We start from the raw sequence: 144,179 nt of genomic DNA, 5'->3' as shown, positions 1-144,179 counted from the left end.
TAGGTATTTCCATGTGTATAGATATGGCGGTGTAGATATTTCCATGTTTATAGAGATAGTGGTGAGGATATTTCCGTATTTATACAGATAGCGTTCTAGGCATTTCCAGGTTTATAGTGATAGTGGTGAGGATATTTCCGTATTTATACAGATAGCGTTGTAGATATTTCCATGTTTATACAGATAGCCGTTTTGGTATTTCCATGTTTATACAGATAGCGGTGTAGATATTTCCATGTTTATACAGATAGCGGTGTAGATATTTCCATGTTTACACAGATAGGTGTGTAGATATTTCCATGTTTACACAGATAGCGTTGTAGATATTTCCATCTTTATACAGATAGCGGTGTAGATATTTCAATGTTTATACAGATAACGGTGTTGGTATTTCCATGTTTATACAGATAGCGGTGTAGATATTTCCATGTTTATACAGAAGGCGGTGTAGATATTTCCAAGTTTATAAAGATAGCGGTGTAGTTATTTCCATGTTTATACAGATAGCGGTGTACATATTTCCATGTTTCTTCAGATGGCTGTGTAGATATTTCCATGTGTATACATATGGCAGTGTAGATATTTCCATGTTAATACAGATGGAGGTGTAGATATTTTTAAGTTTATACAGAAGACTGTGTAGATATCTTCATGTTTTTACAGAGGGCGGTGTAGATATTTCCATGTTTATACAGATAACTGTGTCGCTATTTCTATGTTTATACAGATAGCAGTGTAGCTATTTCCTTGTTTATAGAGATAGCTGTGTAGATATTTCCATGTTTATACAGATAGCGGTGTAGATATTTCCATGTTTATACAGATAGCGTTGTACATATTTCCATGTTTATACAGATAGCGGTGTAGATATTTCAGTGTTTTTACTGATAGCGGTGGAGCTATTTCCATGTTAATACAGATAGCGATGTAGATATTTCCATGTTTATAGTGATGGCGGTGTAGATATTTCCATGTTTATACAGATGACTCTGTAGATATTTGCGTGTTTATGCAGATGGTGGTGTAGATATTTCCATGTTTATAGAGATAACAGTGTAGATATTTCCATGTTTATAAAGATAGCGAAGTAGATATTTCCATGTTGATACAGATAGCGGTGTAGATATTTCCATGTTTACAGAGATAGCGGTGTAGATATTTCCATCTTTGCACAGATTGCGCTGTAGACATTTCGATCTTTACACAGATAGCTGTGTAGATATTTGCAAGTTTACACAGATATCTGTGTAGATACTTCCATGTTTACACAGATAGCGTTGTAGATATCTCCATGTTTATACAGATAGCGGTTTAGATATTTCCATGTTTATACAGATATCGGTGTAGATATTTCCATGTTTATACTGATAGCGGTGGAGATATTTCCATATTTATACAGATAGCGATGTAGATATTTCCATGTTTATAGAGACGGCGGTGTAGATATTTCCATGTTTATAGAGATTGCAATGTAGATATTTCTATGTTTATAGAGATAGCTGTGTAGATATTTCCATGTGTATAGAGATGGCGGTGTAGTTATTTCCATGTGTATAGATATGGCGGTGTAGGTATTTCCATGTTTATAGATATAGTGGTGAGGATATTTCCGTATTTATACAGATAGCGTTGTAGGTATTTCCAGGTTTATAGTGATAGTGGTGAGGATATTTCCGTATTTATACAGATAGCGTTGTAGATATTTCCATGTTTATACAGATAGCCGTTTTGGTATTTCCATGTTTATACAGATAGCGGTGTAGATATTTCCATGTTTATAGAGATAGCGGTGTAGATATTTCCATGTTTACACAGATAGGTGTGTAGATATTTCCATGCTTACACAGATAGCGTTGTAGATATTTCCATCTTTATACAGATAGCGGTGTAGATATTTCAATGTTTATACAGATAACGGTGTTGGAATTTCCATGTTTATACAGATAGCGGTGTAGATATTTCCATGTTTATACAGAAGGCGGTGTAGATATTTCCAAGTTTATAAAGATAGCGCTGTAGTTATTTCCATGTTTATACAGATAGCGGTGTACATATTTCCATGTTTCTTCAGATGGCTGTGTAGATATTTCCATGTGTATACAGACGGCAGTGTAGATATTTCCATGTTTATACAGATGGAGGTGTAGATATTTCCAAGTTTATACAGATGACTGTGTAGATATCTTGAAGTTTTTACAGAGGGCGGTGTAGATATTTCCATGTTTATACAGATAACGGTGTCGCTATTTCTATGTTTATACAGATAGCAGTGTAGCTATTTCCATGTTTATATAGATAGCTGTGTAGATATTTCCATGTTTATACAGATAGCGGTGTAGATATTTCCATGTTTATACAGATAGCGTTGTACATATTTCCATGTTTATACAGATAGCGGTGTAGATATTTCAGTGTTTTTACTGATAGCGGTGGAGCTATTTCCATGTTAATACAGATAGCGATGTAGATATTTCCATGTTTATAGTGATGGCGGTGTAGATATTTCCATGTTTATAGAGATTGCAGCGTAGGTATTTCCATATTTATAGAGATAGCGTTGTACGTATTTCCATGTTTATAGAGATAGCGGAGTAGATATTTCCGTGGTTACACAGATGGCTGGGTAGGTATTTCCACGGGTATACAGATGGCACTGTAGGTATTTCCATGTTTATAGATATGGTGGTGTAGATGTTTCCATGTTTATACAGATGACTCTGTAGATATTTGCATGTTTATACAGATGGTGGTGTAGATATTTCAATGTTTATAGAGATAACAGTGTAGATATTTCCATGTTTATAAAGATAGCGAAGTAGATATTTCCATGTTGATACAGATAGCGGTGTAGATATTTCCATGTTTACAGAGATAGCGGTGTAGATATTTCCATCTTTGCACAGATTGCGCTGTAGACATTTCGATCTTTACACAGATAGCTGTGTAGATATTTGCAAGTTTACACAGATATCTGTGTAGATACTTCCATGTTTACACAGATAGCGTTGTAGATATTTCCATGTTTATACAGATAGCGGTGTAGATATTTCCATGTTTATACAGATATCGGTGTAGATATTTCCATGTTTATACTGATAGCGGTGGAGATATTTCCATATTTATACAGATAGCGATGTAGATATTTCCATGTTTATAGAGATGGCGGTGTAGATATTTCCATGTTTATAGAGATTGCAATGTAGATATCTCTATGTTTATAGAGATAGTGGTGTAGATATTTCCATGTGTATAGAGATGGCGGTGTAGGTATTTCCATGTGTATAGATATGACGGTGTAGGTATTTCCATGTTTATAGCGATAGTGGTGAGGATATTTCCGTATTTATACAGATAGCGTTGTAGGCATTTCCAGGTTTATAGTGATAGTGGTGAGGATATTTCCGTATTTATACAGATAGCGTTGTAGATATTTCCATGTTTATACAGATAGCCGTTTTGGTATTTCCATGTTTATACAGATAGCGGTGTAGATATTTCCATGTTTATACAGATAGCGGTGTAGATATTTCCATGTTTACACAGATAGGTGTGTAGATATTTCCGTGTTTACACAGATAGCGTTGTAGATATTTCCATCTTTATACAGATAGCGGTGTAGATATTTCAATGTTTATACAGATAACGGTGTTGGTATTTCCATGTTTATACAGATAGCGGTGTAGATATTTCCATGTTTATACAGAAGGCGGTGTAGATATTTCCAAGTTTATAAAGATAGCGGTGTAGTTATTTCCATGTTTATACAGATAGCGGTGTACATATTTCCATGTTTCTTCAGATGGCTGTGTTCATATTTCCACGTGTATACAGATGCCAGTGTAGATATTTCCATGTTTATACAGATGGAGGTGTAGATATTTCCAAGTTTATACAGATGACTGTGTAGATATCTTGATGTTTTTACAGAGGGCGGTGTAGATATTTCCATGTTTATACAGATAACGGTGTCGCTATTTCTATGTTTATACAGATAGCAGTGTAGCTATTTCCATGTTTATAGAGATAGCTGTGTAGATATTTCCATGTTTATACAGATAGCGGTGAAGATATTTCCATGTTTATACAGATTGCGTTGTACATATTTCCATGTTTATACAGATAGCGGTGTAGATATTTCAGTGTTTTTACTGATAGCGGTGGAGCTATTTCCATGTTAATACAGATAGCGATGTAGATATTTCCATGTTTATAGTGATGGCGGTGTAGATATTTCCATGTTTATAGAGATTGCAGCGTAGATATTTCCATATTTATAGAGATAGTGTTGTACGTATTTCCATGTTTATAGAGATAGCGGAGTAGGTATTTCCGTGGTTACACAGATGGCTGGGTAGGTATTTCCACGGGTATACAGATGGCAATGTAGATATTTCCATGTTCATAGATATGGTGGTGTAGATATTTCCATGTTTATACCGATGACTCTGTAGATATTTGCATGTTTATACAGATGGTGGTGTAGATATTTCCATGTTTATAGAGATAACAGTGTAGATATTTCCATGTTTATAAAGATAGCGAAGTAGATATTTCCATGTTGATACAGATAGCGGTGTAGATATTTCCATGTTTACAGAGATAGCGGTGTAGATATTTCCATCTTTGCACAGATTGCGCTGTAGACATTTCGATCTTTACACAGATAGCTGCGTAGATATTTGCAAGTTTACACAGATATCTGTGTAGATACTTCCATGTTTACACAGATAGCGTTGTAGATATTTCCATGTTTATACAGATAGCGGTGTAGATATTTCCATGTTTATACAGATATCGGTGTAGATATTTCCATGTTTATACTGATAGCGGTGGAGATATTTCCATATTTATACAGATAGCGATGTAGATATTTCCATGTTTATAGAGATGGCGGTGTAGATATTTCCATGTTTATAGAGATTGCAATGTAGATATGTCTATGTTTATAGAGATAGTGGTGTAGATATTTCCATGTGTATAGAGATGGCGGTGTAGGTATTTCCATGTGTATAGATATGGCGGTGTAGGTATTTCCATGTTTATAGCGATAGTGGTGAGGATATTTCCATATTTATACAGATAGCGTTGTAGGCTTTTCCAGGTTTATAGTGATAGTGGTGAGGATATTTCCGTATTTATACAGATAGCGTTGTAGATATTTCCATGTTTATACAGATAGCCGTTTTGGTATTTCCATGTTTATACAGATAGCGGTGTAGATATTTCCATGTTTATACAGATAGCGGTGTAGATATTTCCATGTTTACACAGATAGGTGTGTAGATATTTCCATGTTTACACAGATAGCGTTGTAGATATTTCCATCTTTATACTGATAGCGGTGTAGATATTTCAATGTTTATACAGACAACGGTGTTTGTATTTCCATGTTTATACAGATAGCGGTGTAGATATTTCCATGTTTATACAGAAGGCGGTGTAGATATTTCCAAGTTTATAAAGATAGCGGTGTAGTTATTTCCATGTTTATACAGATAGCGGTGTACATATTTCCATGTTTCTTCAGATGGCTGTGTAGATATTTCCATGTGTATACAGACGGCAGTGTAGATATTTCCATGTTTATACAGATGGAGGTGTAGATATTTCCAAGTTTATACAGATGACTGTGTAGATATCTTGATGTTTTTACAGAGGGCGGTGTAGATATTTCCATGTTTATACAGATAACGGTGTCGCTATTTCTATGTTTATACAGATAGCAGTGTAGCTATTTCCATGTTTATAGAGATAGCTGTGTAGATATTTCCATGTTTATACAGATAGCGGTGTAGATATTTCCATGTTTATACAGATAGCGTTGTACATATTTCCATGTTTATACAGATAGCGGTGTAGATATTTCAGTGTTTATACTGATAGCGGTGGAGCTATTTCCATGTTAATACAGATAGCGATGTAGATATTTCCATGTTTGTGGTGATTGCGGTGTAGATATTTCCATGTTTATAGAGATTGCAGCGTAGATATTTCCATATTTATAGAGATAGCGTCGTACGTATTTCCATGTTTATAGAGATAGCGGAGTAGATATTTCCGTGGTTACACAGATGGCTGTGTAGGTATTTCCACGGGTATACAGATGGCACTGTAGATATTTCCATGTTTATAGATATGGTGGTGTAGATATTTCCATGTTTATACAGATGACTCTGTAGATATTTGCATGTTTATACAGATGGTGGTGTAGATATTTCCATGTTTATAGAGATAACAGTGTAGATATTTCCATGTTTATACAGATAGCGAAGTAGATATTTCCATGTTGATACAGATAGCGGTGTAGATATTTCCATGTTTACAGAGATAGCGGTGTAGATATTTCCATCTTTGCACAGATTGCGCTGTAGACATTTCCATCTTTACACAGATAGCTGTGTAGATATTTGCAAGTTTACACAGATATCTGTGTAGATACTTCCATGTTTACACAGATAGCGTTGTAGATATTTCCATGTTTATACAGATAGCGGTGTAGATATTTCCATGTTTATACAGATATCAGTGTAGATATTTCCATGTTTATACTGATAGCGGTGGAGATATTTCCATATTTATACAGATAGCGATGTAGATATTTCCATGTTTATAGAGATGGCGGTGTAGATATTTCCATGTTTATAGAGATTGCAATGTAGATATGTCTATGTTTATAGAGATAGTGGTGTAGATATTTCCATGTGTATAGAGATGGCGGTGTAGGTATTTCCATGTGTATAGATATGGCGGTGTAGATATTTCCATGTTTATAGAGATAGTGGTGAGGATATTTCCGTATTTATACAGATAGCGTTCTAGGCATTTCCAGGTTTATAGTGATAGTGGTGAGGATATTTCCGTATTTATACAGATAGCGTTGTAGATATTTCCATGTTTATACAGATAGCCGTTTTGGTATTTCCATGTTTATACAGATAGCGGTGTAGATATTTCCATGTTTATACAGATAGCGGTGTAGATATTTCCATGTTTACACAGATAGGTGTGTAGATATTTCCATGTTTACACAGATAGCGTTGTAGATATTTCCATCTTTATACAGATAGCGGTGTAGATATTTCAATGTTTATACAGATAACGGTGTTGGTATTTCCATGTTTATACAGATAGCGGTGTAGATATTTCCATGTTTATACAGAAGGCGGTGTAGATATTTCCAAGTTTATAAAGATAGCGGTGTAGTTATTTCCATGTTTATACAGATAGCGGTGTACATATTTCCATGTTTCTTCAGATGGCTGTGTAGATATTTCCATGTGTATACATATGGCAGTGTAGATATTTCCATGTTAATACAGATGGAGGTGTAGATATTTTTAAGTTTATACAGAAGACTGTGTAGATATCTTCATGTTTTTACAGAGGGCGGTGTAGATATTTCCATGTTTATACAGATAACTGTGTCGCTATTTCTATGTTTATACAGATAGCAGTGTAGCTATTTCCTTGTTTATAGAGATAGCTGTGTAGATATTTCCATGTTTATACAGATAGCGGTGTAGATATTTCCATGTTTATACAGATAGCGTTGTACATATTTCCATGTTTATACAGATAGCGGTGTAGATATTTCAGTGTTTTTACTGATAGCGGTGGAGCTATTTCCATGTTAATACAGATAGCGATGTAGATATTTCCATGTTTATAGTGATGGCGGTGTAGATATTTCCATGTTTATACAGATGACTCTGTAGATATTTGCGTGTTTATGCAGATGGTGGTGTAGATATTTCCATGTTTATAGAGATAACAGTGTAGATATTTCCATGTTTATAAAGATAGCGAAGTAGATATTTCCATGTTGATACAGATAGCGGTGTAGATATTTCCATGTTTACAGAGATAGCGGTGTAGATATTTCCATCTTTGCACAGATTGCGCTGTAGACATTTCGATCTTTACACAGATAGCTGTGTAGATATTTGCAAGTTTACACAGATATCTGTGTAGATACTTCCATGTTTACACAGATAGCGTTGTAGATATCTCCATGTTTATACAGATAGCGGTTTAGATATTTCCATGTTTATACAGATATCGGTGTAGATATTTCCATGTTTATACTGATAGCGGTGGAGATATTTCCATATTTATACAGATAGCGATGTAGATATTTCCATGTTTATAGAGACGGCGGTGTAGATATTTCCATGTTTATAGAGATTGCAATGTAGATATTTCTATGTTTATAGAGATAGCTGTGTAGATATTTCCATGTGTATAGAGATGGCGGTGTAGTTATTTCCATGTGTATAGATATGGCGGTGTAGGTATTTCCATGTTTATAGATATAGTGGTGAGGATATTTCCGTATTTATACAGATAGCGTTGTAGGTATTTCCAGGTTTATAGTGATAGTGGTGAGGATATTTCCGTATTTATACAGATAGCGTTGTAGATATTTCCATGTTTATACAGATAGCCGTTTTGGTATTTCCATGTTTATACAGATAGCGGTGTAGATATTTCCATGTTTATAGAGATAGCGGTGTAGATATTTCCATGTTTACACAGATAGGTGTGTAGATATTTCCATGCTTACACAGATAGCGTTGTAGATATTTCCATCTTTATACAGATAGCGGTGTAGATATTTCAATGTTTATACAGATAACGGTGTTGGAATTTCCATGTTTATACAGATAGCGGTGTAGATATTTCCATGTTTATACAGAAGGCGGTGTAGATATTTCCAAGTTTATAAAGATAGCGCTGTAGTTATTTCCATGTTTATACAGATAGCGGTGTACATATTTCCATGTTTCTTCAGATGGCTGTGTAGATATTTCCATGTGTATACAGACGGCAGTGTAGATATTTCCATGTTTATACAGATGGAGGTGTAGATATTTCCAAGTTTATACAGATGACTGTGTAGATATCTTGAAGTTTTTACAGAGGGCGGTGTAGATATTTCCATGTTTATACAGATAACGGTGTCGCTATTTCTATGTTTATACAGATAGCAGTGTAGCTATTTCCATGTTTATATAGATAGCTGTGTAGATATTTCCATGTTTATACAGATAGCGGTGTAGATATTTCCATGTTTATACAGATAGCGTTGTACATATTTCCATGTTTATACAGATAGCGGTGTAGATATTTCAGTGTTTTTACTGATAGCGGTGGAGCTATTTCCATGTTAATACAGATAGCGATGTAGATATTTCCATGTTTATAGTGATGGCGGTGTAGATATTTCCATGTTTATAGAGATTGCAGCGTAGGTATTTCCATATTTATAGAGATAGCGTTGTACGTATTTCCATGTTTATAGAGATAGCGGAGTAGATATTTCCGTGGTTACACAGATGGCTGGGTAGGTATTTCCACGGGTATACAGATGGCACTGTAGGTATTTCCATGTTTATAGATATGGTGGTGTAGATGTTTCCATGTTTATACAGATGACTCTGTAGATATTTGCATGTTTATACAGATGGTGGTGTAGATATTTCAATGTTTATAGAGATAACAGTGTAGATATTTCCATGTTTATAAAGATAGCGAAGTAGATATTTCCATGTTGATACAGATAGCGGTGTAGATATTTCCATGTTTACAGAGATAGCGGTGTAGATATTTCCATCTTTGCACAGATTGCGCTGTAGACATTTCGATCTTTACACAGATAGCTGTGTAGATATTTGCAAGTTTACACAGATATCTGTGTAGATACTTCCATGTTTACACAGATAGCGTTGTAGATATTTCCATGTTTATACAGATAGCGGTGTAGATATTTCCATGTTTATACAGATATCGGTGTAGATATTTCCATGTTTATACTGATAGCGGTGGAGATATTTCCATATTTATACAGATAGCGATGTAGATATTTCCATGTTTATAGAGATGGCGGTGTAGATATTTCCATGTTTATAGAGATTGCAATGTAGATATCTCTATGTTTATAGAGATAGTGGTGTAGATATTTCCATGTGTATAGAGATGGCGGTGTAGGTATTTCCATGTGTATAGATATGACGGTGTAGGTATTTCCATGTTTATAGCGATAGTGGTGAGGATATTTCCGTATTTATACAGATAGCGTTGTAGGCATTTCCAGGTTTATAGTGATAGTGGTGAGGATATTTCCGTATTTATACAGATAGCGTTGTAGATATTTCCATGTTTATACAGATAGCCGTTTTGGTATTTCCATGTTTATACAGATAGCGGTGTAGATATTTCCATGTTTATACAGATAGCGGTGTAGATATTTCCATGTTTACACAGATAGGTGTGTAGATATTTCCGTGTTTACACAGATAGCGTTGTAGATATTTCCATCTTTATACAGATAGCGGTGTAGATATTTCAATGTTTATACAGATAACGGTGTTGGTATTTCCATGTTTATACAGATAGCGGTGTAGATATTTCCATGTTTATACAGAAGGCGGTGTAGATATTTCCAAGTTTATAAAGATAGCGGTGTAGTTATTTCCATGTTTATACAGATAGCGGTGTACATATTTCCATGTTTCTTCAGATGGCTGTGTTCATATTTCCATGTGTATACAGATGCCAGTGTAGATATTTCCATGTTTATACAGATGGAGGTGTAGATATTTCCAAGTTTATACAGATGACTGTGTAGATATCTTCATGTTTTTACAGAGGGCGGTGTAGATATTTCCATGTTTATACAGATAACGGTGTCGCTATTTCTATGTTTATACAGATAGCAGTGTAGCTATTTCCATGTTTATAGAGATAGCTGTGTAGATATTTCCATGTTTATACAGATAGCGGTGAAGATATTTCCATGTTTATACAGATTGCGTTGTACATATTTCCATGTTTATACAGATAGCGGTGTAGATATTTCAGTGTTTTTACTGATAGCGGTGGAGCTATTTCCATGTTAATACAGATAGCGATGTAGATATTTCCATGTTTATAGTGATGGCGGTGTAGATATTTCCATGTTTATAGAGATTGCAGCGTAGATATTTCCATATTTATAGAGATAGTGTTGTACGTATTTCCATGTTTATAGAGATAGCGGAGTAGGTATTTCCGTGGTTACACAGATGGCTGGGTAGGTATTTCCACGGGTATACAGATGGCAATGTAGATATTTCCATGTTCATAGATATGGTGGTGTAGATATTTCCATGTTTATACCGATGACTCTGTAGATATTTGCATGTTTATACAGATGGTGGTGTAGATATTTCCATGTTTATAGAGATAACAGTGTAGATATTTCCATGTTTATAAAGATAGCGAAGTAGATATTTCCATGTTGATACAGATAGCGGTGTAGATATTTCCATGTTTACAGAGATAGCGGTGTAGATATTTCCATCTTTGCACAGATTGCGCTGTAGACATTTCGATCTTTACACAGATAGCTGCGTAGATATTTGCAAGTTTACACAGATATCTGTGTAGATACTTCCATGTTTACACAGATAGCGTTGTAGATATTTCCATGTTTATACAGATAGCGGTGTAGATATTTCCATGTTTATACAGATATCGGTGTAGATATTTCCATGTTTATACTGATAGCGGTGGAGATATTTCCATATTTATACAGATAGCGATGTAGATATTTCCATGTTTATAGAGATGGCGGTGTAGATATTTCCATGTTTATAGAGATTGCAATGTAGATATTTCTATGTTTATAGAGATAGTGGTGTAGATATTTCCATGTGTATAGAGATGGCGGTGTAGGTATTTCCATGTGTATAGATATGGCGGTGTAGGTATTTCCATGTTTATAGAGATAGTGGTGAGGATATTTCCGTAGTTATACAGATCGCGTTGTAGGTATTTCCAGGTTTATAGTGATAGTGGTGAGGATATTTCCGTATTTATACAGATAGCGTTGTAGATATTTCCATGTTTATACAGATAGCCGTTTTGGTATTTCCATGTTTATACAGATAGCGGTGTAGATATTTCCATGTTTATACAGATAGCGGTGTAGATATTTCCATGTTTACACAGATAGGTGTGTAGATATTTCCATGTTTACACAGATAGCGTTGTAGATATTTCCATCTTTATGCAGATAGCGGTGTAGATATTTCAATGTTTATACAGATAACGGTGTTGGTATTTCCATGTTTATACAGATAGCGGTGTAGATATTTCCATGTTTATACAGAAGGCGGTGTAGATATTTCCAAGTTTATAAAGATAGCGCTGTAGTTATTTCCATGTTTATACAGATAGCGGTGTACATATTTCCATGTTTCTTCAGATGGCTGTGTAGATATTTCCATGTGTATACAGACGGCAGTGTAGATATTTCCATGTTTATACAGATGGAGGTGTAGATATTTCCAAGTTTATACAGATGACTGTGTAGATATCTTGAAGTTTTTACAGAGGGCGGTGTAGATATTTCCATGTTTATACAGATAACGGTGTCGCTATTTCTATGTTTATACAGATAGCAGTGTAGCTATTTCCATGTTTATATAGATAGCTGTGTAGATATTTCCATGTTTATACAGATAGCGGTGTAGATATTTCCATGTTTATACAGATAGCGTTGTACATATTTCCATGTTTATACAGATAGCGGTGTAGATATTTCAGTGTTTTTACTGATAGCGGTGGAGCTATTTCCATGTTAATACAGATAGCGATGTAGATATTTCCATGTTTATAGTGATGGCGGTGTAGATATTTCCATGTTTATAGAGATTGCAGCGTAGGTATTTCCATATTTATAGAGATAGCGTTGTACGTATTTCCATGTTTATAGAGATAGCGGAGTAGATATTTCCGTGGTTACACAGATGGCTGGGTAGGTATTTCCACGGGTATACAGATGGCACTGTAGGTATTTCCATGTTTATAGATATGGTGGTGTAGATGTTTCCATGTTTATACAGATGACTCTGTAGATATTTGCATGTTTATACAGATGGTGGTGTAGATATTTCAATGTTTATAGAGATAACAGTGTAGATATTTCCATGTTTATAAAGATAGCGAAGTAGATATTTCCATGTTGATACAGATAGCGGTGTAGATATTTCCATGTTTACAGAGATAGCGGTGTAGATATTTCCATCTTTGCACAGATTGCGCTGTAGACATTTCGATCTTTACACAGATAGCTGTGTAGATATTTGCAAGTTTACACAGATATCTGTGTAGATACTTCCATGTTTACACAGATAGCGTTGTAGATATTTCCATGTTTATACAGATAGCGGTGTAGATATTTCCATGTTTATACAGATATCGGTGTAGATATTTCCATGTTTATACTGATAGCGGTGGAGATATTTCCATATTTATACAGATAGCGATGTAGATATTTCCATGTTTATAGAGATGGCGGTGTAGATATTTCCATGTTTATAGAGATTGCAATGTAGATATCTCTATGTTTATAGAGATAGTGGTGTAGATATTTCCATGTGTATAGAGATGGCGGTGTAGGTATTTCCATGTGTATAGATATGACGGTGTAGGTATTTCCATGTTTATAGCGATAGTGGTGAGGATATTTCCGTATTTATACAGATAGCGTTGTAGGCATTTCCAGGTTTATAGTGATAGTGGTGAGGATATTTCCGTATTTATACAGATAGCGTTGTAGATATTTCCATGTTTATACAGATAGCCGTTTTGGTATTTCCATGTTTATACAGATAGCGGTGTAGATATTTCCATGTTTATACAGATAGCGGTGTAGATATTTCCATGTTTACACAGATAGGTGTGTAGATATTTCCGTGTTTACACAGATAGCGTTGTAGATATTTCCATCTTTATACAGATAGCGGTGTAGATATTTCAATGTTTATACAGATAACGGTGTTGGTATTTCCATGTTTATACAGATAGCGGTGTAGATATTTCCATGTTTATACAGAAGGCGGTGTAGATATTTCCAAGTTTATAAAGATAGCGGTGTAGTTATTTCCATGTTTATACAGATAGCGGTGTACATATTTCCATGTTTCTTCAGATGGCTGTGTTCATATTTCCATGTGTATACAGATGCCAGTGTAGATATTTCCATGTTTATACAGATGGAGGTGTAGATATTTCCAAGTTTATACAGATGACTGTGTAGATATCTTCATGTTTTTACAGAGGGCGGTGTAGATATTTCCATGTTTATACAGATAACGGTGTCGCTATTTCTATGTTTATACAGATAGCAGTGTAGCTATTTCCATGTTTATAGAGATAGCTGTGTAGATATTTCCATGTTTATACAGATAGCGGTGAAGATATTTCCATGTTTATACAGATTGCGTTGTACATATTTCCATGTTTATACAGATAGCGGTGTAGATATTTCAGTGTTTTTACTGATAGCGGTGGAGCTATTTCCATGTTAATACAGATAGCGATGTAGATATTTCCATGTTTATAGTGATGGCGGTGTAGATATTTCCATGTTTATAGAGATTGCAGCGTAGATATTTCCATATTTATAGAGATAGTGTTGTACGTATTTCCATGTTTATAGAGATAGCGGAGTAGGTATTTCCGTGGTTACACAGATGGCTGGGTAGGTATTTCCACGGGTATACAGATGGCAATGTAGATATTTCCATGTTCATAGATATGGTGGTGTAGATATTTCCATGTTTATACCGATGACTCTGTAGATATTTGCATGTTTATACAGATGGTGGTGTAGATATTTCCATGTTTATAGAGATAACAGTGTAGATATTTCCATGTTTATAAAGATAGCGAAGTAGATATTTCCATGTTGATACAGATAGCGGTGTAGATATTTCCATGTTTACAGAGATAGCGGTGTAGATATTTCCATCTTTGCACAGATTGCGCTGTAGACATTTCGATCTTTACACAGATAGCTGCGTAGATATTTGCAAGTTTACACAGATATCTGTGTAGATACTTCCATGTTTACACAGATAGCGTTGTAGATATTTCCATGTTTATACAGATAGCGGTGTAGATATTTCCATGTTTATACAGATATCGGTGTAGATATTTCCATGTTTATACTGATAGCGGTGGAGATATTTCCATATTTATACAGATAGCGATGTAGATATTTCCATGTTTATAGAGATGGCGGTGTAGATATTTCCATGTTTATAGAGATTGCAATGTAGATATTTCTATGTTTATAGAGATAGTGGTGTAGATATTTCCATGTGTATAGAGATGGCGGTGTAGGTATTTCCATGTGTATAGATATGGCGGTGTAGGTATTTCCATGTTTATAGAGATAGTGGTGAGGATATTTCCGTAGTTATACAGATCGCGTTGTAGGTATTTCCAGGTTTATAGTGATAGTGGTGAGGATATTTCCGTATTTATACAGATAGCGTTGTAGATATTTCCATGTTTATACAGATAGCCGTTTTGGTATTTCCATGTTTATACAGATAGCGGTGTAGATATTTCCATGTTTATACAGATAGCGGTGTAGATATTTCCATGTTTACACAGATAGGTGTGTAGATATTTCCATGTTTACACAGATAGCGTTGTAGATATTTCCATCTTTATGCAGATAGCGGTGTAGATATTTCAATGTTTATACAGATAACGGTGTTGGTATTTCCATGTTTATACAGATAGCGGTGTAGATATTTCCATGTTTATACAGAAGGCGGTGTAGATATTTCCAAGTTTATAAAGATAGCGGTGTAGTTATTTCCATGTTTATACACATAGCGGTGTACATATTTCCATGTTTCTTCAGATGGCTGTGTAGATATTTCCATGTGTATACAGATGGCAGTGTAGATATTTCCATGTTTATACAGATGGAGGTGTAGATATTTCCAAGTTTATACAGATGACTGTGTGGATATCTTGAAGTTTTTACAGAGGGCGGTGTAGATATTTCCATGTTTATACAGATAACGGTGTCGCTATTTCTATGTTTATACAGATAGCAGTGTAGCTATTTCCATGTTTATAGAGATAGCTGTGTAGATATTTCCATGTTTATACAGATAGCGGTGTAGATATTTCCATGTTTATACAGATAGCGTTGTACATATTTCCATGTTTATACAGATAGCGGTGTAGATATTTCAGTGTTTATACTGATAGCGGTGGAGCTATTACCATGTTAATACAGATAGCGATGTAGATATTTCCATGTTTATAGTGATGGCGGTGTAGACATTTCCATGTTTATAGAGATTGCAGTGTGGATATTTCCATATTTATAGAGATAGCGTTGTACGTATTTCCAAGTTTATAGAGATAGCGGAGTAGATATTTCCGTGGTTACACAGATGGCTGGGTAGGTATTTCCACGGGTATACAGATGGCACTGTAGATATTTCCATGTTTATAGATATGGTGGTGTAGATATTTCCATGTTTATACAGATGACTCTGTAGATATTTGCATGTTTATACAGATGGTGGTGTAGATATTTCCATGTTTATAGAGATAACAGTGTAGATATTTCCATGTTTATAAAGATAGCGAAGTAGATATTTCCATGTTGATACAGATAGCGGTGTAGATATTTCCATGTTTACAGAGATAGCGGTGTAGATATTTCCATCTTTGCACAGATTGCGCTGTAGACATTTCGATCTTTACACAGATAGCTGTGTAGATATTTGCAAGTTTACACAGATATCTGTGTAGATACTTCCATGTTTACACAGATAGCGTTGTAGATATTTCCATGTTTATACAGATAGCGGTGTAGATATTTCCATGTTTATACAGATATCGGTGTAGATATTTCCATGTTTATACTGATAGCGGTGGAGATATTTCCATATTTATACAGATAGCGATGTAGATATTTCCATGTTTATAGAGATGGCGGTGTAGATATTTCCATGTTTATAGAGATTGCAATGTAGATATTTCTATGTTTATAGAGATAGTGGTGTAGATATTTCCATGTGTACAGAGATGGCGGTGTAGGTATTTCCATGTGTATAGATATGGCAGTGTAGGTATTTCCATGTTTATAGAGATAGTGGTGAGGATATTTCCGTAGTTATACAGATAGCGTTTTAGGTATTTCCAGGTTTATAGTGATAGTGGTGAGGATATTTCCGTATTTATACAGATAGCGTTGTAGATATTTCCATGTTTATACAGATAACCGTTTTGGTATTTCCATGTTTATAAAGATAGCGTTGTAGATATTTCCATGTTTATACAGATAGCGGTGTAGATATTTCCATGTTTACACAGATAGGTGTGTAGATATTTCCATGTTTACACAGATAGCGTTGTAGATATTTCCATCTTTATACAGATAGCGGTGTAGATATTTCAATGTTTATACAGATAACGGTGTTGGTATTTCCATGTTTATACAGATAGCGGTGTAGATATTTCCATGTTTATACAGAAGGCGGTGTAGATATTTCCAAGTTTATAAAGATAGCGGTGTAGTTATTTCCAAGTTTATACAGATAGCGGTGTACATATTTCCATGTTTCTTCAGATGGCTGTGTAGATATTTCCATGTGTATACAGATGGCAGGGTAGATATTTCCATGTTTATACAGATGGAGGTGTAGATATTTCCAAGTTTATACAGATGACTGTGTAGATATCTTCATGTTTTTATAGAGGGCGGTGTAGATATTTCCATGTTTATACAGAAAACGGTGTCGCTATTTCTATGTTTATACAGATAGCAGTGTAGATATTTCCATGTTTATAGAGATAGCTGTGTAGATATTTCCATGTTTATACAGATAGCGATGTAGATATTTCCATGTTTATACAGATAGCGTTGTACATATTTCCATGTTTATACAGATAGCGGTGTAGATATTTCGGTGTTTATACTGATAGCGGTGGAGCTATTACCATGTTAATACAGATAGCGATGTAGATATTTCCATGTTTATAGTGATGGCGGTGTAGATATTTCCATGTTTATAGAGATTGCAGTGTGGATATTTCCATATTTATAGAGATAGCGTTGTACGTATTTCCAAGTTTATAGAGATAGCGGAGTAGATATTTCCGTGGTTACACAGATGGCTGGGTAGGTATTTCCACGGGTATACAGATGGCACTGTAGATATTTCCATGTTTATAGATATGGTGGTGTAGATATTTCCATGTTTATACAGATGACTCTGTAGATATTTGCATGTTTATACAGATGGTGGTGTAGATATTTCCATGTTTATAGAGATAACAGTGTAGATATTTCCATGTTTATAAAGATAGCGAAGTAGATATTTCCATGTTGATACAGATAGCGGTGTAGATATTTCCATGTTTATACAGAAGGCGGTGTAGATATTTCCAAGTTTATAAAGATAGCGGTGTAGTTATTTCCATGTTTATACAGATAGCGGTGTACATATTTCCATGTTTCTTCAGATGGCTGTGTAGATATTTCCATGTGTATACAGATGGCAGTGTAGATATTTCCATGTTTATACAGATGGAGGTGTAGATATTTCCAAGTTTATACAGATGACTGTGTAGATATCTTGAAGTTTTTACAGAGGGCGGTGTAGATATTTCCATGTTTATACAGATAACGGTGTCGCTATTTCTATGTTTATACAGATAGCAGTGTAGCTATTTCCATGTTTATAGAGATAGCTGTGTAGATATTTCCATGTTTATACAGATAGCGGTGTAGATATTTCCATGTTTATACAGATAGCGTTGTACATATTTCCATGTTTATACAGATAGCGGTGTAGATATTTCAGTGTTTATACTGATAGCGGTGGAGCTATTACCATGTTAATACAGATAGCGATGTAGATATTTCCATGTTTATAGTGATGGCGGTGTAGATATTTCCATGTTTATAGAGATTGCAGTGTGGATATTTCCATATTTATAGAGATAGCGTTGTACGTATTTCCAAGTTTATAGAGATAGCGGAGTAGATATTTCCGTGGTTACACAGATGGCTGGGTAGGTATTTCCACGGGTATACAGATGGCACTGTAGATATTTCCATGTTTATAGATATGGTGGTGTAGATATTTCCATGTTTATACAGATGACTCTGTAGATATTTGCATGTTTATACAGATGGTGGTGTAGATATTTCCATGTTTATAGAGATAACAGTGTAGATATTTCCATGTTTATAAAGATAGCGAAGTAGATATTTCCATGTTGATACAGATAGCGGTGTAGATATTTCCATGTTTACAGAGATAGCGGTGTAGATATTTCCATCTTTGCACAGATTGCGCTGTAGACATTTCGATCTTTACACAGATAGCTGTGTAGATATTTGCAAGTTTACACAGATATCTGTGTAGATACTTCCATGTTTACACAGATAGCGTTGTAGATATTTCCATGTTTATACAGATAGCGGTGTAGATATTTCCATGTTTATACAGATATCGGTGTAGATATTTCCATGTTTATACTGATAGCGGTGGAGATATTTCCATATTTATACAGATAGCGATGTAGATATTTCCATGTTTATAGAGATGGCGGTGTAGATATTTCCATGTTTATAGAGATGGCGGTGTAGATATTTCCATGTTTATAGAGATTGCAATGTAGATATTTCTATGTTTATAGAGATAGTGGTGTAGATATTTCCATGTGTACAGAGATGGCGGTGTAGGTATTTCCATGTGTATAGATATGGCAGTGTAGGTATTTCCATGTTTATAGAGATAGTGGTGAGGATATTTCCGTAGTTATACAGATAGCGTTTTAGGTATTTCCAGGTTTATAGTGATAGTGGTGAGGATATTTCCGTATTTATACAGATAGCGTTGTAGATATTTCCATGTTTATACAGATAACCGTTTTGGTATTTCCATGTTTATAAAGATAGCGTTGTAGATATTTCCATGTTTATACAGATAGCGGTGTAGATATTTCCATGTTTACACAGATAGGTGTGTAGATATTTCCATGTTTACACAGATAGCGTTGTAGATATTTCCATCTTTATACAGATAGCGGTGTAGATATTTCAATGTTTATACAGATAACGGTGTTGGTATTTCCATGTTTATACAGATAGCGGTGTAGATATTTCCATGTTTATACAGAAGGCGGTGTAGATATTTCCAAGTTTATAAAGATAGCGGTGTAGTTATTTCCAAGTTTATACAGATAGCGGTGTACATATTTCCATGTTTCTTCAGATGGCTGTGTAGATATTTCCATGTGTATACAGATGGCAGGGTAGATATTTCCATGTTTATACAGATGGAGGTGTAGATATTTCCAAGTTTATACAGATGACTGTGTAGATATCTTCATGTTTTTATAGAGGGCGGTGTAGATATTTCCATGTTTATACAGAAAACGGTGTCGCTATTTCTATGTTTATACAGATAGCAGTGTAGATATTTCCATGTTTATAGAGATAGCTGTGTAGATATTTCCATGTTTATACAGATAGCGATGTAGATATTTCCATGTTTATACAGATAGCGTTGTACATATTTCCATGTTTATACAGATAGCGGTGTAGATATTTCGGTGTTTATACTGATAGCGGTGGAGCTATTTCCATGTTAATACAGATAGCGATGTAGATATTTCCATGTTTATAGTGATGGCGGTGTAGATATTTCCATGTTTATACAGATTGCAGCGTAGATATTTCCATATTTATAGAGATAGCGTTGTACATATTTCCATGTTTATAGAGATAGCGGAGTAGATATTTCCGTGGTTACACAGATGGCTGGGTAGGTATTTCCACGGGTATACAGATGGCACTGTAGATATTTCCATGTTTATAGATATGGTGGTGTAGATGTTTCCATGTTTATACAGATGACTCTGTAGATATTTGCATGTTTATACAGATGGTGGTGTAGATATTTCCATGTTTATAGAGATAACAGTGTAGATATTTCCATGTTTATAAAGATAGCGAAGTAGATATTTCCATGTTGATACAGATAGCGGTGTAGATATTTCCATGTTTACAGAGATAGCGGTGTAGATATTTCCATCTTTGCACAGATTGCGCTGTAGACATTTCGATCTTTACACAGATAGCTGTGTAGATATTTGCAAGTTTACACAGATATCTGTGTAGATACTTCCATGTTTACACAGATAGCGTTGTAGATATTTCCATGTTTATACAGATAGCGGTGTAGATATTTCCATGTTTATACAGATATCGGTGTAGATATTTCCATGTTTATACTGATAGCGGTGGAGATATTTCCATATTTATACAGATAGCGATGTAGATATTTCCATGTTTATAGAGATGGCGGTGTAGATATTTCCATGTTTATAGAGATTGCAATGTAGATATTTCTATGTTTATAGAGATAGTGGTGTAGATATTTCCATGTGTATAGAGATGGCGGTGTAGGTATTTCCATGTGTATAGATATGGCGGTGTAGGTATTTCCATGTTTATAGAGATAGTGGTGAGGATATTTCCGTAGTTATACAGATAGCGTTGTAGGTATTTCCAGGTTTATAGTGATAGTGGTGAGAATATTTCCGTATTTATACAGATAGCGTTGTAGATATTTCCATGTTTATACAGATAGCTGTTTTGGTATTTCCATGTTTATAGAGATAGTGGTGTAGATATTTCCATGTTTATACAGATAGCGGTGTAGATATTTCCATGTTTACAAAGGTAGGTGTGTAGATATTTCCATGTTTACACAGATAGCGTTGTAGATATTTCCATCTTTATACAGATAGCGGTGTAGATATTTCAATGTTTATACAGATAACGGTGTTGGTATTTCCATGTTTATACAGATAGCGGTGTAGATATTTCCATGTTTATACAGAAGGCGGTGTAGATATTTCCAAGTTTATAAAGATAGCGGTCTAGTTATTTCCATGTTTATACAGATAGCGGTGTACATATTTCCATGTTTCTTCAGATGGCTGTGTAGATATTTCCATGTGTATACAGATGGCAGTGTAGATATTTCCATGTTTATACAGATGGAGGTGTAGATATTTCCAAGTTTATACAGATGACTGTGTAGATATCTTCATGTTTTTACAGAGGGCGGTGTAGATATTTCCATGTTTATACAGATAACGTTGTCGCTATTTCTATGTTTATACAGATAGCAGTGTAGCTATTTCCATGTTTATAGAGATAGCTGTGTAGATATTTCCATGTTTATACAGATAGCGGTGTAGATATTTCCATGTTTATACAGATAGCGTTGTACATATTTCCATGTTTATACAGATAGCGGTGTAGATATTTCAGTGTTTATACTGATAGCGGTGGAGCTATTTCCATGTTAATACAGATAGCGATGTAGATATTTCCATGTTTATAGTGATGGCGGTGTAGATATTTCCATGTTTATAGAGATTGCAGCGTAGATATTTCCATATTTATTGAGATAGCGTTGTACGTATTTCCATGTTTATAGAGATAGCGGAGTAGATATTTCCGTGGTTACACAGATGGCTGGGTAGGTATTTCCACGGGTATACAGATGGCACTGTAGATATTTCCATGTTTATAGATATGGTGGTGTAGATATTTCCATATTTATACCGATGACTCTGTAGATATTTGCATGTTTATACAGATGGTGGTGTAGATATTTCCATGTTTATAGAGATAACAGTGTAGATATTTCCATGTTTATAAAGATAGCGAAGTAGATATTTCCATGTTGATACAGATAGCGGTGTAGATATTTCCATGTTTACAGAGATAGCGGTGTAGATATTTCCATCTTTGCACAGATTGCGCTGTAGACATTTCGATCTTTACACAGATAGCTGTGTAGATATTTGCAAGTTTACACAGATATCTGTGTAGATACTTCCATGTTTACACAGATAGCGTTGTAGATATTTCCATGTTTATACAGATAGCGGTGTAGATATTTCCATGTTTATACAGATATCGGTGTAGATATTTCCATGTTTATACTGATAGCGGTGGAGATATTTCCATATTTATACAGATAGCGATGTAGATATTTCCATGTTTATAGAGATGGCGGTGTAGATATTTCCATGTTTATAGAGATTGCAATGTAGATATTTCTATGTTTATAGAGATAGTGGTGTAGATATTTCCATGTGTATAGAGATGGCGGTGTAGGTATTTCCATGTGTATAGATATGGCGGTGTAGGTATTTCCATGTTTATAGAGATAGTGGTGAGGATATTTCCGTAGTTATACAGATAGCGTTGTAGGTATTTCCAGGTTTATAGTGATAGTGGTGAGAATATTTCCGTATTTATACAGATAGCGTTGTAGATATTTCCATGTTTATACAGATAGCTGTTTTGGTATTTCCATGTTTATAGAGATAGTGGTGTAGATATTTCCATGTTTATACAGATAGCGGTGTAGATATTTCCATGTTTACAAAGGTAGGTGTGTAGATATTTCCATGTTTACACAGATAGCGTTGTAGATATTTCCATCTTTATACAGATAGCGGTGTAGATATTTCAATGTTTATACAGATAACGGTGTTGGTATTTCCATGTTTATACAGATAGCGGTGTAGATATTTCCATGTTTATACAGAAGGCGGTGTAGATATTTCCAAGTTTATAAAGATAGCGGTCTAGTTATTTCCATGTTTATACAGATAGCGGTGTACATATTTCCATGTTTCTTCAGATGGCTGTGTAGATATTTCCATGTGTATACAGATGGCAGTGTAGATATTTCCATGTTTATACAGATGGAGGTGTAGATATTTCCAAGTTTATACAGATGACTGTGTAGATATCTTCATGTTTTTACAGAGGGCGGTGTAGATATTTCCATGTTTATACAGATAACGTTGTCGCTATTTCTATGTTTATACAGATAGCAGTGTAGCTATTTCCATGTTTATAGAGATAGCTGTGTAGATATTTCCATGTTTATACAGATAGCGGTGTAGATATTTCCATGTTTATACAGATAGCGTTGTACATATTTCCATGTTTATACAGATAGCGGTGTAGATATTTCAGTGTTTATACTGATAGCGGTGGAGCTATTTCCATGTTAATACAGATAGCGATGTAGATATTTCCATGTTTATAGTGATGGCGGTGTAGATATTTCCATGTTTATAGAGATTGCAGCGTAGATATTTCCATATTTATAGAGATAGCGTTGTACGTATTTCCATGTTTATAGAGATAGCGGAGTAGATATTTCCGTGGTTACACAGATGGCTGGGTAGGTATTTCCACGGGTATACAGATGGCACTGTAGATATTTCCATGTTTATAGATATGGTGGTGTAGATATTTCCATATTTATACCGATGACTCTGTAGATATTTGCATGTTTATACAGATGGTGGTGTAGATATTTCCATGTTTATAGAGATAACAGTGTAGATATTTCCATGTTTATAAAGATAGCGAAGTAGATATCTCCATGTTGATACAGATAGCGGTGTAGATATTTCCATGTTTACAGAGATAGCGGTGTAGATATTTCCATCTTTGCACAGATTGCGCTGTAGACATTTCGATCTTTACACAGATAGTTGTGTAGATATTTGCAAGTTTACAAAGATATCTGTGTAGATACTTCCATGTTTACACAGATAGCGTTGTAGATATTTCCATGTTTATACAGATAGCGGTGTAGATATTTCCATGTTTATACAGATATCGGTGTAGATATTTCCATGTTTATACTGATAGCGGTGGAGATATTTCCATATTTATACAGATAGCGATGTAGATATTTCCATGTTTATAGAGATGGCGGTGTAGATATTTCCATGTTTATAGAGATTGCAATGTAGATATTTCTATGTTTATAGAGATAGTGGTGTAGATATTTCCATGAGTATAGAGATGGCGGTGTAGGTATTTCCATGTGTATAGATATGGCGGTGTAGGTATTTCCATGTTTATAGAGATAGTGGTGAGGATATTTCCGTAGTTATACAGATCGCGTTGTAGGTATTTCCAGCTTTATAGTGATAGTGGTGAGGATATTTCCGTATTTATACAGATAGCGTTGTAGATATTTCCATGTTTATACAGATAGCCGTTTTGGTATTTCCATGTTTATACAGATAGCGGTGTAGATATTTCCATGTTTATACAGATAGCAGTGTAGATATTTCCATGTTTACACAGATAGGTGTGTAGATATTTCCATGTTTACACAGATAGCGTTGTAGATATTTCCATCTTTATACAGATAGCGGTGTAGATATTTCAATGTTTATACAGATAACGGTGTTGGTATTTCCATGTTTATAGAGATAGCGGTGTAGATATTTCCATGTTTATACAGAAGGCGGTGTAGATATTTCCAAGTTTATAAAGATAGCGGTGTAGTTATTTCCATGTTTATACAGATAGCGGTGTACATATTTCCATGTTTCTTCAGATGGCTGTGTAGATATTTCCATGTGTATACAGATGGCAGTGTAGATATTTCCATGTTTATACAGATGGAGGTGTAGATATTTCCAAGTTTATACAGATGACTGTGTAGATATCTTCATGTTTTTACAGAGGGCGGTGTAGATATTTCCATGTTTATACAGATAACGGTGTCGCTATTTCTATGTTTATACAGATAGCAGTGTAGCTATTTCCATGTTTATAGAGATAGCTGTGTAGATATTTCCATGTTTATACAGATAGCGGTGTAGATATTTCCATGTTTATACAGATAGCGTTGTACATATTTCCATGTTTATACAGATAGCGGTGTAGATATTTCAGTGTTTATACTGATAGCGGTGGAGCTATTTCCATGTTAATACAGATAGCGATGTAGATATTTCCATGTTTATAGTGATGGCGGTGTAGATATTTCCATGTTTATAGAGATTGCAGGGTAGATATTTCCATATTTATAGAGATAGCGTTGTACGTATTTCCATGTTTATAGAGATAGCGGAGTAGATATTTCCGTGGTTACACTGATGGCTGGGTAGGTATTTCCACGGGTATACAGATGGCACTGCAGATATTTCCATGTTTATAGATATGGTGGTGTAGATATTTCCATGTTTATACAGATGACTCTGTAGATATTTGCATGTTTATACAGATGGTGGTGTAGATATTTCCATGTTTATAGATATAACAGTGTAGATATTTCCATGTTTATAAAGATAGCGAAGTAGATATCTCCATGTTGATACAGATAGCGGTGTAGATATTTCCATGTTTACAGAGATAGCGGTGTAGATATTTCCATCTTTGCACAGATTGCGCTGTAGACATTTCGATCTTTACACAGATAGCTGTGTAGATATTTGCAAGTTTACACAGATATCTGTGTAGATACTTCCATGTTTACACAGATAGCGTTGTAGATATTTCCATGTTTATACAGATAGCGGTGTAGATATTTCCATGTTTATACAGATATCGGTGTAGATATTTCCATGTTTATACTGATAGCGGTGGAGATATTTCCATATTTATACAGATAGCGATGTAGATATTTCCATGTTTATAGAGATGGCGGTGTAGATATTTCCATGTTTATAGAGATTGCAATGTAGATATTTCTATGTTTATAGAGATAGTGGTGTAGATATTTCCATGAGTATAGAGATGGCGGTGTAGGTATTTCCATGTGTATAGATATGGCGGTGTAGGTATTTCCATGTTTATAGAGATAGTGGTGAGGATATTTCCGTAGTTATACAGATCGCGTTGTAGGTATTTCCAGCTTTATAGTGATAGTGGTGAGGATATTTCCGTATTTATACAGATAGCGTTGTAGATATTTCCATGTTTATACAGATAACCGTTTTGGTATTTCCATGTTTATAAAGATTGCGGTGTAGATATTTCCATGTTTATACAGATAGCGGTGTAGATATTTCCATGTTTACACAGATAGGTGTGTAGATATTTCCATGTTTACACAGATAGCGTTGTAGATATTTCCATCTTTATACAGATAGCGGTGTAGATATTTCAATGTTTATACAGATAACGGTGTTGGTATTTCCATGTTTATACAGATAGCGGTGTAGATATTTCCATGTTTATACAGAAGGCGGTGTAGATATTTCCAAGTTTATAAAGATAGCGATGTAGTTATTTCCATGTTTATACAGATAGCGGTGTACATATTTCCATGTTTCTTCAGATGGCTGTGTAGATATTTCCATGTGTATACAGATGGCAGTGTAGATATTTCCATGTTTATACAGATGGAGGTGTAGATATTTCCAAGTTTATACAGATGACTGTGTAGATATCTTGAAGTTTTTACAGAGGGCGGTGTAGATATTTCCATGTTTATACAGATAACGGTGTCGCTATTTCTATGTTTATACAGATAGCAGTGTAGCTATTTCCATGTTTATAGAGATAGCTGTGTAGATATTTCCATGTTTATACAGATAGCGGTGTAGATATTTCCATGTTTATACAGATAGCGTTGTACATATTTCCATGTTTATACAGATAGCGGTGTAGATATTTCAGTGTTTATACTGATAGCGGTGGAGCTATTACCATGTTAATACAGATAGCGATGTAGATATTTCCATGTTTATAGTGATGGCGGTGTAGATATTTCCATGTTTATAGAGATTGCAGTGTGGATATTTCCATATTTATAGAGATAGCGTTGTACGTATTTCCAAGTTTATAGAGATAGCGGAGTAGATATTTCCGTGGTTACACAGATGGCTGGGTAGGTATTTCCACGGGTATACAGATGGCACTGTAGATATTTCCATGTTTATAGATATGGTGGTGTAGATATTTCCATGTTTATACAGATGACTCTGTAGATATTTGCATGTTTATACAGATGGTGGTGTAGATATTTCCATGTTTATAGAGATAACAGTGTAGATATTTCCATGTTTATAAAGATAGCGAAGTAGATATTTCCATGTTGATACAGATAGCGGTGTAGATATTTCCATGTTTACAGAGATAGCGGTGTAGATATTTCCATCTTTGCACAGATTGCGCTGTAGACATTTCGATCTTTACACAGATAGCTGTGTAGATATTTGCAAGTTTACACAGATATCTGTGTAGATACTTCCATGTTTACACAGATAGCGTTGTAGATATTTCCATGTTTATACAGATAGCGGTGTAGATATTTCCATGTTTATACAGATATCGGTGTAGATATTTCCATGTTTATACTGATAGCGGTGGAGATATTTCCATATTTATACAGATAGCGATGTAGATATTTCCATGTTTATAGAGATGGCGGTGTAGATATTTCCATGTTTATAGAGATTGCAATGTAGATATTTCTATGTTTATAGAGATAGTGGTGTAGATATTTCCATGTGTACAGAGATGGCGGTGTAGGTATTTCCATGTGTATAGATATGGCAGTGTAGGTATTTCCATGTTTATAGAGATAGTGGTGAGGATATTTCCGTAGTTATACAGATAGCGTTTTAGGTATTTCCAGGTTTATAGTGATAGTGGTGAGGATATTTCCGTATTTATACAGATAGCGTTGTAGATATTTCCATGTTTATACAGATAACCGTTTTGGTATTTCCATGTTTATAAAGATAGCGTTGTAGATATTTCCATGTTTATACAGATAGCGGTGTAGATATTTCCATGTTTACACAGATAGGTGTGTAGATATTTCCATGTTTACACAGATAGCGTTGTAGATATTTCCATCTTTATACAGATAGCGGTGTAGATATTTCAATGTTTATACAGATAACGGTGTTGGTATTTCCATGTTTATACAGATAGCGGTGTAGATATTTCCATGTTTATACAGAAGGCGGTGTAGATATTTCCAAGTTTATAAAGATAGCGGTGTAGTTATTTCCAAGTTTATACAGATAGCGGTGTACATATTTCCATGTTTCTTCAGATGGCTGTGTAGATATTTCCATGTGTATACAGATGGCAGGGTAGATATTTCCATGTTTATACAGATGGAGGTGTAGATATTTCCAAGTTTATACAGATGACTGTGTAGATATCTTCATGTTTTTATAGAGGGCGGTGTAGATATTTCCATGTTTATACAGAAAACGGTGTCGCTATTTCTATGTTTATACAGATAGCAGTGTAGATATTTCCATGTTTATAGAGATAGCTGTGTAGATATTTCCATGTTTATACAGATAGCGATGTAGATATTTCCATGTTTATACAGATAGCGTTGTACATATTTCCATGTTTATACAGATAGCGGTGTAGATATTTCGGTGTTTATACTGATAGCGGTGGAGCTATTTCCATGTTAATACAGATAGCGATGTAGATATTTCCATGTTTATAGTGATGGCGGTGTAGATATTTCCATGTTTATACAGATTGCAGCGTAGATATTTCCATATTTATAGAGATAGCGTTGTACATATTTCCATGTTTATAGAGATAGCGGAGTAGATATTTCCGTGGTTACACAGATGGCTGGGTAGGTATTTCCACGGGTATACAGATGGCACTGTAGATATTTCCATGTTTATAGCTATGGTGGTGTAGATGTTTCCATGTTTATACAGATGACTCTGTAGATATTTGCATGTTTATACAGATGGTGGTGTAGATATTTCCATGTTGATAGAGATAACAGTGTAGATATTTCCATGTTTATAAAGATAGCGAAGTAGATATTTCCATGTTGATACAGATAGCGGTGTAGATATTTCCATGTTTACAGAGATAGCGGTGTAGATATTTCCATCTTTGCACAGATTGCGCTGTAGACATTTCGATCTTTACACAGATAGCTGTGTAGATATTTGCAAGTTTACACAGATATCTGTGTAGATACTTCCATGTTTACACAGATAGCGTTGTAGATATTTCCATGTTTATACAGATAGCGGTGTAGATATTTCCATGTTTATACAGATATCGGTGTAGATATTTCCATGTTTATACTGATAGCGGTGGAGATATTTCCATATTTATACAGATAGCGATGTAGATATTTCCATGTTTATAGAGATGGCGGTGTAGATATTTCCATGTTTATAGAGATTGCAATGTAGATATTTCTATGTTTATAGAGATAGTGGTGTAGATATTTCCATGTGTATAGAGATGGCGGTGTAGGTATTTCCATGTGTATAGATATGGCGGTGTAGGTATTTCCATGTTTATAGAGATAGTGGTGAGGATATTTCCGTAGTTATACAGATAGCGTTGTAGGTATTTCCAGGTTTATAGTGATAGTGGTGAGAATATTTCCGTATTTATACAGATAGCGTTGTAGATATTTCCATGTTTATACAGATAGCTGTTTTGGTATTTCCATGTTTATAGAGATAGTGGTGTAGATATTTCCATGTTTATACAGATAGCGGTGTAGATATTTCCATGTTTACAAAGGTAGGTGTGTAGATATTTCCATGTTTACACAGATAGCGTTGTAGATATTTCCATCTTTATACAGATAGCGGTGTAGATATTTCAATGTTTATACAGATAACGGTGTTGGTATTTCCATGTTTATACAGATAGCGGTGTAGATATTTCCATGTTTATACAGAAGGCGGTGTAGATATTTCCAAGTTTATAAAGATAGCGGTCTAGTTATTTCCATGTTTATACAGATAGCGGTGTACATATTTCCATGTTTCTTCAGATGGCTGTGTAGATATTTCCATGTGTATACAGATGGCAGTGTAGATATTTCCATGTTTATACAGATGGAGGTGTAGATATTTCCAAGTTTATACAGATGACTGTGTAGATATCTTCATGTTTTTACAGAGGGCGGTGTAGATATTTCCATGTTTATACAGATAACGTTGTCGCTATTTCTATGTTTATACAGATAGCAGTGTAGCTATTTCCATGTTTATAGAGATAGCTGTGTAGATATTTCCATGTTTATACAGATAGCGGTGTAGATATTTCCATGTTTATACAGATAGCGTTGTACATATTTCCATGTTTATACAGATAGCGGTGTAGATATTTCAGTGTTTATACTGATAGCGGTGGAGCTATTTCCATGTTAATACAGATAGCGATGTAGATATTTCCATGTTTATAGTGATGGCGGTGTAGATATTTCCATGTTTATAGAGATTGCAGCGTAGATATTTCCATATTTATTGAGATAGCGTTGTACGTATTTCCATGTTTATAGAGATAGCGGAGTAGATATTTCCGTGGTTACACAGATGGCTGGGTAGGTATTTCCACGGGTATACAGATGGCACTGTAGATATTTCCATGTTTATAGATATGGTGGTGTAGATATTTCCATATTTATACCGATGACTCTGTAGATATTTGCATGTTTATACAGATGGTGGTGTAGATATTTCCATGTTTATAGAGATAACAGTGTAGATATTTCCATGTTTATAAAGATAGCGAAGTAGATATTTCCATGTTGATACAGATAGCGGTGTAGATATTTCCATGTTTACAGAGATAGCGGTGTAGATATTTCCATCTTTGCACAGATTGCGCTGTAGACATTTCGATCTTTACACAGATAGTTGTGTAGATATTTGCAAGTTTACAAAGATATCTGTGTAGATACTTCCATGTTTACACAGATAGCGTTGTACATATTTCCATGTTTATACAGATAGCGGTGTAGATATTTCCATGTTTATACAGATATCGGTGTAGATATTTCCATGTTTATACTGATAGCGGTGGAGATATTTCCATATTTATACAGATAGCGATGTAGATATTTCCATGTTTATAGAGATGGCGGTGTAGATATTTCCATGTTTATAGAGATTGCAATGTAGATATTTCTATGTTTATAGAGATAGTGGTGTAGATATTTCCATGTGTATAGAGATGGCGGTGTAGGTATTTCCATGTGTATAGATATGGCGGTGTAGGTATTTCCATGTTTATAGAGATAGTGGTGAGGATATTTCCGTAGTTATACAGATAGCGTTGTAGGTATTTCCAGGTTTATAGTGATAGTGGTGAGGATATTTCCGTATTTATACAGATAGCGTTGTAGATATTTCCATGTTTATACAGATAGCTGTTTTGGTATTTCCATGTTTATAGAGATAGTGGTGTAGATATTTCCATGTTTATACAGATAGCGGTGTAGATATTTCCATGTTTACAAAGGTAGGTGTGTAGATATTTCCATGTTTACACAGATAGCGTTGTAGATATTTCCATCTTTATACAGATAGCGGTGTAGATATTTCAATGTTTATGCAGATAACGGTGTTGGTATTTCCATGTTTATGCAGATAGCGGTGTAGATATTTCCATGTTTATACAGAAGGCGGTGTAGATATTTCCAAGTTTATAAAGATAGCGGTCTAGTTATTTCCATGTTTATACAGATAGCGGTGTACATATTTCCATGTTTCTTCAGATGGCTGTGTAGATATTTCCATGTGTATACAGATGGCAGTGTAGATATTTCCATGTTTATACAGATGGAGGTGTAGATATTTCCAAGTTTATACAGATGACTGTGTAGATATCTTCATGTTTTTACAGAGGGCGGTGTAGATATTTCCATGTTTATACAGATAACGTTGTCGCTATTTCTATGTTTATACAGATAGCAGTGTAGCTATTTCCATGTTTATAGAGATAGCTGTGTAGATATTTCCATGTTTATACAGATAGCGGTGTAGATATTTCCATGTTTATACAGATAGCGTTGTACATATTTCCATGTTTATACAGATAGCGGTGTAGATATTTCAGTGTTTATACTGATAGCGGTGGAGCTATTTCCATGTTAATACAGATAGCGATGTAGATATTTCCATGTTTATAGTGATGGCGGTGTAGATATTTCCATGTTTATAGAGATTGCAGCGTAGATATTTCCATATTTATAGAGATAGCGTTGTACGTATTTCCATGTTTATAGAGATAGCGGAGTAGATATTTCCGTGGTTACACAGATGGCTGGGTAGGTATTTCCACGGGTATACAGATGGCACTGTAGATATTTCCATGTTTATAGATATGGTGGTGTAGATATTTCCATATTTATACCGATGACTCTGTAGATATTTGCATGTTTATACAGATGGTGGTGTAGATATTTCCATGTTTATAGAGATAACAGTGTAGATATTTCCATGTTTATAAAGATAGCGAAGTAGATATTTCCATGTTGATACAGATAGCGGTGTAGATATTTCCATGTTTACAGAGATAGCGGTGTAGATATTTCCATCTTTGCACAGATTGCGCTGTAGACATTTCGATCTTTACACAGATAGCTGTGTAGATATTTGCAAGTTTACACAGATATCTGTGTAGATACTTCCATGTTTACACAGATAGCGTTGTAGATATTTCCATGTTTATACAGATAGCGGTGTAGATATTTCCATGTTTATACAGATATCGGTGTAGATATTTCCATGTTTATACTGATAGCGGTGGAGATATTTCCATATTTATACAGATAGCGATGTAGATATTTCCATGTTTATAGAGATGGCGGTGTAGATATTTCCATGTTTATAGAGATTGCAATGTAGATATTTCTATGTTTATAGAGATAGTGGTGTAGATATTTCCATGTGTACAGAGATGGCGGTGTAGGTATTTCCATGTGTATAGATATGGCAGTGTAGGTATTTCCATGTTTATAGAGATAGTGGTGAGGATATTTCCGTAGTTATACAGATAGCGTTTTAGGTATTTCCAGGTTTATAGTGATAGTGGTGAGGATATTTCCGTATTTATACAGATAGCGTTGTAGATATTTCCATGTTTATACAGATAACCGTTTTGGTATTTCCATGTTTATAAAGATAGCGTTGTAGATATTTCCATGTTTATACAGATAGCGGTGTAGATATTTCCATGTTTACACAGATAGGTGTGTAGATATTTCCATGTTTACACAGATAGCGTTGTAGATATTTCCATCTTTATACAGATAGCGGTGTAGATATTTCAATGTTTATACAGATAACGGTGTTGGTATTTCCATGTTTATACAGATAGCGGTGTAGATATTTCCATGTTTATACAGAAGGCGGTGTAGATATTTCCAAGTTTATAAAGATAGCGGTGTAGTTATTTCCAAGTTTATACAGATAGCGGTGTACATATTTCCATGTTTCTTCAGATGGCTGTGTAGATATTTCCATGTGTATACAGATGGCAGGGTAGATATTTCCATGTTTATACAGATGGAGGTGTAGATATTTCCAAGTTTATACAGATGACTGTGTAGATATCTTCATGTTTTTATAGAGGGCGGTGTAGATATTTCCATGTTTATACAGAAAACGGTGTCGCTATTTCTATGTTTATACAGATAGCAGTGTAGATATTTCCATGTTTATAGAGATAGCTGTGTAGATATTTCCATGTTTATACAGATAGCGATGTAGATATTTCCATGTTTATACAGATAGCGTTGTACATATTTCCATGTTTATACAGATAGCGGTGTAGATATTTCGGTGTTTATACTGATAGCGGTGGAGCTATTTCCATGTTAATACAGATAGCGATGTAGATATTTCCATGTTTATAGTGATGGCGGTGTAGATATTTCCATGTTTATACAGATTGCAGCGTAGATATTTCCATATTTATAGAGATAGCGTTGTACATATTTCCATGTTTATAGAGATAGCGGAGTAGATATTTCCGTGGTTACACAGATGGCTGGGTAGGTATTTCCACGGGTATACAGATGGCACTGTAGATATTTCCATGTTTATAGATATGGTGGTGTAGATGTTTCCATGTTTATACAGATGACTCTGTAGATATTTGCATGTTTATACAGATGGTGGTGTAGATATTTCCATGTTTATAGAGATAACAGTGTAGATATTTCCATGTTTATAAAGATAGCGAAGTAGATATTTCCATGTTGATACAGATAGCGGTGTAGATATTTCCATGTTTACAGAGATAGCGGTGTAGATATTTCCATCTTTGCACAGATTGCGCTGTAGACATTTCGATCTTTACACAGATAGCTGTGTAGATATTTGCAAGTTTACACAGATATCTGTGTAGATACTTCCATGTTTACACAGATAGCGTTGTAGATATTTCCATGTTTATACAGATAGCGGTGTAGATATTTCCATGTTTATACAGATATCGGTGTAGATATTTCCATGTTTATACTGATAGCGGTGGAGATATTTCCATATTTATACAGATAGCGATGTAGATATTTCCATGTTTATAGAGATGGCGGTGTAGATATTTCCATGTTTATAGAGATTGCAATGTAGATATTTCTATGTTTATAGAGATAGTGGTGTAGATATTTCCATGTGTATAGAGATGGCGGTGTAGGTATTTCCATGTGTATAGATATGGCGGTGTAGGTATTTCCATGTTTATAGAGATAGTGGTGAGGATATTTCCGTAGTTATACAGATAGCGTTGTAGGTATTTCCAGGTTTATAGTGATAGTGGTGAGAATATTTCCGTATTTATACAGATAGCGTTGTAGATATTTCCATGTTTATACAGATAGCTGTTTTGGTATTTCCATGTTTATAGAGATAGTGGTGTAGATATTTCCATGTTTATACAGATAGCGGTGTAGATATTTCCATGTTTACAAAGGTAGGTGTGTAGATATTTCCATGTTTACACAGATAGCGTTGTAGATATTTCCATCTTTATACAGATAGCGGTGTAGATATTTCAATGTTTATACAGATAACGGTGTTGGTATTTCCATGTTTATACAGATAGCGATGTAGATATTTCCATGTTTATACAGAAGGCGGTGTAGATATTTCCAAGTTTATAAAGATAGCGGTCTAGTTATTTCCATGTTTATACAGATAGCGGTGTACATATTTCCATGTTTCTTCAGATGGCTGTGTAGATATTTCCATGTGTATACAGATGGCAGTGTAGATATTTCCATGTTTATACAGATGGAGGTGTAGATATTTCCAAGTTTATACAGATGACTGTGTAGATATCTTCATGTTTTTACAGAGGGCGGTGTAGATATTTCCATGTTTATACAGATAACGTTGTCGCTATTTCTATGTTTATACAGATAGCAGTGTAGCTATTTCCATGTTTATAGAGATAGCTGTGTAGATATTTCCATGTTTATACAGATAGCGGTGTAGATATTTCCATGTTTATACAGATAGCGTTGTACATATTTCCATGTTTATACAGATAGCGGTGTAGATATTTCAGTGTTTATACTGATAGCGGTGGAGCTATTTCCATGTTAATACAGATAGCGATGTAGATATTTCCATGTTTATAGTGATGGCGGTGTAGATATTTCCATGTTTATAGAGATTGCAGCGTAGATATTTCCATATTTATTGAGATAGCGTTGTACGTATTTCCATGTTTATAGAGATAGCGGAGTAGATATTTCCGTGGTTACACAGATGGCTGGGTAGGTATTTCCACGGGTATACAGATGGCACTGTAGATATTTCCATGTTTATAGATATGGTGGTGTAGATATTTCCATATTTATACCGATGACTCTGTAGATATTTGCATGTTTATACAGATGGTGGTGTAGATATTTCCATGTTTATAGAGATAACAGTGTAGATATTTCCATGTTTATAAAGATAGCGAAGTAGATATTTCCATGTTGATACAGATAGCGGTGTAGATATTTCCATGTTTACAGAGATAGCGGTGTAGATATTTCCATCTTTGCACAGATTGCGCTGTAGACATTTCGATCTTTACACAGATAGTTGTGTAGATATTTGCAAGTTTACAAAGATATCTGTGTAGATACTTCCATGTTTACACAGATAGCGTTGTACATATTTCCATGTTTATACAGATAGCGGTGTAGATATTTCCATGTTTATACAGATATCGGTGTAGATATTTCCATGTTTATACTGATAGCGGTGGAGATATTTCCATATTTATACAGATAGCGATGTAGATATTTCCATGTTTATAGAGATGGCGGTGTAGATATTTCCATGTTTATAGAGATTGCAATGTAGATATTTCTATGTTTATAGAGATAGTGGTGTAGATATTTCCATGTGTATAGAGATGGCGGTGTAGGTATTTCCATGTGTATAGATATGGCGGTGTAGGTATTTCCATGTTTATAGAGATAGTGGTGAGGATATTTCCGTAGTTATACAGATAGCGTTGTAGGTATTTCCAGGTTTATAGTGATAGTGGTGAGGATATTTCCGTATTTATACAGATAGCGTTGTAGATATTTCCATGTTTATACAGATAGCTGTTTTGGTATTTCCATGTTTATAGAGATAGTGGTGTAGATATTTCCATGTTTATACAGATAGCGGTGTAGATATTTCCATGTTTACAAAGGTAGGTGTGTAGATATTTCCATGTTTACACAGATAGCGTTGTAGATATTTCCATCTTTATACAGATAGCGGTGTAGATATTTCAATGTTTATGCAGATAACGGTGTTGGTATTTCCATGTTTATGCAGATAGCGGTGTAGATATTTCCATGTTTATACAGAAGGCGGTGTAGATATTTCCAAGTTTATAAAGATAGCGGTCTAGTTATTTCCATGTTTATACAGATAGCGGTGTACATATTTCCATGTTTCTTCAGATGGCTGTGTAGATATTTCCATGTGTATACAGATGGCAGTGTAGATATTTCCATGTTTATACAGATGGAGGTGTAGATATTTCCAAGTTTATACAGATGACTGTGTAGATATCTTCATGTTTTTACAGAGGGCGGTGTAGATATTTCCATGTTTATACAGATAACGTTGTCGCTATTTCTATGTTTATACAGATAGCAGTGTAGCTATTTCCATGTTTATAGAGATAGCTGTGTAGATATTTCCATGTTTATACAGATAGCGGTGTAGATATTTCCATGTTTATACAGATAGCGTTGTACATATTTCCATGTTTATACAGATAGCGGTGTAGATATTTCAGTGTTTATACTGATAGCGGTGGAGCTATTTCCATGTTAATACAGATAGCGATGTAGATATTTCCATGTTTATAGTGATGGCGGTGTAGATATTTCCATGTTTATAGAGATTGCAGCGTAGATATTTCCATATTTATAGAGATAGCGTTGTACGTATTTCCATGTTTATAGAGATAGCGGAGTAGATATTTCCGTGGTTACACAGATGGCTGGGTAGGTATTTCCACGGGTATACAGATGGCACTGTAGATATTTCCATGTTTATAGATATGGTGGTGTAGATATTTCCATATTTATACCGATGACTCTGTAGATATTTGCATGTTTATACAGATGGTGGTGTAGATATTTCCATGTTTATAGAGATAACAGTGTAGATATTTCCATGTTTATAAAGATAGCGAAGTAGATATTTCCATGTTGATACAGATAGCGGTGTAGATATTTCCATGTTTACAGAGATAGCGGTGTAGATATTTCCATCTTTGCACAGATTGCGCTGTAGACATTTCGATCTTTACACAGATAGCTGTGTAGATATTTGCAAGTTTACACAGATATCTGTGTAGATACTTCCATGTTTACACAGATAGCGTTGTAGATATTTCCATGTTTATACAGATAGCGGTGTAGATATTTCCATGTTTATACAGATATCGGTGTAGATATTTCCATGTTTATACTGATAGCGGTGGAGATATTTCCATATTTATACAGATAGCGATGTAGATATTTCCATGTTTATAGAGATGGCGGTGTAGATATTTCCATGTTTATAGAGATTGCAATGTAGATATTTCTATGTTTATAGAGATAGTGGTGTAGATATTTCCATGTGTACAGAGATGGCGGTGTAGGTATTTCCATGTGTATAGATATGGCAGTGTAGGTATTTCCATGTTTATAGAGATAGTGGTGAGGATATTTCCGTAGTTATACAGATAGCGTTTTAGGTATTTCCAGGTTTATAGTGATAGTGGTGAGGATATTTCCGTATTTATACAGATAGCGTTGTAGATATTTCCATGTTTATACAGATAACCGTTTTGGTATTTCCATGTTTATAAAGATAGCGTTGTAGATATTTCCATGTTTATACAGATAGCGGTGTAGATATTTCCATGTTTACACAGATAGGTGTGTAGATATTTCCATGTTTACACAGATAGCGTTGTAGATATTTCCATCTTTATACAGATAGCGGTGTAGATATTTCAATGTTTATACAGATAACGCTGTTGGTATTTCCATGTTTATACAGATAGCGGTGTAGATATTTCCATGTTTATACAGAAGGCGGTGTAGATATTTCCAAGTTTATAAAGATAGCGGTGTAGTTATTTCCAAGTTTATACAGATAGCGGTGTACATATTTCCATGTTTCTTCAGATGGCTGTGTAGATATTTCCATGTGTATACAGATGGCAGGGTAGATATTTCCATGTTTATACAGATGGAGGTGTAGATATTTCCAAGTTTATACAGATGACTGTGTAGATATCTTCATGTTTTTATAGAGGGCGGTGTAGATATTTCCATGTTTATACAGAAAACGGTGTCGCTATTTCTATGTTTATACAGATAGCAGTGTAGATATTTCCATGTTTATAGAGATAGCTGTGTAGATATTTCCATGTTTATACAGATAGCGATGTAGATATTTCCATGTTTATACAGATAGCGTTGTACATATTTCCATGTTTATACAGATAGCGGTGTAGATATTTCGGTGTTTATACTGATAGCGGTGGAGCTATTTCCATGTTAATACAGATAGCGATGTAGATATTTCCATGTTTATAGTGATGGCGGTGTAGATATTTCCATGTTTATACAGATTGCAGCGTAGATATTTCCATATTTATAGAGATAGCGTTGTACATATTTCCATGTTTATAGAGATAGCGGAGTAGATATTTCCGTGGTTACACAGATGGCTGGGTAGGTATTTCCACGGGTATACAGATGGCACTGTAGATATTTCCATGTTTATAGATATGGTGGTGTAGATGTTTCCATGTTTATACAGATGACTCTGTAGATATTTGCATGTTTATACAGATGGTGGTGTAGATATTTCCATGTTTATAGAGATAACAGTGTAGATATTTCCATGTTTATAAAGATAGCGAAGTAGATATTTCCATGTTGATACAGATAGCGGTGTAGATATTTCCATGTTTACAGAGATAGCGGTGTAGATATATCCATCTTTGCACAGATTGCGCTGTAGACATTTCGATCTTTACACAGATAGCTGTGTAGATATTTGCAAGTTTACACAGATATCTGTGTAGATACTTCCATGTTTACACAGATAGCGTTGTAGATATTTCCATGTTTATACAGATAGCGGTGTAGATATTTCCATGTTTATACAGATATCGGTGTAGATATTTCCATGTTTATACTGATAGCGGTGGAGATATTTCCATATTTATACAGATAGCGATGTAGATATTTCCATGTTTATAGAGATGGCGGTGTAGATATTTCCATGTTTATAGAGATTGCAATGTAGATATTTCTATGTTTATAGAGATAGTGGTGTAGATATTTCCATGTGTATAGAGATGGCGGTGTAGGTATTTCCATGTGTATAGATATGGCGGTGTAGGTATTTCCATGTTTATAGAGATAGTGGTGAGGATATTTCCGTAGTTATACAGATAGCGTTGTAGGTATTTCCAGGTCTATAGTGATAGTGGTGAGAATATTTCCGTATTTATACAGATAGCGTTGTAGATATTTCCATGTTTATACAGATAGCTGTTTTGGTATTTCCATGTTTATAGAGATAGTGGTGTAGATATTTCCATGTTTATACAGATAGCGGTGTAGATATTTCCATGTTTACAAAGGTAGGTGTGTAGATATTTCCATGTTTACACAGATAGCGTTGTAGATATTTCCATCTTTATACAGATAGCGGTGTAGATATTTCAATGTTTATACAGATAACGGTGTTGGTATTTCCATGTTTATACAGATAGCGGTGTAGATATTTCCATGTTTATACAGAAGGCGGTGTAGATATTTCCAAGTTTATAAAGATAGCGGTCTAGTTATTTCCATGTTTATACAGATAGCGGTGTACATATTTCCATGTTTCTTCAGATGGCTGTGTAGATATTTCCATGTGTATACAGATGGCAGTGTAGATATTTCCATGTTTATACAGATGGAGGTGTAGATATTTCCAAGTTTATACAGATGACTGTGTAGATATCTTCATGTTTTTACAGAGGGCGGTGTAGATATTTCCATGTTTATACAGATAACGTTGTCGCTATTTCTATGTTTATACAGATAGCAGTGTAGCTATTTCCATGTTTATAGAGATAGCTGTGTAGATATTTCCATGTTTATACAGATAGCGGTGTAGATATTTCCATGTTTATACAGATAGCGTTGTACATATTTCCATGTTTATACAGATAGCGGTGTAGATATTTCAGTGTTTATACTGATAGCGGTGGAGCTATTTCCATGTTAATACAGATAGCGATGTAGATATTTCCATGTTTATAGTGATGGCGGTGTAGATATTTCCATGTTTATAGAGATTGCAGCGTAGATATTTCCATATTTATTGAGATAGCGTTGTACGTATTTCCATGTTTATAGAGATAGCGGAGTAGATATTTCCGTGGTTACACAGATGGCTGGGTAGGTATTTCCACGGGTATACAGATGGCACTGTAGATATTTCCATGTTTATAGATATGGTGGTGTAGATATTTCCATATTTATACCGATGACTCTGTAGATATTTGCATGTTTATACAGATGGTGGTGTAGATATTTCCATGTTTATAGAGATAACAGTGTAGATATTTCCATGTTTATAAAGATAGCGAAGTAGATATTTCCATGTTGATACAGATAGCGGTGTAGATATTTCCATGTTTACAGAGATAGCGGTGTAGATATTTCCATCTTTGCACAGATTGCGCTGTAGACATTTCGATCTTTACACAGATAGTTGTGTAGATATTTGCAAGTTTACAAAGATATCTGTGTAGATACTTCCATGTTTACACAGATAGCGTTGTACATATTTCCATGTTTATACAGATAGCGGTGTAGATATTTCCATGTTTATACAGATATCGGTGTAGATATTTCCATGTTTATACTGATAGCGGTGGAGATATTTCCATATTTATACAGATAGCGATGTAGATATTTCCATGTTTATAGAGATGGCGGTGTAGATATTTCCATGTTTATAGAGATTGCAATGTAGATATTTCTATGTTTATAGAGATAGTGGTGTAGATATTTCCATGTGTATAGAGATGGCGGTGTAGGTATTTCCATGTGTATAGATATGGCGGTGTAGGTATTTCCATGTTTATAGAGATAGTGGTGAGGATATTTCCGTAGTTATACAGATAGCGTTGTAGGTATTTCCAGGTTTATAGTGATAGTGGTGAGGATATTTCCGTATTTATACAGATAGCGTTGTAGATATTTCCATGTTTATACAGATAGCTGTTTTGGTATTTCCATGTTTATAGAGATAGTGGTGTAGATATTTCCATGTTTATACAGATAGCGGTGTAGATATTTCCATGTTTACAAAGGTAGGTGTGTAGATATTTCCATGTTTACACAGATAGCGTTGTAGATATTTCCATCTTTATACAGATAGCGGTGTAGATATTTCAATGTTTATGCAGATAACGGTGTTGGTATTTCCATGTTTATACAGATAGCGGTGTAGATATTTCCATGTTTATACAGAAGGCGGTGTAGATATTTCCAAGTTTATAAAGATAGCGGTCTAGTTATTTCCATGTTTATACAGATAGCGGTGTACATATTTCCATGTTTCTTCAGATGGCTGTGTAGATATTTCCATGTGTATACAGATGGCAGTGTAGATATTTCCATGTTTATACAGATGGAGGTGTAGATATTTCCAAGTTTATACAGATGACTGTGTAGATATCTTCATGTTTTTACAGAGGGCGGTGTAGATATTTCCATGTTTATACAGATAACGTTGTCGCTATTTCTATGTTTATACAGATAGCAGTGTAGCTATTTCCATGTTTATAGAGATAGCTGTGTAGATATTTCCATGTTTATACAGATAGCGGTGTAGATATTTCCATGTTTATACAGATAGCGTTGTACATATTTCCATGTTTATACAGATAGCGGTGTAGATATTTCAGTGTTTATACTGATAGCGGTGGAGCTATTTCCATGTTAATACAGATAGCGATGTAGATATTTCCATGTTTATAGTGATGGCGGTGTAGATATTTCCATGTTTATAGAGATTGCAGCGTAGATATTTCCATATTTATAGAGATAGCGTTGTACGTATTTCCATGTTTATAGAGATAGCGGAGTAGATATTTCCGTGGTTACACAGATGGCTGGGTAGGTATTTCCACGGGTATACAGATGGCACTGTAGATATTTCCATGTTTATAGATATGGTGGTGTAGATATTTCCATATTTATACCGATGACTCTGTAGATATTTGCATGTTTATACAGATGGTGGTGTAGATATTTCCATGTTTATAGAGATAACAGTGTAGATATTTCCATGTTTATAAAGATAGCGAAGTAGATATTTCCATGTTGATACAGATAGCGGTGTAGATATTTCCATGTTTACAGAGATAGCGGTGTAGATATTTCCATCTTTGCACAGATTGCGCTGTAGACATTTCGATCTTTACACAGATAGTTGTGTAGATATTTGCAAGTTTACAAAGATATCTGTGTAGATACTTCCATGTTTACACAGATAGCGTTGTAGATATTTCCATGTTTATACAGATAGCGGTGTAGATATTTCCATGTTTATACAGATATCGGTGTAGATATTTCCATGTTTATACTGATAGCGGTGGAGATATTTCCATATTTATACAGATAGCGATGTAGATATTTCCATGTTTATAGAGATGGCGGTGTAGATATTTCCATGTTTATAGAGATTGCAATGTAGATATTTCTATGTTTATAGAGATAGTGGTGTAGATATTTCCATGAGTATAGAGATGGCGGTGTAGGTATTTCCATGTGTATAGATATGGCGGTGTAGGTATTTCCATGTTTATAGAGATAGTGGTGAGGATATTTCCGTAGTTATACAGATCGCGTTGTAGGTATTTCCAGCTTTATAGTGATAGTGGTGAGGATATTTCCGTATTTATACAGATAGCGTTGTAGATATTTCCATGTTTATACAGATAGCCGTTTTGGTATTTCCATGTTTATACAGATAGCGGTGTAGATATTTCCATGTTTATACAGATAGCAGTGTAGATATTTCCATGTTTACACAGATAGGTGTGTAGATATTTCCATGTTTACACAGATAGCGTTGTAGATATTTCCATCTTTATACAGATAGCGGTGTAGATATTTCAATGTTTATACAGATAACGGTGTTGGTATTTCCATGTTTATAGAGATAGCGGTGTAGATATTTCCATGTTTATACAGAAGGCGGTGTAGATATTTCCAAGTTTATAAAGATAGCGGTGTAGTTATTTCCATGTTTATACAGATAGCGGTGTACATATTTCCATGTTTCTTCAGATGGCTGTGTAGATATTTCCATGTGTATACAGATGGCAGTGTAGATATTTCCATGTTTATACAGATGGAGGTGTAGATATTTCCAAGTTTATACAGATGACTGTGTAGATATCTTCATGTTTTTACAGAGGGCGGTGTAGATATTTCCATGTTTATACAGATAACGGTGTCGCTATTTCTATGTTTATACAGATAGCAGTGTAGCTATTTCCATGTTTATAGAGATAGCTGTGTAGATATTTCCATGTTTATACAGATAGCGGTGTAGATATTTCCATGTTTATACAGATAGCGTTGTACATATTTCCATGTTTACACAGATAGCGGTGTAGATATTTCAGTGTTTATACTGATAGCGGTGGAGCTATTTCCATGTTAATACAGATAGCGATGTAGATATTTCGATGTTTATAGTGATGGCGGTGTAGATATTTCCATGTTTATAGAGATTGCAGGGTAGATATTTCCATATTTATAGAGATAGCGTTGTACGTATTTCCATGTTTTTAGAGATAGCGGAGTAGATATTTCCGTGGTTACACTGATGGCTGGGTAGGTATTTCCACGGGTATACAGATGGCACTGCAGATATTTCCATGTTTATAGATATGGTGGTGTAGATATTTCCATGTTTATACAGATGACTCTGTAGATATTTGCATGTTTATACAGATGGTGGTGTAGATATTTCCATGTTTATAGAGATAACAGTGTAGATATTTCCATGTTTATAAAGATAGCGAAGTAGATATCTCCATGTTGATACAGATAGCGGTGTAGATATTTCCATGTTTACAGAGATAGCGGTGTAGATATTTCCATCTTTGCACAGATTGCGCTGTAGACATTTCGATCTTTACACAGATAGCTCTGTAGATATTTGCAAGTTTACACAGATATCTGTGTAGATACTTCCATGTTTACACAGATAGCGTTGTAGATATTTCCATGTTTATACAGATAGCGGTGTAGATATTTCCATGTTTATACAGATATCGGTGTAGATATTTCCATGTTTATACTGATAGCGGTGGAGATATTTCCATATTTATACAGATAGCGATGTAGATATTTCCATGTTTATAGAGATGGCGGTGTAGATATTTCCATGTTTATAGAGATTGCAATGTAGATATTTCTATGTTTATAGAGATAGTGGTGTAGATATTTCCATGAGTATAGAGATGGCGGTGTAGGTATTTCCATGTGTATAGATATGGCGGTGTAGGTATTTCCATATTTATAGAGATAGTGGTGAGGATATTTCCGTAGTTATACAGATCGCGTTGTAGGTATTTCCAGCTTTATAGTGATAGTGGTGAGGATATTTCCGTATTTATACAGATAGCGTTGTAGATATTTCCATGTTTATACAGATAGCCGTTTTGGTATTTCCATGTTTATACAGATAGCGGTGTAGATATTTCCATGTTTATACAGATAGCAGTGTAGATATTTCCATGTTTACACAGATAGGTGTGTAGATATTTCCATGTTTACACAGATAGCGTTGTAGATATTTCCATCTTTATACAGATAGCGGTGTAGATATTTCAATGTTTATACAGATAACGGTGTTGGTATTTCCATGTTTATAGAGATAGCGGTGTAGATATTTCCATGTTTATACAGAAGGCGGTGTAGATATTTCCAAGTTTATAAAGATAGCGGTGTAGTTATTTCCATGTTTATACAGATAGCGGTGTACATATTTCCATGTTTCTTCAGATGGCTGTGTAGATATTTCCATGTGTATACAGATGGCAGTGTAGATATTTCCATGTTTATACAGATGGAGGTGTAGATATTTCCAAGTTTATACAGATGACTGTGTAGATATCTTCATGTTTTTACAGAGGGCGGTGTAGATATTTCCATGTTTATACAGATAACGGTGTCGCTATTTCTATGTTTATACAGATAGCAGTGTAGCTATTTCCATGTTTATATAGATAGCTGTGTAGATATTTCCATGTTTATACAGATAGCGGTGTAGATATTTCCATGTTTATACAGATAGCGTTGTACATATTTCCATGTTTATACAGATAGCGGTGTAGATATTTCAGTGTTTATACTGATAGCGGTGGAGCTATTTCCATGTTAATACAGATAGCGATGTAGATATTTCCATGTTTATAGTGATGGCGGTGTAGATATTTCCATGTTTATAGAGATTGCAGGGTAGATATTTCCATATTTATAGAGATAGCGTTGTACGTATTTCCATGTTTATAGAGATAGCGGAGTAGATATTTCCGTGGTTACACTGATGGCTGGGTAGGTATTTCCACGGGTATACAGATGGAACTGCAGATATTTCCATGTTTATAGATATGATGGTGTAGATATTTCCATGTTTATACAGATGACTCTGTAGATATTTGCATGTTTATACAGATGGTGGTGTAGATATTTCCATGTTTATAGATATAACAGTGTAGATATTTCCATGTTTATAAAGATAGCGAAGTAGATATCTCCATGTTGATACAGATAGCGGTGTAGATATTTCCATGTTTACAGAGATAGCGGTGTAGATATTTCCATCTTTGCACAGATTGCGCTGTAGACATTTCGATCTTTACACAGATAGCTCTGTAGATATTTGCAAGTTTACACAGATATCTGTGTAGATACTTCCATGTTTACACAGATAGCGTTGTAGATATTTCCATGTTTATACAGATATCGGTGTAGATATTTCCATGTTTATACAGATATCGGTGTAGATATTTCCATGTTTATACTGATAGCGGTGGAGATATTTCGATATTTATACAGATAGCGATGTAGATATTTCCATGTTTATAGAGATGGCGGTGTAGATATTTCCATGTTTATAGAGATTGCAATGTAGATATTTCTATGTTTATAGTGATAGTGGTGTAGATATTTCCATGTGTATAGAGATGGCGGTGTAGGTATTTCCATGTGTATAGATATGGCGGTGTAGGTATTTCCATGTTTATAGAGATAGTGGTGAGGATATTTCCGTAGTTATACAGATCGCGTTGTAGGTATTTCCAGGTTTATAGTGATAGTGGTGAGGATATTTCCGTATTTATACTGATAGCGTTGTAGATATTTCCATGTTTACACAGATAGCCGTTTTGGTATTTCCATGTTTATACAGATAGCGGTGTAGATATTTCCATGTTTATACAGATAGCGGTGTAGATATTTCCATGTTTACACAGATAGGTGTGTAGATATTTCCATGTTTAGACAGATAGCGTTGTAGATATTTCCATGTTTAGACAGATAGCGGTGTAGATATTTCAATGTTTATACAGATAACGGTGTTGGTATTTCCATGTTTATACAGATAGCGGTGTAGATATTTCCATGTTTATACAGAAGGCGGTGTAGATATTTCCAAGTTTATAAAGATAGCGGTGTAGTTATTTCCATGTTTATACAGATAGCGGTGTACATATTTCCATGTTTCTTCAGATGGCTGTGTAGATATTTCCATGTGTATACAGATGGCAGTGTAGATATTTCCATGTTTTTACAGATGGAGGTGTAGATATTTCCAAGTTTATACAGATGACTGTGTAGATATCTTCATGTTTTTACAGAGGGCGGTGTAGATATTTCCATGTTTATACAGATAACGGTGTCGCTATTTCTATGTTTATACAGATAGCAGGGTAGCTATTTCCATGTTTATAGAGATAGCTGTGTAGATATTTCCATGTTTATACAGATAGCGGTGTAGATATTTCCATGTTTATACAGATACCGTTGTAAATATTTCCATGTTTATACAGATAGCGGTGTAGATATTTCAATGTTTATACTGATAGCGGTGGAGCTATTTCCATGTTAATATAGATAGCGATGTAGATATTTCCATGTTTATGGTGATGGCGGTGTAGATATTTCCATGTTTATAGAGATTGCAGTGTAGCTATTTCCATAGTTATAGAGATAGCATCGTACGTATTTCCATTTTTATAGAGATAGCGGAGTAGATATTTCCGTGGTTACACAGATGGCTGGGTAGGTATTTCCACGGTTATACAGATGGCACTGTAGATATTTCCATGTTTATAGATATGGTGGTGTAGATATTTCCATGTTTATACAGATGACTCTGTAGATATTTGCATGTTTATACAGATGGTGGTGTAGATATTTCCATGTTTATAGAGTTAACAGTGTAGATATTTCCATGTTTATAAAGGTAGCGAAGTAGATATTTCCATGTTGATACAGATAGCGGTGTAGATATTTCCATGTTTACAGAGATAGCGGTGTAGATATTTCCATCTTTGCACAGATTGCGCTGTAGACATTTCGATCTTTACACAGATAGCTGTGTAGATATTTGCAAGTTTACACAGATATCTGTGTAGATACTTCCATGTTTACACAGATAGCGTTGTAGATATTTCCATGTTTATACAGATAGCGGTGTAGATATTTCCATGTTTATACAGATATCGGTGTAGATATTTCCATGTTTATACTGATAGCGGTGGAGATATTTCCATATTTATACAGATAGCGATGTAGATATTTCCATGTTTATAGAGATGGCGGTGTAGATATTTCCATGTTTATAGAGACTGCAATGTAGATATTTCTATGTTTATAGAGATAGTGGTGTAGATATTTCCATGTGTACAGAGATGGCGGTGTAGGTATTTCCATGTGTATAGATATGGCGGTGTAGGTATTTCCATGTTTATAGAGATAGTGGTGAGGATATTTCCGTAGTTATACAGATAGCGTTTTAGGTATTTCCAGGTTTATAGTGATAGTGGTGAGGATATTTCCGTATTTATACAGATAGCATTGTAGATATTTCCATGTTTATACAGATAACCGTTTTGGTATTTCCATGTTTATAAAGATAGCGGTGTAGATATTTCCATGTTTATACAGATAGCGGTGTAGATATTTCCATGTTTACACAGATAGGTGTGTAGATATTTCCATGTTTACACAGATAGCGTTGTAGATATTTCCATCTTTATACAGATAGCGGTGTAGATATTTCAATGTTTATACAGATAACGGTGTTGGTATTTCCATGTTTATACAGATAGCGGTGTAGATATTTCCATGTTTATATAGAAGGCGGTGTAGATATTTCCAAGTTTATAAAGATAGCGGTATAGTTATTTCCATGTTTATACAGATAGCGGTGTACATATTTCCATGTTTCTTCAGATGGCTGTGTAGATATTTCCATGTGTATACAGATGGCAGTGTAGATATTTCCATGTTTATACAGATGGAGGTGTAGATATTTCCAAGTTTATACAGATGACTGTGTAGATATCTTCATGTTTTTATAGAGGGCGGTGTAGATATTTCCATGTTTATACAGAAAACGGTGTCGCTATTTCTATGTTTATACAGATAGCAGTGTAGCTATTTCCATGTTTATAGAGATAGCTGTGTAGATATTTCCATGTTTATACAGATAGCGATGTAGATATTTCCATGTTTATACAGATAGCGTTGTACATATTTCCATGTTTATACAGATAGCGGTGTAGATATTTCGGTGTTTATACTGATAGCGGTGGAGCTATTTCCATGTTAATACAGATAGCGATGTAGATATTTCCATGTTTATAGTGATGGCGGTGTAGATATTTCCATGTTTATACAGATTGCAGCGTAGATATTTCCATATTTATAGAGATAGCGTTGTACATATTTCCATGTTTATAGAGATAGCGGAGTAAATATTTCCGTGGTTACACAGATGGCTGGGTAGGTATTTCCACGGGTATACAGATGGCACTGTAGATATTTCCATGTTTATAGATATGGTGGTGTAGATGTTTCCATGTTTATACAGATGACTCTGTAGATATTTGCATGTTTATACAGATGGTGGTGTAGATATTTCCATGTTTATAGAGATAACAGTGTAGATATTTCCATGTTTATAAAGATAGCGAAGTAGATATTTCCATGTTGATACAGATAGCGGTGTAGATATTTCCATGTTTACAGAGATAGCGGTGTAGATATTTCCATCTTTGCACAGATTGCGCTGTAGACATTTCGATCTTTACACAGATAGCTGTGTAGATATTTGCAAGTTTACACAGATATCTGTGTAGATACTTCCATGTTTACACAGATAGCGTTGTAGATATTTCCATGTTTATACAGATAGCGGTGTAGATATTTCCATGTTTATACAGATATCGGTGTAGATATTTCCATGTTTATACTGATAGCGGTGGAGATATTTCCATATTTATACAGATAGCGATGTAGATATTTCCATGTTTATAGAGATGGCGGTGTAGATATTTCCATGTTTATAGAGATTGCAATGTAGATATTTCTATGTTTATAGAGATAGTGGTGTAGATATTTCCATGTGTATAGAGATGGCGTTGTAGGTATTTCCATGTGTATAGATATGGCGGTGTAGGTATTTCCATGTTTATAGAGATAGTGGTGAGGATATTTCCGTAGTTATACAGATAGCGTTGTAGGTATTTCCAGGTTTATAGTGATAGTGGTGAGAATATTTCCGTATTTATACAGATAGCGTTGTAGATATTTCCATGTTTATACAGATAGCTGTTTTGGTATTTCCATGTTTATACAGATAGTGGTGTAGATATTTCCATGTTTATACAGATAGCGGTGTAGATATTTCCATGTTTACAAAGATAGGTGTGTAGATATTTCCATGTTTACACAGATAGCGTTGTAGATATTTCCATCTTTATACAGATAGCGGTGTAGATATTTCAATGTTTATACAGATAACGGTGTTGGTATTTCCATGTTTATACAGATAGCGGTGTAGATATTTCCATGTTTATACAGAAGGCGGTGTAGATATTTCCAAGTTTATAAAGATAGCGGTGTAGTTATTTCCATGTTTATACAGATAGCGGTGTACATATTTCCATGTTTCTTCAGATGGCTGTGTAGATATTTCCATGTGTATACAGATGGCAGTGTAGATATTTCCATGTTTATACAGATGGAGGTGTAGATATTTCCAAGTTTATACAGATGACTGTGTAGATATCTTCATGTTTTTATAGAGGGCGGTGTAGATATTTCCATGTTTATACAGAAAACGGTGTCGCTATTTCTATGTTTATACAGATAGCAGTGTAGCTATTTCCATGTTTATAGAGATAGCTGTGTAGATATTTCCATGTTTATACAGATAGCGATGTAGATATTTCCATGTTTATACAGATAGCGTTGTACATATTTCCATGTTTATACAGATAGCGGTGTAGATATTTCGGTGTTTATACTGATAGCGGTGGAGCTATTTCCATGTTAATACAGATAGCGATGTAGATATTTCCATGTTTATAGTGATGGCGGTGTAGATATTTCCATGTTTATACAGATTGCAGCGTAGATATTTCCATATTTATAGAGATAGCGTTGTACATATTTCCATGTTTATAGAGATAGCGGAGTAAATATTTCCGTGGTTACACAGATGGCTGGGTAGGTATTTCCACGGGTATACAGATGGCACTGTAGATATTTCCATGTTTATAGATATGGTGGTGTAGATGTTTCCATGTTTATACAGATGACTCTGTAGATATTTGCATGTTTATACAGATGGTGGTGTAGATATTTCCATGTTTATAGAGATAACAGTGTAGATATTTCCATGTTTATAAAGATAGCGAAGTAGATATTTCCATGTTGATACAGATAGCGGTGTAGATATTTCCATGTTTACAGAGATAGCGGTGTAGATATTTCCATCTTTGCACAGATTGCGCTGTAGACATTTCGATCTTTACACAGATAGCTGTGTAGATATTTGCAAGTTTACACAGATATCTGTGTAGATACTTCCATGTTTACACAGATAGCGTTGTAGATATTTCCATGTTTATACAGATAGCGGTGTAGATATTTCCATGTTTATACAGATATCGGTGTAGATATTTCCATGTTTATACTGATAGCGGTGGAGATATTTCCATATTTATACAGATAGCGATGTAGATATTTCCATGTTTATAGAGATGGCGGTGTAGATATTTCCATGTTTATAGAGATTGCAATGTAGATATTTCTATGTTTATAGAGATAGTGGTGTAGATATTTCCATGTGTATAGAGATGGCGTTGTAGGTATTTCCATGTGTATAGATATGGCGGTGTAGGTATTTCCATGTTTATAGAGATAGTGGTGAGGATATTTCCGTAGTTATACAGATAGCGTTGTAGGTATTTCCAGGTTTATAGTGATAGTGGTGAGAATATTTCCGTATTTATACAGATAGCGTTGTAGATATTTCCATGTTTATACAGATAGCTGTTTTGGTATTTCCATGTTTATACAGATAGTGGTGTAGATATTTCCATGTTTATACAGATAGCGGTGTAGATATTTCCATGTTTACAAAGATAGGTGTGTAGATATTTCCATGTTTACACAGATAGCGTTGTAGATATTTCCATCTTTATACAGATAGCGGTGTAGATATTTCAATGTTTATACAGATAACGGTGTTGGTATTTCCATGTTTATACAGATAGCGGTGTAGATATTTCCATGTTTATACAGAAGGCGGTGTAGATATTTCCAAGTTTATAAAGATAGCGGTGTAGTTATTTCCATGTTTATACAGATAGCGGTGTACATATTTCCATGTTTCTTCAGATGGCTGTGTAGATATTTCCATGTGTATACAGATGGCAGTGTAGATATTTCCATGTTTATACAGATGGAGGTGTAGATATTTCCAAGTTTATACACATGACTGTGTAGATATCTTCATGTTTTTACAGAGGGCGGTGTAGATATTTCCATGTTTATACAGATAACGTTGTCGCTATTTCTATGTTTATACAGATAGCGGTGTAGCTATTTCCATGTTTATAGAGATAGCTGTGTAGATATTTCCATGTTTATACAGATAGCGGTGTAGATATTTCCATGTTTATACAGATAGCGTTGTACATATTTCCATGTTTATACAGATAGCGGTGTAGATATTTCAGTGTTTATACTGATAGCGGTGGAGCTATTTCCATGTTAATACAGATAGCGATGTAGATATTTCCATGTTTATAGTGATGGCGGTGTAGATATTTCCATGTTTATAGAGATTGCAACGTAGATATTTCCATATTTATAGAGATAGCGTTGTACGTATTTCCATGTTTATAGAGATAGCGGAGTAGATATTTCCGTGGTTACACAGATGGCTGGGTAGGTATTTCCACGGGTATACAGATGGCACTGTAGATATTTCCATGTTTATAGATATGGTGGTGTAGATATTTCCATGTTTATACCGATGACTCTGTAGATATTTGCATGTTTATACAGATGGTGGTGTAGATATTTCCATGTTTATAGAGATAACAGTGTAGATATTTCCATGTTTATAAAGATAGCGAAGTAGATATCTCCATGTTGATACAGATAGCGGTGTAGATATTTCCATGTTTACAGAGATAGCGGTGTAGATATTTCCATCTTTGCACAGATTGCGCTGTAGACATTTCGATCTTTACACAGATAGCTGTGTAGATATTTGCAAGTTTACACAGATATCTGTGTAGATACTTCCATGTTTACACAGATAGCGTTGTAGATATTTCCATGTTTATACAGATAGCGGTGTAGATATTTCCATGTTTATACAGATATCGGTGTAGATATTTCCATGTTTATACTGATAGCGGTGGAGATATTTCCATATTTATACAGATAGCGATGTAGATATTTCCATGTTTATAGAGATGGCGGTGTAGATATTTCCATGTTTATAGAGATTGCAATGTAGATATTTCTATGTTTATAGAGATAGTGGTGTAGATATTTCCATGTGTATAGAGATGGCGTTGTAGGTATTTCCATGTGTATAGATATGGCGGTGTAGGTATTTCCATGTTTATAGAGATAGTGGTGAGGATATTTCCGTAGTTATACAGATAGCGTTGTAGGTATTTCCAGGTTTATAGTGATAGTGGTGAGGATATTTCCGTATTTATACAGATAGCGTTGTAGATATTTCCATGTTTATACAGATAGCTGTTTTGGTATTTCCATGTTTATACAGATAGTGGTGTAGATATTTCCATGTTTATACAGATAGCGGTGTAGATATTTCCATGTTTACAAAGATAGGTGTGTAGATATTTCCATGTTTACACAGATAGCGTTGTAGATATTTCCATCTTTATACAGATAGCGGTGTAGATATTTCAATGTTTATACAGATAACGGTGTTGGTATTTCCATGTTTATACAGATAGCGGTGTAGATATTTCCATGTTTATACAGAAGGCGGTGTAGATATTTCCAAGTTTATAAAGATAGCGGTGTAGTTATTTCCATGTTTATACAGATAGCGGTGTACATATTTCCATGTTTCTTCAGATGGCTGTGTAGATATTTCCATGTGTATACAGATGGCAGTGTAGATATTTCCATGTTTATACAGATGGAGGTGTAGATATTTCCAAGTTTATACACATGACTGTGTAGATATCTTCATGTTTTTACAGAGGGCGGTGTAGATATTTCCATGTTTATACAGATAACGTTGTCGCTATTTCTATGTTTATACAGATAGCGGTGTAGCTATTTCCATGTTTATAGAGATAGCTGTGTAGATATTTCCATGTTTATACAGATAGCGGTGTAGATATTTCCATGTTTATACAGATAGCGTTGTACATATTTCCATGTTTATACAGATAGCGGTGTAGATATTTCAGTGTTTATACTGATAGCGGTGGAGCTATTTCCATGTTAATACAGATAGCGATGTAGATATTTCCATGTTTATAGTGATGGCGGTGTAGATATTTCCATGTTTATAGAGATTGCAACGTAGATATTTCCATATTTATAGAGATAGCGTTGTACGTATTTCCATGTTTATAGAGATAGCGGAGTAGATATTTCCGTGGTTACACAGATGGCTGGGTAGGTATTTCCACGGGTATACAGATGGCACTGTAGATATTTCCATGTTTATAGATATGGTGGTGTAGATATTTCCATGTTTATACCGATGACTCTGTAGATATTTGCATGTTTATACAGATGGTGGTGTAGATATTTCCATGTTTATAGAGATAACAGTGTAGATATTTCCATGTTTATAAAGATAGCGAAGTAGATATCTCCATGTTGATACAGATAGCGGTGTAGATATTTCCATGTTTACAGAGATAGCGGTGTAGATATTTCCATCTTTGCACAGATTGCGCTGTAGACATTTCGATCTTTACACAGATAGTTGTGTAGATATTTGCAAGTTTACACAGATATCTGTGTAGATACTTCCATGTTTACACAGATAGCGTTGTAGATATTTCCATGTTTATACAGATAGCGGTGTAGATATTTCCATGTTTATACAGATATCGGTGTAGATATTTCCATGTTTATACTGATAGCGGTGGAGATATTTCCATATTTATACAGATAGCGATGTAGATATTTCCATGTTTATAGAGATGGCGGTGTAGATATTTCCATGTTTATAGAGATTGCAATGTAGATATTTCTATGTTTATAGAGATAGTGGTGTAGATATTTCCATGAGTATAGAGATGGCGGTGTAGGTATTTCCATGTGTATAGATATGGCGGTGTAGGTATTTCCATGTTTATAGAGATAGTGGTGAGGATATTTCCGTAGTTATACAGATCGCGTTGTAGGTATTTCCAGCTTTATAGTGATAGTGGTGAGGATATTTCCGTATTTATACAGATAGCGTTGTAGATATTTCCATGTTTATACAGATAGCCGTTTTGGTATTTCCATGTTTATACAGATAGCGGTGTAGATATTTCCATGTTTATACAGATAGCAGTGTAGATATTTCCATGTTTACACAGATAGGTGTGTAGATATTTCCATGTTTACACAGATAGCGTTGTAGATATTTCCATCTTTATACAGATAGCGGTGTAGATATTTCAATGTTTATACAGATAACGGTGTTGGTATTTCCATGTTTATAGAGATAGCGGTGTAGATATTTCCATGTTTATACAGAAGGCGGTGTAGATATTTCCAAGTTTATAAAGATAGCGGTGTAGTTATTTCCATGTTTATACAGATAGCGGTGTACATATTTCCATGTTTCTTCAGATGGCTGTGTAGATATTTCCATGTGTATACAGATGGCAGTGTAGATATTTCCATGTTTATACAGATGGAGGTGTAGATATTTCCAAGTTTATACAGATGACTGTGTAGATATCTTCATGTTTTTACAGAGGGCGGTGTAGATATTTCCATGTTTATACAGATAACGGTGTCGCTATTTCTATGTTTATACAGATAGCAGTGTAGCTATTTCCATGTTTATAGAGATAGCTGCGTAGATATTTCCATGTTTATACAGATAGCGGTGTAGATATTTCCATGTTTATACAGATAGCGTTGTACATATTTCCATGTTTATACAGATAGCGGTGTAGATATTTCAGTGTTTATACTGATAGCGGTGGAGCTATTTCCATGTTAATACAGATAGCGATGTAGATATTTCCATGTTTATAGTGATGGCGGTGTAGATATTTCCATGTTTATAGAGATTGCAGGGTAGATATTTCCATATTTATAGAGATAGCGTTGTACGTATTTCCATGTTTATAGAGATAGCGGAGTAGATATTTCCGTGGTTACACTGATGGCTGGGTAGGTATTTCCACGGGTATACAGATGGCACTGCAGATATTTCCATGTTTATAGATATGGTGGTGTAGATATTTCCATGTTTATACCGATGACTCTGTAGATATTTGCATGTTTATACAGATGGTGGTGTAGATATTTCCATGTTTATAGAGATAACAGTGTAGATATTTCCATGTTTATAAAGATAGCGAAGTAGATATCTCCATGTTGATACAGATAGCGGTGTAGATATTTCCATGTTTACAGAGATAGCGGTGTAGATATTTCCATCTTTGCACAGATTGCGCTGTAGACATTTCGATCTTTACACAGATAGTTGTGTAGATATTTGCAAGTTTACACAGATATCTGTGTAGATACTTCCATGTTTACACAGATAGCGTTGTAGATATTTCCATGTTTATACAGATAGCGGTGTAGATATTTCCATGTTTATACAGATATCGGTGTAGATATTTCCATGTTTATACTGATAGCGGTGGAGATATTTCCATATTTATACAGATAGCGATGTAGATATTTCCATGTTTATAGAGATGGCGGTGTAGATATTTCCATGTTTATAGAGATTGCAATGTAGATATTTCTATGTTTATAGAGATAGTGGTGTAGATATTTCCATGAGTATAGAGATGGCGGTGTAGGTATTTCCATGTGTATAGATATGGCGGTGTAGGTATTTCCATGTTTATAGAGATAGTGGTGAGGATATTTCCGTAGTTATACAGATCGCGTTGTAGGTATTTCCAGCTTTATAGTGATAGTGGTGAGGATATTTCCGTATTTATACAGATAGCGTTGTAGATATTTCCATGTTTATACAGATAGCCGTTTTGGTATTTCCATGTTTATACAGATAGCGGTGTAGATATTTCCATGTTTATACAGATAGCAGTGTAGATATTTCCATGTTTACACAGATAGGTGTGTAGATATTTCCATGTTTACACAGATAGCGTTGTAGATATTTCCATCTTTATACAGATAGCGGTGTAGATATTTCAATGTTTATACAGATAACGGTGTTGGTATTTCCATGTTTATAGAGATAGCGGTGTAGATATTTCCATGTTTATACAGAAGGCGGTGTAGATATTTCCAAGTTTATAAAGATAGCGGTGTAGTTATTTCCATGTTTATACAGATAGCGGTGTACATATTTCCATGTTTCTTCAGATGGCTGTGTAGATATTTCCATGTGTATACAGATGGCAGTGTAGATATTTCCATGTTTATACAGATGGAGGTGTAGATATTTCCAAGTTTATACAGATGACTGTGTAGATATCTTCATGTTTTTACAGAGGGCGGTGTAGATATTTCCATGTTTATACAGATAACGGTGTCGCTATTTCTATGTTTATACAGATAGCAGTGTAGCTATTTCCATGTTTATAGAGATAGCTGCGTAGATATTTCCATGTTTATACAGATAGCGGTGTAGATATTTCCATGTTTATACAGATAGCGTTGTACATATTTCCATGTTTATACAGATAGCGGTGTAGATATTTCAGTGTTTATACTGATAGCGGTGGAGCTATTTCCATGTTAATACAGATAGCGATGTAGATATTTCCATGTTTATAGTGATGGCGGTGTAGATATTTCCATGTTTATAGAGATTGCAGGGTAGATATTTCCATATTTATAGAGATAGCGTTGTACGTATTTCCATGTTTATAGAGATAGCGGAGTAGATATTTCCGTGGTTACACTGATGGCTGGGTAGGTATTTCCACGGGTATACAGATGGCACTGCAGATATTTCCATGTTTATAGATATGGTGGTGTAGATATTTCCATGTTTATACAGATGACTCTGTAGATATTTGCATGTTTATACAGATGGTGGTGTAGATATTTCCATGTTTATAGATATAACAGTGTAGATATTTCCATGTTTATAAAGATAGCGAAGTAGATATCTCCATGTTGATACAGATAGCGGTGTAGATATTTCCATGTTTACAGAGATAGCGGTGTAGATATTTCCATCTTTGCACAGATTGCGCTGTAGACATTTCGATCTTTACACAGATAGCTCTGTAGATATTTGCAAGTTTACACAGATATCTGTGTAGATACTTCCATGTTTACACAGATAGCGTTGTAGATATTTCCATGTTTATACAGATAGCGGTGTAGATATTTCCATGTTTATACAGATATCGGTGTAGATATTTCCATGTTTATACTGATAGCGGTGGAGATATTTCCATATTTATACAGATAGCGATGTAGATATTTCCATGTTTATAGAGATGGCGGTGTAGATATTTCCATGTTTATAGAGATTGCAATGTAGATATTTCTATGTTTATAGAGATAGTGGTGTAGATATTTCCATGTGTATAGAGATGGCGGTGTAGGTATTTCCATGTGTATAGATATGGCGGTGTAGGTATTTCCATGTTTATAGAGATAGTGGTGAGGATATTTCCGTAGTTATACAGATCGCGTTGTAGGTATTTCCAGGTTTATAGTGATAGTGGTGAGGATATTTCCGTATTTATACAGATAGCGTTGTAGATATTTCCATGTTTACACAGATAGCCGTTTTGGTATTTCCATGTTTATACAGATAGCGGTGTAGATATTTCCATGTTTATACAGATAGCGGTGTAGATATTTCCATGTTTACACAGATAGGTGTGTAGATATTTCCATGTTTAGACAGATAGCGTTGTAGATATTTCCATGTTTAGACAGATAGCGGTGTAGATATTTCAATGTTTATACAGATAACGGTGTTGGTATTTCCATGTTTATACAGATAGCGGTGTAGATATTTCCATGTTTATACAGAAGGCGGTGTAGATATTTCCAAGTTTATAAAGATAGCGGTGTAGTTATTTCCATGTTTATACAGATAGCGGTGTACATATTTCCATGTTTCTTCAGATGGCTGTGTAGATATTTCCATGTGTATACAGATGGCAGTGTAGATATTTCCATGTTTTTACAGATGGAGGTGTAGATATTTCCAAGTTTATACAGATGACTGTGTAGATATCTTCATGTTTTTACAGAGGGCGGTGTAGATATTTCCATGTTTATACAGATAACGGTGTCGCTATTTCTATGTTTATACAGATAGCAGGGTAGCTATTTCCATGTTTATAGAGATAGCTGTGTAGATATTTCCATGTTTATACAGATAGCGGTGTAGATATTTCCATGTTTATACAGATACCGTTGTAAATATTTCCATGTTTATACAGATAGCGGTGTAGATATTTCAATGTTTATACTGATAGCGGTGGAGCTATTTCCATGTTAATATAGATAGCGATGTAGATATTTCCATGTTTATGGTGATGGCGGTGTAGATATTTCCATGTTTATAGAGATTGCAGTGTAGCTATTTCCATAGTTATAGAGATAGCGTCGTACGTATTTCCATGTTTATAGAGATAGCGGAGTAGATATTTCCGTGGTTACACAGATGGCTGGGTAGGTATTTCCACGGGTATACAGATGGCACTGTAGATATTTCCATGTTTATAGATATGGTGGTGTAGATATTTCCATGTTTATACAGATGACTCTGTAGATATTTGCATGTTTATACAGATGGTGGTGTAGATATTTCCATGTTTATAGAGCTAACAGTGTAGATATTTCCATGTTTATAAAGGTAGCGAAGTAGATATTTCCATGTTGATACAGATAGCGGTGTAGATATTTCCATGTTTACAGAGATAGCGGTGTAGATATTTCCATCTTTGCACAGATTGCGCTGTAGACATTTCGATCTTTACACAGATAGCTGTGTAGATATTTGCAAGTTTACACAGATATCTGTGTAGATACTTCCATGTTTACACAGATAGCGTTGTAGATATTTCCATGTTTATACAGATAGCTGTTTTGGTATTTCCATGTTTACACAGATAGTGGTGTAGATATTTCCATGTTTATACAGATAGCGGTGTAGATATTTCCATGTTTACAAAGATAGGTGTGTAGATATTTCCATGTTTACACAGATAGCGTTGTAGATATTTCCATCTTTATACAGATAGCGGTGTAGATATTTCAATGTTTATACAGATAACGGTGTTGGTATTTCCATGTTTATACAGATAGCGGTGTAGATATTTCCATGTTTATAAGGAAGGCGGTGTAGATATTTCCAAGTTTATAAAGATAGCGGTGTAGTTATTTCCATGTTTATACAGATTCCGGTGTACATATTTCCATGTTTCTTCAGATGGCTGTGTAGATATTTCCATGTGTATACAGATGGCAGTGTAGATATTTCCATGTTTATACAGATGGAGGTGTAGATATTTCCAAGTTTATACAGATGACTGTGTAGATATCTTCATGTTTTTACAGAGGGCGGTGTAGATATTTCCATGTTTATACAGATAACGTTGTCGCTATTTCTATGTTTATACAGATAGCAGTGTAGCTATTTCCATGTTTATAGAGATAGCTGTGTAGATATTTCCATGTTTATACAGATAGCGGTGTAGATATTTCCATGTTTATACAGATAGCGTTGTACATATTTCCATGTTTATACAGATAGCGGTGTAGATATTTCAGTGTTTATACTGATAGCGGTGGAGCTATTTCCATGTTAATACAGATAGCGATGTAGATATTTCCATGTTTATAGTGATGGCGGTGTAGATATTTCCATGTTTATAGAGATTGCAGCGTAGATATTTCCATATTTATAGAGATAGCGTTGTACGTATTTCCATGTTTATAGAGATAGCGGAGTAGATATTTCCGTGGTTACACAGATGGCTGGGTAGGTATTTCCACGGGTATACAGATGGCACTGTAGATATTTCCATGTTTATAGATATGGTGGTGTAGATATTTCCATATTTATACCGATGACTCTGTAGATATTTGCATGTTTATACAGATGGTGGTGTAGATATTTCCATGTTTATAGAGATAACAGTGTAGATATTTCCATGTTTATAAAGATAGCGAAGTTGATATTTCCATGTTGATACAGATAGCGGTGTAGATATTTCCATGTTTACAGAGATAGCGGTGTAGATATTTCCATCTTTGCACAGATTGCGCTGTAGACATTTCGATCTTTACACAGATAGTTGTGTAGATATTTGCAAGTTTACACAGATATCTGTGTAGATACTTCCATGTTTACACAGATAGCGTTGTAGATATTTCCATGTTTATACAGATAGCGGTGTAGATATTTCCATGTTTATACAGATATCGGTGTAGATATTTCCATGTCTATACTGATAGCGGTGGAGATATTTCCATATTTATACAGATAGCGATGTAGATATTTCCATGTTTATAGAGATGGCGGTGTAGATATTTCCATGTTTATAGAGATTGCAATGTAGATATTTCTATGTTTATAGAGATAGTGGTGTAGATATTTCCATGTGTATAGAGATGGCGGTGTAGGTATTTCCATGTGTATAGATATGGCGGTGTAGGTATTTCCATGTTTATAGAGATAGTGGTGAGGATATTTCCGTAGTTATACAGATCGCGTTGTAGGTATTTCCAGCTTTATAGTGATAGTGGTGAGGATATTTCCGTATTTATACAGATAGCGTTGTAGATATTTCCATGTTTATACAGATAGCCGTTTTGGTATTTCCATGTTTATACAGAAAGCGGTGTAGATATTTCCATGTTTATACAGATAGCAGTGTAGATATTTCCATGTTTACACAGATAGGTGTGTAGATATTTCCATGTTTACACAGATGGCGTTGTAGATATTTCCATCTTTATACAGATAGCGGTGTAGATATTTCAATGTTTATACAGATAACGGTGTTGGTATTTCCATGTTTATAGAGATAGCGGTGTAGATATTTCCATGTTTATACAGAAGGCGGTGTAGATATTTCCATGTTTATAAAGATAGCGGTGTAGTTATTTCCATGTTTATAGAGATAGCGGTGTACATATTTCCATGTTTCTTCAGATGGCTGTGTAGATATTTCCATGTGTATACAGATGGCAGTGTAGATATTTCCATGTTTATACAGATGGAGGTGTAGATATTTCCAAGTTTATACAGATGACTGTGTAGATATCTTCATGTTTTTACAGAGGGCGGTGTAGATATTTCCATGCTTATACAGATAACGGTGTCGCTATTTCTATGTTTATACAGATAGCAGTGTAGCTATTTCCATGTTTATAGAGATAGCTGTGTAGATATTTCCATGTTTATACAGATAGCGGTGTAGATATTTCCATGTTTATACAGATAGCGTTGTACATATCTCCATGTTTATACAGATAGCGGTGTAGATATTTCAGTGTTTATACTGATAGCGGTGGAGCTATTTCCATGTTAATACAGATAGCGATGTAGATATTTCCATGTTTATAGTGATGGCGGTGTAGATATTTCCATGTTTATAGAGATTGCAGGGTAGATATTTCCATATTTATAGAGATAGCGTTGTACGTATTTCCATGTTTATAGAGATAGCGGAGTAGATATTTCCGTGGTTACACAGATGGCTGGGTAGGTATTTCCACGGGTATACAGATGGCACTGTAGATATTTCCATGTTTATAGATATGGTGGTGTAGATATTTCCATGTTTATACAGATGACTCTGTAGATATTTGCATGTTTATACAGATGGTGGTGTAGATATTTCCATGTTTATAGATATAACAGTGTAGATATTTCCATGTTTATAAAGATAGCGAAGTAGATATCTCCATGTTGATACAGATAGCGGTGTAGATATTTCCATGTTTACAGAGATAGCGGTGTAGATATTTCCATCTTTGCACAGATTGCGCTGTAGACATTTCGATCTTTACACAGATAGCTGTGTAGATATTTGCAAGTTTACACAGATATCTGTGTAGATACTTCCATGTTTACACAGATAGCGTTGTAGATATTTCCATGTTTATACAGATAGCGGTGTAGATATTTCCATGTTTATACAGATATCGGTGTAGATATTTCCATGTTTATACTGATAGCGGTGGAGATATTTCCATATTTATACAGATAGCGATGTAGATATTTCCATGTTTATAGAGATGGCGGTGTAGATATTTCCATGTTTATAGAGATTGCAATGTAGATATTTCTATGTTTATAGAGATAGTGGTGTAGATATTTCCATGTGTATAGAGATGGCGGTGTAGGTATTTCCATGTGTATAGATATGGCGGTGTAGGTATTTCCATGTTTATAGAGATAGTGGTGAGGATATTTCCGTAGTTATACAGATCGCGTTGTAGGTATTTCCAGGTTTATAGTGATAGTGGTGAGGATATTTCCGTATTTATACAGATAGCGTTGTAGATATTTCCATGTTTACACAGATAGCCGTTTTGGTATTTCCATGTTTATACAGATAGCTGTGTAGATATTTCCATGTTTATACAGATAGCGGTGTAGATATTTCCATGTTTACACAGATAGGTGTGTAGATATTTCCATGTTTAGACAGATAGCGTTGTAGATATTTCCATCTTTATACAGATAGCGGTGTAGATATTTCAATGTTTATACAGATAACGGTGTTGGTATTTCCATGTTTATACAGATAGCGGTGTAGATATTTCCATGTTTATACAGAAGGCGGTGTAGATATTTCCAAGATTATAAAGATAGCGGTGTAGTTATTTCCATGTTTATACAGATAGCGGTGTACATATTTCCATGTTTCTTCAGATGGCTGTGTAGATATTTCCATGTGTATACAGATGGCAGTGTAGATATTTCCATGTTTTTACAGATGGAGGTGTAGATATTTCCAAGTTTATACAGATGACTGTGTAGATATCTTCATGTTTTTACAGAGGGCGGTGTAGATATTTCCTGTTTATACAGATAACGTTGTCGCTATTTCTATGTTTATACAGATAGCAGGGTAGCTATTTCCATGTTTATAGAGATAGCTGTGTAGATATTTCCATGTTTATACAGATAGCGGTGTAGATATTTCCATGTTTATACAGATACCGTTGTAAATATTTCCATGTTTATACAGATAGCGGTGTAGATATTTCAATGTTTATACTGATAGCGGTGGAGCTATTTCCATGTTAATACAGATAGCGATGTAGATATTTCCATGTTTATGGTGATGGCGGTGTAGATATTTCCATGTTTATAGAGATTGCAGTGTAGCTATTTCCATAGTTATAGAGATAGCGTCGTACGTATTTCCATGTTTATAGAGATAGCGGAGTAGATATTTCCGTGGTTACACAGATGGCTGGGTAGGTATTTCCACGGTTATACAGATGGCACTGTAGATATTTCCATGTTTATAGATATGGTGGTGTAGATATTTCCATGTTTATACAGATGACTCTGTAGATATTTGCATGTTTATACAGATGGTGGTGTAGATATTTCCATGTTTATAGAGTTAACAGTGTAGATATTTCCATGTTTATAAAGGTAGCGAAGTAGATATTTCCATGTTGATACAGATAGCGGTGTAGATATTTCCATGTTTACAGAGATAGCGGTGTAGATATTTCCATCTTTGCACAGATTGCGCTGTAGACATTTCGATCTTTACACAGATAGCTGTGTAGATATTTGCAAGTTTACACAGATATCTGTGTAGATACTTCCATGTTTACACAGATAGCGTTGTAGATATTTCCATGTTTATACAGATAGCGGTGTAGATATTTCCATGTTTATACAGATATCGGTGTAGATATTTCCATGTTTATACTGATAGCGGTGGAGATATTTCCATATTTATACAGATAGCGATGTAGATATTTCCATGTTTATAGAGATGGCGGTGTAGATATTTCCATGTTTATAGAGATTGCAATGTAGATATTTCTATGTTTATAGAGATAGTGGTGTAGATATTTCCATGTGTACAGAGATGGCGGTGTAGGTATTTCCATGTGTATAGATATGGCGGTGTAGGTATTTCCATGTTTATAGAGATAGTGGTGAGGATATTTCCGTAGTTATACAGATAGCGTTTTAGGTATTTCCAGGTTTATAGTGATAGTGGTGAGGATATTTCCGTATTTATACAGATAGCATTGTAGATATTTCCATGTTTATACAGATAACCGTTTTGGTATTTCCATGTTTATAAAGATAGCGGTGTAGATATTTCCATGTTTATACAGATAGCGGTGTAGATATTTCCATGTTTACACAGATAGGTGTGTAGATATTTCCATGTTTACACAGATAGCGTTGTAGATATTTCCATCTTTATACAGATAGCGGTGTAGATATTTCAATGTTTATACAGATAACGGTGTTGGTATTTCCATGTTTATACAGATAGCGGTGTAGATATTTCCATGTTTATACAGAAGGCGGTGTAGATATTTCCAAGTTTATAAAGGTAGCGGAGTAGTTATTTCCATGTTTATACAGATAGCGGTGTACATATTTCCATGTTTCTTCAGATGGCTGTGTAGATATTTCCATGTGTATACAGATGGCAGTGTAGATATTTCCATGTTTATACAGATGGAGGTGTAGATATTTCCAAGTTTATACAGATGACTGTGTAGATATCTTCATGTTTTTATAGAGGGCGGTGTAGATATTTCCATGTTTATACAGAAAACGGTGTCGCTATTTCTATGTTTATACAGATAGCAGTGTAGCTATTTCCATGTTTATAGAGATAGCTGTGTAGATATTTCCATGTTTATACAGATAGCGATGTAGATATTTCCATGTTTATACAGATAGCGTTGTACATATTTCCATGTTTATACAGATAGCGGTGTAGATATTTCGGTGTTTATACTGATAGTGGTGGAGCTATTTCCATGTTAATACAGATAGCGATGTAGATATTTCCATGTTTATAGTGATGGCGGTGTAGATATTTCCATGTTTATACAGATTGCAGCGTAGATATTTCCATATTTATAGAGATAGCGTTGTACATATTTCCATGTTTATAGAGATAGCGGAGTAGATATTTCCGTGGTTACACAGATGGCTGGGTAGGTATTTCCACGGGTATACAGATGGCACTGTAGATATTTCCATGTTTATAGATATGGTGGTGTAGATGTTTCCATGTTTATACAGATGACTCTGTAGATATTTGCATGTTTATACAGATGGTGGTGTAGATATTTCCATGTTTATAGAGATAACAGTGTAGATATTTCCATGTTTATAAAGATAGCGAAGTAGATATTTCCATGTTGATACAGATAGCGGTGTAGATATTTCCATGTTTACAGAGATAGCGGTGTAGATATTTCCATCTTTGCACAGATTGCGCTGTAGACATTTCGATCTTTACACAGATAGCTGTGTAGATATTTGCAAGTTTACACAGATATCTGTGTAGATACTTCCATGTTTACACAGATAGCGTTGTAGATATTTCCATGTTTATACAGATAGCGGTGTAGATATTTCCATGTTTATACAGATATCGGTGTAGATATTTCCATGTTTATACTGATAGCGGTGGAGATATTTCCATATTTATACAGATAGCGATGTAGATATTTCCATGTTTATAGAGATGGCGGTGTAGATATTTCCATGTTTATAGAGATTGCAATGTAGATATTTCTATGTTTATAGAGATAGTGGTGTAGATATTTCCATGTGTATAGAGATGGCGTTGTAGGTATTTCCATGTGTATAGATATGGCGGTGTAGGTATTTCCATGTTTATAGAGATAGTGGTGAGGATATTTCCGTAGTTATACAGATAGCGTTGTAGGTATTTCCAGGTTTATAGTGATAGTGGTGAGAATATTTCCGTATTTATACAGATAGCGTTGTAGATATTTCCATGTTTATACAGATAGCTGTTTTGGTATTTCCATGTTTATACAGATAGTGGTGTAGATATTTCCATGTTTATACAGATAGCGGTGTAGATATTTCCATGTTTACAAAGATAGGTGTGTAGATATTTCCATGTTTACACAGATAGCGTTGTAGATATTTCCATCTTTATACAGATAGCGGTGTAGATATTTCAATGTTTACACTGATAACGGTGTTGGTATTTCCATGTTTATACAGATAGCGGTGTAGATATTTCCATGTTTATAAAGAAGGCGGTGTAGATATTTCCAAGTTTATAAAGATAGCGGTGTAGTTATTTCCATGTTTATGCAGATAGCGGTGTACATATTTCCATGTTTCTTCAGATGGCTGTGTAGATATTTCCATGTGTATACAGATGGCAGTGTAGATATTTCCATGTTTATACAGATGGAGGTGTAGATATTTCCAAGTTTATACAGATGACTGTGTAGATATCTTCATGTTTTTACAGAGGGCGGTGTAGATATTTCCATGTTTATACAGATAACGTTGTCGCTATTTCTATGTTTATACAGATAGCGGTGTAGCTATTTCCATGTTTATAGAGATAGCTGTGTAGATATTTCCATGTTTATACAGATTGCGGTGTAGATATTTCCATGTTTATACAGATACCGTTGTAAATATTTCCATGTTTATACAGATAGCGGTGTAGATATTTCAATGTTTATACTGATAGCGGTGGAGCTATTTCCATGTTAATACAGATAGCGATGTAGATATTTCCATGTTTATGGTGATGGCGATGTAGATATTTCCATGTTTATAGAGATTGCAGTGTAGCTATTTCCATAGTTATAGAGATAGCGTCGTACGTATTTCCATGGTTATAGAGATAGCGGAGTAGATATTTCCGTGGTTACACAGATGGCTGGGTAGGTATTTCCACGGTTATACAGATGGCACTGTAGGTATTTCCATGTTTATAGATATGGTGGTGTAGATATTTCCAGGTTTATACAGATGACTCTGTAGATATTTGCATGTTTATACAGATGGTGGTGTAGATATTTCCATGTTTATAGAGCTAACAGTGTAGATATTTCCATGTTTTTAAAGGTAGCGAAGTAGATATTTCCATGTTGATACAGATAGCGGTGTAGATATTTCCATGTTTACAGAGATAGCGGTGTAGATATTTCCATCTTTGCACAGATTGCGCTGTAGACATTTCGATCTTTACACAGATAGCTGTGTAGATATTTGCAAGTTTACACAGATATCTGTGTAGATACTTCCATGTTTACACAGATAGCGTTGTAGATATTTCCATGTTTATACAGATAGCGGTGTAGATATTTCCATGTTTATACAGATATCGGTGTAGATATTTCCATGTTTATACTGATAGCGGTGGAGATATTTCCATATTTATACAGATAGCGATGTAGATATTTCCATGTTTATAGAGATGGCGGTGTAGATATTTCCATGTTTATAGAGATTGCAATGTAGATATTTCTATGTTTATAGAGATAGTGGTGTAGATATTTCCATGTGTATAGAGATGGCGGTGTAGGTATTTCCATGTGTATAGATATGGCGGTGTAGGTATTTCCATGTTTATAGAGATAGTGGTGAGGATATTTCCATAGTTATACAGATAGCGTTGTAGGTATTTCCAGGTTTATAGTGATAGTGGTGAGGATATTTCCGTATTTATACAGATAGCGTTGTAGATATTTCCATGTTTATACAGATAGCCGTTTTGGTATTTCCATGTTTATACAGATAGCGGTGTAGATATTTCCATGTTTATACAGATAGCGGTGCAGATATTTCCATGTTTACACAGATAGGTGTGTAGATATTTCCATGTTTACACAGATAGCGTTGTAGATATTTCCATCTTTATACAGATAGCGGTGTAGATATTTCAATGTTTATACAGATAACGGTGTTGGTATTTCCATGTTTATACAGATAGCGGTGTAGATATTTCCATGTTTATACAGAAGGCGGTGTAGATATTTCCAAGTTTATAAAGATAGCGGTGTAGTTATTTCCATGTTTATACAGATAGCAGTGTACATACTTCCATGTTTCTTCAGATGGCTGTGTAGATATTTCCATGTGTATAGAGATGGCAGTGTAGATATTTCCATGTTTATACAGATGGAGGTGTAGATATTTCCAAGTTTATACAGATGACTGTGTAGGTATCTTCATGTTTTTACAGAGGGCGGTGTAGATATTTCCATGTTTATACAGATAACGGTGTCGCTATTTCTATGTTTATACAGATAGCAGGGTAGCTATTTCCATGTTTATAGAGATAGCTGTGTAGATATTTCCATGTTTATACAGATTGCGGTGTAGATATTTCCATGTTTATACAGATAGCGTTGTAAATATTTCCATGTTTATACAGATAGCGGTGTAGATATTTCAATGTTTATACTGATAGCGGTGGAGCTATTTCCATGTTAATACAGATAGCGATGTAGATATTTCCATGTTTATGGTGATGGCGGTGTAGATATTTCCATGTTTATAGAGATTGCAGTGTAGCTATTTCCATAGTTATAGAGATAGCGTCGTACATATTTCCATGTTTATAGAGATAGCGGAGTAGATATTTCCGTGGTTACACAGATGGCTGGGTAGGTATTTCCACGGGTATACAGATGGCACTGTAGATATTTCCATGTTTATAGATATGGTGGTGTAGATATTTCCATGTTTATACAGATGACTCTGTAGATATTTGCATGTTTATACAGATGGTGGTGTAGATATTTCCATGTTTATAGAGCTAACAGTGTAGATATTTCCATGTTTATAAAGGTAGCGAAGTAGATATTTCCATGTTGATACAGATAGCGGTGTAGATATTTCCATGTTTACAGAGATAGCGGTGTAGATATTTCCATCTTTGCACAGATTGCGCTGTAGACATTTCAATCTTTACACAGATAGCTGTGTAGATATTTGCAAGTTTACACAGATATCTGTGTAGATACGTCCATGTTTACACAGATAGCGTTGTAGATATTTCCATGTTTATACAGATAGCGGTGTAGATATTTCCATGTTTATACAGATATCGGTGTAGATATTTCCATGTTTATACTGATAGCGGTGGAGATATTTCCATATTTATACAGATAGCGATGTAGATATTTCCATGTTTATAGAGATGGCGGTGTAGATATTTCCATGTTTATAGAGATTGCAATGTAGATATTTCTATGTTTATAGAGATAGTGGTGTAGATATTTCCATGTGTATAGAGATGGCGGTGTAGGTATTTCCATGTGTATAGATATGGCGGTGTAGGTATTTCCATGTTTATAGAGATAGTGGTGAGGATATTTCCATAGTTATACAGATAGCGTTGTAGGTATTTCCAGGTTTATAGTGATAGTGGTGAGGATATTTCCGTATTTATACAGATAGCGTTGTAGATATTTCCATGTTTATACAGATAGCCGTTTTGGTATTTCCATGTTTATACAGATAGCGGTGTAGATATTTCCATGTTTATACCGATAGCGGTGCAGATATTTCCATATTTACACAGATAGGTGTGTAGATATTTCCATGTTTACACAGATAGCGTTGTAGATATTTCCATCTTTATACAGATAGCGGTGTAGATATTTCAATGTTTATACAGATAACGGTGTTGGTATTTCCATGTTTATACAGATAGCGGTGTAGATATTTCCATGTTTATACAGAAGGCGGTGTAGATATTTCCAAGTTTATAAAGATAGCGGTGTAGTTATTTCCATGTTTATACAGATAGCGGTGTACATACTTCCATGTTTCTTCAGATGGCTGTGTAGATATTTCCATGTGTATACAGATGGCAGTGTAGATATTTCCATGTTTATACAGATGGAGGTGTAGATATTTCCAAGTTTATACAGATGACTGTGTAGATATCTTCATGTTTTTACAGAGGGCGGTGTAGATATTTCCATGTTTATACAGATAACGGTGTCGCTATTTCTATGTTTATACAGATAGCAGGGTAGCTATTTCCATGTTTATAGAGATAGCTGTGTAGATATTTCCATGTTTATACAGATTGCGGTGTAGATATTTCCATGTTTATACAGATAGCGTTGTAAATATTTCCATGTTTATACAGATAGCGGTGTAGATATTTCAATGTTTATACTGATAGCGGTGGAGCTATTACCATGTTAATACAGATAGCGATGTAGATATTTCCATGTTTATGGTGATGGCGGTGTAGATATTTCCATGTTTATAGAGATTGCAGTGTAGCTATTTCCATAGTTATAGAGATAGCGTCGTACGTATTTCCATGTTTATAGAGATAGCGGAGTAGATATTTCCGTGGTTACACAGATGGCTGGGTAGGTATTTCCACGGGTATACAGATGGCACTGTAGATATTTCCATGTTTATAGATATGGTGGTGTAGATATTTCCATGTTTATACAGATGACTCTGTAGATATTTGCATGTTTATACAGATGGTGGTGTAGATATTTCCATGTTTATAGAGCTAACAGTGTAGATATTTCCATGTTTATAAAGGTAGCGAAGTAGATATTTCCATGTTGATACAGATAGCGGTGTAGATATTTCCATGTTTACAGAGATAGCGGTGTAGATATTTCCATCTTTGCACAGATTGCGCTGTAGACATTTCGATCTTTACACAGATAGCTGTGTAGATATTTGCAAGTTTACACAGATATCTGTGTAGATACTTCCATGTTTACACAGATAGCGTTGTAGATATTTCCATGTTTATACAGATAGCGGTGTAGATATTTCCATGTTTATACAGATATCGGTGTAGATATTTCCATGTTTATACTGATAGCGGTGGAGATATTTCCATATTTATACAGATAGCGATGTAGATATTTCCATGTTTATAGAGATGGCGGTGTAGATATTTCCATGTTTATAGAGATTGCAATGTAGATATTTCTATGTTTATAGAGATAGTGGTGTAGATATTTCCATGTGTATAGAGATGGCGGTGTAGGTATTTCCATGTGTATAGATATGGCGGTGTAGGTATTTCCATGTTTATAGAGATAGTGGTGAGGATATTTCCATAGTTATACAGATAGCGTTGTAGGTATTTCCAGGTTTATAGTGATAGTGGTGAGGATATTTCCGTATTTATACAGATAGCGTTGTAGATATTTCCATGTTTATACAGATAGCCGTTTTGGTATTTCCATGTTTATACAGATAGCGGTGTAGATATTTCCATGTTTATACAGATAGCGGTGTAGATATTTCCATGTTTACACAGATAGGTGTGTAGATATTTCCATGTTTACACAGATAGCGTTGTAGATATTTCCATCTTTATACAGATAGCGGTGTAGATATTTCAATGTTTATACAGATAACGGTGTTGGTATTTCCATGTTTATACAGATAGCGGTGTAGATATTTCCATGTTTATACAGAAGGCGGTGTAGATATTTCCAAGTTTATAAAGATAGAGGTGTAGTTATTTCCATGTTTATACAGATAGCGGTGTACATACTTCCATGATTCTTCAGATGGCTGTGTAGATATTTCCATGTGTATACAGATGGCTGTGTAGATATTTCCATGTTTATACAGATGGAGGTGTAGATATTTCCAAGTTTATGCAGATGACTGTGTAGATATCTTCATATTTTTACAGAGGGCGGTGTAGATATTTCCATGTTTATACAGATAACGGTGTCGCTATTTCCATGTTTATACAGATAGCAGGGTAGCTATTTCCATGTTTATAGAGATAGCTGTGTAGATATTTCCATGTTTATACAGATTGCGGTGTAGATATTTCCATGTTTATACAGATAGCGTTGTAAATATTTCCATGTTTATACAGATAGCGGTGTAGATATTTCAATGTTTATACTGATAGCGGTGGAGCTATTTCCATGTTAATACAGATAGCGATGTAGATATTTCCATGTTTATGGTGATGGCGGTGTAGATATTTCCATGTTTATAGAGATTGCAGTGTAGCTATTTCCATAGTTATAGAGATAGCGTCGTACATATTTCCATGTTTATAGAGATAGCGGAGTAGATATTTCCGTGGTTACACAGATGGCTGGGTAGGTATTTCCACGGGTATACAGATGGCACTGTAGATATTTCCATGTTTATAGATATGGTGGTGTAGATATTTCCATGTTTATACAGATGACTCTGTAGATATTTGCATGTTTATACAGATGGTGGTGTAGATATTTCCATGTTTATAGAGCTAACAGTGTAGATATTTCCATGTTTATAAAGGTAGCGAAGTAGATATTTCCATGTTGATACAGATAGCGGTGTAGATATTTCCATGTTTACAGAGATAGCGGTGTAGATATTTCCATCTTTGCACAGATTGCGCTGTAGACATTTCAATCTTTACACAGATAGCTGTGTAGATATTTGCAAGTTTACACAGATATCTGTGTAGATACGTCCATGTTTACACAGATAGCGTTGTAGATATTTCCATGTTTATACAGATAGCGGTGTAGATATTTCCATGTTTATACAGATATCGGTGTAGATATTTCCATGTTTATACTGATAGCGGTGGAGATATTTCCATATTTATACAGATAGCGATGTAGATATTTCCATGTTTATAGAGATGGCGGTGTAGATATTTCCATGTTTATAGAGATTGCAATGTAGATATTTCTATGTTTATAGAGATAGTGGTGTAGATATTTCCATGTGTATAGAGATGGCGGTGTAGGTATTTCCATGTGTATAGATATGGCGGTGTAGGTATTTCCATGTTTATAGAGATAGTGGTGAGGATATTTCCATAGTTATACAGATAGCGTTGTAGGTATTTCCAGGTTTATAGTGATAGTGGTGAGGATATTTCCGTATTTATACAGATAGCGTTGTAGATATTTCCATGTTTATACAGATAGCCGTTTTGGTATTTCCATGTTTATACAGATAGCGGTGTAGATATTTCCATGTTTATACCGATAGCGGTGCAGATATTTCCATATTTACACAGATAGGTGTGTAGATATTTCCATGTTTACACAGATAGCGTTGTAGATATTTCCATCTTTATACAGATAGCGGTGTAGATATTTCAATGTTTATACAGATAACGGTGTTGGTATTTCCATGTTTATACAGATAGCGGTGTAGATATTTCCATGTTTATACAGAAGGCTGTGTAGATATTTCCAAGTTTATAAAGATAGCGGTGTAGTTATTTCCATGTTTATACAGATAGCGGTGTACATACTTCCATGTTTCTTCAGATGGCTGTGTAGATATTTCCATGTGTATACAGATGGCAGTGTAGATATTTCCATGTTTATACAGATGGAGGTGTAGATATTTCCAAGTTTATACAGATGACTGTGTAGATATCTTCATGTTTTTACAGAGGGCGGTGTAGATATTTCCATGTTTATACAGATAACGGTGTCGCTATTTCTATGTTTATACAGATAGCAGGGTAGCTATTTCCATGTTTATAGAGATAGCTGTGTAGATATTTCCATGTTTATACAGATTGCGGTGTAGATATTTCCATGTTTATACAGATAGCGTTGTAAATATTTCCATGTTTATACAGATAGCGGTGTAGATATTTCAATGTTTATACTGATAGCGGTGGAGCTATTACCATGTTAATACAGATAGCGATGTAGATATTTCCATGTTTATGGTGATGGCGGTGTAGATATTTCCATGTTTATAGAGATTGCAGTGTAGCTATTTCCATAGTTATAGAGATAGCGTCGTACGTATTTCCATGTTTATAGAGATAGCGGAGTAGATATTTCCGTGGTTACACAGATGGCTGGGTAGGTATTTCCACGGGTATACAGATGGCACTGTAGATATTTCCATGTTTATAGATATGGTGGTGTAGATATTTCCATGTTTATACAGATGACTCTGTAGATATTTGCATGTTTATACAGATGGTGGTGTAGATATTTCCATGTTTATAGAGCTAACAGTGTAGATATTTCCATGTTTATAAAGGTAGCGAAGTAGATATTTCCATGTTGATACAGATAGCGGTGTAGATATTTCCATGTTTACAGAGATAGCGGTGTAGATATTTCCATCTTTGCACAGATTGCGCTGTAGACATTTCGATCTTTACACAGATAGCTGTGTAGATATTTGCAAGTTTACACAGATATCTGTGTAGATACTTCCATGTTTACACAGATAGCGTTGTAGATATTTCCATGTTTATACAGATAGCGGTGTAGATATTTCCATGTTTATACAGATATCGGTGTAGATATTTCCATGTTTATACTGATAGCGGTGGAGATATTTCCATATTTATACAGATAGCGATGTAGATATTTCCATGTTTATAGAGATGGCGGTGTAGATATTTCCATGTTTATAGAGATTGCAATGTAGATATTTCTATGTTTATAGAGATAGTGGTGTAGATATTTCCATGTGTATAGAGATGGCGGTGTAGGTATTTCCATGTGTATAGATATGGCGGTGTAGGTATTTCCATGTTTATAGAGATAGTGGTGAGGATATTTCCATAGTTATACAGATAGCGTTGTAGGTATTTCCAGGTTTATAGTGATAGTGGTGAGGATATTTCCGTATTTATACAGATAGCGTTGTAGATATTTCCATGTTTATACAGATAGCCGTTTTGGTATTTCCATGTTTATACAGATAGCGGTGTAGATATTTCCATGTTTATACAGATAGCGGTGTAGATATTTCCATGTTTACACAGATAGGTGTGTAGATATTTCCATGTTTACACAGATAGCGTTGTAGATATTTCCATCTTTATACAGATAGCGGTGTAGATATTTCAATGTTTATACAGATAACGGTGTTGGTATTTCCATGTTTATACAGATAGCGGTGTAGATATTTCCATGTTTATACAGAAGGCGGTGTAGATATTTCCAAGTTTATAAAGATAGAGGTGTAGTTATTTCCATGTTTATACAGATAGCGGTGTACATACTTCCATGTTTCTTCAGATGGCTGTGTAGATATTTCCATGTGTATACAGATGGCTGTGTAGATATTTCCATGTTTATACAGATGGAGGTGTAGATATTTCCAAGTTTATACAGATGACTGTGTAGATATCTTCATATTTTTACAGAGGGCGGTGTAGATATTTCCATGTTTATACAGATAACGGTGTCGCTATTTCCATGTTTATACAGATAGCAGGGTAGCTATTTCCATGTTTATAGAGATAGCTGTGTAGATATTTCCATGTTTATACAGATTGCGGTGTAGATATTTCCATGTTTATACAGATAGCGTTGTAAATATTTCCATGTTTATACAGATAGCGGTGTAGATATTTCAATGTTTATACTGATAGCGGTGGAGCTATTTCCATGTTAATACAGATAGCGATGTAGATATTTCCATGTTTATGGTGATGGCGGTGTAGATATTTCCATGTTTATAGAGATTGCAGTGTAGCTATTTCCATAGTTATAGAGATAGCGTCATACATATTTCCATGTTTATAGAGATAGCGGAGTAGATATTTCCGTGGTTACACAGATGGCTGGGTAGGTATTTCCACGGGTATACAGATGGCACTGTAGATATTTCCATGTTTATAGATATGGTGGTGTAGATATTTCCATGTTTATACAGATGACTCTGTAGATATTTGCATGTTTATACAGATGGTGGTGTAGATATTTCCATGTTTATAGAGCTAACAGTGTAGATATTTCCATGTTTATAAAGGTAGCGAAGTAGATATTTCCATGTTGATACAGATAGCGGTGTAGATATTTCCATGTTTACAGAGATAGCGGTGTAGATATTTCCATCTTTGCACAGATTGCGCTGTAGACATTTCAATCTTTACACAGATAGCTGTGTAGATATTTGCAAGTTTACACAGATATCTGTGTAGATACGTCCATGTTTACACAGATAGCGTTGTAGATATTTCCATGTTTATACAGATAGCGGTGTAGATATTTCCATGTTTATACAGATATCGGTGTAGATATTTCCATGTTTATACTGATAGCGGTGGAGATATTTCCATATTTATACAGATAGCGATGTAGATATTTCCATGTTTATAGAGATGGCGGTGTAGATATTTCCATGTTTATAGAGATTGCAATGTAGATATTTCTATGTTTATAGAGATAGTGGTGTAGATATTTCCATGTGTATAGAGATGGCGGTGTAGGTATTTCCATGTGTATAGATATGGCGGTGTAGGTATTTCCATGTTTATAGAGATAGTGGTGAGGATATTTCCATAGTTATACAGATAGCGTTGTAGGTATTTCCAGGTTTATAGTGATAGTGGTGAGGATATTTCCGTATTTATACAGATAGCGTTGTAGATATTTCCATGTTTATACAGATAGCCGTTTTGGTATTTCCATGTTTATACAGATAGCGGTGTAGATATTTCCATGTTTATACCGATAGCGGTGCAGATATTTCCATATTTACACAGATAGGTGTGTAGATATTTCCATGTTTACACAGATAGCGTTGTAGATATTTCCATCTTTATACAGATAGCGGTGTAGATATTTCAATGTTTATACAGATAACGGTGTTGGTATTTCCATGTTTATACAGATAGCGGTGTAGATATTTCCATGTTTATACAGAAGGCGGTGTAGATATTTCCAAGTTTATAAAGATAGCGGTGTAGTTATTTCCATGTTTATACAGATAGCGGTGTACATACTTCCATGTTTCTTCAGATGGCTGTGTAGATATTTCCATGTGTATACAGATGGCAGTGTAGATATTTCCATGTTTATACAGATGGAGGTGTAGATATTTCCAAGTTTATACAGATGACTGTGTAGATATCTTCATGTTTTTACAGAGGGCGGTGTAGATATTTCCATGTTTATACAGATAACGGTGTCGCTATTTCTATGTTTATACAGATAGCAGGGTAGCTATTTCCATGTTTATAGAGATAGCTGTGTAGATATTTCCATGTTTATACAGATTGCGGTGTAGATATTTCCATGTTTATACAGATAGCGTTGTAAATATTTCCATGTTTATACAGATAGCGGTGTAGATATTTCAATGTTTATACTGATAGCGGTGGAGCTATTACCATGTTAATACAGATAGCGATGTAGATATTTCCATGTTTATGGTGATGGCGGTGTAGATATTTCCATGTTTATAGAGATTGCAGTGTAGCTATTTCCATAGTTATAGAGATAGCGTCGTACGTATTTCCATGTTTATAGAGATAGCGGAGTAGATATTTCCGTGGTTACACAGATGGCTGGGTAGGTATTTCCACGGGTATACAGATGGCACTGTAGATATTTCCATGTTTATAGATATGGTGGTGTAGATATTTCCATGTTTATACAGATGACTCTGTAGATATTTGCATGTTTATACAGATGGTGGTGTAGATATTTCCATGTTTATAGAGCTAACAGTGTAGATATTTCCATGTTTATAAAGGTAGCGAAGTAGATATTTCCATGTTGATACAGATAGCGGTGTAGATATTTCCATGTTTACAGAGATAGCGGTGTAGATATTTCCATCTTTGCACAGATTGCGCTGTAGACATTTCGATCTTTACACAGATAGCTGTGTAGATATTTGCAAGTTTACACAGATATCTGTGTAGATACTTCCATGTTTACACAGATAGCGTTGTAGATATTTCCATGTTTATACAGATAGCGGTGTAGATATTTCCATGTTTATACAGATATCGGTGTAGATATTTCCATGTTTATACTGATAGCGGTGGAGATATTTCCATATTTATACAGATAGCGATGTAGATATTTCCATGTTTATAGAGATGGCGGTGTAGATATTTCCATGTTTATAGAGATTGCAATGTAGATATTTCTATGTTTATAGAGATAGTGGTGTAGATATTTCCATGTGTATAGAGATGGCGGTGTAGGTATTTCCATGTGTATAGATATGGCGGTGTAGGTATTTCCATGTTTATAGAGATAGTGGTGAGGATATTTCCATAGTTATACAGATAGCGTTGTAGGTATTTCCAGGTTTATAGTGATAGTGGTGAGGATATTTCCGTATTTATACAGATAGCGTTGTAGATATTTCCATGTTTATACAGATAGCCGTTTTGGTATTTCCATGTTTATACAGATAGCGGTGTAGATATTTCCATGTTTATACAGATAGCGGTGTAGATATTTCCATGTTTACACAGATAGGTGTGTAGATATTTCCATGTTTACACAGATAGCGTTGTAGATATTTCCATCTTTATACAGATAGCGGTGTAGATATTTCAATGTTTATACAGATAACGGTGTTGGTATTTCCATGTTTATACAGATAGCGGTGTAGATATTTCCATGTTTATACAGAAGGCGGTGTAGATATTTCCAAGTTTATAAAGATAGAGGTGTAGTTATTTCCATGTTTATACAGATAGCGGTGTACATACTTCCATGTTTCTTCAGATGGCTGTGTAGATATTTCCATGTGTATACAGATGGCTGTGTAGATATTTCCATGTTTATACAGATGGAGGTGTAGATATTTCCAAGTTTATACAGATGACTGTGTAGATATCTTCATATTTTTACAGAGGGCGGTGTAGATATTTCCATGTTTATACAGATAACGGTGTCGCTATTTCCATGTTTATACAGATAGCAGGGTAGCTATTTCCATGTTTATAGAGATAGCTGTGTAGATATTTCCATGTTTATACAGATTGCGGTGTAGATATTTCCATGTTTATAGATATAACAGTGTAGATATTTCCATGTTTATAAAGATAGCGAAGTAGATATCTCCATGTTGATACAGATAGCGGTGTAGATATTTCCATGTTTACAGAGATAGCGGTGTAGATATTTCCATCTTTGCACAGATTGCGCTGTAGACATTTCGATCTTTACACAGATAGCTGTGTAGATATTTGCAAGTTTACACAGATATCTGTGTAGATACTTCCATGTTTACACAGATAGCATTGTAGATATTTCCATGTTTATACAGATAGCGGTGTAGATATTTCCATGTTTATACAGATATCGGTGTAGATATTTCCATGTTTATACTGATAGCGGTGGAGATATTTCCATATTTATACAGATAGCGATGTAGATATTTCCATGTTTATAGAGATGGCGGTGTAGATATTTCCATGTTTATAGAGATTGCAATGTAGATATTTCTATGTTTATAGAGATAGTGGTGTAGATATTTCCATGTGTATAGAGATGGCGGTGTAGGTATTTCCATGTGTATAGATATGGCGGTGTAGGTATTTCCATGTTTATAGAGATAGTGGTGAGGATATTTCCGTAGTTATACAGATCGCGTTGTAGGTATTTCCAGGTTTATAGTGATAGTGGTGAGGATATTTCCGTATTTATACAGATAGCGTTGTAGATATTTCCATGTTTACACAGATAGCCGTTTTGGTATTTCCATGTTTATACAGATAGCGGTGTAGATATTTCCATGTTTATACAGATAGCGGTGTAGATATTTCCATGTTTACACAGATAGGTGTGTAGATATTTCCATGTTTAGACAAATAGCGTTGTAGATATTTCCATCTTTATACAGATAGCGGTGTAGATATTTCAATGTTTATACAGATAACGGTGTTGGTATTTCCATGTTTATACAGATAGCGGTGTAGATATTTCCATGTTTATACAGAAGGCGGTGTAGATATTTCCAAGATTATAAAGATAGCGGTGTAGTTATTTCCATGTTTATACAGATAGCGGTGTACATATTTCCATGTTTCTTCAGATGGCTGTGTAGATATTTCCATGTGTATACAGATGGCAGTGTAGATATTTCCATGTTTTTACAGATGGAGGTGTAGATATTTCCAAGTTTATACAGATGACTGTGTAGATATCTTCATGTTTTTACAGAGGGCGGTGTAGATATTTCCTGTTTATACAGATAACGTTGTCGCTATTTCTATGTTTATACAGATAGCAGGGTAGCTATTTCCATGTTTATAGAGATAGCTGTGTAGATATTTCCATGTTTATACAGATAGCGGTGTAGATATTTCCATGTTTATACAGATACCGTTGTAAATATTTCCATGTTTATACAGATAGCGGTGTAGATATTTCAATGTTTATACTGATAGCGGTGGAGCTATTTCCATGTTAATACAGATAGCGATGTAGATATTTCCATGTTTATGGTGATGGCGGTGTAGATATTTCCATGTTTATAGAGATTGCAGTGTAGCTATTTCCATAGTTATAGAGATAGCGTCGTACGTATTTCCATGTTTATAGAGATAGCGGAGTAGATATTTCCGTGGTTACACAGATGGCTGGGTAGGTATTTCCACGGTTATACAGATGGCACTGTAGATATTTCCATGTTTATAGATATGGTGGTGTAGATATTTCCATGTTTATACAGATGACTCTGTAGATATTTGCATGTTTATACAGATGGTGGTGTAGATATTTCCATGTTTATAGAGTTAACAGTGTAGATATTTCCATGTTTATAAAGGTAGCGAAGTAGATATTTCCATGTTGATACAGATAGCGGTGTAGATATTTCCATGTTTACAGAGATAGCGGTGTAGATATTTCCATCTTTGCACAGATTGCGCTGTAGACATTTCGATCTTTACACAGATAGCTGTGTAGATATTTGCAAGTTTACACAGATATCTGTGTAGATACGTCCATGTTTACACAGATAGCGTTGTAGATATTTCCATGTTTATACAGATAGCGGTGTAGATATTTCCATGTTTATACAGATATCGGTGTAGATATTTCCATGTTTATACTGATAGCGGTGGAGATATTTCCATATTTATACAGATAGCGATGTAGATATTTCCATGTTTATAGAGATGGCGGTGTAGATATTTCCATGTTTATAGAGATTGCAATGTAGATATTTCTATGTTTATAGAGATAGTGGTGTAGATATTTCCATGTGTATAGAGATGGCGGTGTAGGTATTTCCATGTGTATAGATATGGCGGTGTAGGTATTTCCATGTTTATAGAGATAGTGGTGAGGATATTTCCATAGTTATACAGATAGCGTTGTAGGTATTTCCAGGTTTATAGTGATAGTGGTGAGGATATTTCCGTATTTATACAGATAGCGTTGTAGATATTTCCATGTTTATACAGATAGCCGTTTTGGTATTTCCATGTTTATACAGATAGCGGTGTAGATATTTCCATGTTTATACCGATAGCGGTGCAGATATTTCCATATTTACACAGATAGGTGTGTAGATATTTCCATGTTTACACAGATAGCGTTGTAGATATTTCCATCTTTATACAGATAGCGGTGTAGATATTTCAATGTTTATACAGATAACGGTGTTGGTATTTCCATGTTTATACAGATAGCGGTGTAGATATTTCCATGTTTATACAGAAGGCGGTGTAGATATTTCCAAGTTTATAAAGATAGCGGTGTAGTTATTTCCATGTTTATACAGATAGCGGTGTACATACTTCCATGTTTCTTCAGATGGCTGTGTAGATATTTCCATGTGTATACAGATGGCAGTGTAGATATTTCCATGTTTATACAGATGGAGGTGTAGATATTTCCAAGTTTATACAGATGACTGTGTAGATATCTTCATGTTTTTACAGAGGGCGGTGTAAATATTTCCATGTTTATACAGATAACGGTGTCGCTATTTCTATGTTTATACAGATAGCAGGGTAGCTATTTCCATGTTTATAGAGATAGCTGTGTAGATATTTCCATGTTTATACAGATTGCGGTGTAGATATTTCCATGTTTATACAGATAGCGTTGTAAATATTTCCATGTTTATACAGATAGCGGTGTAGATATTTCAATGTTTATACTGATAGCGGTGGAGCTATTACCATGTTAATACAGATAGCGATGTAGATATTTCCATGTTTATGGTGATGGCGGTGTAGATATTTCCATGTTTATAGAGATTGCAGTGTAGCTATTTCCATAGTTATAGAGATAGCGTCGTACGTATTTCCATGTTTATAGAGATAGCGGAGTAGATATTTCCGTGGTTACACAGATGGCTGGGTAGGTATTTCCACGGTTATACAGATGGCACTGTAGATATTTCCATGTTTATAGATGTGGTGGTGTAGATATTTCCATGTTTATACAGATGACTCTGTAGATATTTGCATGTTTATACAGATGGTGGTGTAGATATTTCCATGTTTATAGAGCTAACAGTGTAGATATTTCCATGTTTATAAAGGTAGCGAAGTAGATATTTCCATGTTGATACAGATAGCGGTGTAGATATTTCCATCTTTACAGAGATAGCGGTGTAGATATTTCCATCTTTGCACAGATTGCGCTGTAGACATTTCGATCTTTACACAGATAGCTGTGTAGATATTTGCAAGTTTACACAGATATCTGTGTAGATACTTCCATGTTTACACAGATAGCGTTGTAGATATTTCCATGTTTATACAGATAGCGGTGTAGATATTTCCATGTTTATACAGATATCGGTGTAGATATTTCCATGTTTATACTGATAGCGGTGGAGATATTTCCATATTTATACAGATAGCGATGTAGATATTTCCATGTTTATAGAGATGGCGGTGTAGATATTTCCATGTTTATAGAGATTGCAATGTAGATATTTCTATGTTTATAGAGATAGTGATGTAGATATTTCCATGTGTATAGAGATGGCGGTGTAGGTATTTCCATGTGTATAGATATGGCGGTGTAGGTATTTCCATGTTTATAGAGATAGTGGTGAGGATATTTCCATAGTTATACAGATAGCGTTGTAGGTATTTCCAGGTTTATAGTGATAGTGGTGAGGATATTTCCGTATTTATACAGATAGCGTTGTAGATATTTCCATGTTTATACAGATAGCCGTTTTGGTATTTCCATGTTTATACAGATAGCGGTGTAGATATTTCCATGTTTATACAGATAGCGGTGTAGATATTTCCATGTTTACACAGATAGGTGTGTAGATATTTCCATGTTTACACAGATAGCGTTGTAGATATTTCCATCTTTATACAGATAGCGGTGTAGATATTTCAATGTTTATACAGATAACGGTGTTGGTATTTCCATGTTTATACAGATAGCGGTGTAGATATTTCCATGTTTATACAGAAGGCGGTGTAGATATTTCCAAGTTTATAAAGATAGAGGTGTAGTTATTTCCATGTTTATACAGATAGCGGTGTACATACTTCCATGTTTCTTCAGATGGCTGTGTAGATATTTCCATGTGTATACAGATGGCTGTGTAGATATTTCCATGTTTATACAGATGGAGGTGTAGATATTTCCAAGTTTATACAGATGACTGTGTAGATATCTTCATATTTTTACAGAGGGCGGTGTAGATATTTCCATGTTTATACAGATAACGGTGTCGCTATTTCCATGTTTATACAGATAGCAGGGTAGCTATTTCCATGTTTATAGAGATAGCTGTGTAGATATTTCCATGTTTATACAGATTGCGGTGTAGATATTTCCATGTTTATAGATATAACAGTGTAGATATTTCCATGTTTATAAAGATAGCGAAGTAGATATCTCCATGTTGATACAGATAGCGGTGTAGATATTTCCATGTTTACACAGATAGCGGTGTAGATATTTCCATCTTTGCACAGATTGCGCTGTAGACATTTCGATCTTTACACAGATAGCTGTGTAGATATTTGCAAGTTTACACAGATATCTGTGTAGATACTTCCATGTTTACACAGATAGCATTGTAGATATTTCCATGTTTATACAGATAGCGGTGTAGATATTTCCATGTTTATACAGATATCGGTGTAGATATTTCCATGTTTATACTGATAGCGGTGGAGATATTTCCATATTTATACAGATAGCGATGTAGATATTTCCATGTTTATAGAGATGGCGGTGTAGATATTTCCATGTTTATAGAGATTGCAATGTAGATATTTCTATGTTTATAGAGATAGTGGTGTAGATATTTCCATGTGTATAGAGATGGCGGTGTAGGTATTTCCATGTGTATAGATATGGCGGTGTAGGTATTTCCATGTTTATAGAGATAGTGGTGAGGATATTTCCGTAGTTATACAGATCGCGTTGTAGGTATTTCCAGGTTTATAGTGATAGTGGTGAGGATATTTCCGTATTTATACAGATAGCGTTGTAGATATTTCCATGTTTACACAGATAGCCGTTTTGGTATTTCCATGTTTATACAGATAGCGGTGTAGATATTTCCATGTTTATACAGATAGCGGTGTAGATATTTCCATGTTTACACAGATAGGTGTGTAGATATTTCCATGTTTAGACAAATAGCGTTGTAGATATTTCCATCTTTATACAGATAGCGGTGTAGATATTTCAATGTTTATACAGATAACGGTGTTGGTATTTCCATGTTTATACAGATAGCGGTGTAGATATTTCCATGTTTATACAGAAGGCGGTGTAGATATTTCCAAGATTATAAAGATAGCGGTGTAGTTATTTCCATGTTTATACAGATAGCGGTGTACATATTTCCATGTTTCTTCAGATGGCTGTGTAGATATTTCCATGTGTATACAGATGGCAGTGTAGATATTTCCATGTTTTTACAGATGGAGGTGTAGATATTTCCAAGTTTATACAGATGACTGTGTAGATATCTTCATGTTTTTACAGAGGGCGGTGTAGATATTTCCTGTTTATACAGATAACGTTGTCGCTATTTCTATGTTTATACAGATAGCAGGGTAGCTATTTCCATGTTTATAGAGATAGCTGTGTAGATATTTCCATGTTTATACAGATAGCGGTGTAGATATTTCCATGTTTATACAGATACCGTTGTAAATATTTCCATGTTTATACAGATAGCGGTGTAGATATTTCAATGTTTATACTGATAGCGGTGGAGCTATTTCCATGTTAATACAGATAGCGATGTAGATATTTCCATGTTTATGGTGATGGCGGTGTAGATATTTCCATGTTTATAGAGATTGCAGTGTAGCTATTTCCATAGTTATAGAGATAGCGTCGTACGTATTTCCATGTTTATAGAGATAGCGGAGTAGATATTTCCGTGGTTACACAGATGGCTGGGTAGGTATTTCCACGGTTATACAGATGGCACTGTAGATATTTCCATGTTTATAGATATGGTGGTGTAGATATTTCCATGTTTATACAGATGACTCTGTAGATATTTGCATGTTTATACAGATGGTGGTGTAGATATTTCCATGTTTATAGAGTTAACAGTGTAGATATTTCCATGTTTATAAAGGTAGCGAAGTAGATATTTCCATGTTGATACAGATAGCGGTGTAGATATTTCCATGTTTACAGAGATAGCGGTGTAGATATTTCCATCTTTGCACAGATTGCGCTGTAGACATTTCGATCTTTACACAGATAGCTGTGTAGATATTTGCAAGTTTACACAGATATCTGTGTAGATACGTCCATGTTTACACAGATAGCGTTGTAGATATTTCCATGTTTATACAGATAGCGGTGTAGATATTTCCATGTTTATACAGATATCGGTGTAGATATTTCCATGTTTATACTGATAGCGGTGGAGATATTTCCATATTTATACAGATAGCGATGTAGATATTTCCATGTTTATAGAGATGGCGGTGTAGATATTTCCATGTTTATAGAGATTGCAATGTAGATATTTCTATGTTTATAGAGATAGTGGTGTAGATATTTCCATGTGTATAGAGATGGCGGTGTAGGTATTTCCATGTGTATAGATATGGCGGTGTAGGTATTTCCATGTTTATAGAGATAGTGGTGAGGATATTTCCATAGTTATACAGATAGCGTTGTAGGTATTTCCAGGTTTATAGTGATAGTGGTGAGGATATTTCCGTATTTATACAGATAGCGTTGTAGATATTTCCATGTTTATACAGATAGCCGTTTTGGTATTTCCATGTTTATACAGATAGCGGTGTAGATATTTCCATGTTTATACCGATAGCGGTGCAGATATTTCCATATTTACACAGATAGGTGTGTAGATATTTCCATGTTTACACAGATAGCGTTGTAGATATTTCCATCTTTATACAGATAGCGGTGTAGATATTTCAATGTTTATACAGATAACGGTGTTGGTATTTCCATGTTTATACAGATAGCGGTGTAGATATTTCCATGTTTATACAGAAGGCGGTGTAGATATTTCCAAGTTTATAAAGATAGCGGTGTAGTTATTTCCATGTTTATACAGATAGCGGTGTACATACTTCCATGTTTCTTCAGATGGCTGTGTAGATATTTCCATGTGTATACAGATGGCAGTGTAGATATTTCCATGTTTATACAGATGGAGGTGTAGATATTTCCAAGTTTATACAGATGACTGTGTAGATATCTTCATGTTTTTACAGAGGGCGGTGTAGATATTTCCATGTTTATACAGATAACGGTGTCGCTATTTCTATGTTTATACAGATAGCAGGGTAGCTATTTCCATGTTTATAGAGATAGCTGTGTAGATATTTCCATGTTTATACAGATTGCGGTGTAGATATTTCCATGTTTATACAGATAGCGTTGTAAATATTTCCATGTTTATACAGATAGCGGTGTAGATATTTCAATGTTTATACTGATAGCGGTGGAGCTATTACCATGTTAATACAGATAGCGATGTAGATATTTCCATGTTTATGGTGATGGCGGTGTAGATATTTCCATGTTTATAGAGATTGCAGTGTAGCTATTTCCATAGTTATAGAGATAGCGTCGTACGTATTTCCATGTTTATAGAGATAGCGGAGTAGATATTTCCGTGGTTACACAGATGGCTGGGTAGGTATTTCCACGGTTATACAGATGGCACTGTAGATATTTCCATGTTTATAGATGTGGTGGTGTAGATATTTCCATGTTTATACAGATGACTCTGTAGATATTTGCATGTTTATACAGATGGTGGTGTAGATATTTCCATGTTTATAGAGCTAACAGTGTAGATATTTCCATGTTTATAAAGGTAGCGAAGTAGATATTTCCATGTTGATACAGATAGCGGTGTAGATATTTCCATCTTTACAGAGATAGCGGTGTAGATATTTCCATCTTTGCACAGATTGCGCTGTAGACATTTCGATCTTTACACAGATAGCTGTGTAGATATTTGCAAGTTTACACAGATATCTGTGTAGATACTTCCATGTTTACACAGATAGCGTTGTAGATATTTCCATGTTTATACAGATAGCGGTGTAGATATTTCCATGTTTATACAGATATCGGTGTAGATATTTCCATGTTTATACTGATAGCGGTGGAGATATTTCCATATTTATACAGATAGCGATGTAGATATTTCCATGTTTATAGAGATGGCGGTGTAGATATTTCCATGTTTATAGAGATTGCAATGTAGATATTTCTATGTTTATAGAGATAGTGATGTAGATATTTCCATGTGTATAGAGATGGCGGTGTAGGTATTTCCATGTGTATAGATATGGCGGTGTAGGTATTTCCATGTTTATAGAGATAGTGGTGAGGATATTTCCATAGTTATACAGATAGCGTTGTAGGTATTTCCAGGTTTATAGTGATAGTGGTGAGGATATTTCCGTATTTATACAGATAGCGTTGTAGATATTTCCATGTTTATACAGATAGCCGTTTTGGTATTTCCATGTTTATACAGATAGCGGTGTAGATATTTCCATGTTTATACAGATAGCGGTGTAGATATTTCCATGTTTACACAGATAGGTGTGTAGATATTTCCATGTTTACACAGATAGCGTTGTAGATATTTCCATCTTTATACAGATAGCGGTGTAGATATTTCAATGTTTATACAGATAACGGTGTTGGTATTTCCATGTTTATACAGATAGCGGTGTAGATATTTCCATGTTTATACAGAAGGCGGTGTAGATATTTCCAAGTTTATAAAGATAGAGGTGTAGTTATTTCCATGTTTATACAGATAGCGGTGTACATACTTCCATGTTTCTTCAGATGGCTGTGTAGATATTTCCATGTGTATACAGATGGCTGTGTAGATATTTCCATGTTTATACAGATGGAGGTGTAGATATTTCCAAGTTTATACAGATGACTGTGTAGATATCTTCATATTTTTACAGAGGGCGGTGTAGATATTTCCATGTTTATACAGATAACGGTGTCGCTATTTCCATGTTTATACAGATAGCAGGGTAGCTATTTCCATGTTTATAGAGATAGCTGTGTAGATATTTCCATGTTTATACAGATTGCGGTGTAGATATTTCCATGTTTATACAGATAGCGTTGTAAATATTTCCATGTTTATACAGATAGCGGTGTAGATATTTCAATGTTTATACTGATAGCGGTGGAGCTATTTCCATGTTAATACAGATAGCGATGTAGATATTTCCATGTTTATAGTGATGGCGGTGTAGATATTTCCATGTTTATAGAGATTGCAGTGTAGCTATTTCCATAGTTATAGAGATAGCGTCGTACGTATTTCCATGTTTATAGAGATAGCGGAGTAGATATTTCCGTGGTTACACAGATGGCTGGGTAGGTATTTCCACGGGTATACAGATGGCACTGTAGATATTTCCATGTTTATAGATATGGTGGTGTAGATATTTCCATGTTTATACAGATGACTCTGTAGATATTTGCATGTTTATACAGATGGTGGTGTAGATATTTCCATGTTTATAGAGATAACAGTGTAGATATTTCCATGTTTATAAAGATAGCGAAGTAGATATTTCCATGTTGATACAGATAGCGGTGTAGATATTTCCATGTTTACAGAGATAGCGGTGTAGATATTTCCATCTTTGCACAGATTGCGCTGTAGACATTTTGATCTTTACACAGATAGCTGTGTAGATATTTGCAAGTTTACACAGATATCTGTGTAGATACTTCCATGTTTACACAGATAGCGTTGTAGATATTTCCATGTTTATACAGATAGCGGTGTAGATATTTCCATGTTTATACAGATATCGGTGTAGATATTTCCATGTTTATACTGATAGCGGTGGAGATATTTCCATATTTATAAAGATAGCGATGTAGATATTTCCATGTTTATAGAGATGGCGGTGTAGATATTTCCATGTTTATAGAGATTGCAATGTAGATATTTCTATGTTTATAGAGATAGTGGTGTAGATATTTCCATGTGTATAGAGATGGCGGTGTAGGTATTTCCATGTGTATAGATATGGCGGTGTAGGTATTTCCATGTTTATAGAGATAGTGGTGAGGATATTTCCGTAGTTATACAGATAGCGTTGTAGGTATTTCCAGGTTTATAGTGATAGTGGTGAGGATATTTCCGTATTTATACAGATAGCGTTGTAGATATTTCCATGTTTACACAGATAGCCATTTTGGTATTTCCATGTTTATACAGATAGCGGTGTAGATATTTCCATGTTTATACAGATAGCGGTGTAGATATTTCCATGTTTACACAGATAGGTGTGTAGATATTTCCATGTTTAGACAGACAGCGTTGTAGATATTTCCATCTTTATACAGATAGCGGTGTAGATATTTCAATGTTTATACAGATAACGGTGTTGGTATTTCCATGTTTATACAGATAGCGGTGTAGATATTTCCATGTTTATACAGAAGGCGGTGTAGATATTTCCAAGTTTATAAAGATAGCGGTGTAGTTATTTCCATGTTTATACAGATAGCGGTGTACATACTTCCATGTTTCTTCAGATGGCTGTGTAGATATTTCCATGTGTATACAGATGGCAGTGTAGATATTTCCATGTTTATACAGATGGAGGTGTAGATATTTCCAAGTTTATACAGATGACTGTGTAGATATCTTCATATTTTTACAGAGGGCGGTGTAGATATTTCCATGTTTATACAGATAACGGTGTCGCTATTTCTATGTTTATACAGATAGCAGGGTAGCTATTTCCATGTTTATAGAGATAGCTGTGTAGATATTTCCATGTTTATACAGATTGCGGTGTAGATATTTCCATGTTTATACAGATACCGTTGTAAATATTTCCATGTTTATACAGATAGCGGTGTAGATATTTCAATGTTTATACTGATAGCGGTGGAGCTATTTCCATGTTAATACAGATAGCGATGTAGATATTTCCATGTTTATGGTGATGGCGGTGTAGATATTTCCATGTTTATAGAGATTGCAGTGTAGCTATTTCCATAGTTATAGAGATAGCGTCGTACGTATTTCCATGTTTATAGAGATAGCGGAGTAGATATTTCCGTGGTTACACAGATGGCTGGGTAGGTATTTCCACGGGTATACAGATGGCACTGTAGATATTTCCATGTTTATAGATATGGTGGTGTAGATATTTCCATGTTTATACAGATGACTCTGTAGATATTTGCATGTTTATACAGATGGTGGTGTAGATATTTCCATGTTTATAGAGCTAACAGTGTAGATATTTCCATGTTTATAAAGGTAGCGAAGTAGATATTTCCATGTTGATACAGATAGCGGTGTAGATATTTCCATGTTTACAGAGATAGCGGTGTAGATATTTCCATCTTTGCACAGATTGCGCTGTAGACATTTCGATCTTTACACAGATAGCTGTGTAGATATTTGCAAGTTTACACAGATATCTGTGTAGATACTTCCATGTTTACACAGATAGCGTTGTAGATATTTCCATGTTTATACAGATAGCGGTGTAGATATTTCCATGTTTATACAGATATCGGTGTAGATATTTCCATGTTTATACTGATAGCGGTGGAGATATTTCCATATTTATACAGATAGCGATGTAGATATTTCCATGTTTATAGAGATGGCGGTGTAGATATTTCCATGTTTATAGAGATTGCAATGTAGATATTTCTATGTTTATAGAGATAGTGGTGTAGATATTTCCATGTGTATAGAGATGGCGGTGTAGGTATTTCCATGTGTATAGATATGGCGGTGTAGGTATTTCCATGTTTATAGAGATAGTGGTGAGGATATTTCCATAGTTATACAGATAGCGTTGTAGGTATTTCCAGGTTTATAGTGATAGTGGTGAGGATATTTCCGTATTTATACAGATAGCATTGTAGATATTTCCATGTTTATACAGATAGCCGTTTTGGTATTTCCATGTTTATACAGATAGCGGTGTAGATATTTCCATGTTTATACAGATAGCGTTGTAGATATTTCCATGTTTACACAGATAGGTGTGTAGATATTTCCATGTTTACACAGATAGCGTTGTAGATATTTCCATCTTTTTACAGATAGCGGTGTAGATATTTCAATGTTTATACAGATAACGGTGTTGGTATTTCCATGTTTATACAGATAGCGGTGTACATATTTCCATGTTTATACAGAAGGCAGTGTAGATATTTCCAAGTTTATAAAGATAGCGGTGTAGTTATTTCCATGTTTATACAGATAGCGGTGTACATACTTCCATGTTTCTTCAGATGGCTGTGTAGATATTTCCATGTGTATACAGATGGCAGTGTAGATATTTCCATGTTTATACAGATGGAGGTGTAGATATTTCCAAGTTTATACAGATGACTGTGTAGATATCTTCATGTTTTTACAGAGGGCGGTGTAGATATTTCCATGTTTATACAGATAACGGTGTCGCTATTTCTATGTTTATACAGATAGCAGGGTAGCTATTTCCATGTTTATAGAGATAGCTGTGTAGATATTTCCATGTTTATACAGATTGCGGTGTAGATATTTCCATGTTTATACAGATAGCGTTGTAAATATTTCCATGTTTATACAGATAGCGGTGTAGATATTTCAATGTTTATACTGATAGCGGTGGAGCTATTTCCATGTTAATACAGATAGCGATGTAGATATTTCCATGTTTATAGTGATGGCGGTGTAGATATTTCCATGTTTATAGAGATTGCAGTGTAGCTATTTCCATAGTTATAGAGATAGCGTCGTACGTATTTCCATGTTTATAGAGATAGCGGAGTAGATATTTCCGTGGTTACACAGATGGCTGGGTAGGTATTTCCACGGGTATACAGATGGCACTGTAGATATTTCCATGTTTATAGATATGGTGGTGTAGATATTTCCATGTTTATACAGATGACTCTGTAGATATTTGCATGTTTATACAGACGGTGGTGTAGATATTTCCATGTTTATAGAGATAACAGTGTAGATATTTCCATGTTTATAAAGATAGCGAAGTAGATATTTCCATGTTGATACAGATAGCGGTGTAGATATTTCCATGTTTACAGAGATAGCGGTGTAGATATTTCCATCTTTGCACAGATTGCTCTGTAGACATTTCGATCTTTACACAGATAGCTGTGTAGATATTTGCAAGTTTACACAGATATCTGTGTAGATACTTCCATGTTTACAAAGATAGCGTTGTAGATATTTCCATGTTTATACAGATAGCGGTGTAGATATTTCCATGTTTATACAGATATCGGTGTAGATATTTCCATGTTTATACTGATAGCGGTGGAGATATTTCCATATTTATACAGATAGCGATGTAGATATTTCCATGTTTATAGAGATGGCGGTGTAGATATTTCCATGTTTATAGAGATTGCAATGTAGATATTTCTATGTTTATAGAGATAGTGGTGTAGATATTTCGATGTGTATAGAGATGGCGGTGTAGGTATTTCCATGTGTATAGATATGGCGGTGTAGGTATTTCCATGTTTATAGAGATAGTGGTGAGGATATTTCCGTAGTTATACAGATAGCGTTGTAGGTATTTCCAGGTTTATAGTGATAGTGGTGAGGATATTTCCGTATTTATACAGATAGCGTTGTAGATATTTCCATGTTTATACAGATAGCCGTTTTGGTATTTCCATGTTTATACAGATAGCGGTGTAGATATTTCCATGTTTATACAGATAGCGGTGTAGATATTTCCATGTTTACACAGATAGGTGTGTAGATATTTCCATGTTTACACAGATAGAGTTGTAGATATTTCCATCTTTATACAGATAGCGGTGTAGATATTTCAATGTTTATACAGATAACGGTGTTGGTATTTCCATGTTTATACAGATAGCGGTGTAGATATTTCCATGTTTATACAGAAGGCGGTGTAGATATTTCCAAGTTTATAAAGATAGCGGTGAAGTTATTTCCATGTTTATACAGATAGCGGTGTACATATTTCCATGTTTCTTCAGATGGCTGTGTAGATATTTCCATGTGTATACAGATGGCAGTGTAGATATTTCCATGTTTATACAGATGGAGGTGTAGATATTTCCAAGTTTATACAGATGACTGTGTAGATATCTTCATGTTTTTACAGAGGGCGGTGTAGATATTTCCATGTTTATACAGATTACGGTGTCGCTATTTCTATGTTTATACAGATAGCAGTGTAGCTATTTCCATGTTCATAGAGATAGCTGTGTAGATATTTCCATGTTTATACAGATAGCGGTGTAAATATTTCCATGTTTATACAGATAGCGTTGTACATATTTCCATGTTTATACAGATAGCGGTGTAGATATTTCAGTGTTTATACTGATAGCGGTGGAGCTATTTCCATGTTAATACAGATAGCGATGTAGATATTTCCATGTTTATAGTGATGGCGGTGTAGATATTTCCATGTTTATAGAATTTGCAGCATAGATATTTACATATTTATAGAGATAGCGTTGTATGTATTTCCATGTTTATAGAGATAGCGGAGTAGATATTTCCGTGGTTACACAGATGGCTTGGTAGGTATTTCCACGGGTATACAGATGGCACTGTAGATATTTCCATGTTTATAGATATGGTGGTGTAGATATTTCCATGTTTATACAGATGACTCTGTAGATATTTGCATGTTTATACAGATGGTGGTGTAGATATTTCCATGTTTATAGAGATAACAGTGTAGATATTTCCATGTTTATAAAGATAGCGAAGTAGATATTTCCATGTTGATACAGATAGCGGTGTAGATATTTCCATGTTTACAGAGATAGCGGTGTAGATATTTCCATCTTTGCACAGATTGCGCTGTAGACATTTCGATCTTTACACAGATAGCTGCGTAGATATTTGCAAGTTTACACAGATATCTGTGTAGATACTTCCATGTTTACACAGATAGCGTTGTAGATATTTCCATGTTTATACAGATAGCGGTGTAGATATTTCCATGTTTATACAGATATCGGTGTAGATATTTCCATGTTTATACTGATAGCGGTGGAGATATTTCCATATTTATACAGATAGCGATGTAGATATTTCCATGTTTATAGAGATGGCGGTGTAGATATTTCCATGTTTATAGAGATTGCAATGTAGATATTTCTATGTTTATAGAGATAGTGGTGTAGATATTTCCATGTGTATAGAGATGGCGGTGTAGGTATTTCCATGTGTATAGATATGGCGGTGTAGGTATTTCCATGTTTATAGAGATAGTGGTGAGGATATTTCCGTATTTATACAGATAGCGTTGTAGGTATTTCCAGGTTTATAGTGATAGTGGTGAGGATATTTCCGTATTTATACAGATAGCGTTGTAGATATTTCCATGTTTATACAGATAGCCGTTTTGGTATTTCCATGTTTATAAAGATAGCGGTGTAGATATTGCCATGTTTATACAGATAGCGGTGTAGATATTTCCATGTTTACACAGATAGGTGTGTAGATATTTCCATGTTTACACAGATAGAGTTGTAGATATTTCCATCTTTATACAGATAGCGGTGTAGATATTTCAATGTTTATACAGATAATGGTGTTGGTATTTCCATGTTTATACAGATAGCGGTGTAGATATTTCTATGTTTATACAGAAGGCGGTGTAGATATTTCCAAGTTTATAAAGATAGCGGTGTAGTTATTTCCATGTTCATACAGAAAGCGGTGTACATATTTCCATGTTTCTTCAGATACCTGTGTAGATATTTCCATGTGTATACAGATGGAAGTGTAGATATTTCCATGTTTATACAGATGGAGGTGTAGATATTTCCAAGTTTATACAGATGACTGTGTAGATATCTTCATGTTTTTACAGAGGGCGGTGTAGATATTTCCATGTTTATACAGATAACGGTGTCGCTATTTCTATGTTCATACAGATAGCAGTGTAGCTATTTCCATGTTTATAGAGATAGCTGTGTAGATATTTCCATGTTTATACAGATAGCGGTGTAGATATTTCCATGTTTATACAGATAGCGTTGTACATATTTCCATGTTTATACAGATAGCGGTGTAGATATTTCAGTGTTTATACTGATAGCGGTGGAGCTATTTCCATGTTAATACAGATAGCGATGTAGATATTTCCATGTTTATAGTGATGGCGGTGTAGATATTTCCATGTTTATAGAGATTGCAGCGTAGATATTTCCATATTTATACAGATAGCGTTGTACGTATTTCCATTTTTATAGAGATAGCGGAGTAGATATTTCCGTGGTTACACAGATGGCTGGGTAGGTATTTCCACGGGTATACAGATGGCACTGTAGATATTTCCATGTTTATAGATATGGTGGTGTAGTTATTTCCATGTTTATACAGATGACTCTGTAGATATTTGCATGTTTATACAGATGGTGGTGTAGATATTTCCATGTTTATAGAGATAACAGTGTAGATGTTTCCATGTTTATAAAGATAGCGAAGTAGATATTTCGATGTTGATACAGATAGCGGTGTAGATATTTCCATGTTTACAGAGATAGCGGTGTAGATATTTCCATCTTTGCACAGATTGCGCTGTAGACATTTCGATCTTTACACAGAGAGCTGTGTAGATATTTGCAAGTTTACACAGATATCTGTGTAGATACTTCCATGTTTACACAGTTAGCGTTGTAGATATTTCCATGTTTATATAGATAGCGGTGTAGATATTCCCATGTTTATACAGATATCGGTGTAGATATTTCCATGTTTATACTGATAGCGGTGGAGATATTTCCATATTTATACAGATAGCGATGTAGATATTTCCATGTTTATAGAGATGGCGGTGTAGATATTTCCATGTTTATAGAGATTGCAATGTAGATATTTCTATGTTTATAGAGATAGTGGTGTAGATATTTCCATGTGTATAGAGATGGCGGTGTAGGTATTTCCATGTGTATAGATATGGCGGTGTAGGTATTTCCATGTTTATAGAGATAGTGGTGAGGATATTTCCGTATTTATACAGATAGCGTTGTAGGTATTTCCAGGGTTATAGTGATAGTGGTGAGGATATTTCCGTATTTATACAGATAGCGTTGTAGATATTTCCATGTTTATACAGATAGCCGTTTTGGTATTTCCATGTTTATAAAGATAGCGGTGTAGATATTTCCATGTTTATACAGATAGCGGTGTAGATATTTCCATGTTTACACAGATAGGTGTGTAGATATTTCCATGTTTACACAGATAGAGTTGTAGATATTTCCATCTTTATACAGATAGCGGTGTAGATATTTCAATGTTTATACAGATAACGGTGTTGGTATTTCCATGTTTATACAGATAGCGGTGTAGATATTTCCATGTTTATACAGAAGGCGGTGTAGATATTTCCAAGTTTATAAAGATAGCGGTGTAGTTATTTCCATGTTTATACAGAAAGCGGTGTACATATTTCCATGTTTCTTCAGATACCTGTGTAGATATTTCCATGTGTATACAGATGGCAGTGTAGATATTTCCATGTTTATACAGATGGAGGTGTAGATATTTCCAAGTTTATACAGATGACTGTGCAGATATCTTCATGTTTTTACAGAGGGCGGTGTAGATATTTCCATGTTTATACAGATAACGGTGTCGCTATTTCTATGTTCATACAGATAGCAGTGTAGCTATTTCCATGTTTATAGAGATAGCTGTGTAGATATTTCCATGTTTATACATATAGCGGTGTAGATATTTCCATGTTTATACAGATAGCGTTGTACATATTTCCATGTTTATACAGATAGCGGTGTAGGTATTTCAGTGTTTATACTGATAGTGGTGGAGCTATTTCCATGTTAATACAGATAGCGATGTAGATATTTCCATGTTTATAGTGATGGCGGTGTAGATATTTCCATGTTTATAGAGATTGCAGCGTAGATATTTCCATATTTATACAGATATCGTTGTACGTATTTCCATTTTTATAGAGATAGCGGAGTAGATATTTCCGTGCTTACACAGATGGCTGGGTAGGTATTTCCACGGGTATACAGATGGCACTGTAGATATTTCCATGTTTATAGATATGGTGGTGTAGATATTTCCATGTTTATACAGATGACTCTGTAGATATTTGCATGTTTATACAGATGGTGGTGTAGATATTTCCATGTTTATAGAGATAACAGTGTAGATGTTTCCATGTTTATAAAGATAGCGAAGTAGATATTTCGATGTTGATACAGATAGCGGTGTAGATATTTCCATGTTTACAGAGATAGCGGTGTAGATATTTCCATGTTTGCACAGATTGCGCTGTAGACATTTCGATCTTTACACAGATAGCTGTGTAGATACTTCCATGTTTAAACAGATAGCGTTGTAGATATTTCCATGTTTATACAGATAGCGTTGTAGATATTTCCATGTTTATACAGATATCGGTGTAGATATTTCCATGTTTATACTGATAGCGGTGGAGATATTTCCATATTTATACAGATAGCGATGTAGATATTTCCATGTTTATAGAGATGGCGGTGTAGATATTTCCATGTTTATAGAGATTGCAATGTAGATATTTCTATGTTTATAGAGATAGTGGTGTAGATATTTCCATGTGTACAGAGATGGCGGTGTAGGTATTTCCATGTGTATAGATATGGCGGTGTAGGTATTTCCATGTTTATAGAGATAGTGGTGAGGATATTTCCGTATTTATACAGATAGCGTTGTAGGTATTTCCAGGGTTATAGTGATAGTGGTGAGGATATTTCCGTATTTATACAGATAGCGTTGTAGATATTTCCATGTTTATACAGATAGCCGTTTTGGTATTTCCATGTTTATAAAGATAGCGGTGTAGATATTTCCATGTTTATACAGATAGCGGTGTAGATATTTCCATGTTTACACAGATAGGTGTGTAGATATTTCCATGTTTACACAGATAGAGTTGTAGATATTTCCATCTTTATACAGATAGCGGTGTAGATATTTCAATGTTTATACAGATAACGGTGTTGGTATTTCCATGTTTATACAGATAGCGGTGTAGATATTTCCATGTTTATACAGAAGGCGGTGTAGATATTTCCAAGTTTATAAAGATAGCGGTGTAGTTATTTCCATGTTTATACAGAAAGCGGTGTACATATTTCCATGTTTCTTCAGATACCTGTGTAGATATTTCCATGTGTATACAGATGGCAGTGTAGATATTTCCATGTTTATACAGATGGAGGTGTAGATATTTCCAAGTTTATACAGATGACTGTGCAGATATCTTCATGTTTTTACAGAGGGCGGTGTAGATATTTCCATGTTTATACAGATAACGGTGTCGCTATTTCTATGTTCATACAGATAGCAGTGTAGCTATTTCCATGTTTATAGAGATAGCTGTGTAGATATTTCCATTTTTATACAGATAGCGGTGTAGATATTTCCATGTTTATACAGATAGCGTTGTACATATTTCCATGTTTATACAGATAGCGGTGTAGATATTTCAGTGTTTATACTGATAGCGGTGGAGCTATTTCCATGTTAATACAGATAGCGATGTAGATATTTCCATGTTTATAGTGATGTCGGTGTAGATATTTCCATGTTTATAGAGATTGCAGCGTAGATATTTCCATATTTATACAGATATCGTTGTACGTATTTCCATTTTTATAGAGATAGCGGAGTAGATATTTCCGTGCTTACACAGATGGCTGGGTAGGTATTTCCACGTGTATACAGATGGCACTGTAGATATTTCCATGTTTATAGATATGGTGGTGTAGATATTTCCATGTTTATACAGATGACTCTGTAGATATTTGCATGTTTATACAGATGGTGGTGTAGATATTTCCATGTTTATAGAGATAACAGTGTAGATGTTTCCATGTTTATAAAGATAGCGAAGTAGATATTTCGATGTTGATACAGATAGCGGTGTAGATATTTCCATGTTTACAGAGATAGCGGTGTAGATATTTCCATGTTTGCACAGATTGCGCTGTAGACATTTCGATCTTTACACAGATAGCTGTGTAGATACTTCCATGTTTTAACAGATAGCGTTGTAGATATTTCCATGTTTATACAGATAGCGTTGTAGATATTTCCATGTTTATACAGATATCGGTGTAGATATTTCCATGTTTATACTGATAGCGGTGGAGATATTTCCATATTTATACAGATAGCGATGTAGATATTTCCATGTTTATAGAGATGGCGGTGTAGATATTTCCATGTTTATAGAGATTGCAATGTAGATATTTCTATGTTTATAGAGATAGTGGTGTAGATATTTCCATGTGTATAGAGATGGCGGTGTAGGTATTTCCATGTGTATAGATATGGCGGTGTAGGTATTTCCATGTTTATAGAGATAGTGGTGAGGATATTTCCGTATTTATACAGATAGCGTTGTAGGTATTTCCAGGTTTAGAGTGATAGTGGTGAGGATATTTCCGTATTTATACAGATAGCGTTGTAGATATTTCCATGTTTATACAGATAGCCCTTTTGGTATTTCCATGTTTATACAGATAGCGGTGTAGATATTTCCATGTTTATACTGATAGCGGTGTAGATATTTCCATGTTTACACAGATAGGTGTGTAGATATTTCCATGTTTACACAGATAGCGTTGTAGATATTTCCATCTTTATACAGATAGCGGTGTAGATATTTCAATGTTTATACAGATAACGGTGTTGGTATTTCCATGTTTATACCGATAGCGGTGTAGATATTTCCATGTTTATACAGAAGGCGGTGTAGATATTTCCAAGTTTATAAAGATAGCGGTGTAGTTATTTCCATGTTTATACAGATAGCGGTGTACATATTTCCATGTTTCTTCAGATGGCTGTGTAGATATTTCCATGTGTATACAGACGGCAGTGTAGATATTTCCATGTTTATACAGAAGAGGTGTAGATATTTCCAAGTTTATACAGATGACTGTGTAGATATCTTCATGTTTTTACAGAGGGCGGTGTAGATATTTCCATGTTTATACAGATAACGGTGTCGCTATTTCTATGTTTACACAGATAGCAGTGTAGTTATTTCCATGTTTATAGAGATAGCTGTGTAGATATTTCCATGTTTATACAGATGCCAGTGTAGATATTTCCATGTTTATACAGATGGAGGTGTAGATATTTCCAAGTTTATACAGATGACTGTGTAGATATCTTCACGTTTTTACAGAAGGCGGTGTAGATATTTCCATGTTTATACAGATAACGGTGTCACTATTTCTATGTTTATACAGATAGCAGGGTAGCTATTTCCATGTTTATAGAGATAGCTGTGTAGATATTTCCATGTTTATACAGATTGCGGTGTAGATATTTCCATGTTTATACAGATAGCGTTGTACATATTTCCATGTTTATACAGATAGCGGTGTAGATATTTCAATGTTTATACTGATAGCGGTGGAGCTATTTCCATGTTAATACAGATAGCGATGTAGATATTTCCATGTTTATAGTGATGGCGGTGTAGATATTTCCACGTTTATAGAGATTGCAGTGTAGATATTTCCATATTTATAGAGATAGCGTTGTACATATTTCCATGTTTATAGAGATAGCGGAGTAGATATTTCCGTGGTTACACAGATGGCTGGGTAGGTATTTCCACGGGTATACAGATGGCACTGTAGATATTTCCATGTTTATAGATATGGTGGTGTAGATATTTCCATGTTTATACAGATGACTCTGTAGATATTTGCATGTTTATACAGATGGTGGTGTAGATATTTCCATGTTTATAGAGATAACAGTGTAGATATTTCCATGTTTATAAAGATATCGAAGTAGATATTTCCATGTTGATACAGATAGCGGTGTAGATATTTCCATGTTTACAGAGATAGCGGTGTAGATATTTCCATCTTTGCACAGATTGCGCTGTAGACATTTCGATCTTTACACAGATAGCTGTGTAGATATTTGCAAGTTTACACAGATATCTGTGTAGATACTTCCATGTTTACACAGATAGCGTTGTAGATATTTCCATGTTTATACAGATAGCGGTGTAGATATTTCCATGTTTATACAGATATCGGTGTAGATATTTCCATGTTTATACTGATAGCGGTGGAGATATTTCCATATTTATACAGATAGCGATGTAGATATTTCCATGTTTATAGACATGGCGGTGTAGATATTTCCATGTTTATAGAGATTGCAATGTAGATATTTCTATGTTTATAGAGATAGTGGTGTAGATATTTCCATGTGTATAGAGATGGCGGTGTACGTATTTCCATGTGTATAGATATGGCGGTGTAGGTATTTCCATGTATATAGAGATAGTGGTGAGGATATTTCTGTATTTATACAGATAGCGTTGTAGGTATTTCCAGGGTTATAGTGATAGTGGTGAGGATATTTCCGTATTTATACAGATAGTGTTGTAGATATTTCCATGTTTATACAGATAGCCGTTTTGGTATTTCCATGTTTATACAGATAGCGGTGTAGATATTTCCATGTTTATACAGATAGCGGTGTAGATATTTCCATGTTTACACAGATAGGTGTGTAGATATTTCCATGTTTACACAGATAGCGTTGTAGATATTTCCATGTTTATACAGATATCGGTGTAGATATTTCAATGTTTATACAGATAACGGTGTTGGTATTTCCATGTTTATACAGACAGCGGTGTAGATATTTCCAAGTTTGTAAAGATAGCGATGTAGTTATTTCCATGTTTATACAGATAGCGGTGTACATATTTCCATGTTTCTTCAGATGGCTGTGTAGATATTTCCATGTGTATACAGATGGCAGTGTAGGTATTTCCATGTTTATACAGATGGAGGTGTAGATATTTCCAAGTTTATACAGATGACTGTGTAGATATCTTCATGTTTTTACAGAGGGCGGTGTAGATATTTCCATGTTTATACAGATAGCCGTTTTGGTATTTCCATGTTTATACAAATAGCGGTGTAGATATTTCCATGTTTATACAGATAGCGGTGTAGATATTTCCATGTTTACACAGATAGGTGTGTAGATATTTCCATGTTTACACAGATAGCGTTGTAGATATTTCCATGTTTATACAGATAGCGGTGTAGATATTTCCATGTTTATACAGATATCGGTGTAGATATTTCCATGTTTATACTGATAGCGGTGGAGATATTTCCATATTTATACAGATAGCGATGTAGATATTTCCATGTTTATAGAGATGGCGGTGTAGATATTTCCATGTTTATAGAGATTGCAATGTAGATATTTCTATGTTTATAGAGATAGTGGTGTAGATATTTCCATGTGTATAGAGATGGCGGTGTAGGTATTTCCATGTGTATAGATATGGCGGTGTAGGTATTTCCATGTTTATAGAGATAGTGGTGAGGATATTTCCTATTTATACAGATAGCGTTGTAGGTATTTCCAGGTTTATAGTGATAGTGGTGAGGATATTTCCGTATTTATACAGATAGCGTTGTAGATATTTCCATGTTTATACAGATAGCCGTTTTGGTATTTCCATGTTTATACAGATAGCGTTGTAGATATTTCCATGTTTATACAGATAGCGGTGTAGATATTTCCATGTTTACACAGATAGGTGTGTAGATATTTCCATGTTTACACAGATAGCGTTGTAGATATTTCCATCTTTATACAGATAGCGGTGTAGATATTTCAATGTTTATACAGATAACGGTGTTAGTATTTCCATGTTTATACAGGTAGCGGTGTAGATATTTCCATGTTTATACAGAAGGCGGTGTAGATATTTCCAAGTTTATAAAGATAGCGGTGTAGTTATTTCCATGTGTATACACATAGCGGTGTACATATTTCCATGTTTCTTCAGATGGCTGTGTAGATATTTCCATGTGTATACAGATGGCAGTGTAGATATTTCCATGTTTATACAGATGGAGGTGTAGATATTTCCAAGTTTATACAGATGACTGTGTAGATACCTTCTTGTTTTTACAGAGGGCGGTGTAGATATTTCCATGTTTATACAGATAACGGTGTCGCTATTTCTATGTTTATACAGATAGCAGTGTAGCTATTTCCATGTTTATAGAGATAGCTGTGTAGATATTTCCATGTTTATACAGATAGCGGTGTAGATATTTCCATGTTTATAGAGATAGCGTTGTACATATTTCCATGTTTATACAGATAGCGGTGTAGATATTTCAGTGTTTATACTGATAGCGGTGGAGCCATTTCCATGTTAATACAGATAGCGATGTAGATATTTCCATGTTTATAGTGATGGTGGTGTAGATATTTCCATGTTTATAGAGATTGCAGTGTAGATATTTCCATATTTATAGAGATAGCGTTGTACGTATTTCCATGTTTATAGAGATAACGGAGTAGATATTTCCGTGGTTACACAGATGGCTGGGTAGCTATTTCCACGGGTATACAGATGGCACTGTAGATATTTCCATGTTTATAGATATGGTGGTGTAGATATTTCCATGTTTATACAGATGACTCTGTAGATATTTGCATGTTTATACAGATGGTGGTGTAGATATTTCCATGTTTATAGAGATAACAGTGTAGATATTTCCATGTTTATAAAGATAGCGAAGTAGATATTTCCATGTTGATACAGATAGCGGTGTAGATATTTCCATGTTTACAGAGATTGCGGTGTAGATATTTCCATCTTTGCACAGATTGCGCTGTAGACATTTCGATCTTTACACAGATAGCTGTGTAGATATTTGCAAGTTTACACAGATATCTGTGTAGATACTTCCATGTTTACACAGATAGCGTTGTAGATATTTCCATGTTTATACAGATAGCGGTGTAGATATTTCCATGTTTATACAGATAGCGGTATAGATATTTCCATGTTTATACAGATATCGGTGTAGATATTTCCATGTTTATACTGATAGCGGTGGAGATATTTCCATATTTATACAGATAGCGATGTAGATATTTCCATGTTTATAGAGATGGCGGTGTAGATATTTCCATGTTTATAGAGATTGCAATGTAGATATTTCTATGTTTATAGAGATAGTGGTGTAGATATTTCCATGTGTATAGAGATGGCGTTGTAGGTATTTCCATGTGTATAGATATGGCGGTGTAGGTATTTCCATGTTTATAGAGATAGTGGTGAGGATATTTCCGTATTTATACAGATTGCGTTGTAAGTATTTCCAGGTTTATAGTGATAGTGGTGAGGATATTTCCGTATTTATACAGATAGCGTTGTAGATATTTCCATGTTTATACAGATTGCCGTTTTGGTGTTTCCATGTTTATACAGATAGCGGTGTAGATATTTCCATGTTTATACAGATAGTGGTGTAGATATTTCCATGTTTACACAGATAGGTGTGTAGATATTTCCATGTTTACACAGATAGCGTTGTAGATATTTCCATCTTTATACAGGTAGCGGTGTAGATATTTCAATGTTTATACAGATAACGGTGTTAGTATTTCCATGTTTATACAGATAGCGGTGTAGATATTTCCATGTTTATACAGAAGGCGGTGTAGATATTTCCAAGTTTATTAAGATAGCGGTGTAGTTATTTCCATGTTTATACAGATACCGGTGTACATATTTCCATGTTTCTTCAGATGGCTGTGTAGATATTTCCATGTGTATACAGATGGCAGTGTAGATATTTCCATGTTTATACAGATGGAGGTGTAGATATTTCCAAGTTTATACAGATGACTGTGTAGATATCTTCACGTTTTTACAGAGGGCGGTGTAGATATTTCCATGTTTATACAGATAACGGTGTCGATATTTCTATGTTTATACAGATAGCAGGGTAGCTATTTCCATGTTTATAGAGATAGCTGTGTATATATTTCCATGTTTATACAGATTGCGGTGTATATATTTCCATGTTTATACAGATAGCGTTGTACATATTTCCATGTTTATACAGATAGCGGTGTAGATATTTCATTGTTTATACTGATAGCGGTGGAGCTATTTCCATGTTAATACAGATACCGATGTAGATATTTCCATGTTTATAGTGATGGCGGTGTAGATATTTCCATCTTTACAGAGATTGCAGCGTAGATATTTCCATATTTATAGAGATAGCGTTGTACATATTTCCATGTTTATAGAGATAGCGGAGTAGATATTTCCGTGGTTACACAGATGGCTGGGTAGGTATTTCCACGGGTATACAGATGGCACTGTAGATATTTCCATGTTTATAGATATGGTGGTGTAGATATTTCCATGTTTATACAGATGACTCTGTAGATATTTGCATGTTTATACAGATGGTGGTGTAGATATTTCCATGTTTATAGAGATAACAGTGTAGATATTTCCATGTTTATAAAGATATCGAAGTAGATATTTCCATGTTGATACAGATAGCGGTGTAGATATTTCCATGTTTACAGAGATAGCGGTGTAGATATTTCCATCTTTGCACAGATTGCGCTGTAGACATTTCGATCTTTACACAGATAGCTGTGTAGATATTTGCAAGTTTACACAGATATCTGTGTAGATACTTCCATGTTTACACAGATAGCGTTGTAGATATTTCCATGTTTATACAGATAGCGGTGTAGATATTTCCATGTTTATACAGATATCGGTGTAGATATTTCCATGTTTATGCTGATAGCGTTGTAGATATTTCCATGTTTATATAGATAGCGGTGTAGATATTTCCATGTTTATACAGATATTGGTGTAGATATTTCCATGTTTATACTGATAGCGGTGGAGATATTTCCATATTTATACAGATAGCGATGTAGATATTTCCATGTTTATAGAGATGGCGGTGTAGATATTTCCATGTTTATAGAGATTGCAATGTAGATATTTCTATGTTTATAGAGATAGTGGTGTAGATATTTCCATGTGTATAGAGATGGCGGTGTAGGTATTTCCATGTGTATAGATATGGCGGTGTAGGTATTTCCATGTTTATAGAGATAGTGGTGAGGATATTTCCGTATTTATACAGATAGCGTTGTAGGTATTTCCAGGTTTATAGTGATAGTGGTGAGGATATTTCCGTATTTATACAGATAGCGTTGTAGATATTTCCATGTTTATACAGATAGCCGTTTTGGTATTTCCATGTTTATACAGATAGCGGTGTAGATATTTCCATGTTTATACAGATAGCGGTGTAGATATTTCCATGTTTACACAGATAGGTGTGTAGATATTTCCATGTTTACACAGATAGCGTTGTAGATATTTCCATCTTTATACAGATATCGGTGTAGATATTTTGATGTTTATACAGATAACGGTGTTGGTATTTCCATGTTTATACAGATAGCGGTGTAGATATTTCCATGTTTATACAGAAGGCGGTGTAGATATTTCCAAGTTTATAAAGATAGCGGTGTAGTTATTTCCATGTTTATACAGATAGCGGTGTACATACTTCCATGTTTCTTCAGATGGCTGTGTAGATATTTCCATGTGTATACAGATGGCAGTGTAGATATTTCCATGTTTATACAGATGGAGGTGTAGATATTTCCAAGTTTATACAGATGACTGTGTAGATATCTTCATGTTTTTACAGAGGGCGGTGTAGATATTTCCATGTTTATACAGATAACGGTGTCGCAATTTCTATGTTTATACAGATAGCAGTGTAGATATTTCCATGTTTATAGAGATAGCTGTGTAGATATTTCCATGTTTATACAGATAGCGGTGTAGATATTTCCATGTTTATACAGATAGCGTTGTACATATTTCCATGTTTATACAGATAGCGGTGTAGATATTTCAGTGTTTATACTGATAGCGGTGGAGCTATTTCCATGTTAATACAGATAGCGATGTAGATATTTCCATGTTTGTAGTGATTGCGGTGTAGATATTTCCATGTTTATAGAGATTGCAGTGTAGATATTTCCATATTTATAGAGATAGCGTTGTACGTATTTCCATGTTTATAGAGATAGCGGAGTAGATATTTCTGTGGTTACACAGATGGCTGGGTAGGTATTTCCACGGGTATACAGATGGCACTGTAGATATTTCCATGTTTATAGATATGGTGGTGTAGATATTTCCATGTTTATACAGATGACTCTAGATATTTGCATGTTTATACAGATGGTGGTGTAGATATTTCCATGTTTATAGAGATAACAGTGTAGATATTTCCATGTTTATAAAGATAGCGAAGTAGATATTTCCATGTTGATACAGATAGCGGTGTACATATTTCCATGTTTACAGAGATAGCGGTGTAGATATTTCCATCTTTGCACAGATTGCGCTGTAGACATTTCGATCTTTACACAGATAGCTGTGTAGATATTTGCAAGTTTACACAGATATCTGTGTAGATACTTCCATGTTTACACAGATAGCATTGTAGATATTTCCATGTTTATACAGATAGCGGTGTAGATATTTCCATGTTTATACAGATATCGGTGTAGATATTTCCATGTTTATACTGATAGCGGTGGAGATATTTCCATATTTATACAGATAGCGATGTAGATATTTCCATGTTTATAGAGATGGCGGTGTAGATATTTCCATGTTTATAGAGATTGCAATGTAGATATTTCTATGTTTATAGAGATAGTGGTGTAGATATTTCCATGTGTATAGAGATGGCGTTGTAGGTATTTCCATGTGTATAGATATGGCGGTGTAGGTATTTCCATGTTTATAGAGATAGTGGTGAGGATATTTCCGTATTTATACAGATAGCGTTGTAGGTATTTCCAGGTATATAGTGATAGTGGTGAGGATATTTCCGTATTTATACAGATAGCGTTGTAGATATTTCCATGTTTATACAGATAGCCGTTTTGGTATTTCCATGTTTATACAGATAGCGGTGTAGATATTTCCATGTTTATACAGATAGCGGTGTAGATATTTCCATGTTTACACAGATAGGTGTGTAGATATTTCCATGTTTACACAGATAGCGTTGTAGATATTTCCATCTTTATACAGATAGCGGTGTAGATATTTCAATGTTTATAGAGATAACGGTGTTAGTATTTCCATGTTTATACAGATAGCGGTGTAGATATTTCCATGTTTATACAGAAGGCGGTGTAGATATTTCCAAGTTTATTAAGATAGCGGTGTAGTTATTTCCATGTTTATACAGAAAGCGGTGTACATATCTCCATGTTTCTTCAGATGGCTGTGTAGATATTTCCATGTGTATACAGATGGCAGTGTAGATATTTCCATGTTTATACAGATGGAGCTGTAGATATTTCCAAGTTTATACAGATGACTGTGTAGATATCTTGATGTTTTTACAGAGGGCGGTGTAGATATTTCCATGTTTATACAGATAACGGTGTCGCTATTTCTATGTCTATACAGATAGCAGTGTAGCTATTTCCATGTTTATAGAGATAGCTGTGTAGATATTTCCATGTTTATACAGATAGCGGTGTAGATATTTCCATGTTTATACAGATATCGTTGTACATATTTCCATGTTTATACAGATAGCGGTGTAGATATTTCAGTGTTTATACTGATAGCGGTGGAGCTATTTCCATGTTAATACAGATAGCGATGTAGATATTTCCATGTTTATGGTGATGGCGGTGTAGATATTTCCATGTTTATAGAGATTGCAGTGTAGATATTTCCATATTTATAGAGATAGCGTTGTACGTATTTCCATGTTTATAGAGATAGCGGAGTAGATATTTCCGTGGTTACACAGATGGCTGGGTAGGTATTTCCACGGGTATACAGATGGCACTGTAGATATTTCCATGTTTATAGACATGGTGGTGTAGATATTTCCATGTTTATACAGATGACTCTGTAGATATTTGCATGTTTATACAGATGGTGGTGTAGATATTTCCATGTTTATAGAGATAACAGTGTAGATATTTCCATGTTTATACAGATAGCGAAGTAGATATTTCCATGTTGATACAGATAGCGGTGTAGATATTTCCATGTTTACAGAGATAGCGGTGTAGATATTTCCATCTTTGCACAGATTGCGCTGTAGACATTTAGATCTTTACACAGATAGCTGTGTAGATATTTGCAAGTTTACACAGATATCTGTGTAGATACTTCCATGTTTACACAGATACCGTTGTAGATATTTCCATGTTTATACAGATAGCGGTGTAGATATTTCCATATTTCTACAGATATCGGTGTAGATATTTCCATGTTTATACTGATAGCGTTGTAGATATTTTTCATGTTTATACAGATAGCGGTGTAGATATTTCCATGTTTATACAGATATCGGTGTAGATATTTCCATGTTTATACTGATAGCGGTGGAGATATTTCCATATTTATACAGATAGCGATGTAGATATTTCCATGTTTATAGAGATGGCGGTGTAGATATTTCCATGTTTATAGAGATTGCAATGTAGATATTTCTATGTTTATAGAGATAGTGGTGTAGATATTTCCATGTGTATAGAGATGGCGTTGTAGGTATTTCCATGTGTATAGATATGGCGGTGTAGGTATTTCCATGTTTATAGAGATAGTGGTGAGGATATTTCCATATTTATACAGATAGCGTTGTAGGTATTTCCAGGTTTATAGTGATAGTGGTGAGGATATTTCCGTATTTATACAGATAGCGTTGTAGATATTTCCATGTTTATACAGATAGCCGTTTTGGTATTTCCATGTTTATACAGATAGCGGTGTAGATATTTCCATGTTTATACAGTTAGCGGTGTAGATATTTCCATGTTTACACAGATAGCTGTGTAGATATTTCCATGTTTACACAGATAGCGTTGTAGATATTTCCATCTTTATACAGATAGCGGTGTAGATATTTCAATGTTTATACAGATAACGGTGTTGGTATTTCCATGTTTATACAGATAGCGGTGTAGATATTTCCATGTTTATACAGAAGGCGGTGTAGATATTTCCAAGTTTATAAAGATAGCGGTGTAGTTATTTCCATGTTTATACAGATAGCGGTGTACATACTTCCATGTTTCTTCAGATGGCTGTGTAGATATTTCCATGTGTATACAGATGGCAGTGTAGATATTTCCATGTTTATACAGATGGAGGTGTAGATATTTCCAAGTTTATACAGATGACTGTGTAGATATCTTCATGTTTTTACAGAGGGCGGTGTAGATATTTCCATGTTTATACAGATAACGGTGTCGCTATTTCTATGTTTATACAGATAGCAGTGTAGCTATTTCCATGTTTATAGAGATAGCTGTGTAGATATTTCCATGTTTATACAGATAGCGGTGTAGATATTTCCATGTTTATACAGATAGCGTTGTACATATTTCCATGTTTATACAGATAGCGGTGTAGATATTTCAGTGTTTATACTGATAGCGGTGGAGCTATTTCCATGTTAATACAGATAGCGATGTAGATATTTCCATGTTTGTAGTGATTGCGGTGTAGATATTTCCATGTTTATAGAGATTGCAGTGTAGATATTTCCATATTTATAGAGATAGCGTTGTACGTATTTCCATGTTTATAGAGATAGCGGAGTAGATATTTCCGTGGTTACACAGATGGCTGGGTAGGTATTTCCACGGGTATACAGATGGCACTGTAGATATTTCCATGTTTATAGATATGGTGCTGTAGATATTTCCATGTTTATACAGATGACTCTGTAGATATTTGCATGTTTATACAGATGGTGGTGTAGATATTTCCATGTTTATAGAGATAACAGTGTAGATATTTCCATGTTTATACAGATAGCGAAGTAGATATTTCCATGTTGATACAGATAGCGCTGTAGATATTTCCATGTTTACAGAGATAGCGGTGTAGATATTTCCATCTTTGCACAGATTGCGCTGTAGACATTTCGATCTTTACACAGATAGCTGTGTAGATGTTTGCAAGTTTACACAGATATCTGTGTAGATACTTCCATGTTTACACAGAGAGCATTGTAGATATTTCCATGTTTATACAGATATCGGTGTAGATATTTCCATGTTTATACTGATAGCGGTGGAGATATTTCCATGTTTATACTGATAGCGGTGGAGATATTTCCATATTTATACAGATAGCGATGTAGATATTTCCATGTTTATAGAGATGGCGGTGTAGATATTTCCATGTTTATAGAGATTGCAATGTAGATATTTCTATGTTTATAGAGGTAGTGGTGTAGATATTTCCATGTGTATAGAGATGGCGTTGTAGGTATTTCCATGTGTATAGATATGGCGGTGTAGGTATTTCCATGTTTATAGAGATAGTGGTGAGGATATTTCCGTATTTATACAGATAGCGTTGTAGGTATTTCCAGGTATATAGTGATAATGGTGAGGATATTTACGTATTTATACAGATAGCGTTGTAGATATTTCCTTGTTTATACAGATAGCCGTTTTGGTATTTCCATGTTTATACAGATAGCGGTGTAGATATTTCCATGTTTATACAGATAGCGGTGTAGATATTTCCATGTTTACACAGATAGGTGTGTAGATATTTCCATGTTTACACAGATAGCGTTGTAGATATTTCCATCTTTATACAGATAGCGGTGTAGATATTTCAATGTTTATACAGATAACGGTGTTGGTATTTCCATGTTTATACAGATAGCGGTGTAGATATTTCCATGTTTATACAGAAGGCGGTGTAGATATTTCCAAGTTTATAAAGATAGCGGTGTAGTTATTTCCATGTTTATACAGATAGCGGTGTACATACTTCCATGTTTCTTCAGATGGCTGTGTAGATATTTCCATGTGTATACAGATGGCAGTGTAGATATTTCCATGTTTATACAGATGGAGGTGTAGATATTTCCAAGTTTATACAGATGACTGTGTAGATATCTTCATGTTTTTACAGAGGGCGGTGTAGATATTTCCATGTTTATACAGATAACGGTGTCGCTATTTCTATGTTTATACAGATAGCAGTGTAGCTATTTCCATGTTTATAGAGATAGCTGTGTAGATATTTCCATGTTTATACAGATAGCGGTGTAGATATTTCCATGTTTATACAGATAGCGTTGTACATATTTCCATGTTTATACAGATAGCGGTGTAGATATTTCAGTGTTTATACTGATAGCGGTGGAGCTATTTCCATGTTAATACAGATAGCGATGTAGATATTTCCATGTTTGTAGTGATTGCGGTGTAGATATTTCCATGTTTATAGAGATTGCAGTGTAGATATTTCCATATTTATAGAGATAGCATTGTACGTATTTCCATGTTTATAGAGATAGCGGAGTAGATATTTCCGTGGTTACACAAATGGCTGGGTAGGTATTTCCACGGGTATACAGATGGCACTGTAGATATTTCCATGTTTATAGATATGGTGGTGTAGATATTTCCATGTTTATACAGATGACTCTGTAGATATTTGCATGTTTATACAGATGGTGGTGTAGATATTTCCATGTTTATAGAGATAACAGTGTAGATATTTCCATGTTTATAAAGATAGCGAAGTAGATATTTCCATGTTGATACAGATAGCGCTGTAGATATTTCCATGTTTACAGAGATAGCGGTGTAGATATTTCCATCTTTGCACAGATTGCGCTGTAGACATTTCGATCTTTACACAGATAGCTGTGTAGATGCTTGCAAGTTTACACAGATATCTGTGTAGATACTTCCATGTTTACACATATAGCATTGTAGATATTTCCATGTTTATACAGATAGCGGTGTAGATATTTCCATGTTTATACAGATATCGGTGTAGATATTTCCATGTTTATACTGATAGCGGTGGAGATATTTCCATATTTATACAGATAGCGATGTAGATATTTCCATGTTTATAGAGATGGCGGTGTAGATATTTCCATGTTTATAGAGATTGCAATGTAGATATTTCTATGTTTATAGAGATAGTGGTGTAGATATTTCCATGTGTATAGAGATGGCGTTGTAGGTATTTCCATGTGTATAGATATGGCGGTGTAGGTATTTCCATGTTTATAGAGATAGTGGTGAGGATATTTCCGTATTTATACAGATAGTGTTGTAGGTATTTCCAGGTTTATAGTGATAGTGGTGAGGATATTTCCGTATTTATACAAATAGCGTTGTAGATATTTCCATGTTTATACAGATAGCCGTTTTGGTATTTCCATGTTTATACAGATAGCGGTGTAGATATTTCCATGTTTATACAGATAGCGGTGTAGATATTTCCATGTTTACACAGATAGGTGTGTAGATATTTCCATGTTTACACAGATAGCGTTGTAGATATTTCCATCTTTATACAGATAGCGGTGTAGATATTTCAATGTTTATACAGATGACGGTGTTTGTATTTCCATGTTTATACAGATAGCGGTGTAGATATTTCCATGTTTATACAGAAGGCGGTGTAGATATTTCCAAGTTTATAAAGATAGCGGTGTAGTTATTTCCATGTTTATACAGATAGCGGTGTACATATTTCCATGTTTCTTCAGATGGCTGTGTAGATATTTCCATGTGTATACAGATGGCAGTGTAGATATTTCCATGTTTATACAGATGGAGGTGAAGATATTTCCAAGTTTATACAGATGACTGTGTTGATATCTTCATGTTTTTACAGAGGGCGGTGTAGATATTTCCATGTTTATACAGATAATGGTGTCGCTATTTCTATGTTTATACAGATAGCAGTGTAGCTATTTCCATGTTTATAGAGATAGCTGTGTAGATATTTCCATGTTTATACAGATAGCGGTGTAGATATTTCCATGTTTATACAGATAGCGTTGTACATATTTCCATGTTTATACAGATAGCGGTGTAGATATTTCAGTGTTTATACTGATAGCGGTGGATCCATTTCCATGTTAATACAGATAGCGATGTAGATATTTCCATGTTTATAGTGATGGCGGTGTAGATATTTCCATGTTTATAGAGATTGCAGTGTAGATATTTCCATATTTATAGAGATAGCGTTGTACGTATTTCCATGTTTATAGAGATAGCGGAGTAGATATTTCCGTGGTTACACAGATGGCTGGGTAGGTATTTCCACGGGTATACAGATGGCACTGTAGATATTTCCATGTTTATAGATGTGGTGGTGTAGATATTTCCATGTTTATACAGATGACTCCGTAGATATTTGCATGTTTATACAGATGGTGGTGTACATATTTCCATGTTTATAGAGATAACAGTGTAGATATTTCCATGTTTATAAAGATAGCGAAGTAGATATTTCCATGTTGATACAGATAGCGGTGTAGATATTTCCATGTTTACAGAGATAGCGGTGTAGATATTTCCATCTTTGCACAGATTGCGCTGTAGACATTTCGATCTTTACACAGATAGCTGTGTAGATATTTGCAAGTTTACACAGATATCTGTGTAGATACTTCCATGTTTATACAGATAGCGCTGTAGATATTTCCATGTTTATACAGATAGCGGTGTAGATATTTCCATGTTTATACAGATAGCGTTGTAGATATTTCCATGTTTACACAGATAGGTGTGTAGATATTTCCATGTTTACACAGATAGCGTTGTAGATATTTCCATCTTTATACAGATAGCGGTGTAGATATTTCAATGTTTATACAGATAACGGTGTTGGTATTTCCATGTTTATACAGATAGCGGTGTAGATATTTCCATGTTTATACAGAAGGCGGTGTAGATATTTCCAAGTTTATAAAGATAGCGGTGTAGTTATTTCCATGTTTTACAGATAGCGGTGTACATATTTCCATGTTTCTTCAGATGGCTTTGTAGATATTTCCATGTGTATACAGATGGAGGTGTAGATATTTCCAAGTTTATACAGATGACTGTGTAGATATCTTCATGTTTTTACAGAGGGCGGTGTAGATATTTCCATGTTTATACAGATAACGGTGTCGATATTTCTATGCTTATACAGATAGCAGTGTAGCTATTTCCATGTTTATAGAGATAGCTGTGTAGATATTTCCATGTTTATACAGATAGTGTTGTAGATAGTTCCATGTTTATACAGATAGCGTTGTACATATTTCCATGTTTATACAGATAGCGGTGTAGATATTTCAGTGTTTTTACTGATAGCGATGGAGCTATTTCCATGTTAATACAGATAGCGATGTAGATATTTCCATGTTTATAGTGATGGCGGTGTAGATATTTCCATGTTTATAGAGATTGCAGCGTAGGTATTTCCATATTTATAGAGATAGCGTTGTACGTATTTCCATGTTTATAGAGATAGCGGAGTAGATATTTCCGTGGTTACACAGATGGCTGGGTAGGTATTTCCACGGGTATACAGATGGCACTGTAGATATTTCCATGTTTATAGATATGGTGGTGTAGATGTTTCCATGTTTATACAGATGACTCTGTAGATATTTGCATGTTTATACAGATGGTGGTGTAGATATTTCCATGTTTATAGAGATAACAGTGTAGATATTTCCATGTTTATAAAGATAGCGAAGTAGATATTTCCATGTTGATACAGATAGCGGTGTAGATATTTCCATGTTTACAGAGATAGCGGTGTAGATATTTCCATCTTTGCACAGATTGCGCTGTAGACATTTCGATCTTTACACAGATAGCTGTGTAGATATTTGCAAGTTTACACAGATATCTGTGTAGATACTTCCATGTTTACACAGATAGCGTTGTAGATATTTCCATGTTTATACAGATAGCGGTGTAGATATTTCCATGTTTATACAGATTTCGGTGTAGATATTTCCATGTTTATACTGATAGCGGTGGAGATATTTCCATATTTATACAGATAGCGATGTAGATATTTCCATGTTTATAGAGATGGCGGTGTAGATATTTCCATGTTTATAGAGATTGCAATGTAGATATGTCTATGTTTATAGAGATAGTTGTGTAGATATTTCCATGTGTATAGAGATGGCGGTGTAGTTATTTCCATGTGTATAGATATGGCGGTGTAGGTATTTCCATGTTTATAGAGATAGTGGTGAGGATATTTCCGTATTTATACAGATAGCGTTGTAGGTATTTCCAGGTTTATAGTGATAGTGGTGAGGATATTTCCGTATTTATACAGATAGCGTTGTAGATATTTCCATGTTTATTCAGATAGCCGTTTTGGTATTTCCATGTTTATACAGATAGCGGTGTAGATATTTCCATGTTTATACAGATAGCGGTGTAGATATTTCCATGTTTACACAGATAGGTGTGTAGATATTTCCATGTTTACACAGATAGCGTTGTAGATATTTCCATCTTTATACAGATAGCGGTGTAGATATTTCCATGTTTATACAGATAAGGGTGTTGGTATTTCCATGTTTATACAGATAGCGGTGTAGATATTTCCATGTTTATACAGAAGGCGGTGTAGATATTTCCAAGTTTATAAAGATAGCGGTGTAGTTATTTCCATGTTTATACAGATAGCGGTGTACATATTTCCATGTTTCTTCAGATGGCTGTGTAGATATTTCCATGTGTATACAGATGGCAGTGTAGATATTTCCATGTTTATACAGATGGAGGTGTAGATATTTCCAAGTTTATACAGATGACTGTGTAGATATCCTCATGTTTTTACAGAGGGCGGTGTAGATATTTCCATGTTTATACAGATAACGGTGTCGCTATTTCTATGTTTATACAGATAGCAGTGTAGCTATTTCCATGTTTATAGAGATAGCTGTGTAGATATTTCCATGTTTATACAGATAGCGGTGTAGATATTTCCATGTTTATACAGATAGCGTTGTACATATTTCCATGTTTATACAGATAGCGGTGTAGATATTTCAGTGTTTATACTGATAGCGGTGGAGCTATTTCCATGTTAATACAGATAGCGATGTAGATATTTCCATGTTTGTAGTGATTGCGGTGTAGATATTTCCATGTTTATAGAGATTGCAGTGTAGATATTTCCATATTTATAGAGATAGCGTTGTACGTATTTCCATGTTTATAGAGATGGCGGAGTAGATATTTCCGTGGTTACACAGATGGCTGGGTAGGTATTTCCACGGGTATACAGATGGCACTGTAGATATTTCCATGTTTATAGATATGGTGGTGTAGATATTTCCATGTTTATACAGATGACTCTGTAGATATTTGCATGTTTATACAGACGGTGGTGTAGATATTTCCATGTTTATAGAGATAACAGTGTAGATATTTCCATGTTTATACAGATAGCGAAGTAGTTATTTCCATGTTGATACAGATAGCGCTGTAGATATTTCCATGTTTACAGAGATAGCGGTGTAGATATTTCCATCTTTGCACAGATTGCGCTGTAGATATTTCGATCTTTACACAGATAGCTGTGTAGATGTTTGCAAGTTTACACAGATATCTGTGTAGATACTTCCATGTTTACACAGATAGCATTGTAGATATTTCCATGTTTATACAGATAGCGGTGTAGATATTTCCATGTTTATACAGATATCGGTGTAGATATTTCCATGTTTATACTGATAGCGGTGGAGATATTTCCATATTTATACAGATAGCGATGTAGATATTTCCATGTTTATAGAGATGGCGGTGTAGATATTTCCATGTTTATAGAGATTGCAATGTAGATATTTCTATGTTTATAGAGATAGTGGTGTAGATATTTCCATGTGTATAGAGATGGCGGTGTAGGTATTTCCATGTGTATAGATATGGTGGTGTAGGTATTTCCATGTTTATAGAGATAGTGGTGAGGATATTTCCGTATTTATACAGATAGCGTTGTAGGCATTTCCAGGTTTATAGTGATAGTGGTGAGGATATTTCCGTATTTATACAGATAGCGTTGTAGATATTTCCATGTTTATACAGATAGCCGTTTTGGTATTTCCATGTTTATACAGATAGCGGTGTAGATATTTCCATGTTTATACAGATAGCGGTGTAGATATTTCCATGTTTACACAGATAGGTGTGTAGATATTTCCATGTTTACACAGATAGCGTTGTAGATATTTCCATCTTTATACAGATAGCGGTGTAGATATTTCAATGTTTATACAGATAACGGTGTTGGTATTTCCATGTTTATACAGATAGCGGTGTAGATATTTCCATGTTTATACAGAAGGCGGTGTAGATATTTCCAAGTTTATAAAGATAGCGGTGTAGTTATTTCCATGTTTATACAGATAGCGGTGTACATATTTCCATGTTTCTTCAGATGGCTGTGTAGATATTTCCATGTGTATACAGATGGAGGTGTAGATATTTCCAAGTTTATACAGATGACTGTGTAGATATCTTCATGTTTTTACAGAGGGCGGTGTAGATATTTCCATGTTTATACAGATAACGGTGTCGATATTTCTATGTTTATACAGATAGCAGTGTAGCTATTTCCATGTTTATAGAGATAGCTGTGTAGATATTTCCATGTTTATACAGATAGCGGTGTAGATAGTTCCATGTTTATACAGATAGCGTTGTACATATTTCCATGTTTATACAGATAGCGGTGTAGATATTTCAGTGTTTTTACTGATAGCGGTGGAGCTATTTCCATGTTAATACAGATAGCGATGTAGATATTTCCATGTTTATAGTGATGGCGGTGTAGATATTTCCATGTTTATAGAGATTGCAGCGTAGGTATTTCCATATTTATAGAGATAGCGTTGTACGTATTTCCATGTTTATAGAGATAGCGGAGTAGATATTTCCGTGGTTACACAGATGGCTGGGTAGGTATTTCCACGGGTATACAGATGGCACTGTAGATATTTCCATGTTTATAGATATGGTGGTGTAGATGTTTCCATGTTTATACAGATGACTCTGTAGATATTTGCATGTTTATACAGATGGTGGTGTAGATATTTCCATGTTTATAGAGATAACAGTGTAGATATTTCCATGTTTATAAAGATAGCGAAGTAGATATTTCCATGTTGATACAGATAGCGGTGTAGATATTTCCATGTTTACAGAGATAGCGGTGTAGATATTTCCATCTTTGCACAGATTGCGCTGTAGACATTTCGATCTTTACACAGATAGCTGTGTAGATATTTGCAAGTTTACACAGATATCTGTGTAGATACTTCCATGTTTACACAGATAGCGTTGTAGATATTTCCATGTTTATACAGATAGCGGTGTAGATATTTCCATGTTTATACAGATTTCGGTGTAGATATTTCCATGTTTATACTGATAGCGGTGGAGATATTTCCATATTTATACAGATAGCGATGTAGATATTTCCATGTTTATAGAGATGGCGGTGTAGATATTTCCATGTTTATAGAGATTGCAATGTAGATATTTCTATGTTTATAGAGATAGTGGTGTAGATATTTCCATGTGTACAGAGATGGCGGTGTAGGTATTTCCATGTGTATAGATATGGCGGTGTAGGTATTTCCATGTTTATAGAGATAGTGGTGAGGATATTTCCGTATTTATACAGATAGCGTTGTAGGCATTTCCAGGTTTATAGTGATAGTGGTGAGGATATTTCCGTATTTATACAGATAGCGTTGTAGATATTTCCATGTTTATACAGATAGCCGTTTTGGTATTTCCATGTTTATAAAGATAGCGGTGTAGATATTTCCATGTTTATACAGATAGCGGTGTAGATATTTCCATGTTTACACAGATAGGTGTGTAGATATTTCCATGTTTACACAGATAGCGTTGTAGATATTTCCATCTTTATACAGATAGCGGTGTAGATATTTCAATGTTTATACAGATAACGGTGTTGGTATTTCCATGTTTATACAGATAGCGGTGTAGATATTTCCATGTTTATACAGAAGGCGGTGTAGATATTTCCAAGTTTATAAAGATAGCGGTGTAGTTATTTCCATGTTTATACAGATAGCGGTGTACATATTTCCATGTTTCTTCAGATGGCTCTGTAGATATTTCCATGTGTATACAGATGGAGGTGTAGATATTTCCAAGTTTATACAGATGACTGTGTAGATATCTTCATGTTTTTACAGAGGGCGGTGTAGATATTTCCATGTTTATACAGACAACGGTGTCGCTATTTCTATGTTTATACAGATAGCAGTGTAGCTATTTCCATGTTTATAGAGATAGCTGTGTAGATATTTCCATGTTTATACAGATAGCGGTGTAGATAGTTCCATGTTTATACAGATAGCGTTGTACATATTTCCATGTTTATACAGATAGCGTTGTACATATTTCCATGTTTATACAGATAGCGGTGTAGATATTTCAGTGTTTATACTGATAGCGGTGGAGCTATTTCCATGTTAATACAGATAGCAATGTAGACATTTCCATGTTTATAGCGATGGCGGTGTAGATATTTCCATGTTTATAGAGATTGCAGTGTAGATATTTCCATATTTATAGAGATAGCGTTGTACGTATTTCCATGTTTATAGAGATAGCGGAGTAGATATTTCCGTGGTTACACAGATGGGTGGGTAGGTATTTCCACGGTTATACAGATGGCACTGTAGATATTTCCATGTTTATAGATATGGTGGTGTAGATATTTCCATGTTTATACAGATGACTCTGTAGATATTTGCATGTTTATACAGATGGTGGTGTAGATATTTCCATGTTTATAGAGATAACAGTGTAGATATTTCCATGTTTATAAAGATAGCGAAGTAGATATTTCCATGTTGATACAGATAGCGTTGTAGATATTTCCATGTTTACAGAGATAGCGGTGTAGATATTTCCATCTTTGCACAGATTGCGCTGTAGACATTTCGATCTTTACACAGATAGCTGTGTAGATATTTGCAAGTTTACACAGATATCTGTGTAGATACTTCCATGTTTACACAGATAGCGTTGTAGATATTTCCATGTTTATACAGATAGCGGTGTAGATATTTCCATGTTTATACAGATATCGGTGTGGATATTTCCATGTTTATACTGATAGCGGTGGAGATATTTCCATATTTATACAGATAGCGATGTAGATATTTCCATGTTTATAGAGATGGCGGTGTAGATATTTCCATGTTTATAGAGATTGCAATGTAGATATTTCTATGTTTATAGAGATAGTGGTGTAGATATTTCCATGTGTACAGAGATGGCGGTGTAGGTATTTCCATGTGTATAGATATGGCGGTGTAGGTATTTCCATGTTTATAGAGATAGTGGTGAGGATATTTCCGTATTTATACAGATAGCGTTGTAGGCATTTCCAGGTTTATAGTGATAGTGGTGAGGATATTTCCGTATTTATACAGATAGCGTTGTAGATATTTCCATGTTTATACAGATAGCCGTTTTGGTATTTCCATGTTTATAAAGATAGCGGTGTAGATATTTCCATGTTTATACAGATAGCGGTGTAGATATTTCCATGTTTACACAGATAGGTGTGTAGATATTTCCATGTTTACACAGATAGCGTTGTAGATATTTCCATCTTTATACAGATAGCGGTGTAGATATTTCAATGTGTATACAGATAACGGTGTTGGTATTTCCATGTTTATACAGATAGCGGTGTAGATATTTCCATGTTTATACAGAAGGCGGTGTAGATATTTCCAAGTTTATAAAGATAGCGGTGTAGTTATTTCCATGTTTATACAGATAGCGGTGTACATATTTCCATGTTTCTTCAGATGGCTGTGTAGATATTTCCATGTGTATACAGATGGAGGTGTAGATATTTCCAAGTTTATACAGATGACTGTGTAGATATCTTCATGTTTTTACAGAGGGCGGTGTAGATATTTCCATGTTTATACAGATAACGGTGTCGATATTTCTATGTTTATACAGATAGCAGTGTAGCTATTTCCATGTTTATAGAGATAGCTGTGTAGATATTTCCATGTTTATACAGATAGCGGTGTAGATAGTTCCATGTTTATACAGATAGTGTTGTACATATTTCCATGTTTATACAGATAGCGGTGTAGATAATTCAGTGTTTTTACTGATAGCGGTGGAGCTATTTCCATGTTAATACAGATAGCGATGTAGATATTTCCATGTTTATAGTGATGGCGGTGTAGATATTTCCATGTTTATAGAGATTGCAGCGTAGGTATTTCCATATTTATAGAGATAGCGTTGTACGTATTTCCATGTTTATAGAGATAGCGGAGTAGATATTTCCGTGGTTACACAGATGGCTGGGTAGGTATTTCCACGGGTATACAGATGGCACTGTAGATATTTCCATGTTTATAGATATGGTGGTGTAGATGTTTCCATGTTTATACAGATGACTCTGTAGATATTTGCATGTTTATACAGATGGTGGTGTAGATATTTCCATGTTTATAGAGATAACAGTGTAGATATTTCCATGTTTATAAAGATAGCGAAGTAGATATTTCCATGTTGATACAGATAGCGGTGTAGATATTTCCATGTTTACAGAGATAGCGGTGTAGATATTTCCATCTTTGCACAGATTGCGCTGTAGACATTTCGATCTTTACACAGATAGCTGTGTAGATATTTGCAAGTTTACACAGATATCTGTGTAGATACTTCCATGTTTACACAGATAGCGTTGTAGATATTTCCATGTTTATACAGATAGCGGTGTAGATATTTCCATGTTTATACAGATTTCGGTGTAGATATTTCCATGTTTATACTGATAGCGGTGGAGATATTTCCATATTTATACAGATAGCGATGTAGATATTTCCATGTTTATAGAGATGGCGGTGTAGATATTTCCATGTTTATAGAGATTGCAATGTAGATATTTCTATGTTTATAGAGATAGTGGTGTAGATATTTCCATGTGTACAGAGATGGCGGTGTAGGTATTTCCATGTGTATAGATATGGCGGTGTAGGTATTTCCATGTTTATAGAGATAGTGGTGAGGATATTTCCGTATTTATACAGATAGCGTTGTAGGCATTTCCAGGTTTATAGTGATACTGGTGAGGATATTTCCGTATTTATACAGATAGCGTTGTAGATATTTCCATGTTTATACAGATAGCCGTTTTGGTATTTCCATGTTTATAAAGATAGCGGTGTAGATATTTCCATGTTTATACAGATAGCGGTGTAGATATTTCCATGTTTACACAGATAGGTGTGTAGATATTTCCATGTTTACACAGATAGCGTTGTAGATATTTCCATCTTTATACAGATAGCGGTGTAGATATTTCAATGTTTATACAGATAACGGTGTTGGTATTTCCATGTTTATACAGATAGCGGTGTAGATATTTCCATGTTTATACAGAAGGCGGTGTAGATATTTCCAAGTTTATAAAGATAGCGGTGTAGTTATTTCCATGTTTATACAGATAGCGGTGTACATATTTCCATGTTTCTTCAGATGGCTCTGTAGATATTTCCATGTGTATACAGATGGAGGTGTAGATATTTCCAAGTTTATACAGATGACTGTGTAGATATCTTCATGTTTTTACAGAGGGCGGTGTAGATATTTCCATGTTTATACAGACAACGGTGTCGCTATTTCTATGTTTATACAGATAGCAGTGTAGCTATTTCCATGTTTATAGAGATAGCTGTGTAGATATTTCCATGTTTATACAGATAGCGGTGTAGATAGTTCCATGTTTATACAGATAGCGTTGTACATATTTCCATGTTTATACAGATAGCGGTGTAGATATTTCAGTGTTTTTACTGATAGCTTTGGAGCTATTTCCATGTTAATACAGATAGCGATGTAGATATTTCCATGTTTATAGTGATGGCGGTGTAGATATTTCCATGTTTATAGAGATTGCAGCGTAGGTATTTCCATATTTATAGAGATAGCGTTGTACGTATTTCCATGTTTATAGAGATAGCGGAGTAGATATTTCCGTGGTTACACAGATGGCTGGGTAGGTATTTCCACGGGTATACAGATGGCACTGTAGATATTTCCATGTTTATAGATATGGTGGTGTAGATGTTTCCATGTTTATACAGATGACTCTGTAGATATTTGCATGTTTATACAGATGGTGGTGTAGATATTTCCATGTTTATAGAGATAACAGTGTAGATATTTCCATGTTTATAAAGATAGCGAAGTAGATATTTCCATGTTGATACAGATAGCGGTGTACATATTTCCATGTTTACAGAGATAGCGGTGTAGATATTTCCATCTTTGCACAGATTGCGCTGTAGACATTTCGATCTTTACACAGATAGCTATGTAGATATTTGCAAGTTTACACAGATATCTGTTTAGATACTTCCATGTTTACACAGATAGCGTTGTAGATATTTCCATGTTTATACAGATAGCGGTGTAGATATTTCCATGTTTATACAGATTTCGGTGTAGATATTTCCATGTTTATACTGATAGCGGTGGAGATATTTCCATATTTATACAGATAGCGATGTAGATATTTCCATGTTTATAGAGATGGCGGTGTAGATATTTCCATGTTTATAGAGATTGCAATGTAGATATTTCTATGTTTATAGAGATAGTGGTGTAGATATTTCCATGTGTACAGAGATGGCGGTGTAGGTATTTCCATGTGTATAGATATGGCAGTGTAGGTATTTCCATGTTTATAGAGATAGTGGTGAGGATATTTCCGTATTTATACAGATAGCGTTGTAGGCATTTCCAGGTTTATAGTGATAGTGGTGAGGATATTTCCGTATTTATACAGATAGCGTTGTAGATATTTCCATGTTTATACAGATAGCCGTTTTGGTATTTCCATGTTTATAAAGATAGCGGTGTAGATATTTCCATGTTTATACAGATAGCGGTGTAGATATTTCCATGTTTACACAGATAGGTATGTAGATATTTCCATGTTTACACAGATAGCGTTGTAGATATTTCCATCTTTATACAGATAGCGGTGTAGATATTTCAATGTTTATACAGATAACGGTGTTGGTATTTCCATGTTTATACAGATAGCGGTGTAGATATTTCCATGTTTATACAGAAGGCGGTGTAGATATTTCCAAGTTTATAAAGATAGCGGTGTAGTTATTTCCATGTTTATACAGATAGCGGTGTACATATTTCCATGTTTCTTCAGATGGCTCTGTTGATATTTCCATGTGTATACAGATGGAGGTGTAGATATTTCCAAGTTTATACAGATGACTGTGTAGATATCTTCATGTTTTTACAGAGGGCGGTGTAGATATTTCCATGTTTATACAGACAACGGTGTCGATATTTCTATGTTTATACAGATAGCAGTGTAGCTATTTCCATGTTTATAGAGATAGCTGTGTAGATATTTCCATGTTTATACAGATAGCGGTGTAGATAGTTCCATGTTTATAGAGATAGCGTTGTACATATTTCCATGTTTATACAGATAGCGTTGTACATATTTCCATGTTTATACAGATAGCGGTGTAGATATTTCAGTGTTTATACTGATAGCGGTGGAGCTATTTCCATGTTAATACAGATAGCAATGTAGACATTTCCATGTTTATAGCGATGGCGGTGTAGATATTTCCATGTTTATAGAGATTGCAGTGTAGATATTTCCATATTTATAGAGATAGCGTTGTACGTATTTCCATGTTTATAGAGATAGCGGAGTAGATATTTCCGTGGTTACACAGATGGCTGGGTAGGTATTTCCACGGTTATACAGATGGCACTGTAGATATTTCCATGTTTATAGATATGGTGGTGTAGATATTTCCATGTTTATACAGATGACTCTGTAGATATTTGCATGTTTATACAGACGGTGGTGTAGATATTTCCATGTTTATAGAGATAACAGTGTAGATATTTCCATGTTTATAAAGATAGCGAAGTAGATATTTCCATGTTGATACAGATAGCGGTGTAGATATTTCCATGTTTACAGAGATAGCGGTGTAGATATTTCCATCTTTGCACAGATTGCGCTGTAGACATTTCGATCTTTACACAGATAGCTGTGTAGATATTTGCAAGTTTACACAGATATCTGTGTAGATACTTCCATGTTTACACAGATAGCGTTGTAGATATTTCCATGTTTATACAGATAGCGGTGTAGATATTTCCATGTTTATACAGATATCGGTGTGGATATTTCCATCTTTATACTGATAGCGGTGGAGATATTTCCATATTTATACAGATAGTGATGTAGATATTTCCATGTTTATAGAGATGGCGGTGTAGATATTTCCATGTTTATAGAGATTGCAATGTAGATATTTCTATGTTTATAGAGATAGTGGTGTAGATATTTCCATGTGTACAGAGATGGCGGTGTAGGTATTTCCATGTGTATAGATATGGCGGTGTAGATATTTCCATGTTTATAGAGATAGTGGTGAGGATATTTCCGTATTTATACAGATAGCGTTGTAGGCATTTCCAGGTTTATAGTGATAGTGGTGAGGATATTTCCGTATTTATACAGATAGCGTTGTAGATATTTCCATGTTTATACAGATAGCCGTTTTGGTATTTCCATGTTTATAAAGATAGCGGTGTAGATATTTCCATGTTTATACAGATAGCGGTGTAGATATTTCCATGTTTACACAGATAGGTGTGTAGATATTTCCATGTTTACACAGATAGCGTTGTAGATATTTCCATCTTTATACAGATAGCGGTGTAGATATTTCAATGTTTATACAGATAACGGTGTTGGTATTTCCATGTTTATACAGATAGCGGTGTAGATATTTCCATGTTTATACAGAAGGCGGTGTAGATATTTCCAAGTTTATAAAGATAGCGGTGTAGTTATTTCCATGTTTATACAGATAGCGGTGTACATATTTCCATGTTTCTTCAGATGGCTGTGTAGATATTTCCATGTGTATACAGATGGAGGTGTAGATATTTCCAAGTTTATACAGATGACTGTGTAGATATCTTCATGTTTTTACAGAGGGCGATGTAGATATTTCCATGTTCATACAGATAACGGTGTCGATATTTCTATGTTTATACAGATAGCAGTGTAGCTATTTCCATGTTTATAGAGATAGCTGTGTAGATATTTCCATGTTTATACAGATAGCGGTGTAGATAGTTCCATGTTTATACAGATAGCGTTGTACATATTTCCATGTTTATACAGATAGCGGTGTAGATATTTCAGTGTTTTTACTGATAGCGGTGGAGCTATTTCCATGTTAATACAGATAGCGATGTAGATATTTCCATGTTTATAGTGATGGCGGTGTAGATATTTCCATGTTTATAGAGATTGCAGCGTAGGTATTTCCATATTTATAGAGATAGCGTTGTACGTATTTCCATGTTTATAGAGATAGCGGAGTAGATATTTTCGTGGTTACACAGATGGCTGGGTAGGTATTTCCACGGGTATACAGATGGCACTGTAGATATTTCCATGTTTATAGATATGGTGGTGTAGATGTTTCCATGTTTATACAGATGACTCTGTAGATATTTGCATGTTTATACAGATGGTGGTGTAGATATTTCCATGTTTATAGAGATAACAGTGTAGATATTTCCATGTTTATAAAGATAGCGAAGTAGATATTTCCATGTTGATACAGATAGCGGTGTAGATATTTCCATGTTTACAGAGATAGCGGTGTAGATATTTCCATCTTTGCACAGATTGCGCTGTAGACATTTCGATCTTTACACAGATAGCTGTGTAGATATTTGCAAGTTTACACAGATATCTGTGTAGATACTTCCATGTTTACACAGATAGCGTTGTAGATATTTCCATGTTTATACAGATAGCGGTGTAGATATTTCCATGTTTATACAGATTTCGGTGTAGATATTTCCATGTTTATACTGATAGCGGTGGAGATATTTCCATATTTATACAGATAGCGATGTAGATATTTCCATGTTTATAGAGATGGCGGTGTAGATATTTCCAGGTTTATAGAGATTGCAATGTAGATATTTCTATGTTTATAGAGATAGTGGTGTAGATATTTCCATGTGTACAGAGATGGCGGTGTAGGTATTTCCATGTGTATAGATATGGCGGTGTAGGTATTTCCATGTTTATAGAGATAGTGGTGAGGATATTTCCGTATTTATACAGATAGCGTTGTAGGCATTTCCAGGTTTATACTGATAGTGGTGAGGATATTTCCGTATTTATACAGATAGCGTTGTAGATATTTCCATGTTTATACAGATAGCCGTTTTGGTATTTCCATGTTTATAAAGATAGCGGTGTAGATATTTCCATGTTTATACAGATAGCGGTGTAGATATTTCCATGTTTACACAGATAGGTGTGTAGATATTTCCATGTTTACACAGATAGCGTTGTAGATATTTCCATCTTTATACAGATAGCGGTGTAGATATTTCAATGTTTATACAGATAACGGTGTTGGTATTTCCATGTTTATACAGATAGCGGTGTAGATATTTCCATGTTTATACAGAAGGCGGTGTAGATATTTCCAAGTTTATAAAGATAGCGGTGTAGTTATTTCCATGTTTATACAGATAGCGGTGTACATATTTCCATGTTTCTTCAGATTTCTCTGTAGATATTTCCATGTGTATACAGATGGAGGTGTAGATATTTCCAAGTTTATACAGATGACTGTGTAGATATCTTCATGTTTTTACAGAGGGCGGTGTAGATATTTCCATGTTTATACAGACAACGGTGTCGATATTTCTATGTTTATACAGATAGCAGTGTAGCTATTTCCATGTTTATAGAGATAGCTGTGTAGATATTTCCATGTTTATACAGATAGCGGTGTAGATAGTTCCATGTTTATACAGATAGCGTTGTACATATTTCCATGTTTATACAGATAGCGGTGTAGATATTTCAGTGTTTTTACTGATAGCGGTGGAGCTATTTCCATGTTAATACAGATAGCGATGTAGATATTTCCATGTTTATAGTGATGGCGGTGTAGATATTTCCATGTTTATAGAGATTGCAGCGTAGGTATTTCCATATTTATAGAGATAGCGTTGTACGTATTTCCATGTTTATAGAGATAGCGGAGTAGATATTTCCGTGGTTACACAGATGGCTGGGTAGGTATTTCCACGGGTATACAGATGGCACTGTAGATATTTCCATGTTTATAGATATGGTGGTGTAGATGTTTCCATGTTTATACAGATGACTCTGTAGATATTTGCATGTTTATACAGATGGTGGTGTAGATATTTCCATGTTTATAGAGATAACAGTGTAGATATTTCCATGTTTATAAAGATAGCGAAGTAGATATTTCCATGTTGATACAGATAGCGGTGTAGATATTTCCATGTTTACAGAGATAGCGGTGTAGATATTTCCATCTTTGCACAGATTGCGCTGTAGACATTTCGATCTTTACACAGATAGCTGTGTAGATATTTGCAAGTTTACACAGATATCTGTGTAGATACTTCCATGTTTACACAGATAGCGTTGTAGATATTTCCATGTTTATACAGATAGCGGTGTAGATATTTCCATGTTTATACAGATTTCGGTGTAGATATTTCCATGTTTATACTGATAGCGGTGGAGATATTTCCATATTTATACAGATAGCGATGTAGATATTTCCATGTTTATAGAGATGGCGGTGTAGATATTTCCATGTTTATAGAGATTGCAATGTAGATATTTCTATGTTTATAGAGATAGTGGTGTAGATATTTCCATGTGTATAGAGATGGCGGTGTAGGTATTTCCATGTGTATAGATATGGCGGTGTAGGTATTTCCATGTTTATAGAGATAGTGGTGAGGATATTTCCGTATTTATACAGATAGCGTTGTAGGCATTTCCAGGTTTATAGTGATAGTGGTGAGGATATTTCCGTATTTATACAGATAGCGTTGTAGATATTTCCATGTTTATACAGATAGCCGTTTTGGTATTTCCATGTTTATAAAGATAGCGGTGTAGATATTTCCATGTTTATACAGATAGCGGTGTAGATATTTCCATGTTTACACAGATAGGTGTGTAGATATTTCCATGTTTACACAGATAGCGTTGTAGATATTTCCATCTTTATACAGATACCGGTGTAGATATTTCAATGTTTATACAGATAACGGTGTTGGTATTTCCATGTTTATACAGATAGCGGTGTAGATATTTCCATGTTTATACAGAAGGCGGTGTAGATATTTCCAAGTTTATAAAGATAGCGGTGTAGTTATTTCCATGTTTATACAGATAGCGGTGTACATATTTCCATGTTTCTTCAGATGGCTCTGTAGATATTTCCATGTGTATACAGATGGAGGTGTAGATATTTCCAAGTTTATACAGATGACTGTGTAGATATCTTCATGTTTTTACAGAGGGCGGTGTAGATATTTCCATGTTTATACAGACAACGGTGTCGATATTTCTATGTTTATACAGATAGCAGTGTAGCTATTTCCATGTTTATAGAGATAGCTGTGTAGATATTTCCATGTTTATACAGATAGCGGTGTAGATAGTTCCATGTTTATACAGATAGCGTTGTACATATTTCCATGTTTATACAGATAGTGGTGTAGATATTTCAGTGTTTTTACTGATAGCGGTGGAGCTATTTCCATGTTAATACAGATAGCGATGTAGATATTTCCATGTTTATAGTGATGGCGGTGTAGATATTTCCATGTTTATAGAGATTGCAGTGTAGATATTTCCATATTTATAGAGATAGCGTTGTACGTATTTCCATGTTTATAGAGATAGCCGAGTAGATATTTCCGTGGTTACACAGATGGCTGGGTAGGTATTTCCACGGTTATACAGATGGCACTGTAGATATTTCCATGTTTATAGATATGGTGGTGTAGATATTTCCATGTTTATACAGATGACTCTGTAGATATTTGCATGTTTATACAGATGGTGGTGTAGATATTTCCATGTTTATAGAGATAACAGTGTAGATATTTCCATGTTTATAAAGATAGCGAAGTAGATATTTCCATGTTGATACAGATAGCGCTGTAGATATTTCCATGTTTACAGAGATAGCGGTGTAGATATTTCCATCTTTGCACAGATTGCGCTGTAGACATTTCGATCTTTACACAGATAGCTGTGTAGATATTTGCAAGTTTACACAGATATCTGTGTAGATACTTCCATGTTTACACAGATAGCGTTGTAGATATTTCCATGTTTATACAGATAGCGGTGTAGATATTTCCATGTTTATACAGATATCGGTGTGGATATTTCCATGTTTATACTGATAGCGGTGGAGATATTTCCATATTTATACAGATAGCGATGTAGATATTTCCATGTTTATAGAGATGGCGGTGTAGATATTTCCATGTTTATAGAGATTGCAATGTAGATATTTCTATGTTTATAGAGATAGTGGTGTAGATATTTCCATGTGTACAGAGATGGCGGTGTAGGTATTTCCATGTGTATAGATATGGCGGTGTAGGTATTTCCATGTTTATAGAGATAGTGGTGAGGATATTTCCGTATTTATACAGATAGCGTTGTAGGCATTTCCAGGTTTATAGTGATAGTGGTGAGGATATTTCCGTATTTATATAGATAGCGTTGTAGATATTTCCATGTTTATACAGATAACCGTTTTGGTATTTCCATCTTTATAAAGATAGCGGTGTAGATATTTCCATGTTTATACAGATAGCGGTGTAGATATTTCCATGTTTACACAGATAGGTGTGTAGATATTTCCATGTTTACACAGATAGCGTTGTAGATATTTCCATCTTTATACAGATAGCGGTGTAGATATTTCAATGTTTATACAGATAACGGTGTTGGTATTTCCATGTTTATACAGATAGCGGTGTAGATATTTCCATGTTTATACAGAAGGCGGTGTAGATATTTCCAAGTTTATAAAGATAGCGGTGTAGTTATTTCCATGTTTATACAGATAGCGGTGTACATATTTCCATGTTTCTTCAGATGGCTGTGTAGATATTTCCATGTGTATACAGATGGAGGTGTAGATATTTCCAAGTTTATACAGATGACTGTGTAGATATCTTCATGTTTTTACAGAGGGCGGTGTAGATATTTCCATGTTTATACAGATAACGGTGTCGATATTTCTATGTTTATACAGATAGCAGTGTAGCTATTTCCATGTTTATAGAGATAGCTGTGTAGATATTTCCATGTTTATACAGATAGCGGTGTAGATAGTTCCATGTTTATACAGATAGCGTTGTACATATTTCCATGTTTATACAGATAGCGGTGTAGATATTTCAGTGTTTTTACTGATAGCGGTGGAGCTATTTCCATGTTAATACAGATAGCGATGTAGATATTTCCATGTTTATAGTGATGGCGGTGTAGATATTTCCATGTTTATAGAGATTGCAGCGTAGGTATTTCCATATTTATAGAGATAGCGTTGTACGTATTTCCATGTTTATAGAGATAGCGGAGTAGATATTTCCGTGGTTACACAGATGGCTGGGTAGGTATTTCCACGGGTATACAGATGGCACTGTAGATATTTCCATGTTTATAGATATGGTGGTGTAGATGTTTCCATGTTTATACAGATGACTCTGTAGATATTTGCATGTTTATACAGATGGTGGTGTAGATATTTCCATGTTTATAGAGATAACAGTGTAGATATTTCCATGTTTATAAAGATAGCGAAGTAGATATTTCCATGTTGATACAGATAGCGGTGTAGATATTTCCATGTTTACAGAGATAGCGGTGTAGATATTTCCATCTTTGCACAGATTGCGCTGTAGACATTTCGATCTTTACACAGATAGCTGTGTAGATATTTGCAAGTTTACACAGATATCTGTGTAGATACTTCCATGTTTACACAGATAGCGTTGTAGATATTTCCATGTTTATACAGATAGCGGTGTAGATATTTCCATGTTTATACAGATTTCGGTGTAGATATTTCCATGTTTATACTGATAGCGGTGGAGATATTTCCATATTTATACAGATAGCGATGTAGATATTTCCATGTTTATAGAGATGGCGGTGTAGATATTTCCATGTTTATAGAGATTGCAATGTAGATATTTCTATGTTTATAGAGATAGTGGTGTAGATATTTCCATGTGTATAGAGATGGCGGTGTAGGTATTTCCATGTGTATAGATATGGCGGTGTAGGTATTTCCATGTTTATAGAGATAGTTGTGAGGATATTTCCGTATTTATACAGATAGCGTTGTAGGCATTTCCAGGTTTATAGTGATAGTGGTGAGGATATTTCCGTATTTATGCAGATAGCGTTGTAGATATTTCCATGTTTATACAGATAGCCGTTTTGGTATTTCCATGTTTATAAAGATAGCGGTGTAGATATTTCCATGTTTATACAGATAGCGGTGTAGATATTTCCATGTTTACACAGATAGGTGTGTAGATATTTCCATGTTTACACAGATAGCGTTGTAGATATTTCCATCTTTATACAGATACCGGTGTAGATATTTCAATGTTTATACAGATAACGGTGTTGGTATTTCCATGTTTATACAGATAGCGGTGTAGATATTTCCATGTTTATACAGAAGGCGGTGTAGATATTTCCAAGTTTATAAAGATAGCGGTGTAGTTATTTCCATGTTTATACAGATAGCGGTGTACATATTTCCATGTTTCTTCAGATGGCTGTGTAGATATTTCCATGTGTATACAGATGGAGGTGTAGATATTTCCAAGTTTATACAGATGACTGTGTAGATATCTTCATGTTTTTACAGAGGGCGGTGTAGATATTTCCATGTTTATACAGATAACGGTGTCGATATTTCTATGTTTATACAGATAGCATTGTAGCTATTTCCATGTTTATAGAGATAGCTGTGTAGATATTTCCATGTTTATACAGATAGCGGTGTAGATAGTTCCATGTTTATACAGATAGCGTTGTACATATTTCCATGTTTATACAGATAGCGGTGTAGATATTTCAGTGTTTTTACTGATAGCAGTGGAGCTATTTCCATGTTAATACAGATAGCGATGTAGATATTTCCATGTTTATAGTGATGGCGGTGTAGATATTTCCATGTTTATAGAGATTGCAGTGTAGATATTTCCATATTTATAGAGATAGCGTTGTACGTATTTCCATGTTTATAGAGATAGCGGAGTAGATATTTCCGTGGTTACACAGATGGCTGGGTAGGTATTTCCACGGGTATACAGATGGCACTGTAGATATTTCCATGTTTATAGATATGGTGGTGTAGATGTTTCCATGTTTATACAGATGACTCTGTAGATATTTGCATGTTTATACAGATGGTGGTGTAGATATTTCCATGTTTATAGAGATAACAGTGTAGATATTTCCATGTTTATAAAGATAGCGAAGTAGATATTTCCATGTTGATACAGATAGCGGTGTAGATATTTCCATGTTTACAGAGATAGCGGTGTAGATATTTCCATCTTTGCACAGATTGCGCTGTAGACATTTCGATCTTTACACAGATAGCTGTGTAGTTATTTGCAAGTTTACACAGATATCTGTGTAGATACTTCCATGTTTACACAGATAGCGTTGTAGATATTTCCATGTTTATACAGATAGCGGTGTAGATATTTCCATGTTTATACAGATTTCGGTGTAGATATTTCCATGTTTATACTGATAGCGGTGGAGATATTTCCATATTTATACAGATAGCGATGTAGATATTTCCATGTTTATAGAGATGGCGGTGTAGATATTTCCATGTTTATAGAGATTGCAATGTAGATATGTCTATGTTTATAGAGATAGTGGTGTAGATATTTCCATGTGTACAGAGATGGCGGTGTAGGTATTTCCATGTGTATAGATATGGCGGTGTAGGTATTTCCATGTTTATAGAGATAGTGGTGAGGATATTTCCGTATTTATACAGATAGCGTTGTAGGCATTTCCAGGTTTATAGTGATAGTGGTGAGGATATTTCCGTATTTATACAGATAGCGTTGTAGATATTTCCATGTTTATACAGATAGCCGTTTTGGTATTTCCATGTTTATAAAGATAGCGGTGTAGATATTTCCATGTTTATACAGATAGCGGTGTAGATATTTCCATGTTTACACAGATAGGTGTGTAGATATTTCCATGTTTACACAGATAGCGTTGTAGATATTTCCATCTTTATACAGATAGCGGTGTAGATATTTCAATGTTTATACAGATAACGGTGTTGGTATTTCCATGTTTATACAGATAGCGGTGTAGATATTTCCATGTTTATACAGAAGGCGGTGTAGGTATTTCCAAGTTTATAAAGATAGCGGTGTAGTTATTTCCATGTTTATACAGATAGCGGTGTACATATTTCCATGTTTCTTCAGATGGCTCTGTAGATATTTCCATGTGTATACAGATGGAGGTGTAGATATTTCCAAGTTTATACAGATGACTGTGTAGATATCTTCATGTTTTTACAGAGGGCGGTGTAGATATTTCCATGTTTATACAGACAACGGTGTCGATATTTCTATGTTTATACAGATAGCAGTGTAGCTATTTCCATGTTTATAGAGATAGCTGTGTAGATATTTCCATGTTTATACAGATAGCGGTGTAGATAGTTCCATGTTTATACAGATAGCGTTGTACATATTTCCATGTTTATACAGATAGCGGTGTAGATATTTCAGTGTTTTTACTGATAGCGGTGGAGCTATTTCCATGTTAATACAGATAGCGATGTAGATATTTCCATGTTTATAGTGATGGCGGTGTAGATATTTCCATGTTTATAGAGATTGCAGCGTAGGTATTTCCATATTTATAGAGATAGCGTTGTACGTATTTCCATGTTTATAGAGATAGCGGAGTAGATATTTCCGTGGTTACACAGATGGCTGGGTAGGTATTTCCACGGGTATACAGATGGCACTGTAGATATTTCCATGTTTATAGATATGGTGGTGTAGATGTTTCCATGTTTATACAGATGACTCTGTAGATATTTGCATGTTTATACAGATGGTGGTGTAGATATTTCCATGTTTATAGAGATAACAGTGTAGATATTTCCATGTTTATAAAGATAGCGAAGTAGATATTTCCATGTTGATACAGATAGCGGTGTAGATATTTCCATGTTTACAGAGATAGCGGTGTAGATATTTCCATCTTTGCACAGATTGCGCTGTAGACATTTCGATCTTTACACAGATAGCTGTGTAGATATTTGCAAGTTTACACAGATATCTGTGTAGATACTTCCATGTTTACACAGATAGCGTTGTAGATATTTCCATGTTTATACAGATAGCGGTGTAGATATTTCCATGTTTATACAGATTTCGGTGTAGATATTTCCATGTTTATACTGATAGCGGTGGAGATATTTCCATATTTATACAGATAGCGATGTAGATATTTCCATGTTTATAGAGATGGCGGTGTAGATATTTCCATGTTTATAGAGATTGCAATGTAGATATGTCTATGTTTATAGAGATAGTTGTGTAGATATTTCCATGTGTATAGAGATGGCGGTGTAGTTATTTCCATGTGTGTAGATATGGCGGTGTAGGTATTTCCATGTTTATAGAGATAGTGGTGAGGAAATTTCCGTATTTATACAGATAGCGTTGTAGGTATTTCCAGGTTTATAGTGATAGTGGTGAGGATATTTCCGTATTTATACAGATAGCGTTGTAGATATTTCCATGTTTATACAGATAGCCGTTTTGGTATTTCCATGTTTATACAGATAGCGGTGTAGATATTTCCATGTTTATACAGATAGCGGTGTAGATATTTCCATGTTTACACAGATAGGTGTGTAGATATTTCCATGTTTACACAGATAGCGTTGTAGATATTTCCATCTTTATACAGATAGCGGTGTAGATATTTCAATGTTTATACAGATAAGGGTGTTGGTATTTCCATGTTTATACAGATAGCGGTGTAGATATTTCCATGTTTATACAGAAGGCGGTGTAGATATTTCCAAGTTTATAAAGATAGCGGTGTAGTTATTTCCATGTTTATACAGATAGCGGTGTACATATTTCCATGTTTCTTCAGATGGCTGTGTAGATATTTCCATGTGTATACAGATGGCAGTGTAGATATTTCCATGTTTACACAGATGGAGGTGTAGATATTTCCAAGTTTATACAGATGACTGTGTAGATATCTTCATGTTTTTACAGAGGGCGGTGTAGATATTTCCATGTTTATACAGATAACGGTGTCGCTATTTCTATGTTTATACAGATAGCAGTGTAGCTATTTCCATGTTTATTGAGATAGCTGTGTAGATATTTCCATGTTTATACAGATAGCGGTGTAGATATTTCCATGTTTATACAGATAGCGTTGTACATATTTCCATGTTTATACAGATAGCGGTGTAGATATTTCAGTGTTTATACTGATAGCGGTGGAGCTATTTCCATGTTAATACAGATAGCAATGTAGACATTTCCATGTTTATAGTGATGGCGGTGTAGATATTTCCATGTTTATAGAGATTGCAGTGTAGATATTTCCATATTTATAGTGATAGCGTTGTACGTATTTCCATGTTTATAGAGATAGCGGAGTAGATATTTCCGTGGTTACACAGATGGCTGGGTAGGTATTTCCACGGTTATACAGATGGCACTGTAGATATTTCCATGTTTATAGATATGGTGGTGTAGATATTTCCATGTTTATACAGATGACTCTGTAGATATTTGCATGTTTATACAGATGGTGGTGTAGATATTTCCATGTTTATAGAGATAACAGTGTAGATATTTCCATGTTTATAAAGATAGCGAAGTAGATATTTCCATGTTGATACAGATAGCGGTGTAGATATTTCCATGTTTACAGAGATAGCGGTGTAGATATTTCCATCTTTGCACAGATTGCGCTGTAGACATTTCGATCTTTACACAGATAGCTGTGTAGATATTTGCAAGTTTACACAGATATCTGTGTAGATACTTCCATGTTTACACAGATAGCGTTGTAGATATTTCCATGTTTATACAGATAGCGGTGTAGATATTTGCATGTTTATACAGATTTCGGTGTAGATATTTCCATGTTTATACTGATAGCGGTGGAGATATTTCCATATTTATACAGATAGCGATGTAGATATTTCCATGTTTATAGAGATGGCGGTGTAGATATTTCCATGTTTATAGAGATTGCAATGTAGATATTTCTATGTTTATAGAGATAGTGGTGTAGATATTTCCATGTGTATAGAGATGGCGGTGTAGGTATTTCCATGTGTATAGATATGGCGGTGTAGGTATTTCCATGTTTATAGAGATAGTGGTGAGGATATTTCCGTATTTATACAGACAGCGTTGTAGGCATTTCCAGGTTTATAGTGATAGTGGTGAGGATATTTCCGTATTTATACAGATAGCGTTGTAGATATTTCCATGTTTATACAGATAGCCGTTTTGGTATTTCCATGTTTATAAAGATAGCGGTGTAGATATTTCCATGTTTATACAGATAGCTGTGTAGATATTTCCATGTTTACACAGATAGGTGTGTAGATATTTCCATGTTTACACAGATAGCGTTGTAGATATTTCCATCTTTATACAGATTCCGGTGTAGATATTTCAATGTTTATACAGATAACGGTGTTGGTATTTCCATGTTTATACAGATAGCGGTGTAGATATTGCCATGTTTATACAGAAGGCGGTGTAGATATTTCCAAGTTTATAAAGATAGCGGTGTAGTTATTTCCATGTTTATACAGATAGCGGTGTACATATTTCCATGTTTCTTCAGATGGCTGTGTAGATATTTCCATGTGTATACAGATGGAGGTGTAGATATTTCCAAGTTTATACAGATGACTGTGTAGATATCTTCATGTTTTTACAGAGGGCGGTGTAGATATTTCCATGTTTATACAGATAACGGTGTCGATATTTCTATGTTTATACAGATAGCAGTGTAGCTATTTCCATGTTTATAGAGATAGCTGTGTAGATATTTCCATGTTTATACAGATAGCGGTGTAGATAGTTCCATGTTTATACAGATAGCGTTGTACATATTTCCATGTTTATACAGATAGCGGTGTAGATATTTCAGTGTTTTTACTGATAGCGGTGGAGCTATTTCCATGTTAATACAGATAGTGATGTAGATATTTCCATGTTTATAGTGATGGCGGTGTAGATATTTCCATGTTTATAGAGATTGCAGTGTAGATATTTCCATATTTATAGAGATAGCGTTGTACGTATTTCCATGTTTATAGAGATAGCGGAGTAGATATTTCCGTGGTTACACAGATGGCTGGGTAGGTATTTCCACGGGTATACAGATGGCACTGTAGATATTTCCATGTTTATAGATATGGTGGTGTAGATGTTTCCATGTTTATACAGATGACTCTGTAGATATTTGCATGTTTATACAGATGGTGGTGTAGATATTTCCATGTTTATAGAGATAACAGTGTAGATATTTCCATGTTTATAAAGATAGCGAAGTAGATATTTCCATGTTGATACAGATAGCGGTGTAGATATTTCCATGTTTACAGAGATAGCGGTGTAGATATTTCCATCTTTGCACAGATTGCGCTGTAGACATTTCGATCTTTACACAGATAGCTGTGTAGTTATTTGCAAGTTTACACAGATATCTGTGTAGATACTTCCATGTTTACACAGATAGCGTTGTAGATATTTCCATGTTTATACAGATAGCGGTGTAGATATTTCCATGTTGATACAGATAGCGGTGTAGATATTTCCATGTTTCTTCAGATGGCTGTGTAGATATTTCCATGTGTATACAGATGGCAGTGTAGATATTTCCATGTTTACACAGATGGAGGTGTAGATATTTCCAAGTTTATACAGATGACTGTGTAGATATCTTCATGTTTTTACAGAGGGCGGTGTAGATATTTCCATGTTTATACAGATAACGGTGTCGCTATTTCTATGTTTATACAGATAGCAGTGTAGCTATTTCCATGTTTATTGAGATAGCTGTGTAGATATTTCCATGTTTATACAGATAGCGGTGTAGATATTTCCATGTTTATACAGATAGCGTTGTACATATTTCCATGTTTATACAGATAGCGGTGTAGATATTTCAGTGTTTATACTGATAGCGGTGGAGCTATTTCCATGTTAATACAGATAGCAATGTAGACATTTCCATGTTTATAGTGATGGCGGTGTAGATATTTCCATGTTTATAGAGATTGCAGTGTAGATATTTCCATATTTATAGTGATAGCGTTGTACGTATTTCCATGTTTATAGAGATAGCGGAGTAGATATTTCCGTGGTTACACAGATGGCTGGGTAGGTATTTCCACGGTTATACAGATGGCACTGTAGATATTTCCATGTTTATAGATATGGTGGTGTAGATATTTCCATGTTTATACAGATGACTCTGTAGATATTTGCATGTTTATACAGATGGTGGTGTAGATATTTCCATGTTTATAGAGATAACAGTGTAGATATTTCCATGTTTATAAAGATAGCGAAGTAGATATTTCCATGTTGATACAGATAGCGGTGTAGATATTTCCATGTTTACAGAGATAGCGGTGTAGATATTTCCATCTTTGCACAGATTGCGCTGTAGACATTTCGATCTTTACACAGATAGCTGTGTAGATATTTGCAAGTTTACACAGATATCTGTGTAGATACTTCCATGTTTACACAGATAGCGTTGTAGATATTTCCATGTTTATACAGATAGCGGTGTAGATATTTGCATGTTTATACAGATTTCGGTGTAGATATTTCCATGTTTATACTGATAGCGGTGGAGATATTTCCATATTTATACAGATAGCGATGTAGATATTTCCATGTTTATAGAGATGGCGGTGTAGATATTTCCATGTTTATAGAGATTGCAATGTAGATATTTCTATGTTTATAGAGATAGTGGTGTAGATATTTCCATGTGTATAGAGATGGCGGTGTAGGTATTTCCATGTGTATAGATATGGCGGTGTAGGTATTTCCATGTTTATAGAGATAGTGGTGAGGATATTTCCGTATTTATACAGACAGCGTTGTAGGCATTTCCAGGTTTATAGTGATAGTGGTGAGGATATTTCCGTATTTATACAGATAGCGTTGTAGATATTTCCATGTTTATACAGATAGCCGTTTTGGTATTTCCATGTTTATAAAGATAGCGGTGTAGATATTTCCATGTTTATACAGATAGCTGTGTAGATATTTCCATGTTTACACAGATAGGTGTGTAGATATTTCCATGTTTACACAGATAGCGTTGTAGATATTTCCATCTTTATACAGATTCCGGTGTAGATATTTCAATGTTTATACAGATAACGGTGTTGGTATTTCCATGTTTATACAGATAGCGGTGTAGATATTGCCATGTTTATACAGAAGGCGGTGTAGATATTTCCAAGTTTATAAAGATAGCGGTGTAGTTATTTCCATGTTTATACAGATAGCGGTGTACATATTTCCATGTTTCTTCAGATGGCTGTGTAGATATTTCCATGTGTATACAGATGGAGGTGTAGATATTTCCAAGTTTATACAGATGACTGTGTAGATATCTTCATGTTTTTACAGAGGGCGGTGTAGATATTTCCATGTTTATACAGATAACGGTGTCGATATTTCTATGTTTATACAGATAGCAGTGTAGCTATTTCCATGTTTATAGAGATAGCTGTGTAGATATTTCCATGTTTATACAGATAGCGGTGTAGATAGTTCCATGTTTATACAGATAGCGTTGTACATATTTCCATGTTTATACAGATAGCGGTGTAGATATTTCAGTGTTTTTACTGATAGCGGTGGAGCTATTTCCATGTTAATACAGATAGTGATGTAGATATTTCCATGTTTATAGTGATGGCGGTGTAGATATTTCCATGTTTATAGAGATTGCAGTGTAGATATTTCCATATTTATAGAGATAGCGTTGTACGTATTTCCATGTTTATAGAGATAGCGGAGTAGATATTTCCGTGGTTACACAGATGGCTGGGTAGGTATTTCCACGGGTATACAGATGGCACTGTAGATATTTCCATGTTTATAGATATGGTGGTGTAGATGTTTCCATGTTTATACAGATGACTCTGTAGATATTTGCATGTTTATACAGATGGTGGTGTAGATATTTCCATGTTTATAGAGATAACAGTGTAGATATTTCCATGTTTATAAAGATAGCGAAGTAGATATTTCCATGTTGATACAGATAGCGGTGTAGATATTTCCATGTTTACAGAGATAGCGGTGTAGATATTTCCATCTTTGCACAGATTGCGCTGTAGACATTTCGATCTTTACACAGATAGCTGTGTAGTTATTTGCAAGTTTACACAGATATCTGTGTAGATACTTCCATGTTTACACAGATAGCGTTGTAGATATTTCCATGTTTATACAGATAGCGGTGTAGATATTTCCATGTTGATACAGATAGCGGTGTAGATATTTCCATGTTTACAGAGATA

Source organism: Pan troglodytes, chromosome 6 (assembly GCF_028858775.2).
Source record: "Pan troglodytes isolate AG18354 chromosome 6, NHGRI_mPanTro3-v2.0_pri, whole genome shotgun sequence".
In the NCBI taxonomy this organism is placed as follows: Eukaryota; Metazoa; Chordata; class Mammalia; order Primates; family Hominidae; genus Pan; species Pan troglodytes.
Note: the sequence above shows the minus strand (reverse complement) of the source record.